Here is a 144,179-nt window from a genome sequence, read left to right on the forward strand (position 1 = left end):
GTTCCCCCCTTGTACTATTCTTCTGTATTGCATATATTTTTATGCATTACTTTAAACCTTTGTGAAATGGGATGGATAGTTAACATACACATATTTACCTGAAGCAGAAGATGCTATATTCACTTCAGGAGTGACTTTTACTCAACAATGGTAATTTAGGACTTAATTTGCATGTAAAAATTGTTCTAGACCTACTAAGCTTACTAACTGAAAGATTCATTGATTCAGAATCTATTTTTAGTCAGAGATGTATTATTTTAAATTCTGATCCTAGCAAGTGACAAATGTTAAACTTAGTTGAGATTATAAGCCTTAACAAATTTGTTCATTCTTAGGCAATCTCTAGAGTTGCATTAAATTACAAGCCAATCCATATGGTCCCCAATGGATGACCGCTGGGAGAGCCTCTAAGAACATGGTGGCATTTCTACCTGGTATATGGCGGGAAGCAGTCAGTGCACTTTACAGCTTTTTTCCTTCCTCCTTCCCTCCCTCCCTCCCTCCGTCCCTTCCTTCCTTTGTCCACCCAGGTCAAATCCCAGGGGGGATTCATCCCTGGGCCTGCTGTGCTCAAGGCAGTTTTATTTTATTTTTCAATAAAACATGGTAATTTTCACATTTTATTTCCTTTTAATACTTTTTTAGTTGAAGTAGAGTTGATTTATAATGTTTCAGGTGTACAGCAAAGTGATTCAGCTACACACACACACGTCCTTTTTCAGATTCTTTTCGATTATAGGTTATTATATGATATTGAATATAGTTCCCTGTGCTATACAGTAGGTCCTTGTTGTTTATCTATTTTATATATAGTAATGTGTATCTGTTAATCCCAAATTCCTAGTTTGTCCCTCCCTCCACTTTCCCCTGTGGTAACCATAAATTTGTTTTCTATGTCTGTGATTCTGATTTGTAAATACGTTCATTTGTGTCATATTTTAGATTCCATATATGTGATCCTATGATATTTGTCTTTCTCTAAGTATTTTACTTAGTATGATCATCTCTAGGTCCATCCCTGTTGCTGCAAATGGCATTATTTCATTCTTTTTTATGGCTGAGTAATATTCCATTGTATATATGTGCCACATCTTCTTTAACCATTCATCTGTCTATGGACATTTAGGTTGCTTCCATGTCTTGGCTATTGTAACTAGTGCTGCTATGAACACTGGGGTGCATGTATCTTTTTGAATTAGAGTTTCTGTCTTTTCCAGATATACGCCCAGGAGTGGGATTGATGTATCATATTGTAACTCTATTTTTCTTTATCTGATTGACTTAGTAAGCGGACATATATTCAGGGGTTAAGGCCAAGAATACCGGAGCCCATCCCCACTGCCCCGCCCCCCCCCCAAGTAAGTCCTTGCTTACTCAGTGGCAAGCACTCAGGCAAAATTCAAGAGCTGTGACGGGCAAGTCACTCCGTCATCTGAGCCACTAAAGTAGAGATAACACCAGTGCTTACTTAGAAATATGCCAGCCATAGTAAGTGCTCAAGATGTGTTAGCTCCAGAGGGCCCTCCCCCGGGGAAGATGGCAGCCAGCCCCATGGAGGAGTCCCCAGCCCAGCACAGGCCCCGAGAGCAGAGGAGTGACAGCCGATGGGGGAGCCTCCAGCGTGGGTGGACGGTTCAGCCCCATCCTGCTCGCGCAGTCCGGTGTCCAGTGGCCACCGAGGGGAAGGGGAGGTGAAGAGGCCACACATGCACCGGTGGGCCAGCGATGGCCAGACACAGTGGCCACACAGTCGCAGCCACTGCTAGTGAGCAGGGCATGCACGCTGCACCCAGTGGGGCCCATTAGGACTGAGCACAGTGGGCAGCTGAGCCGCCCCACTCCGGGTCAGACCGTCCTGTCCTGTTTGATGGGGAGCTTCAAAAAGGCAGCTTTTTTTTTTTTTCAAATATTTATTTTGGCTGTGCTCGGTCTTAGTTGTGGCATGTGGGATCTCTGGTTGCAGTATGCGGACTTCTTAGTTGCGGCATGCGAGCGGGATCTAGTTCCCCGACCAGGGATCGAACCCGGGCCCCCTGCATTGGGAGCTCAGAGTCTTACCCACTGGACCACCAGGAAAGTCCCCCAATAAGGCAGCTTGAAACTGGAAATGTCTGAATCACCGTGATTCGGTGATTGGGTTACATTTTCCAGTCCTGGTAGAAACTGGAGCTTGTGAATTGAGTTGTATTCAATTATAGAGAAATATCAGTTTCATATATGTTTGCATACCCAACTTTTATGGACTACCAGTTACAATACTGGTAAAGTTGAGGCTTCCAAATTGTAGAACGAAAGTGATTTTATATTTGTGGCAACGTAGCTTGAAGAACAGAAGGATTACCATAATTCTAATCACAGCTATATTATTCAAGAAGATACTTGGTTCTATGGGGTTTCATAAAGGGGAGGAAAAAAAAAAAACTCCCAAGGCAGCGAGGCAGGTTTTCATATCCTAGCTTGATGCTTCTCACGTATGGTTCCTGGACCACCTGTGCGTGAATCTCCTCGGGGAGGACGCAGACCCCAGGCCTATCCCCAGATCCCCGAGTCAGTAATCAGTGGAGATTTTTCAAGCTGGTGGTGGTGATTTCCTTTCTCTCTCCCCTCTCCCATTCATCTCCCTGCGCTGCAACTAAACTCTGTGATTTTTACCCCAAACCCCTCAAAACCTGTACTCTTGCTTAAAACCACAGGGACTCCCACTCTAATTGTCGTCTGATGCACAAGCATGGAGGGGCAGTCTGTTTTCAGGGTAGCAGCACCGTCCAGCACAACTTTCTGTGATGATGGAAATGTTCCCGTCTCTGTCCTGTCCAATAGGGCAGCCGCCAGTCACCGGCAGCTCCTGGGCACTCGGAATGGGGCAAGTGTGACTGAGGAACAAGTGTGTACTTTCATCTTATTTAACTGCTTTAAATTTAAATAGCTTGGGCGTGACAGTGATGATGGCTGGACAAGAGCGTATCTGGGACACTTTGGAGTCGACTGGACGGGCCAGGGCAGGCTTGGGGAGGTCCCTGGGGCTCTGGCCGGAGCTGCTGGGTGGGAGGGGGTCACTTAGGGAATAGGGAAGAGTCGGGGAAGGAAGTGACGTTGGGTTGAGGAGTCCCTGGCTCCAAGACAGACATCTTGAGAATGTTCATGAACATACAGCCAACTCCTGCTGGTCTGGGACACACAGGTTTCTTCAGGTGACTTTGCTGATCTCTGCTCTGATTCGTATAAATCTTGCCTGAAAGGCAAGCATTGGAGAGTTGGAGCTTAGTTTCCTGTCCCTCACACTTTCATCATCAGAAATTATGTTCCACGCAAAATTCCTAGTTTGCTAACAAGTCTTACCTATAGAATCTTTTAGTCTTTTGAAAGTTTGAACATGTTGTTCATAGGAGCCTTTTTACAAATAGAGCTGAGATACTTGGAAAAGTCTATAACAACGTGTTCATAATCCAGTTAATTACCACCGGAGGACACCATTTGGGGTTATTCCCATGACAAAGCTTCTTCTAGTCTAATTCAGAACTCTCTAGGCTGTGCTATCCCGTATAATAGCCACTAGCTCCATGTGGCTATATGAATTTAAACTCTTTAAAAATAAACTCTCGGGGCCTCCCTGGTGGCGCAGTGGTTAAGAGTCCGCCTGCCGATGCAGGGGATACGGGTTCGTGCCCCGGTCTGGGAGGATCCCATATGCCGCGGAGCGGCTGGGCCCGTGAGCCATGGCCGCTGGGCCTGCGCATCCGGAGCCTGTGCTCCGCAACGGGAGAGGCCACAACAGTGAGAGGCCCACATACCGCAAAAAGAAAAAAAAAGAAAAAATAAATAAATAAAAAAAAATAAACTCTCAGTTCCTCGGCCACACTCACCCCACTTCAAGCGCTCAGCAGTCACATGTGGCTGGCGGCTGCCATACAGAACCAGGCAAATTCCAGAACATCTGCATCATGGCAGATAGTCTCACTGGACGGTGCTGAGTTAACTGTGAGGCTCCCGTGGAAGGAGAAGCCTCAGAGAGCCGAGGGAAAGAAAAGAGAGTGGCTGGAGCATGCAGGTGAGGGGAAGAGCAGAGAGAGGCCACGTCGCGCGTGGGCCGGGCCGCTACTGTAGAAGGCTCGGTTTTATCTCCGGGCGCTGAGATGCTTTGCGGGGATTAATCAGAGCGGCCGCGGGAAGACAAGTCGAGACTGCAGAAGGGGTCAGGAGAGATTCCAGGCACGGGGGAGATCGCGATGGAACTGAGGGCAAGCGGAGCGACAGTGGGTGGTGTTTTGTAGGAGGGAGAGAAGTGCTGGCTTGTTAACGGACTGCGTCCTGGGTGACATTTCTGGACCAATGCACAGCCCCCTCTAACACACACTTCAAATCATCTAGGGGGTAAACGGGTCCTAAGACAGACAACTAGTAGGCAAATGAGTTACTCAAAGAATTTCTAATGGTAATAGCTGTAGCATAACAGAACCAAAATGCAGGTACACAATTAGACCAACCCGCAAAACACTGGGAACCCAGCCTCTCACACTCAGATCTGACCTGGGGCAGAAAAGCCTCTCAAACCTGGCGTTTCCAGTTCTCATCACAGAGCTGGGGGTAGGCTCAGGGTACCACAGGCCGAGCAGGAGAGCCCTGATTTCTGTGCCACGAAATTGAAAGGATCAGGGTATCTGATGAGCTAAAAACCAAACACAGACAGAAGACACGGAGCAGCCTTGTTTCTTCAGAATGATCAAAAGTTTTCTATATGAAATTTTAAGGATAAAGGTGAACCTGATTCTGATTTTAAAGACTTACGTTTAAAGAAAGCTTTAAACAGAGGACAGCGTGTATGATGCAACTCTGATTTTTAGGTGAAATTGTTCAGTGTAACAGAAGATGTGATGAGAGAACTTTAAACATTATGATATAAAAATGCATTCCAAATCTGCATGACCTTCTCGAGACAAGAACCCTCAAAGATGGGAACAGGAGTCCAGTACCCTCTCGGACACCAAACAGACCTGCTCTGTTCAGACCACAGTCCGATTGGCTCAGGTATTTTGGGACTTGGAGCAGAAGACGAAAGGTTTTCCCAGAACATCTTGGGATCACAGAATTTGGCATTTCAGTATGTCTAATGACATGAGAGTTATAATACTCGCAGGAGGAGAAACTGGTCTATTTAAATGAAAGCTGAAACGTAGTCACTTGGAGTTGGTAAACTAAGTTTCAAGGAGAAATTACATACTAATTCTGGGGTTTCGACACACTGTCGTATATTTTAGAAAAGTCAGCTAATTTATTTGGACCATTTCCCCAACTGAAAAATGGGTGTCTCTCACTTAAAAATCTTGAAGAGTTGGTGATAAAGTAAAGTCCTTGATAAAGTTGAAAGATTTTGCTTTTGAGATAATAAGGAAAAAAGAGGGAAAAGTTTTAAAATGTATTCATTTCTCCTTTGTTTAATCTCTGCAATCCCTATCTCACTTGGCAATGCTGTAGGCTATACCTGGATGCAGCTCCTTTGTGGCTTCAGAAGTCTTTAGGTAGCCCAGTTTGGTCAAACAGCATGAAGTTGAGAGTGCAGAGAACTGTAACAGATAGATGGAGATTTTGCATGGAACAGTGTTAAGTACTCTGAATCTTGAGAAGAACCTGCGAATGAATCCTTGGTGCCTCGAGACCGTGGTGAGGCAGGCTAGGCCCTGGGGGTCAGAGAGGCCTGGCTGGATCCTAGCGCCTTGGCTTTTAATAGCTGGGGGACCCGGGAGAGTCATCAACCTGCCAGAGCCTCAACTCCCTCATCTGTAATATGAAAATGAAGACCCAGGGGAAAGCTGGCCTGTGGGTGTGAAATCTCTTTCTAAAGTCAGGTGTGCCTGACAATTTCTATCACCATCCAGATGAGAGGAGAACACGAGCCAATCTTTTTTTTTTTTTTTTTTTTTTTTTTTGCGGTACGCGGGCTTCTCACTGTTGTGACCTCTCCTGTGGCAGAGCACAGGCTCTGGATGCGTAGGCTCAGCGGCCATGGCTCACGGGCCTAGCCACTCCGCGGCCTGTGGGATCTTCCCGGACCGGGGCACGAACCCATGTCCCCTGCATTGGTAGGCGGACTCTCAACCACTGCGCCACCAGGGAAACCCGAACACGAGCCAATCTTGGTGGCTGTTCTGAAGCACACGTCAGGACCCAGAACAGCATCTGTCCAAAGGGCAAGTCCTATCTGACCAAATGGCCACGTTCTGCTGAGACCACAGACAACTCTGCCAGTCCCCAGCGTTAAGTCCCTGCCAATGAGCATGGACACCTGTAGACACTGCTGTGTCCCTCTCGTGCAAGCCTGCGAGACAAAAACTAAATAACGGAAAGAAGCAGTGACTAGTTTAACTCTTTAACAAAAATCAAAGAAAAATGAAAATGATTTGGAAACGGCAACAGTTTAATTGAACCCTTTTACTGTCATCTACTCTGTCTGAAAAAGGAAATCAGTAATTTTCTGACTGTTCTTATAACCTGACAGTGAAACTGGTTCACACAATGAAAACGTACATAACCCAGTGTCAAAAACTGGTGATTTACAGAAATCACCCCCATTTATTTTTTCCAGCAAAGAGGAGAAAAACACACGTTTCCACAACTCAGTGTTTGAATCACTGGCAAAAACTGTCTGCCTCATTCAACGTTCCCGGCCACGAGCTCCTGGAGCACTCTGATGGCCACGAATCTCCCGTGGTTCAAACGAAACGGAGAGCCCACGCATGAGGATTATGTGAGTTGAAGACAAGATGCCTTCTCACAATGTGCCTAAAAAGAAGGTCTTTGAAGAATATCCAGATCTTTAAAGGAATGAAAACACTCCTGTTTTGTTGTTGGTTTTGTTCCTTTTAATGATTGATTTTTGGTTTTTGGAATAAACTTTCTTCACTGGGACGAAGGAGTTGTATGACTTGTAAGTGGAAACCAAGAGGCCGCTGGCTAATACGTACGCCTCCCCTCCCACAGAGCTTTTCTGTCGCCCCAAAACCCTCTTCCATGATTTTTGTTATGGTTCGGAAAGGTAAGGAAAATGACTTCAAGTATTCAATTCCTATCAAAAATTGGTATCAAAAGTAATAAAGGACCTAATTTCTTTATATTTCCATGTTTTAAAAAATAACTTAAGAAGCAAGAGGTCCGGCCCTTTACTTGTATAAATACCACAGCGTAACTAGAGTTTCTTAAGACAACGTGGGGAGGAGTCCGTGTTGAGCACCTCGATCATTGATCTTAACGTTGGGAACGTCTCAGACACGGACGGAAGAGTCTTGTAAGAAGGTGAGATACTGAAAAAGAAAAACACAGAGCAAGGGTGTGAAAATCAACATAGCTGTACAAAAAAGGCAAAGCTTACGGTCTATTAATTCCTATTACGATATTCACTTTCCAGTACTCCCTAGGCACGACAGCAGACAATGTTACAAAGCAGGGGGCGCTGTGAACAGAGCAGGTCCTGCTGCAGCAATGGTCTGGGGTACGGGCAGGCTCCCACCATGAGCTGCTGGGAAATTCAGCCAGTCTTCGGAAAGAAAAATCAACCCCTGATTTGCACAGCGAGTGTTACGCACACACGTCCCATTGGGGCACATGCTGGACATGGAACCGGGAGACACAGGTTTCGGGTCCAGCCTTGACCCTTATCAGCTTTAGGGGTTCCTTTCAGCCCCGCTTCCCATATCTGCAGCAAGAGGGAGAGGGTTCCTAACTCCCAGAGCTAGCAGGAGCATGGGATGGGTGTGAAATGGCAGCTGCACAACATAGGGTAGTGTTGCTATCTTTTCCTTAAAGAGTTGTTGAAAGATCAACACTGTAAAATGATGTAGGAAACAGAGGCGAGGGCTTTGACCTTATGGTCATGTTACTAAGACGTGTAAACTAGTAAACGTGAAACAAGAATATACTGCAACGAGGTGTAGTTGTTAGGAGTTTCCATTACAGAGCTCATGGAATCCTTGCAAACTGGACAAAAGTGTCCTACAGACACAAATTTCTGTTTTAAACAGAGCACAAATTATCCAGCAACTTTTAGAGAGGTTGCTGTGTTCAGTAGGTAATGAAAGGCAGAACTGGAAGTGGTTGTGATATAAAAAACATAGAGAAGGAGCAGGAATAAATAAGGTTAAACGGTGAGATTTGCTTATTCTTAACTAGCTCTGAAAGCATCTGTGAGTTTAATTTCATCGCAAATTTACACGTTCCCTGTGGTGCTTCTGAAAACAAGGGCCAGGAAAGATCAGAGTCTGCTAGGCTCTCTTACCGTAATCGTCAGGGGTAATTTCTGGCTAGCATTTCCTGACTCACGTGTATTCCGCACCTAAATAACAATAAAGTACCACCTTCCCAAAACCTAGAGCACAGGAAAAATGCAGCTGAAAGGCAAGGCACTACCACCGAGACTCAGTCTGAATTGGGTGCAGCTCAGTGTTCAAAGTCACTCCCGAATACTGACCCTGAGAGTCTGGGACAAAGGGCGGATTAGGCAAGAGATATGGATATCTGACTCTATAAATAAGACATTTGTAACCCTTTCTTCACAAACTGGTTTCCTTACTTTATTCATTATTCACGTTTATCCATATACTCACCTGCTAATGGGTCTTAACGCAACAGCAAAAACATTTTAACCTTGAAAAGTGGATTAAATTCACTGTATAATCATAACTCATAAAAATGAGTACAATTCCAGTTTCACAACGCTCCAAAAGTAACGGGGAGCCCCTTCTTTCCCTTTTCAGTTGTAACATCCTTTTGTTTGACCCCTATCAAGCAGTTACCTTTTCAAGTTCATCCAGCTTTTAGCTATTTTGCTAAAGGCCTCTGAACCAGGGGCGGTCATAGCTTCAAAGTCAACCAACTGAAAAAGAAAGAAATTTAACAATGTGATCAAACATGGAGGGGAAGCTCCCTTTGGGATCCGTTGCATTCGTGTGTCTCAACACAGAACTCCACAGATTGGGATTTAAATGTTTCCCTTCCAGCTCCAGCTCCGACATACCTTCCCTTTGGGAATTTTTCCTGCTACTTCTTTTCCACTCGCCATCAGGGCTCCCACAATCACTGAGTAAGCGATCACGCTGTTTAGGTAAAGAACAATTACCAGTCAGTCCCAGGCCACGGAGAGTTACCACGTTAGAGCTCACCACGGATTTTCCATCCTAAGAGATGACATTTTATTTCTCTTAAGAATTCTCTGGACATTAAACATAAGAATATTTTCATTTGCCTTAAAAATATTTACTAATTTACCAATAAAACTATTTACTGATTTACTAATTTAAGGGTAAACGTGTAAGAATAATATTTTTCTGAGAACAAAAAGTTTCTTTTAATTAGGAGTTTTCTCCTCACTTGGCTTTTCTCTTCTTGTGAAAGAGTGAATTAGAAAATGTGCCTGCTTATATTTTTAACAGCTTCATGAGGCTTAGCTTTAAAACGCAATATATACGATATACTTTGTCAATGCAAACATATTAATATTATTGTTTAAACATTAAACACTTTGGCCCCGAAGAAGAAACAAGCAGAACGCGTTTGCAGAACGCACTAACAGACTGGCCCGAAGCCTGCTGCGTTACGAGGACTTCCCGGCATGTCCGGACTCACTCTGGATCCTGATGTCTTTGTGGCACCAGCTCTGTGCCCTGTGCCAGGCAGCCCAGGACGAAGACAACTAAGACAGACGTCTTGCCCCAGCGAGCGGACACCAGAGAGAGTGAGCCCGTCCCGGGGTCGCCTGCCAGGGAAGCCCTCACTGAGGCCGCGGGCACGTGCATTGCATCTTTGAGGGCCACGGGTGGGGCCCCCGAGGCAGAGGAGGGGGAAGCGGGCCGGCAGGGGCGGGGGACAGGAAGGTATGGGCACGGGCAGGGGGCGCGGGGAGGCAGAGAGCAGGGCGGCACAGCCGCCGTGAGGACACGCGCGTGCACAGCGCCTGCGAGGGCGGCAGGCGGAAGGCGGCACGTGGAGGCTGCCTGCTCGTCACCCATCGTGGGCACATCTAATGACGACTGTCCTGAAGGCACAAGATTTATGTTCCCATTGTGTTTCAATGTCATCGTTACCGTTATGTAAGTTCCGCGTAAGGGCACGCACCCATCTACACCGCAGAGTGATCGCCACAAGCCTGGTTTCCCTACATCACCACACAGGGGACCCCCTTCGCCCATGTTGCCCACCCACCCCCAACGCTTTTGTCATATTATAACAAAATTTACTACCACACTGTGGAGAGTTTTACTTTCTAAAGTAGTACTTAAAGATCAAGACATTTACGTGTATTACTTTAGCCAAAACATCTTAAAGTCAAACATGTGCTAACAATGGCATATGCCATTCGCATGATTAACTGTACACGGTACCAGATAAAAGGGAAGAAAAAGAAAGCTCTACAGACACATCCTTGTTTGAATGGCACCTGAAAGATGCCTGATGAATTCAGTAAGTAGCAAGAATCCATTCATAATAACAGAAATACTTTGCAATGGTTGGTGACCCAAAAGTATTAAACGTTAGGGCTAAAGGTCAATGAATGGCCAAAACTTGGGGCCAAGGGGAGAAGAGGGCAGGGTACAGTCTGGGCAAATATCAGGAATTAAAGCACAGGGAGCACACGTGTGCACACAGTGAGACTTCGAGCTCCAGCCTATAAACGCCAAGTACCTTCTTTTAGAACTACCTTCCAAGACCCTTGGTGATGCAGTAGATCAAGGACATCATGTTTGGGTGGACTTTGAAAAAAACCAAGGGGGTCTTCCCGCCATTGCTGGGGTACCTGTACCCAGGGCCACACAGGCGATGTAAGCAAAAGGAGTGCGTTCTTCACTCCAAAAACTGTCAGATTAGAGGATAGCACTCACCTGGATCCGCGAGAGAGCGGCATTAAATTATAAAAGTAATAAACTAAGGATAAGATTAAGTTGCCAACAGCATCAGTCTCCTAGGAAAAAAAGACATGTGCTTATGAATTTAAATAACAGATTATAAACTCATTTCTTATTAGGTGACAAGACACATCAGAAGCATTTACATTAGGAAGAGGATTATTTCATTCTTCTCCTACAAGAACCTACTTTTCACATCCTTGAATATTTTATACTCTTTCCCATGATTTTTTTTCTCACGAGAGGGTATACATTCAGTTCGGTTTACAGCAGTATGTCCCCAGCTGCCTTTAAAACTGCAACCTTTTCTGATAAACCTAGACATCTGTTTCAGTCTATAATGTTACTTGAAATGTCAACATATACGTTGAGATTAAAATAAAACAAAGCACTTATTAATACTGAATACACTTTCTCAGACTATAGGCCTCTCTACTCCAGGGTTCTGATTAGTGCCCTACCCCCGCCCACTGAGATTTAGGTGATCAGTATACTTAATTTACGTGTATAAACTGATTAAGATCCTGAGAAACAAAGTAACTTCCCAAGGGCCATGGGCATCCATTCCAGAATGCGGATGGAGTGGCCGCTACACTGTCCGCACAGTGACAGCTACGGCGACGGAGGTGACATTGCAGCTCCTGCTACCAAGGAGCCCCCGCTTGAGTCGGGGAAGCAACGGAGGGAAGAGGTCACAGTCCAGGAGAGTGTCACTAAATGCAGCACAGGTCATGTCCGTCATGGACCAACCTGTTCTCTTAAATCTTGACAAAGCCCAAATTTCTGATACTATGACAGAGTCACTACATACATGTATCATTCCCCCTCCCCAGTTTCTGTAGTTACTAACTACGGGAATTGTCTCTACAAGAATATTAAAAGAAATATTTACCGCTCAATTAAAGCTGATTTCAAGCATAAACTGTGTAATCCCAAGGAAAGGGTAAAGGCTTTAAGAAGTTTACAAAAGAATCAGAAGAAGCATGGATAAAATGAAGATAAACAAAAACCTACCCCAAATTCTGATGAGAGAATCAGTACTTTTCCTTTTGCTGTTAGATCTTTATAAAGTGCATCTATTTCGGCGTGATATAATTGTGTTCTTTCTTCTGTGGTCTGAGTTTCCACGGAAAATAGTATATTGCCTATCCTAAAAATACAAGAAGGTGTGTCGAAGGCACGTATCATACGGTTCAAAGAGCTAAGCACAGAAGGGTGGGGAGGGCAGCGTGGTGACAGGGTCACAGGACACAAGGAAGACTGTCCCTGCCTCTCTGAGCAGACAGATGGGGCGTGTCTCACAGCAGGCAGCTTTTCCACAAAATACGGTTTTGCTCAGTCTAACTGTAGGCCCTGTTTACGTGAGCTTAAGCTAACACAGGAGGAGGAAACTACACAGAGTACAATGTATTTCAATGCCCAGGAAACATTTTATCAGACAGCCACCCTATTACAATAGAAGAGCAGGGGCCGGGGCTGTGCCCTGAAAGCGAGTTCAGGGCCTCCACTGTTTCCTTTTCTTTAAGCTTCTGCTGCATGTGTAGCTCCATGTGAGGCTCTGTGGAGCATATAAATTCTATGCAACAGGTATTTACTGGATAACGCCGGTACCCAAATGCTGAAAATACTCCTCAGACCCTCTAAAGGACAACACAGCAGAGCTGCCGCCTTGATGGAGGGACGGAGGGGGAAACGAGGCCACAGATTATGATGAGACCATGCGTAGAGCTGTAACAGTTCATCAGAGGTCCCAAGGAGAGAGAGTTGATCTACTCTGGAAGACATGGAAGAAAACAGGAAATGCTTGCGGAGGAAGGGGCCTGAACCTGGGTCTTGAAGAGGAGGATTGCAATGCCAGAGGCCCAGAGCCAGGAGGTGGGAGGTGACCTCGGGGAACAAGCAGTCCAGCTGAATTAGCAGGCCAGGCGCTGGCAGGAAAGTGCTTCAGGGAAGGCAGGAAGCGTTGTTTGAGGCCATGACTACAAAAGGCCTGAATGTGCGGCAGGGGGGCCGATTTTGGTGTCAACGGGCAATGGCAGGGTATGGACTGGGGAGGGAGTTCTGGAGCCACAAGGGCACCCCGTGGACCTGGCCTTAGGACCCGAGGAAGCACTGGTCAACCACAAGAGACCGGAGATGGAGGCAGGGTCATGAGTCTAGGTAGGGGTCAGAGGCCCCGAGCAAGACTGACAACAAATGGGGTGAGACAGACAGCTGAGCAAAGATGCTGTGTTTCAGGGAAGGCCTTAGGGACTCTTACTCGGCAGTTCCATTTCTGCCTGGGAATTTAATCATGGGTGGATAAAGAGGTAGGAGAAACAATTTCACCTCGACAGAAAACCCTGGAATTCCTTCTTGGGGGAGAATGACCTTTATTGGGAAAGTACTTTGATAAGTGGCTTGGGCTAGAGATGGAGACCTCAACGACGTGGCAGAGTCATAGAATCTGGAAGTTGCTAAACGGGTGTTTCCTCGTGAAGGCCCGTGTAAGTTCGGACAAGAAAGCCAGAGCCCAGGAGGGGCTGAGAGGACATGGCTCCCACGGCTGAGCTGCCGGAAGTCCCTGATGCAGAAGTGGTGGAGCCCCCTAGGGAAGCAACTGAGGAGTGCGCATTTCGGGGACGGCAGTGAATGGAGAGGGTCAAGGTCATTCCATCCAGAACTCAAGGGGTATGGAGGCTCCTAGGTGAAGTTTGGATTTCAGATGTAAATAAAATGATCATTAATAAAAACGGTCACTGCGGCGCTACTACTGATAAGGTGAAAAAATGGGAAAAACCCTGAATGATCAGTGACAAAAAAATTAGTAGGAGCAACTCTACAATATCCCTAAAATGGAATACTATGCAATTTTTTAAAATGCTTCTAAGAATAGTATATGGGGAAATGTTCGTAGTAAGGGTAGAAAAGAAACAGGTTATAATACAATATGTACAGTATAATCTCAGTTTTTAAAGGAAATAATGATTTAAAATTTTTAATCTTTGCTTATCTGTATTCTAAAGTTTCAATAAGACTGCACTTACACTCTCATACTACATTAAAACCTATATTTAAAAATCCAATAATAGCCTTCAACCTGCCAATCTCTCATCTTTTTTCCATTTAGTTGGTAAAAGTCTTCCCCACGACAAACTTCAAGAACCCAGAAGAATGCTTTCCACAAACCACATCAGACATTATACTTAATATCTAGAAAGTTGTTAGATTTAGCACAGTCAGAAAATCTATCTGCTGGTGTAATAATCTAAATGTCATGTTAAAAAAAAAAAAAAAAAAAAGCTGGTTCTCGCTACACACTAGACCTTGATAATCTCCGTTTCAGGAGACAGCCAAAGCCCAGGAGGTCCGATCTCCCGCGGCAGCGCCAAGCGTCTGCATGCCTTCTGACACCAGCCCCCGCCTGCACACCCGCACGTGGGAAGCACACATACTTGTCTCCTGTAATAGTGATCGTGAAGCCATCATATTCCTTCCCTTGGTCTTTGAGGCTGGGAACTTTTGTGTTCACAGTGAACCCATCCTTCGTTTTAGTATTAAACTGCTTTCGGGGAAAAAGAAAATTCACGTTACTGCTGAGATTCACTGTAAACTCCCAACTGCCACTCTGCAGCTCCGACTCCGACTTTCATATTTTTAAGAAGGGTCATGGTGTGCCAGACACCGTGTATTCTCTGTCCTGGCCCCATGCCCCGACCCAGACTCTCAGCCCAAGTCACGCTCCCCGTGGCCCCTGCCAGAGGCCAGCAGAGAGCCTCAGAGCAAAAGGAGCACAGCCTCCCTGCAATGGCAAGGCCCCTGCTCACTGCTAAGAGCTCCCTTTGGGTCTTTTCTCTCATTCACCTTAAGTGGCAGCCACTTTGATACTTTGCAGAATAGTTGTACTCAACATCCTGTAATTCAAAAGAGCACCTTGTGTTTATGCTAGTGCTTCTTCAAAGTAGACTCTCATCTGTCTGAAAATACTCAGAATTTTGTCAACTGAGAATTTTATACACACGCATGCACACACCCCAACTCTGCAGACCACAGAGTGACAAAGCAGAGTATTCTAAAGGAATTACACAGAGATCAGAGTGGCCCTTAAGGGTGATGAGTATGAACACGGCTTTCTGTTGAAAACACTTTTGACAAAGTGAAATGCCAATAAATTGCTCCAGAAAAATCCTCCCCAATTCGGTTATTTAGTGTAGCCAACATTTTTGTAGGATTGACAGACTTGAATAAGAGAATCAATGGTAAAATTAAAAGAGGTCGTGCTTCGCATAAGATATTGGAGGGAAAGTTTGTCCAAAAACAGCAACAGCCAGCAGGCGTTCACCAAGGTCCAGAGAAGGAAACAGATGAATGGACGTCAGCAGGGGAGCCGGCAGCAGGGGCCGAGACGGGAGGTGTCCTGTACGAGGACAAGGACTTGTAGAGGCAGAAGGCGCTAACACTTAGTATGTGCCCATGCTCGTTCCTGCTCACAGCATGCCCGTAAGACGAGACACGATCTCCATCTTACAGGTGAGGAAACCAAGTCGGTGAGATGAAGCGAGGTGAGGTCTGGCCCGAGCTGGCACGAGGGAGTGGCAGAGTGGAAACAGGGACCCAGGCCCTCTCGACGTCCAGTCCCCTAATTTACTAACCAGCTGCCCCGAGGGGAGCTGAGGTACATCTGAACTTGGCTTTTCAGAAAGCAAAAGTCAATGTGCTGAAAAAGTACACATACTTTTCAGCAAAAGTACCTATATCTCAGTGGAGGCTGTCAAGGCATCATATTCACCAAGCACTTTAAACATAAAGGCGTATTTTTATATACTTCTACGTGTGCCTTTAGAAAGGCCAGTGTACCCACAGCCTGGCTGGAGGTGCAGTGAGCAAAACCACAGTGGGATGGCCACTCCAAGATGTGGCCAGACAGGCAGTAACTTTGCAGTGGGAGCCAGGCACTGGGCGGGCGATGCCCGGCCCCTTAGCTGCTCTCCAGGCAACTGCAGCCTTTTGTCCATTGCGCTTTTCTTTTTAGACAAAGATACACATATATTAAAATATCCCTAAGCTGATTTTGTATTCTGCCTAATATAGTAAATGTAAATGCCTAAAATACCCACAGGACAGCTAAAGACTAAAACCTGAGTCAGGCTCTAGTTTTCTTTCCGTCTGGTGCATCCAGCGGCCCTCGGTGCGGCCCTTCTGCCCCCTCGGGGGTGTTTGGGGAATTTATGGGAGAATGTGGTGGCTGCGGGGATGAGGTGCAGGGGACGGTCACAGAGGCGCGACTCCCACTGGACTTTCATGTAGATGAAGAACCTGTTTGTAATGTAATGATTATCTAGGCCTGGAACCAGACTCCGTTTTACACTCACACGCTAAATATTTGTTACAGTTTTAATACACACGGACTTTCCTAGGAATGCAAAACAGCATATAGATTGAGGAAAGAGGATACTATACATTGCGTGGAACTTTATTAAGTGTGGTTTACCATTACAGAAAACCGTTATCGCCGACATCGTAGCTCATGATACTTGTGTCACCAAATGACACATGGATACAGGGCTGCATCTGTCGCTGTCACGTTCACCAAGATTTTACACATATGTGCAAGCAACTGGCTACTTCTTTGTGGCTTCTCATGAAGACATGCCTGAATGTTGACATACTGAAATACATGGTTTTCTACTATAAACAACTTACCTTTTAGAACTCCCTTACGGCACTATGGTGACTTTTTTTTTTTTTTTTTTTGCGTTACACGGGCCTCTCACTGCTGTGGCCTCTCCTGTTGCGGAGCACAGGCTCCGGATGTGCAGGCTCAGCGGATGTGCAGGCTCATGGGCCCAGCCGCTCCGCGGCATGTGGGATCTTCCCGGACCGGGGCACGAACCTGTGTCCCCTGCATTGGCAGGCGGACTCTCAACCACTGCGCCACCAGGGAAGCCCTATGGTGACTTTTGAAAGAATTTTTTGAGTAGGTGGGATACATTCTTTATGAATTTCATTCTAGTGCAGTAAAGGGGCCATCTGAACATGTTTACGGAGTTAAGATGGGTCTGAGAAGACTGAGAACCACTGCCTCAGTTCATGAGACCCTCACAACAAGCAGGTCGGTCGGAATTACGGTGCTCCAGCACCCGAGAGCCTGGGATGAGACCGGGAGAGCCTGTCAAACCCGGCGAGAAGACTGGACCCTGGGTACGGAGTCAGCTCATGGCTTTGTCCATGACGGGATTCTTCCTGGTTATTCTTTAGAAATGGATAAGCTTTGGTCAGTTATAGAAATTTCTTAATGTTTATTTGATGTAAATCAATCTCATCTACTATAGCTACAAGGAGAACATTGGTTCAAGTTTTATGTTATAGTTCAAACCATTAACTGAAAAAAACCAAATCAACCTGCTGCTGGCACATTTTTGGGTAGTTATGTTCCTAGGTGGAGAAAAGGTGCATAAAATTATAACTTCTTAATGGATTATACTTTTAAACAATACAATTTCTGTCCCCTGACGTGCCCTTTATCTTGAATTCCAATGTTTCTGATACTGATACTGCCACACCTGCTTTTCTTCAGTAGCATTTGCCTGCCTACCTTTCCACCTTCAAGTTTTTGAATGTCATCCTGTTGTAGGTGTTTCCTGTGAATAGAACACAGCCGGGCTTTAAAATACCGATCTGCGATGCTCGTTCTTTCAGTGAGGGATCGATTATTAACGTCACGTTGAGACACAGCATCCATTACAGACATTTCCTCCTTACCTTTTTTCCCCTCTCTTTCTGTAAGATTTTAGTTGAACTGACTTTGTTTTCTTTATTCCATTTTCCTACCTTCTAGGGTCTGTTTTGTTTTATTTTCGTTATTATGCACAATGTGTTTTTATCAGTGTTTTCAAGTAGCACACTTTCTAAAACTTAAAATACTTATTAACAAACATGCATTTAATAATTATGAGTTCTTTTTAAAAAAAGTACTGGGCTGCGCTGGTGGTGCAGTCGTTAAGAATCCACCTGCCAATGCAGAGAACACAGGTTCTAGTCCTGGTCCGGGAAGATCCCCCCATGCCACGGAGCAACGGAGCCCGTGCGCCACAACTATTGAGGCTGCGCACTAGAGCCCGCAAGCCACAACTACTGAGCCCGTGTGCCATAACTACTGAAGCCCATAAGCCTAGAGCCCATGCTCTGCAATAAGAGAAGCCACCACAATGAGAAGCCCGCGCACCACAACAAAGAGTAGCCCCCGCTCGCTGCAACTAGAGAGAGCCCAAGCCCAGCAACGAAGACCCGACACAGTGAAAAATAAATACAAAAATAAAATAAATAAATTTTTTAAAAAAGTACTAACTGTTTCCCCTAAAAACACCTACTGTGATTTTGATGATAAATTTACCTTCATAATTGGAAGGAGGTCTTCCACTTTGTGGACCTTTTCCAGAGCTTCTCTAACTTCCAACAATCCTTTAGGATTATTAGCTCTTAAAAAGGGAAAGACAGAGAGATGGCAACTAAAATTAATACAGAAATGAATGATTATGCTCTTACCTTTAATTAAAATAAATCATCCTTAATTACTAGTGGCTCAATATTCAAAACGGTGGACCAAAAAACAAAGTTTTGAAATAATGGGATGGTTTAATCTAATGAGTATTGGGCTACAGATGAGAATTAAGGAAACAAGACAGCAGTCTGTCTAGAATGTGAACTGGGGAAAAGCTGAAAGGATGGACAGCCAATATCTGTGTGGACATGCATGGGTCTGGGCTTGGTCAGAAAACCTTGCTTCTCCTATTCCAAGTATGAAATTAGAAGTAAATGGTTTTTCTTCCTAAAGTTGCTCAAATGGAAGTATCCTACTAAGCTCTTATAACAATTTTATATTTACTTGGTGACAGCTAACATTCAGAATTCCTTTTTCCCCAGCGTTCTGTCCACTGTCCTATCTATACTGTACTGCCTCTCAGTTGAGGGAGAATGAGTATTAAGGCGGAAATCCCTCATTTAATCCCTAATTAAGAAATTCAAAGAAACATCCTGCTTTCAATTCAAAGAAAGGCTAGACGCTTTCAAAGAGGCTAGAAAAGTCACAGCATTGTGTGTAATATAAAAATACTCAGTTAAGGTCTATGGATTTTGTGAAGCTCTTAAAAAGAAGGTTGATAAATGATTATGAAAGGCTTTATGATTCCAAACACTATGTAAAAATATGACATATTTTGTTTAGCCCGTCAATAGGCTTGGTTTTCAAGTTTCATAAATATAACTAATGCAAAATACATAAAATTTATCCATTACTATGAAAAGAAAATTGAAAGATTACCCATGATAAACTAGAATTCTATCTTTAATAAAATGAAGAATTTTCTCAAAATATTCCAGGTATCTCATGTTGATCACCTGACCCCTGTAAGAAAAAACAATTAAGAATGTTTTTTCAAAGAAATATGTTCCACACAATATCTAATTTCAAAGTTAATTCAAAAGGACAATAAGAGAGCTGGGAAATTCGCTTGTTTGCAGCCAAAGAACGGTAGAAACAAACACCTGTCTAAGTAAGACTGATGGTCAGCGACTAGGCTTATCCTGGTGGGAAAGGCACCAAACTCAGCCCTGGAGATGCCAAAACAGGAAGAAAAGTCCTCAGGTACTTAAACGGGGCTCAGACTTGTATGCCCCTTTCCTCTCATGGATCCTCTCCCTTTTTCGGCAATATGCTCCCTCCTGCCCCTCGGCGCTCCTGATAGCATTAGGGGCTAATACTCCTTCTTGCTGTCTAGCTTACTAGCTGTCTTCATCTCCTCTACCACTCTAAATAGTATCTTCCTCCTGTTTCTATCCCCACCCCCATTTTTAAAACTCTCCCAGAACCTCACGTACAGCCAACACGCCAATGTACCCATCCAACTGATGTACATGTCTGGAAACAAACATAGCCGACTGCTTCCCGGACACCGCTCCCTGGACTCCCCACAGGCGAGTCAAACCTCAGGTTCAGGAACTCACCCCAGCTCCCCAGCGTGTTCACCTACGTTCTGCCCTGGGGCTTCCTGGCCTACTGGGGCAACCACGTGCCCACCCGGCAATGGGACAGCCTACCCGCAGCTTCACGCTTGCCTTCACTTCTAACCCACCCCCAGTGTTCCGACCCTGCCTTCTCAGTATCCACTCTTCCCCTCCAGCGCACTTCCACAAAGCTTTCCAGACCTCGGTACCAGTGCACCAGAATGTTCCACAACTTTCTAACCAGTCCCACGCCTCCAAGGGAAGTCGCTGCCCTCTCATCTATTCTGCCACCTGTGGCCAAAGTGATCACCCAGATGTGTAAATCTGTTCAGCTCACTTCTCTGCTTATGATCTCTGAATGACTCTCTTTTATTTCAGGACAAAAAGTGCCTTAGTATGGATATGTTAGCTATATTTTGGGGGAAAAAAAGCTGTTTATGTTTCAGCCTCTGCCTGTCTTTCCGGCCTTGACTGCTGACAGCCCCTTAATCATAAACTATTCACCAGTCATAATGAATTAGTGATACCTCCCTGACCATGCCTGACTCACAGGTGGGTCCATGCCTGACTCACAGGTGGGTCCATGCCTCATCCACCTCTCTCTGCTTTCCATCTTTCCAAACAGCATCACCTGAAGGCTGGACTGGGACCACCCCCCGCCCCAGCATCCTGTACACGTGACCACCACCACTCTTAACACACTACATAGTAGGCTCATAGCTTAGTGAGGTCCATCTTCCTCACTAAGCTACAAGCCTTCTGTAGTGAGAGGCTGTACTTCACGGCTAAATCACCATCATGCTGCACAGCACATGGAGAGTGGCCTTTAGTTAAAGCTAGTTGAGTCTACCTGTGAATGTCACAAATTATTCTGTAAGAAACAGGAATATACAAGTCACAAGGGGAAAGGAAATTTATTTTCTAGGAATTAAAAAAATAAATGTCTTAACATTTCCATTAAACTTAAATGTCCAAGTTGTATACTAGAATATTTCCTTGATTCAGGGTTCTGGAATTATAAGCATTTTAGATGTGACACAACTACCATAGGTGTAAAATTTACCCAAAATTAAATTCAGTGGGTCTGATACTGAAGCTGATACTCTTTAATATTTGCTCCTCATATATCTAGAGGGTGGCTAAGCACATGAAGGGTCGGGTAACGAGGTGAGCACTTCACCCACGCCCCTGACTTGCCAGAGCCTCTGGACAAACAAAAGCTCTCCAGCTAACCTGGCTCATCCTCCCAGGAAGGCAGCTTACCACCCAGACAGCGTTTTTCATCCAACCGCCTTGGGTGTTGCAGGGTTGGAAGGGGGAGTCTTTCCCTCACCACAAGAATTCTTAAAGCCACACGATATTATCGGGATCTTATGGTAATGTAATATTCTCCATCTAATTACTTTCTATGATGTTTTAGGACCCTTTAAAGACTGACATCTAGGCAAAAATCTGGCACTCTACCCTTCACTTGAGCTCTGCAGCAAAGAGCCTGGAGAAGGGGCACAGCATTTCTTCCTGCAACCAGGCTAGCTCAAAGGAATGCGGGAAGGAGCTTGCAGGTGCAGAGCTGATTTGTGTCAAAAAGTCACCGAGGAGGGAGCACTGGGTTGCTCGTGGTCTCCATGAACTGACGATTTAAAATAAACTCCTATGAGAACAGGAAAGATAAACAGAATGTTCATACCTGATTAAATTGATGTGGTTGTTAAAACCTCTGCTAAGACTTCGTGCTGGCATTTGATCCAACCATAACACTGGCTGGTCTGGGTCAGCAATCCTGTAAAATAGAGCTTATTTAAAAATGAAGACCTGGGCTTCCCTGGTGGCGCAGTGGTTGAGAGTCCGCCTGCCAATGCAGGGGACGTGGGTTCATGCCCTGGTCCGGGAAGATCCCACATGCCGTGGAGCGGCTGGGCCCGTGAGCCATGGCTGTTGAGCCTGCGCGTCCGGAGCCTGTGCTCCGCAACGGGAGAGGCCACAACAGTGAGAGGCCCGCGTATCGCAAAAAAAAAAAGACCTTATAAAACCTAGAAATGTTCAAAAGCATTCAAAATAAAACATGTAGAGGTCTTTGGAAAACAACTGCTCAGTCCATTACATCTAAAAGTATGAAACACAAACCTGCAAATTCCAAAAAGATGTTCTAACTGGAGCAAGGAAGAAGTCAGTACAGGTTTACTAGTAGAGCAGGATTTTTCTCATGAAAATGAGGATCAGCGGTTCCCCCTCTAAACTGTAGCTGGTTGGCCAGGCCCACACTTCAAGCATAAGAAGTCTGGTGCACTGAAGCTCGTTCAAAGGTACCACAGGTAATGAATGATACGCTCTTCCAGAGAGACCGCTTTTTCTACAACACTTCACTTAAAAATGTGCTCGGAAGCACAGCAACAATCAATTCCTATTTCATTAATATTCGTCCAGTGTATTTCAAAGAATAATGATGTCAGGAATTTCTGACAAACTTTAGAGAGGAAAACATAACTTACAAGGCCAATTATTAGCAAATAAAATGGGATTCAAAACCTGTGAACTAGAGGAGACTTAACATTTTCTGACAATGATAAGACGTCTAGCTTATTTTCACTGAAACGTCAGTTACCGTCTCCACTTCACTGCGATGTCAAACATGTCTCTCCACTGCATCAGCCGTGTTTTCCCATTCATTCGAACCTTTGAACTGGTCCACGTACGCTGTACAGCTTGCATGACTTCTAAGGCTGCCAAACCCATGGCTAAAAGAAGGAAATGTGGGGGGAAACAGAGTTTGTAGGTACCCTTTAGAGGGAATGATCTTCGCCGACAACTCGGCGAAAGAATCATGGTATCTTAAAAAAAAAAAAAATTGGTTCTGATGCACCTAGGGGCTGGAAAGGAATAAAGATGCAGACGTAGAGAATGGACTTGCAGACACGGGGAGGGGGAAGGATAAGCTGGGACGAAGTGAGAGAGTGGCATGGACTTATATATACACTACCAAATGTAAAATAAGTAGCTAGTGGGAAGCAGCCACGTGGCACAGGAGATCAGCCCGGTGCTTTGTGACCCACCTAGAGGGGTGGGATAGGGAGGGTGGGAGGGAGACACAAGAGGGAGGGGATGTGGGGATATACGTATGCATATGGCTGATTCACTTTGTTATACAGCAGAAACTAACTCAGCATTGTAGAGCAATTATACTCCAATAGAGATGTTAAAAAAAATGACAAAAAATTTTAAAGGCAAAAAAATGAATAAAAATTAAAATAATATGAAAACAAACCGGGGAAAACGAAAAAGAATCACAAGTATTGGTAATCTAACAGGACCAGAGAGGCATTACACAATGGCCTGACTAAAACTCAACTCTATCAGAGGAAACTGGAGACAAGCTCACACTTGGCTGCTCCCAACCCTGAAAGAACTGAGGTTCAAATCCCTCCTCACCCTACAATAAGGAGACGGCTCTGGTGGATGAGCTGTCTGAGTTACAGCAATGACTGAAGACCTACCTTCTACATCTACACCAAAGCAACAGCATAAGAGCCAAAGCTGGAAGCAGTCTTCTCTCAGAATTCAGTGTGAATGAATCTATACATTTCTGTTCTGATCACATGGAGATTTTCAGTAAGCACAACAAATGATTCTTTTCAAAAGTACAACGTGGTTTACCCATCCTCTGCTCCTTTGTCATAAACACTTCCATTTTCAGATAGTTTTAAAATACCTCTGTGTATTCTCTTGTTTGGCAGGAAACCAGGTGTTTCATATTGCATCAGAGATCCCAAACGATCAGCTACACAAATCAGCTCTTGGACCTCGGGCTTATAACTCTCAAAATTCTGATGTAACACATCTCTGGAAGAAACATTACGTACATGATAAAGACTTTTACCACAGGTATCTGGTTATCCAGTTTCACCTGAAAAGCAGTCGCTTCCTCCACTGGAAAAATAATCAAGGAACTTCTGACCACGTAATCTTTACTTCAGTGGTCTGTACCCAACCAGACACAAATTCAAAGAAGGACTCTCCGTGACAGTGTGTGCACAGTCGCCGTCACGTGCTTGTTAGTAACACTGATAACTAGTTTGCAATTCAGGAGACACGTCTGAGCCTTATTTGTTCTGTAAACCTCTCCAGAACACAGGGACTGCCTCTTTTGACAACCAACCAGACCCGACCCTATGTCCATCTCCTGCTCCGGCCCCAAGTTATTTATATGATGCCAAGTGGACTTGGAATTGTGTATGTGACTGCTATTGTTTACCCGCCAACCTGCTAAAAGTTTTCATAACAAAGACTGCAATTCTAAGTTACAGGCTGTGTCAGCGTCCCCAAGGGTTCTGTAATTCACTAGGAGGACTCCCAGGCTCTGTGGACAGTTGTACTCGTGGCTCTGAGGACACAGCATGATCGCCAGAGGGAAAAGGCACATGGGGCGAGGTTCAGAGGAATCCAGGCGCACTTCCAGGACCCTGGGGAGACATGTGGCACTGATTCCCCAAGTGAAACACTCACTGGACACGCTGGGCCCAGGGATTGTACTGGGGGCTGACCACGTGAGCACCCCTGCCTGGCAGGTACCCTAGGCCCCCAGAGGAGGGCAGGTGTTCAGCATGAACCACACTGTTCATACACATGGCGCAGGTGCTGGGAGCCATTCTTAGCTCTGGGCACTTGGGGGTAGGGGGAGATCCCGAAATCCCCATTCCCAGATGCCAACCCGGGGCCAGCCTGGTGAGCAGGCCTCTCCAAGGACAGCCCTTCAGGCCACCCCCCCTTTTCTGCACATAAGTATTTCTCTAAAAAGGGGTGCTAGAGAACATACATACCTCTTTGGGCAATCTATTTTGTTTTCATTATCTTGATTATTGAAACTTACAAAAGCATACAACCTCATTACTCAACGAAAGAACCAGAACAATTATGTAGCTCTACCTACTTGTATACCACTTTCCTGTCCTATCCGCCTGCCTCCCAGGAAGAGGTAACTTATCTTGAATTTTGTGTTCACAGTTCCCTGACGTCCTTCTTTTAAAAAATAGGTTACATATGTATATCCCTAAACAATATATTCTATAGTTTTGCTTATGAGCTCTATTGGAAAAATGATGTGACCCTGCAGTGTACCAACGTGCTGTTTTTACTCAACTTTATGTTTCAAAATTAGTCCACACTGTTGCTTGGGCCATTTGTTTATACTGCTGTATAATACCCCACTAGGTGACAGTATCAGATTTATCCATTTTTCTGTTCATGAACATTTGGGATGATTTCGTTTTCAGTTGTGAACAAATAAACTGCTATCAACAGGTCTCCAAGCAGACATGTGCACAGGTACATGTTTCTCTCCTGAATATACACAGGAGCAGAACTTTAAGATTGTAGGACATGCAAATATTCGATTTTACACAATAAGGACAAACTGCTGGCAGAAGTTCATGGAGCAATTTATACCCCAGTATATGAAATTTCCCCATATCCTCCTTCTGGTCAATACTACTATTATCAGACTTTGTATTGCTAATATTTGTTTACCTAGTGGGTGATGTGGTCGTATATATTTATGAACTGAAGCATCTTTTCATATGTTTGCCATTCATGTTTTCCCCTTGATGAAATTACCTGTTCATGTCTTTTGCCCTTTTCTAATTAGCTGTTTGACTTTTATTTGCAGAAACTGTTGGTGTTGAAAGGTTTACAGTCAGTCCAATAATTGACCCTAAGTAGGTGATATGACTTTCCTATTTTTAAGATTTTTCTCTTTACCTTAGGTGTTCTCCAGTTACTTATGATGTGTCTGAATGGATTTTTTTTTCGTTTACCCTGCTTTTTAAAAAAAAAAATCTATGAATGTATGTGTTTCCTTCATTCTGGAAAATTCTTAGCCATTATTTCTTCAAATATTGCCTCTCCTCCATTTTCTCCTTCGGGAGTTTCAATTACACACACAAGTGTTAGCCCTTCTTACATTTTACGTATCTTCTCTCAAGTTTTCTAACTCCTTGACTCTCTGTGCTCTATCTTCCAATTCTGTAATTTTCTCTCAGTTATATCTAATCTGCTTTTTAGCCTGTATACTGAATTCTTCATTTCAATGATTATATTTTCTATTCCTAGAGCTTATTTTTTTGGTCTGCAGCATGTGGGTCTGTGGCATCTGTCTGGTCATTTTTTATAATCTCATGTTTCTTGATCATGTTTGTGATCTCTTCATAATTTCTTCAAGCATTTCATTTGGAGTTATTGTAGAGTCTGTTTTCAACAATTCCAATACCTGAAGTCCTTAAGGGTCAAAGGACCCTTAAGGGTCCTTTGGTCATCTTGGTTTTCATTCTCACACTAATGATCTTAGTCTGTGGGAATACTTGGGGTACAGATTGGCACTAATTTCTCCCCAGGAAGGATCTGCATCTGCTTTTGTTGAGATCCTGGGAATGCGTCCAATATGCGATCACTTTAGCCCTTTGAAGGTCAACAAACCCACCCTGCCATGCCTCAAGGCACTCCACTGGATAGGATACCTTCTTCCTTTAAAATGTGTTTACCATCCATCACTGTAGTTTGAATACCTTCTCTTTTCTTTCTTTTTAGGCATCGAGGGAGCTGATCTTTACAGATTTTTCCTAATTTTTAAGACACTGCTAGACTGCCAGGAATTAATTTCTATTCTAAATCTAATTGTTCTGTAATGGGATAGCCTTTTAGCATATCCATTTTGCCATACTGCAGCAGTATTGGCCAGTGCTGTAATTTCAAACTTTTAATATGTTAAGAAATTTGTTTTAAAGTAACACAGTAAAGGAATAATGCATATCAAACGCTACCAAGAAGTATAAGTACATTTGAAGTTTGAAGTTACCCCAATTAGCAGGGAATGTCATGCTAAAAGGAAAGATGATGTCCAAAGGTAAGCTAAAAGAAATATTTGCGGACATATCCAATTCAAAAATAAATTCATCAGAAACATGAATAGAAAGCCATTTATTGACCAAGAGATATTATGATGAACTTACAGCTCAGTGTTGAAAAAGAAAAAAAAAATCTTCATTTAAAGCACTCACTTTGAGAGTAGCACTGACATATATACACCACCAAATGTAAAACGGATGGCTAGTGGGAAGCTGCTGCATAGCACAGGGAGATCAGCTCGATGCTTTGTGACAACCTAGGGGGGTGGAATAGGGAGGGTGGGAGGGAGATGCAAGAGGGAGGGGATATGGGGATATATGTATACGTATAGCTGATTCACTTCGTTGTACAGCAGAAACACCACATTGTAAAGCAATTCTACTCCAATAAAGATGTCAAAAATAAAAAAATAAACAAAGCACTCACTTTATGTGGGGTTGCAGCCCTGGCTGCTCTTCGTAGTCTTCTATGAGGAAAGGCAGATTCTTAGCCCAGTGGTCTTTAAAGCTTCCGGGCAGGTCCGCGTCAATGTTATATTCCGTAAGGGGAGTATCAAGGTGTGCATGAAGATATCGAGAATACTCTGCAGATGGGAAATGGGATCTGACACACCCGGATATGCCAAAGAGATGGTTTTTATAGCTAACTGTAATTTTTTATAGCCAGTCTGTACAAATACTTCATAACAAACCGTTATTTAATTACAAGGATTCTGGGACTTCCCTGGTGGTGCAGTGGTCAAGAATCCGCCTGCCAATGCAGGGGACACAGGTTCAATCTCTGGTCTGGGAAGATCCCACATGCTGTGGAGCAACTAAGCCCGTGCGCCACAACTACTGAGCCCGCACTCTAGAGCCGGCGAGCCACAACTACTGAGCCTACGCGCCACAACTACTGAAGGCCACTGCGCCTAGAGCCCGTGCTCCGCAACAAGAGAAGCCACGGCAATGAGAAGCCCACGCACCACAATGAAGAGTAGCCCCGGCTCGCTACAACTAGAGAAAGCCCGCGCACAGCAAAGAGGACCCAACGCAGCCAAAAATAAATAAATAAATAATTTATTTTTAAAAATTACAAGAATTCTAAATGGAGGCTCCAAATTTTAGCAAGTCACTATTATATGATAACGGAGGTGGCCTGCCGCTGACTTGAGTTACCAGGGTCAAATACAAGCCAGTCAATCAGGGTCCACTTCGGCTAAATTTTAACCACCTTTCCATAAGCGACACCGAAGATCTCACTATTCAATTCCAGGGTCTGGGAATGCAAGTTCAGTGTTAGACAGAGCCTGCTTCCATCTCAACTAATAGATCTACTGACTACGTATGTGATTTCATCAACTGACTGACTAACTGTTGCTTATCTCTAGGGACTCAGTGTAGAAAAAAACAGGATTTGGAGTGCCCCCATCTTCAGTCTATAGTTCACAAGTCCAAATTCTCCTAAACCAGGAAAACAGAGGGAATTACAATTTAGAGTAAAGAGCTGTGCTGTCGAAAAGGTAACCCCTAGCCAGCTGGCTATTGACAACTTAAGGGGTGACTAGTGTGGCTGAGGCACTGAACTTTAGATTTTACTTAATTTGAATTAATTTAAACTTAAAGCTGATATTTTATTCAATTATGAGAAAACTGCCGTATGTTTGGAACAACTTACATATATCAGTCTACTTTTACAACTTTAAACTTTATGAAATCTAAGTTCAGACCAAGTATTGCCAATGAAAATTTAGCATCCAAATTGAGATGAACTGTAAGTGTAAAATATAGGCCATATTCAAAGACTAGTACCAAAAAATGTAAAATATCCAATAAATAATGTTTTCATATTAATTATATATTGAACTAATATTGTGGATGTACTGAGTTAAATAAGACAAAATATATTATTAAAGTGAATTCCACCTGTTCATTTTTACTTTTTTAATGTGGCTACTAGAAATTTAAAATTACACACATGGCTTGTAAATATTTTCACTTGGACAGTGCTAGTACCGAGGGCTAATGATAAAGGAAAGAGAAGGAATAAAAGTAAAGATTTGGGCTTTATATGAAAAACAAAAATGTCTTTATGTATGGCAGAAAAAGGGTAAGACTGACTAATAAAAGGATAACCCAAAGATCTGCTTTCTTCTTCATCTCAATTTAAATTCTCCAAACTATGTGGGAATTCTGATATGAAGGAATGACAGATCAAAGATACCAAGTTTTTATTTAACAGTAAAAACCTCATAAAATGTTCCTTTCCTGTCATTCCTATATCTCTGGATGAGGTGTGACAAGTCATGGATACCCAGATGATTGTCACATTTAGGTCAAAATATGTTTTTTTGGCATAAGTAAAATTTTTTAACTTTAGAAAGAAAAAAATGTGAGGAAGAGGCAAAAAAAAAAAAGCCCTAGATTGGCCTTTAGAAGACATGGGCTCGTCCTTCTAGTCCAGATACCACCACTAACCAAGGGGCAGCTGAGGACAAGTCACCCAGCTGCTCTGAGACTCAACTGCCTAACACGGAACATCAGAGATACAAGCAGTATCACTCCTACTCCAAGCACTCAGGGTCAGTGATTCTGCAGCTGTTTGACTTACCTCGGAGATACTTCACTTTAAGGTACTCTGGGCTGGCCTTCTGGCCTGGGAGAGGGTCATTTAGCATAACTTTAGTTTGTGCTTTTATCCCTTCATAAAACTGTCCCATTGCTACGTGGCTGAGTCCTTTCATGTACTGGCACACCTCGTTATACGGTTCCAGCTGCAGACACCGCTGAGGCAACGAAGGAGAAAATGCTGTATTAGAATCAATATAGTTTAAGGAAACTTTAAAGTACTTTCTTCTTTAATCTAGAATTAGGAAAGTTTTCTCTCCAGGTTAAATCAGACCAAATACATCCTCAGTAAATCAGTCTACAGGAGCAGGCCATGGTTTTTTCCTTTCTTTTTGTTGAAGTATAAGCACTACTCTTGCCCGCCCTCCCCGCTGACCCCATTCATTTCACTGAACTTGGTTGAAGAATGACGCAGAATGGCAGTTACAGTGCTTCTCACTTACAGATGCTCACCTTGAAGTTCTTAAGGGCTTCCTGCAAGCTGCCATGGTGGTAAAGCATCATTCCCCGAAGCTGGAGGGTCTGCACGTGATTTTGGTTCAGCAACAGAGCCTTTTGAAAGCTCTCAGTGGCTGCTTCAAAATTTCCCAGCTCTCTAGGTATTTAACAATAGTAATGAACATAGTATAGGCATTTCAGTAAACATACAGAATAAGTTATCCACAGAATTATGGTTCAATCTACAAATATGATACTTTAATGTGGGTGTTTGCTTTTTTATTTTACCACTTTATAGCTACTTAGCCTTTGATGCATCATATCCTACTTACTTTTTCTAAATCTTACCAGATTATAGGATCACCATAGAGCTCTTGAAATTCTTTGGGGGAAAATTAATTTATTGATTTCCAAAGACAAATGCTTATTCAAATCCCTTTCCCCAACTCATGATCAGCTCCAACCCCTAAAAAAACTTTGCGTAAATTTTAGTTATCTGGATAGAAACATACGTTTCTCCTTTGGAAAAAAGTAAGTAGGTTATAATCATACAGAGGTATATCATTGCAAATCAAATTCATAGGCTTATAATTTAATTTTTTCTGTCACTGAAGGTACTTCACTTAAAATCCAGTAAATCACTGTCTACTTTAAAATTCTGTAATAAGAAGTATATTTCAGAATTGTGATCATTTCAGAGTGGAAATGGTTATTACTGACCAGCCTTGCCCTCTTTCATATATCAAAATTTTTATAAATAATTGAAGAACCTTCAAAATATCCCATATGTCAACTTTCTATAAATAATGAAGATTTAAAAAAAAATATATAACACCCACTTACATTTATACAGCACTTTACTATTTACTAGGTTCTTTCAAATCTGCTTTCAATTTATATACCCAACAAATTTGTGGGACAGGAAGGATAAATATCATCCCTTAAACCTAGAACAAATCCAAACACACTTTCTCCAAGTTAGTATGAGAGCTTTTCCAACTACGGCATCAGATCAATAAGCTCTTAAATGTAATCCTTCCTGAATAAGGTACCTAACAGGGTTTTACAGGGGATTTCTATTACTGTCTCTCTCTTTCCTAACTTTTATAGTACCTTTATACAAGTCAGAATATTAAAAATTTTTTAAGCCAAAAGTCAGAATAGCTTTGCTGGTCAGGGCAATGCATGTAGTCAGGAAGCAAGGGTCCAGGCACAACTGCTCATACCCTATAGAGATGCAGCATAACTGTAACATTTCCATCCCGCAATTCTAGGAATCTTCAAACAGATCCTAGTGATGTGGGTATTAACCTTAGTTACTGCCTAAAAAGGCAGCAGCGCCTGTAACTCAGCAGCTTATAATGCCACTATTCAAAGCAACAACCCTTGAAGGACTAACGTTTTCTAGACTAATATATACAGACCGAGGTTGTTTTAAGACACAGTAACAGGCATCACGATATGCTCTTACCCGTGGTTCTTTCTGTGTTCCAGAGAAGATCTTAATAAGTATGTGAATGCCTATGTGATTTAGAATGACCATCTCTTTTGGTTAAGAAATGCATTCTTTTAAAAAAAATCACTATTATGTGAGGCTATCCCACTCTACGCCCTCCCTCCTACCCCTACTAACTATTAGTACTTTACTTACCTATAGGCCTGTCCCAGACTTTTATATGCATCAATAAAATCAACTTTCTGCTTCAAAGCTTCTTTGAAGGATTCAATAGCTTCCTGTAAAAAGTATATAGAAAATTATTTCATTTGCTTAACTGTTAAAATTGAGTTTCTCTCAAATCACTAAAGGACATACATATGTGTATATATATATATATATATATATATATATATATATATATATATACACACACATGGTCTCTGAGTACTTTTTTTTTTAAATAGGAGGACTTAAAAAAAAAAGAGAGAGGTAGAAAGTACAATAAACTATGAGTCTGGAGGATTTAATTTCAATAGTAAACAAATGCATTACTATGAACAACAACAGAGCCTTAAGTTTCTCCTTCCAAAATGGGAAAACAGCTTCTCACTATCTTTTTCATTAGGACTTTGAATACTGGTAACACCTGCATTTTAATATCATTCCCTTAATTAATAAAAACCCTATGGAACAAAAGTAAGCCTAGTAGCTGTGTGAAATAATGCAAAATGATCACAGCTAGCAGCATTTGAAAGTGAGCCAACAGAAGAGACAAAAAAAAAGCAAGCCCAATGTGAAATTATTTATAGAACAAGAAGAAAAGTTCCCAGGATAGCTACCTGAAGGATTCCCATGATCTACGAGGAAAAAAGAAACCGTAAAATTCAGGAGAAACCTTCAAGTTGGGGGCAGGTGGGCATGACTCCTGCCAGCCCAGCTCAAGGCGGCACTCAGGGCCCAGAGCTCCACACACTATGCTTTCAGGGGAGCCCTTGGGACCACAGTGCACTTGGCTGCAGGGGGACTCTCTGGGGAAATTGGTGATAAAATAAAAATTGGTGATGAAATGTTTCAGAATAAACATCCTAGGCTTACACTGGGATTGAATGTACTTTTCATTATGACTCTATTTATTGTGATTAAAAAAATTATGAAGACATTTCCCACATTTCCCAAGGAAAAGACTTATCTGACTTAACAGCTATAAAGGCTCACAATCTCTAAGAGCTTTAATTGAGAAAGACTTGACTTTAAAACTTCTGGAATAGATCATTTCAACCTGATTAGAGAATTCAGAGCAGAAAACCACTAAAGATATCAATGCCTTGCCCATGGTAGGCACTCAATAAATATTTAATGCCCCGGTAGGCACACAAAATAGTTTTGCAAAAGCTATACAATCTTGATTCTTTTCAGAAAGACATTCAGCCCCTGCTTCTTGATTTTCTCAGAGGGGGCCAGCAGGGCAATAGAGGCTGGCTTTGAAACTCTTCAAAGGCAATACTGAAGACAAAATCGTCTCATGAAGGAATGCCACTGAATAGCTACTGTTTGGGTGAAAGATGTGAACGGATAAATTTTAACACCGAAGAAATGTAAAAGAGCACTCTTCATTGGGCTTCCTGCCGTGACATAGTCTTATCTTTTAGGATTTGTACAGCTGTACTTTTAATTCAACAAACATGTATTGAGCGCCTACTATGTGCCAGGGATAGCAGGAGGTAAGGGGACACGAAGATGGGTGAGTCATTACCTCTGTACTCTGAGAACTCCCAGTGTCATTAGAAAGCCAAGTAGGTAACCAGGTTATTAGAATACAAACTAACAGCTACAGCAGAGATATGAGGAAGAGGCTCTGGGAATAAAGAGAAAGAAACCACTAAACTGAGCCTGGGAGACCAGAAGAGGCTGTACAGAGGCGCTGACAACTGAGCTGGGTCTTAAAGAACGAGGAGTTTGGTAAAGCAAGAGGGCACCTTGGACGGGTCAGGGGGCACCGCACAGCGGCACAGAGCGCTCACCGGCACTGGGAAAGCCGGAGGGGCAGGAGTGCAGGGGGCATGGGGTCGGGGGGAGTGGGGAAGAGGGAAAGCCGGGGCCAGAAGGAAGGAAGCAATGAGGACTGGGGGCTCTGAGGAGGTGTGGGACCTCACAAAATTTACTCTTTGTGAACATGAAAACTGCTGGTAAAAAAGGAGAAGACACGCTGGAGAGGGGAGAGGATGGAGCCCAGATGGGAGGCGGCTGTGATAGAACAGGCAAGAGATAATGGAAGCTCAGATTGAGACAGTGCCTCTGAGGAGGGGGAAAGACGGGTCAAATTCGGGAGAGAGTTTTCAAGGCAAACTAAGAGAGAATTTGGTGGCTGTCTGGGTACGAGGGAGGGATGAGGGAGAAGAGAGGGCAGGAAGAGTTTAGGCTGAGAGCCCGGCTGGAGGGAGGCGTTAAGGAACGTTAGGAAGTACGGGGGAGGTCGTGAGTCCACTGGGGCGTGTGATGTGTGGGGTGTTTGTGGACGTCTAGTGGAGATGCCCAGGAGGCGGCTGCTGCCCACTGCACTTACTGCATGCTTGGACGCCACAGTTCTTCAAAGTCTGATTTCTCTTCAGCTTTTAAGTCTTTGGTTTCGGGGTTCCTGTCTAATCACTGCACAGCTCTCTACCTCATTCTGCCAAAGAGGGGACATAGCAGAATCAAGATTTTGAGCCATTGGGAACAAAGAAACTACGTTCGTTGAATCAATCTCTAAGCACATGAACTGGCTCTGAATTCTCTGGCATCATGAATGCAACCATCACCACTTAAGTCACCGTCTTCTTTACTAGCTAAAGGGCAGCCAACGCCCTGGGGCTGTTCGGTATAACTGAACAGAACAATCGCAGGTAACTCTCAAAGGAAAGGCTTATAATATACAATTTTTGAAATATCCTTACAACATGGGTAGAATTCAGTAGAAAAGTTCTTGCTGTTTTACTCCCTAGGAAAATCCAAAATGTCTGATATATCTTCTGAATTGGACAATTGTGAAATTTGTCATGTAATATATCCTAATATATTTCTAATGTATTATATCACAAAGTAAATAAGCCATCACCCACTCTGTTTCTAAACTGCTGTTGACCTGGAGAGACCACCTTTAGGATATAGAGATGGCTCAAACTCATTGGTCTATTTAATACTTCGCCTCTACAGTTAACGAGAGAAAGAGAGATATCTGAACTAAGTTCATTAATCTAATTAAGGCATTTCACCACTGACTCAGTTTTCCAATCTCTGTAACTGGGACACCCTCTGCTCCTTCTATACTTCACGGGGATGCTTTTGGGATGAGTGAGACACTACGTAAACACTCTGACCTCCTCAGACGGCAGATCTATAAAATGCAAAGAAAAAGTTCCCATCTATTACACATGTTGCTGCTGTGTTGGTGGGCGTGGTGAAAAGGACGGAAGACCAAACCATTTGGTGAGACAGGTTCACTGAGGGGCTGCTAACACTCAGAGAATAAAAGCATTGTTTCTAGGTCTTCATCCGGGAGGTTTGGAATAAACCAAACTGAATTTTGGTCCATGTCCATTTTCTACTTAGTGTCTCTGTTATGGCTCTTTTCTGAAAAATTCTCATTTCGAAATAATACAAAGGGCCCTGCCCACGTTCCTAAACATGGCTTTACAGTTAAAAGTGAAATCAGGGCTTCCCTGGTGGCGCAGTGGTTGAGAGTCTGTCTGCCGATGCAGGGGACACGGGTTCATGCCCCGGTCTGGGAGGATCCCATATGCCGCTCTGCGGCTGGGCCCGTGAGCCATGGCCGCTGAGCCTGCGCGTCTGGAGCCTGTGCTCCGCAATGGGAGAGGCCACAACAGTGAGAGGCCCACGTACCGCAAAAAAAAAAAAAAAAAAAAAGAAAGAAAGAAAGTGAAATCAACTGTTTGCATTTGTTTACTTTAAAAATTATCTGTACCCTCTTAGTACTAATAATTGGCCCTTTTTTTTTCTATTTAAGATCTTTCTCCCTCATGTGATATTCAAGGGAGAGACTCTGAACACAGCATTGTGATTCTCAATTTTTTAACTGAAGGGGACTGAGAGAAGATGAGAAGACAGAGGGCAGAGACAAAATAAACTGGAAGACATCACCTGGCAGCTGCTCAAAGCCTGCACTGCCTGTCCGAATCCTCGAAGGCGGACGGAAAGGGTCCCTGTTAGGACCACCTCCACATACTTGCAAAATGGAGATGAGGTGTATGAAGTAAGATTTGCAAAATTCCTTCTAGTTTGGTTTTTAATGGACGGGAGTTATTTTTTAGAATCCACAAAACTTCGATTAAATTACATTCTCACATGTAAAATAATCTGTATCATCATCAATACCTGATTCAGGTTTACAGTTATAAAGGACTTTTCACACATGTTGTTTTATGGAAGCCTCACTCTCACTTCAAGAGACAGGGAGTAGCATCATCTCTGCCTGATAAATGTGGAGGGACGGGCTCAAAGGGTTCAAGCAGCAGCTTCAGCAGTGCAGTTAATAAGATTCAGAGCGAGAGCTCAGAGCAAGGCCTTCCAACTCCAATTCAGCTCTCTGCCCTTGATATGCATTTACCCCACCGATTCTTACTGAGCACCTACTATGTGACAGGCACTGTCTGTAACACGGAGGACTTACAACTTGTGACCTTGTTAGAGGTAAACCCTCTCCCCACCCTCCCAGTGGGTGTGTTTATGTGTGTGTCAGACCCTCAGAACTATTTTCCATAATAACACGCATGCTCTCTCTGCCAGAGTACCCTTCCCTGCCACAGGCTGTTGAAGCTCTTCCCACCTTTCCAAGTTCAGGGTTAAGTGCAGCCTACTCTGAATTCTCCACCTCCTGGTCAGAATGAGTGTCTTCACCTAGGCGGGCAGACCCTCTGTGACTCTCAGGCCGGCTGTCTTCAGTCGGGCAGTTTGGGGTGTCAGGCCTTAGGTGAAAGCCAGAGCTCCACTCTCAGCTGTGTTTCTGCCCCTTGCCCCGGGCCAGAAAGAAGCTGCTGCAGGACAGGCTCCCCAAACAGGCTCAGAGAACGCAGAGTCCCGGGCAGGAGGAGGGGCAGGCAGGCTGGCAGTGGCGTCCCTGCCCCACTCAGCTGAGACAGAGCCTCTCCTTTGTCCCTCGCCTCCTTCTTCCCACAGCAGCCTTCAAGGGACAGTGCTGGGACCGCTCCTGCAGCCCCCAGAGGACCCGAGGCAGTCTGGCCGCCCCTGACCTGAACGTGGCCGGCGACCCCCTCATCAGTCCCCCTGTCCCCATCCTCCTCGGCCACCGCTGCATCAGCAACCACTTCCTCAATACAGATTGGGTCTCAACTCTGTATTTCTCCCCAGGTCTAGACTTCACAGCTCCTCTGGGCCTACCAACTCAAGTCTGCACCCGAGACCTTTCAGGGCCCCTCCCCCGTGCTCCAGCCCTTCACACTCAGGCTGCCTATTTGCTCAAGGGCCTGACCATGGCCCCGCCCCCCACGTCATCACTCACACCTTCCTCTCGCCTTCAGAGCCCTTCTCCTTCCCAGCCCTGCTCTGCCTTCTAGGTCAGGACGAAGTCCACTTGTTCTCTGGACCTTCCCTAACTCCCGAGTTCAAATCAATCTTTCTCACCTCTGCTTCCAAAGCACTCTGCTTTTATTGCTTTCTTTCGTGTATTCACCCTATGATAAGTTATCTGTGGGGAAAGCCTTTGTAAACTGTATTCATCCCAAGTGTAAAGCATTATTTCTCCCTTATAACCTTTCATCCTCTCCCCTTCTGCACCTTCCTCCAAGTACCTATCAGATAGTAGGCGCTCAATAAATATCTCGATGCAAACGACTTTCTAAAATAAACCAATGAGACACTTGAGACGTCATTTTAAAACCTGCCAGACTAAACCCCGCTCAATTCACCGCAAAGGAGAAGCAGGATCGCTGTAGGTACACATATGGCACAGCACTTTCACCTTCAAAAGTCCTCTGTGAAAGAAAGTTAAACCTTTGTATAGCATAGCTATGGGCTGGTTTTTGTTCAGTTCTAAGGACTGCTGAAAGTCTTCGTGGGCTGTTGCATAGTCCTACAAAAAGGAGAATGAAAAAAATAAATAAAGTAGTATTCGTTAGATATTTGGACATGTCCTACTTTCGACTGATAGAGGAAAAAAATATCCCAATTTAGTTTGTGCCCTTTCTGGCTTTAAAGGAAACATTTCATGACCATGAATATTAGAAGAATGTTTACACTGTTTGTTGAAAGAGTTGATTTCAATGACAGGAGAAACTCACAAAGGTTTAATTCAAGCATACTGTCTCAACCACAAAAAAGAATATTATTTTAAATTCCATCAAAGCCATAATCTGTTATAGAAATTTTACAAATTATTTTCTGGTACTAGCATTTTATTATACTGAATTCTAAAATAATTAGGACATAGATCAACCTTAAAATGTGTTATGTTGAGATTTTTAAAATCTACTTTCTTTTGCAATAGAAAAGTGTTATTAAACTGACTGTAAGCCCACAAAAATAGCTATGGCAGTCATAAATACCACTCTGATGATAAAAGATAATCTTGCTAGATTGAGAAGCTACAGTCTGGGAAGCCGCATTAGTTCAGGTTATGGTTTTCGGGTTGTGATACCCAAAGAAATTCAAATTGTACCTCTAAGTTTAATGATCACACATTGACAACATGCATACCTGCTTCTCTATGCTGACATCTGCAAGAACAGTTAAGGTATAATCTGTAAACCAAATTTCTCTTCTTCTGTTTCTCACTCTTTCTTTTCTCCCCCAGCCCAGAATTCATTACTGCTGACAGTTCAAGCAAGAAAATGTGTTCCTGGTACTTAATATTTCTCCACTGGGTTCGACTTCAGCTAAAGAAAATGCTTTCATAACTGTCTTATATCACGAGCTATTATTATACAGCCCCAAACCCCAATCTATCAAATAGCAGCTTTCTGAAGCGGAAGGAAAGGCGAAATCTTTATCATCATGAAAGGGCATGTTTTAAGGCAAGAACAATTCACCTCTGATATGAAGTACAGGGTCCCACGGTGTCTGTACAGCCGTGCTGAGGGCTGAAGTTGAATAGCTTTAGTGAGATCATTCACTGCTTCATTAATTCGTCCCAGAGGGGACAGAATCTATAAACCCAAAAATGTAATTAGGGGAGAAAAGTCCCAATGATCGCCCTTACAACTGTCAATGTTTTTGACTTTTCAATTCCGCTTCACCACCCCACATTCCCAATGTGACTCTCTCAGCAGTCTAGAACCCTTGACGCCACGTACTATGCAGTGAGGTTCAAAGTCAACAGCTGAGGGGCTGCCGATCTTGTCCAGCCAAGGGGATGCGGATGAACTATGACCATGGCAATTGCCTTGTCATTGTTTCATGTTCTAGGTCAAAGCAGATGTTGCTTTTCTTCAAGTGTGACCATTTGTTTCCCAACCTATCATTTACCTTTCAAAACAAAATTTGGCATGTCAAATTAATCTGAAAGATAACTTTGAACCATTAAAAGAGAGGAATTGTTAAACACAGATTGGAGTCCTCCATGGTGTCTAGCTATGCCGTCTGTAGTATTAAGTGCTGAGTGGCAATTTCTAGGATTCCAGGTGTTCTGTAAGCCCTCTTCTGTGAACGACTCTCAACTCGTCTCAAGATCATCCTCAGTCATGATCTGCAAGGCCGTGAAGAAACATCTGCAGGCCTGTTCTGAATGCTCTTTTGATCCAGCAATCGGTTGTGTTCAGGCAACAATGACAATACAGAAGACAGCTCAGAATGCAGAAGTTCACCCAAATGACATAAGAAAACCCAAAATGGGTATCAGTACTCATGCAAGCAAGCTCAAGCAATTTATCCGGAACAAATGTCCTTAAATTAGGGTTAATTTTGTTCTTGTAATAGATCATTTCCATCAAGTTTTACTAACTGGTTTCCTCCTCTGCAGGAACTTAAAACCAGCAAGAGAGAGAAGATTCAGGCAGGCACATCAACAGGGGCAAGAAAGCTCAGAGAGAGGAAAGAAATGGAAAATATGCCCTTAGAATTCAAGAAGCATAGTGGTCTAGGGTTATATTTTCAAAGGAAAAACATCCCAACCCAGTATATTAACCCCTAGAGACATTAAGTGAATTATCACACCCCAGCACGACAATCAATATGCATATAATGACCAGAGTAACTAAAGAAGGTTAAATTATGTTCACTTAATATAGACTATTTCAGAAAGTATAAAAGTGAAAGGTTTCTTATAAAATAATTCCTGACATATATAAATGGTATCCTGTAATTTAGCTGGAAGAATCACTATGTCAGGACATTATTGCCTGATAATGCCAGAAAAGGGGGATATTACTATATATTTTTAAGATCATTGGAAATCACTTTTCTGATTACTAACATCATTTGGGGTGCACAACTAGCTTTTTATTAGATATACAAATTTTTTAAAGCTGCTAAATCAGTCTTCTTTCTAAGTGTGCTTAATTAAATTCATGCTTTATCATAACATTTCAGCATAGCATCAGCATAATGGCGGGGAAAAGCACAGTACCCCCTCCCTGGAGCAGAAGGTCACCAAGTGAGCCACCAAACGCTCACCCTAAAAACCAACAGGACTCTCGTGCAGCAGCGAACAGATTACGGTCACTTAACCCTTAGGGTTACAATCCAAAAGTGACATGAGAAAACGAATTCTTTCATTAATTAAGAAGGAATTTCCTTCAGAAAGCCAAATTCCCAATAAAACAAAAAACTCGTTTTAAGAAACTGAACTGTAACTTAAGACACTATAATTTTGAGAACAAAAACGTCACATATGCAGTTTTTAAAATACTAAAACACTTAGTGTGCCCTTTGCTTGCTAAGTTTTCTCCCCCAAGAGAGGGGGAAAAAGTCATTTGTCCCTTTAGTCCAACTATGAAATCCCACCAGATCAGAAGATTAAAAGTTACGTTTTACTCAGATTGAAAACATTAACATAAATTCTAAAGCATTTCATAGGGTTAAACGTGCAGTAAAATAAATGTAACATGAAACCTGGATAGTTTACTATTGTTTTATGAAAATGGTAAAATGGACCCATTTCATTTAAAAACATTAAAAGGGGTGCCTTTGCACACATTCCTTTCTCTGGCCTGAACGCCCTTCTCTACCTTGCTCCCCAGGACATGGTTTCTGACCAGCTCCAGCATCACCTCTTCAGTGAGGCCTCTGCAAACACCGCCCACGCCTCTCCCCTTGCCAATCTGTCCCAGGGCTCCAGCAGACCATGCTTCTCTGCTCCTGACCAAGCAGCCCCTCTCCCAGTGTCCACTGTCACACACGTTACCTGGAACTGTCACCACGTGTTGCCCCTCTGTCTCCACCGTGAGTCCCAAGTTCCAGTTATGGTCATGTCTACATGTCTGATCTACATGTCTATGTAGATAGGTTTATCTCATAAAAATTACATACAAGTGTGCGTGCGCGCACGCACGCACACACACACACACACACACACATGCTTCCAAAGGCTGTAAATCTCATTTGACCATACTGTCATATTGTTTTGCTAAAGTACGTCATGTATACAATAAACACGGTGACATATTTTTCAACAAACATTGACAGTGGTAGTACACATCATAACTGTACACCTTAATACTAAATGTTACTGTTATATGTTAAATCAGGAGTATCACTCGGCCCATAGTTTTCTAGTAATTTCAACTGTGTTTAAAGGCATTATGTATGCTGGAGGAAAACACAATAGGTTTACAGGAGTTTTAAAATTTCTCAGTAATAAAATAATAGGAAAGAAATCTGAGATTCGACTAATCCAATAACAACAGAGGGAAAAAGAAAACCACACTCACTTCTGCTCGCTGCTCAAATACCTCTGGACGATCTGGTTCCAAGGTAATTACTCGGCTCAGTTCGAACAGAGCAAGCTCAGCATTCTTAATGTCCTTGAAAAGGCATTAGCTTAGTATGAGATACACTGTTCCTCAAAACCAGCTTGAATAGATTTTCTGAAAAAACTAATAATTTAGCAATGACATAACTACTTACTTAGAAATAAATATGAACTTAGCTTCTAAATAAGAGATAGGCCAAGTTAAATAAGCTCTATTACAATTATTTAACTCACTCAAGTCAACCTACCCATCGACAGCACATGGGACCTGGCTACCTATCCCAAGTTCCACAGAGGGCAAGACATTTTCTCAATTTAACCTATTTAAACACCACATCAACAAATTTCAAGGGATGAGCATATGGACACCAGTGTGCAAAATGGTGCTGACCAGTGGCAATGTGGGAACAGAGTGGAGCCGTGTCAGTGTCAATCAAAACCCCTAGGCCTATACACCTACACCTGGAGAGGTCTAGGTACACCTGTTCTCTTTAAAATTTACACATTACTTTATGTCAAAAATATATGAGCATGTTACTTTTACATTAAAAGTGCATTGAAGACACAAGCAAATTTCACATCAAGATATAAAATTAAAAGAGATGAGAATGAGGAAGAAGCAGTTTATCACCGACCTTTACTAGGGCAACTTAGGTCATTTATTGATGCCCTGAACCTAACTAGGTTATTGATGCTCTGAATGTAACATTGTTTCCTTCCTAAATGTCTTCATTCCCAAATCTGAGTTCCTGCTCAGTCTTCCTTTTCAAGTCTCAGAAATATACAAATATTATACAAGATTTCTCCAGTAGGCCAGCAGGCAATCAGGACAGTTTTTTTTTTTAATTGGCAAAGATACAAAAGTGACATTTCTCCCTCAAGACATAATTTCATTTGAATATTTTTAATATAAAATAATAGAAAAAGTTTACGTAGAATGTTCAAGACTGAAAACTTGGACATCTGATCTTAGATCACTTCATTATTTATTTACTATATAGTCTCAGGAAAAGTCTTCATTTTTATACCATAGTGCCTTTGTTTGACCAAAATATATTGGGTTGACCAAAAAGTTCATCTGGGTTTTTCCATAACATCATGAGACATAGTGTTATTCAAAACCAGCTTCAATAGGTTTTCTGAAAAAACTAGTAATTTAGTAATGACATAACTACTTATTTAGAAATAAATATGAACATCTTATGGAAAAACCCGGAGGAACTTTCTGGCCATCCAATACTTATTATAACCTTCCTCCTGCATTCCTCAGAGAAATAAGGAAAATAAGGCTCCAAAGACATATCTATCTGGGAAAGTATAATATAGGGTAACAAATTAAAAATAAATTTTGCAAAAAAAACTTTGTTCTTTTATTCAACCTTTAAAAATCGTGGAAGGAACTCAGATTCTAAGTCCTACTACGCTATTGATGCCCCATCTCTCTTTTACAGCAATGAGTGTTTCTCAGGAATTCAGTCAAGGTCTCGTGTTTTTCTAGGCTTATGTCCAGCTCATCATGAAATAAAGTTTAGGCTGCCAAAGGCTGTCCTTTTGGAATAGAAGGTAACCTCAGAAGACCTGGGCAGAAATTCCCATCCCCCCACGTCCCAGTCACTTGATCTTGGAGAAGTCCCCTACGGCCATGGTCTCATCTGTGAACTGGAATGATACCACTGCGTGTTCCCTCAGAGCCCGGGGAACGGTGAGGGGCTCTATGGGAACCCTGGTCCGAGTCCGGTCACGTAGACACTATGGCAGGCGTAACTATTCCATACTCACATGTAATCCCTTCTTTCCATAGGCTATCCCTCGGCCATAAATTGCACTAACCAGATCAGGTTCCTCCTATTCAGACCAAAACAGAAACACGTCAAAAGCCATAAACAAAACAAAACAAAACAAATCAGTTTCTGCTTAAAGCACGTTAATGCCACAAACGACAGCTCTACATTATGCTACCACTACTCATGTCAGTCAATACACAGTCCCCAACCACAAAAGTCTACATTTTTAAAGCTCATGTGAATGAGACATGAATAAGAGTTTTACATCAGAAAAAAAAAACCACTTAAAAATAGAGAAAACCAACATTACTGAGCGCTGTGCTAGTTTCTTTCGCACAGTCGTCTTGCTTAAAATGCAATCCTCTCAGCAACTCTGTGGGGGGCGGCACCAGCAAACACAGCTCAGAGAGAAAGCGGAGGTTCGGAGAAGCAGATACAGCAGTAAAGGGCCTGGGTGATGCCCCCCCTCCTAGTTTGTCTGCTTACAGGTAGTCATGAAATAATCTGAAAAGGAGAGAACCCGTCGGAGCCAGCACAACAAGGAACAAGAGGTGAGTCGACTCCACAGTCTGTTGGGGATTAATACAGTCTAACGGGTCAGAGCGAGAACCAGACCCTTTCTGCAACCTGCTCCCATGTGGACTGGATGCAACGCCTCTCAGGCCCAAGGACAGAGCGTCTGCTGCCCCTGCCATCAAGTCCCTACGCGTGGGGCAGTGGTATGAACTCCGGTCTGCATTTAACCTGTGCAATTCTTAGCCTCTTCTCTGAATCCTTCCCTGCATATTTAAGAAAGAAGAGTACACAGACTCTGGCTATAAGGTCCTGAAGAAAGAACTTGACAGGACTACAGCAGATGAGCTATTTTACAGGCTAATCTACTATCAGTTTCAAATCTGAGATAGGGTGTCTGCGGGTATTGCCGAAAAAGACACATCAACTTCAATGATGAGAAAGTGGGAAAAAATAAAGGATACAAAGCTATACACTGAAAAACAAAAAAAGGCTACTATAAACAGAATCAGGTACATCACCTCAGGTAACAAGTGGGTGCATTACTGGCTACAACCCAGCCAGCAGATGGGCCTCATGGTATATGGAAAATTGGAAAAATTCAAGTAAATAATTACAGATTTCTAGCTTCTCTTGAAAAATAAAAGAATCCAACAATGACAGACCCACATTTGGGCACGGGAATGTGAGAAAGTGACAGAAACATAGGCACTGCTGCCTATTTCGATGAAGGGTGTGTATTCACCAGCTTACCATGAGCCCACCCATTGTCTCTACACTACATCAATTCACTTTGCTCATTTAATGTGCTTCTCTGTCTGGCTCCCAGAGAGTTTTGGATTTCTGACTCATAATGTATGTGTAACTGACATGAAAGGTTGTCCATGCTATTTGCTAAATGGGAAAAAGTATGAGTTACAGGACGAGAGAGGAATGGTAGTCACTTCTTATAAATAATACTTATATAGGATTGTATGGGTCAGTAGGTGCACAGAAAAAAAGCTCTCCAAAATACTAACAGTAGTTTTCTCTACAGAGTGGGATTACTAGGTATCTTCCTATTCTGCTTAATACACTGATGCGTTCCTTTTAATTGTTTAAAACAAACACACTTACAGTTATAATCAGAAAAAAATGTGTTAAGTAAGACGTATTACAGAAAATAATAGAAAACTCTACTGTCAATTGAAAATATTGTATTTAAATAAAGAGAAAATTTATTATAAATTATAGAAAATTTAGGGGGTGAAGAAAAGCACAAAAAATAAGGTAAAAGGCACCCTACAATCCTGTCACCCAGAGATAACACTTTAAACATTTAAATATTCCTCTGGAGACTTCCCTGGTGGCACAGTGGTTAAGAATCCGCCTGCCAATGCAGGGGACACAGGTTCGAGCCCTGGTCCGGGGAGATCCCACGTGCCGCAGAGCAAATAATCCCGTGCACCACAACTACTGAACCTGAGCTCTAGAGCCCGCGTGCCGTAACTACTGAGCCCGCGTGGTGCAACTACTGAAACCCGCGCTCCTAGAGCTCGTGCTCCGCAACAAGAGAAGCCATTGCACTGAGAAGCCCACGCACCGCAATGAAGAGTAGCCCCGGCTCGCTGCAACTAGAGAAAGCCCGTGCAGCAACGAAGACCCAACGCAGCCAAAAATAAATAAAATTTAAAAAATAATAAATAAACACATAAATATTCCTCCTGGCTTAAAGAAAGGCAGAGCAAGTAGTTTGAGAGAGGGATACAGGTACAGAGGGTGAGGAGAAGCAGGAAAAAGAGCTCCCCACTGAGGAATCAAAGTCAGACGGTCTTCACGCTTTTCCCTAGCAACGGCACCTGCCAGAGGACAGAACAGTCAACAGAGCAGCACCTCGGTCAGGCTGGGTGGGGCTGGTGAGCCCACGCAACTCACGCCTGCTGATGACAGGCCTCCAGGGAGAGGAAACCCCGCTTTCAGAGAAGCTTTTCTCCTCAACTGAGGAAAATTTTATACCAGATGACAGGAGGTTAGTTAGAAAAAAGTGCATTTAAATAACAAGTTATTCTACTTGCGTGACGGACATCTACATACACCCTGTGGCCACCCCAGCCACCCTGGGAGTCATCCTCATGTCCCCAGCCAACATATCTACTCAAGAAATCCCGGTGCTTTCACCTGCTGATCGATCAGCCACTGCCCAGTTTGCAGCCTTCCTCTCTCACCTGGCTACTGCAATGGCCTTAAGCACGCTCCTGTTTCTTCCCGTCCAGTCTCCAGGCCCAAACTAAGCCACCTCAGGGTGATCATGGCACTCCCCTGACTGAGACTGTTCACTGCCCCCCAGCTCCTACACTAGCAAAATTAGAACACTTTCACTCTCATCCACAGTAAGAAATACATTTCACACCGTAACCCAGTACACTCATACGTATATACATAAACATACACACAAACACATCAGAAACAAAAGTTTCACTAACATCGCATCAAGAGCCTTACTACACACAGTGTAATCTGGTATTTCCTCGTCTGGTATATTTCATTAAAAAAAAATGCTAGTCTTGACTCACCAATTAATTTCAGGGCCCACTAAAGGGTAGCGCCTCATAATTTGAAAAACAGTGAGGTAACATCTAAATGCCTTTGCAAAAAGTACTGACCATTTTCCTGCCTCTCTGTTCACCTCCTTTCTCTGCCCCACTCACAATTCATACTCTAAAAATTGGCTTAACGGGGGCTTCTCTGGTGGCGCAGTGGTTGAGAGTCCGCCTGCCGATGCAGGGGACACGGGTTCATGCCCTGGTCCGGGAAGATCCCACATGCCGCAGAGTGGCTGGGCCCGTGAGCCATGGCTGCTGAGCCTGTGCGTCCGGAGCCTGTGTTCTGCAACAGGAGAGGCCACAACAGTGAGAGGCCCGCGTACCGCAAAAAAACAAAAGAACAAAAACAAACAAACAAACAAAAAAATTGGCTTAATGGGACTTCCCTGGTGGTCCAGTGGTTAAGACTTCGCCTTCCAATGCAGGGGCTGTGGGTTCCATACCTGGTCGGGGAGCTAAGATCCCACATGTCTCACGGCCAAAAACCCAAAACATCAAACAGAAGCAGTATTGTAACAAATTCAATGAAGACCTCTAAAAAATGGTCCACATCAAAAAAAAAAAAAACTTTAAAAATAATAATAATAAAAATTGGCATTACTTAGTAGTTTCCTGGATACAACAGGGTCTCCCAAGCTCGGTGCATTTGCAAATGCTCTCATCTGCCTGAAACACCCACCCCCGGCCTCTGTGCCCAAGAAAGTCCTTCAATCCTTGAACCCTCTCTTCTGATGCCTTCCAGATGCCCCTGGAAAATAGATACGCCCCTCTCCTCTGTTCCACTATATGCCATAGGGATGTGAGTCATTCATTCAACAAATATTTACTCAGGGCCAGCTAGGAGCCATGTCCCGGCCCATGTGCTATGAATACCATAGTAAGCGAGAACCAACACAGAAGGCAAAAAAGATTCTTGTCTTCTTGGAGCATAGCCAAAGAATCACAGACACAAACGTAAAGTTACACCTTCAGTAAATGCTAGAGTGCTTTTAGAAAATGTATAAAGACTTAAACAAGGTTAGGAAGGATTTCCTACGGAAGAGATACCTGGGCTGAGATCTGTAGAGGATAGGGGAATTCCAGAATGACTGGTCCAGGCAGCGTGGGCAGACGGTGCAAAGGCTCAGAGGGAAGCTGGGAACACAGCATCTCCAAGCTGAGGTTGGAAAGGCAGGTAGGGACCTCAATAAGGATTTTTATCTCTAACCTAAAAGTAGCAGCAAAGTTTATGTGTGTTTAAAGTACATGTTTGTATGGTGTGTACATGTGCGTGTGTGTGGAGGGTGTGAGGAGAGAAGCCAGGAACCGAGAGCCCCATCTGTCATCTGGCATACGGAAGTGGCTCAGCCCTGGTTTGAACAGAGCCGGGAGTAGCAGATGGACAAAGGAGACACTTAGGAGGCACACAGACAGAGCTGGTGATAAAGTAAGTGGCACACATATGTGTGGAACATGTAGCCTCACATAACCCTGTGCCATTCATTGAGCTTGGCGACACTAGGATACGAGTAGGAATTCTTTTTCAGTTGTGGCTGGGGAGGGTCTGGTGGGATCAGAGGAGAGCAGGCAGTCGATTTGGAACCCGTAATACTAGACTATAACTATGATAACTACCTCAATAACTAAACATCCTTCTGTGCGGTTGGAAGAAAATTCTGAAAAGAAGAGTCAGTCGAATGGAGAAAACCTAAATACGTTACAGATGCACGTGTCTGTTTTCTCTATTATTCAATTTACACGTTATTTTTAGAATTTCTTTCCGACAGCGTAGAAGGATCTATAATTATTGTGGTTGTTACCACACAACAATACAGCCTAGTATTACAGGTTCCTAAATTTAAATAGTAGATTTTATTGCTTTTTTTGATTGATACAATTTTATTACTTTATCACTGGCTTTGGATATTAACAAGTCAAAACTCTTTCTTTATGAAATGTCACAATGAATTATTGTTTCAAATAAAAAACAATATTTATTTCTAAAAACAAATCGAGCTCAGTATATCATTTCAAAGTATTTTTGAATACACAAGTCTAATAATATTTACACTTTATAAAGTTTTCAGAATTTTAAATGAATTAAATTAAACTAATATTTCAATCGTCCAATATTACTCACTTTATGCAAATGCAAAATCATGGTATAATAAGACTGTTATCTTACTGGATCATGTCCACTTAAATGTCTCAATTCTCAAAAGAATCAATTTTTTTAAACCCATAAAAGTCTAATTTACCATCTTCATTATATTATTTACATAGTGATTTTAAAACTTACAAATATTTATTTTTCCACCACAAGGTTGGCTTTTTGTTAAAACTCGAAAGTCACTGGATCAAAGACAAACGAATAAGTCAAAAACGTCACTGCACAGCAATGTAACAAGGATTAAGTTCTGTGTAAGTGGCAGGCGCACATACATATGTACATAAAAGATGGTTCCAAGATCATGTGCAGAGGAATGTTTTACACTTTGTCTGCTAATGCAAAGTTCTTTCATGAATTCAATTCCACCAGAATCAGATCAGAATCAGATGAGCTCAAGGTCACACAACTAACAGCAAAGGCCAACTGCCTCATAACATTGTCACGGCACTTACGTCACCCAGCCCTGCATGAGCATCAAAGCAGCACAGACATCAGGAAAGGGTCCCACCTTCAAGAACACTGTGACGGAGGTGCTGACACATGTGGAAGTGACACAAGGACACTGACGTGGAGACAATACTGACTGATACGCTTTTAAGATCAAGAGGTTCGGGCCTCCCTGGTGGCGCAGTGGTTGAGAGTCCGCCTGCCGATGCAGGGGATACGGGTTCGTGCCCCGGTCTGGGAGGATCCCATATGCCGCGGAGCGGCTGGGCCCGTGAGCCATGGCCGCTGAGCCTGTGCATCCGGAGCCTGTGCTCCGCAACGGGGGAGGCCACAACAGTGAGAGGCCCGCATACCGCAAAAAATAAAAAATAAAAAAATAAAAAAAATAAAAATAAAAATAAAAAAAATAAAATCAAGAGGTTCCAATGAAGACGGACAGATCTATTAAGTCTTGAAATTGTGCTCAGTTGGAAACCTTGATGCTCAAGGAACACTGTATTCCTTTATAGACGTGCCAAACAACCCATACTTGGATAAATATTTAAAGGAACAGTCTGAAACAACAAAGATTATGGAAATAGCCCATAAGTTTGTTCTCTGATGCTGGAGCGAAGACCACAAGAAAGTATAAAGGCTTTACATCAAAAGGTCACTCTGGAATATGAGTGGCCCTCATGCATAGATCCAAATTTCACATTAAATGATCTTATATAAATGGTGAATATAATAAAATCCTAGCCCCCATGGCCCCATCTGTCTTCAGCTTTCTATGAATGGAGTCCGATTCTATGCACTCTTGCTTCACCCTGGAGTTCGCGGGCTGTCCAAGAGAAACACTTTGTCGGGAGATAACAAGCTAAAAAAAACTGGAAAAGCTTGTCTGTGAACAGTTATCACTGAAGATTTGTTAAACGATGTTTACTGGCTTAAAAATAAAGAGTTTTCGCACACGTGGAAGGGTCCTGTAAGGAACGGATGAACATCTGATAGCATGTACTGACAAAAAAATGACCCGCTGGTGATGCTGAGTTGAGTCCTAACTTGGCATCCCTCCACGCTTGAAGAAACTCTTTACCACTATTCTGAATACTGGATACGAAAAAGTATTGCTGGGGTAAAAATCAGTTTCATTACTGCAAGACCCAGTATTGCTGCATTTGCCAATAAAAGAAAAGGAAGAGCAGTTAGATTTAAAGAATGGTCATACTTTAAAAATACAATATAAAGAGACTGATTTATGCAAATTCCGATTCATGGTAAGAAAAGGAGTTTTGTTCAATTAGAGAAGTAGCAATAACTAATCTTTGGACACTTGATACCACGTGGTTGTACAATTTCTTGATGAGATTGGCTATCAAAAATTTGAAGAAATCAATGAAAACCTCTTAAACAGGAATTATGTGCATCAGTTTCAAACATAAAGCCTAATATGGAAAAGTTATGTCCAGAAAAGCAGGATCAAGTCTCATTAAAATTTTAAAAAAGAATTTTAGCACTTAATATCAAATCTTTGTATTTTGTATTTATCATAGTCATATAACATAAAGAAAATGTGACAGATTTTCACCAAGCTCTATCTGGGTGGCTCTAAATTTGCTCCTGCTAACTCCAGTGTGTCAGATTTTCCACGTGTTATAATGCAGAAAAGGCTGGGAAGCACCGAAACAAAGGGAAAGAGAGACATCCCCAAGAAGAGTACCAACAGGAAAGCCAAAGGCATTGAATTCCCATGTAAAGACGTGTTATGAATGACAACGCAGTCTTGTCTTCTGCGGGCCCGTAGCATTTGAACTTTCTGCTGCTCCACCATCCTCTATTCCTGCCCCATTGTAGCTTGAATCACCAAAGTCACCAGTCCAACCTTATAATCCACACATTCTCAAAGAAAAATTTACCAGTTGAAAGCAACCCAATGCAGATTGATGAAAATGTTATATCAAACTTCAATATATTAATATCTTTTCTTAGCACAAAGAGAAAAATTCTGATCTACTTTCTGAATGTTTTACATATGTTTTACAATAATAAATGGACAACAGAGATATTATAGAGTCACTAAAATTATGAGTGTAGAGAAAGACTGAAAAACATTTATAAAATTAAGTAAAAAAGTAAAACAAAATAGTACATAAGTTCAGATTATAAAAAACAAATGCATACTTTGAAAAGGTCGTAAACTTAAATAATGGTAGAGTGGCAGAATTAGGAAATTTTTTATTCCTTAAAGTTTTTTCTTTAACGTTGTTATATTGCCTTCAGCTAGACTGATAACAATATTTTTCAAAAAGTTAAATGATTTTAAATAATAAATAAGTTAAATATAAATAATTTAAATATAAATAATAAATAATACGTCTGCAAGCCTGTACTGTTGTCTTCTGTTGGCTACCGAAAATTAACTGACATTTGCTCCTATAAATGTATCAAAACCTCCCTTTCAAATCAGGGTGTTAAAGTGCTTTCTTACCTTTTAAAATACTGCAATGCTAAACAGAAAGGCAATTTTTAAAACTTTATAATCTACCCATCGTACTTTAAACTCCACTGAAGAATATTATGCCCTATGACCATTCAAACACATAGCCGCTTGGATCTAAGCACTTTAAAGTAATAGCTATAAAAATATCTTATTGATTATTTGAGAGTGAAGATAGAATTGTCAACATAATTAATCATACGTTTAAAAAGAGAAAACAAAAGCAGAGCAAAAGTTTCAAAAATAATACTTTAAAATTAAGTCTGCCTGCTGGATTGTAAACTATCTGTTGGCTCTTACTGTATTAGCACAGATGAATATGCCACAATGGTCCTTTGAATAGCTGAAATTAACTAAGCACTTACTATGTGCCAGGCATCTAGTAAAGTACTTTTAAAGATACTTCATTCAGGGCCTCCCTGGTGGCGCAGTGGTTGAGAGTCCGCCTGCCGATGCAGGGGATACGGGTTCGTGCCCCGGTCTGGGAGGATCCCATATGCCGCGGAGCGGCTGGGCCCGTGAGCCATGGCCGCTGGGCCTGCGCATCCGGAGCCTGTGCTCCGCAACAGGAGAGGCCACAACAGTGAGAGGCCCACATAACGTAAAAAGGAAAAAAAAAAAAAAAAAAAAAAAAAAGATACTTCATTCAAACTGAACGAGAATATTTTTGGAGGTAGTTATTATTATGCCCATAATCCAGGTGGTTAAATAACTTGCTAGCAAACAGCAGAGTAGATGAGAACTTGGGTATTTCTAACTCTACTTGACCCTCCTGGACAGAGAATGGATAATGGCCAGGCATCTACCAGAGTACAGTTAAATCATGACCCGAGATACACAGCCAGCTATGTCAGGCTGCATTGCAGGTCTCCTATGCAACTCTTATACTTGCGTATGAAAGCACTTGGTCTGTACCGGATTTTAACACAGCCAGCAATCAACAGAGGCCCAATACTTCCACTGAAGAGTCTCGTAATTATACTTTAAGGTGAGAAACAAATCCACGAGTGGACTTAAGCATGCAGATCAACTCCTGCATGGAGAGTAAATATCCGTAGCTCCAAGAATTTCCAGTGTCCACATCTCATGGGAGATATCAAGGTAGAGAGGAAAATGAACTGAAGCTAACGTTTGTCTTTTTGAAACTTGGTTTGAATCTCACCTCTGCCACCTGATGGTGGGGAGACTACAAGCAAATTGCCTGATCTCCTTAGATCTCATTTTCCTCCTTTAAAATAAAGTAATATGGCAAAGATTAAATGAGAGCATGTTACAAGGCCTGCACTCAGAAAGTGCTCAGTCAGGGCTGATTTCCTTTACTTTCTTGTAAAATCTTAAAATCCATGTTTTATTGCAGCACTTTAGCTATGCATAAGCCCATATTTTTGTCGTGACTATAAACTTGCAATTATATAATTAAGAAGAAAAATTACCTGAAGCATTGTTGAAAAATGTCTTATTGCTTCATCATAGAGACCACTGCCAATCAACACATATGCAATAGCTATGAAAAAATACAGAAACATTAAAGGAACGAATAAAGGATCTCAGACTGAAATTGGTAACTAAATTCTTTACCAAATCTTAAAAGGCAGCTCCGAGGACTAGAAGCAGTTAAAGAAAACCTAGAAGTTAATAAGATGTAATTGAATTCTCCTACCACTCAGCACTTGCTGATCAGTCTTCTAGTTCCATCTAGATTTAAATTATTAAAGCCATCTATAAAACATCTGCCTACAAGATGTAATTATCTTTTTCTGAGCCCATCACTCACTTTCAAATACTAAATAATCTTTACGATGTTTCTTATCTATATATACAAAAGAGCTAGTAATAAGCCTGAATAATATCCATATAACATGGCAATGTGACTTTACTGTGAAAGTTAGAAGAAATACCCAAATAGCATCACATATCTCGATTCCTGCAGGTGCTGACTTTACTGCCAATTACCTAGTAAGAACAAAAACAGAGGCTCCAATTAATATATATTAATATAATGCTTAACTGTAGATATAATGCACACCATTGCAAAAGACCACTGGTCTTTTCCCTAGCTCTTCTATTCAAAATATAGTCAAGACACTACTCAAAATATACTTTAAAGATCACAAATAGTTTTTAATCAAATTGTTTATGTAAGTGGTATTTTGAAATTAGAGCCATGAATATCTCTTAAAACATGGCACAATTTTGACTAAACTTTTTCACCTGTCAAAAAACCCAATAACTTTTAATATTCTAGATTACATTTTTATCTATAATATTGGCCCTAACTCTCTAAAGTCCCAAATATCCCTGAAAAATTGTATTCCTAACTCAGTATAATACTATTTTGATCCTATTTCTTTGCAAAAAAAGCTTTATGCAACCCTCTAATTCAAGGACATAATTACGTGTTCAAGAAGATGGGTAACTAAAACTTTTAATGTCATTCAGAGTTTAAATTCCTTGACAGTAAAAAGTAGTCAAACATTAAATGCAGAAAGAGATTTAGAGTATCTTTATAACTAACCTGAGAAAAGTAAAGTTCAGAAACATCGAGTATCATAATAATACAAGAGCTTTTGGGGGCATTCATCAACATGAAAAGAGGACTGTTTTCATCCTAATTTTTTGGAAAAGATAATTAAGCTCAAACTCCTATTCAGAATAATGGGAATGGATACTATTCAGGTAGTTGTAGCAGACAATGAGATAACCAGAGACCTCTTCAGTGGGGATCAGCGGCATTAGTAGTAAAAACAACAACAACAACAATAATAGTTACTTGTACAGTACTCTTCATACGTGCCAGGCACAATCCTAATTATATACATGTATTATAACCCATTTACTCCTTAATTGCGGTGAGGTAGGTACAACTGTCATCCCCATTTGCAGACAAGGAAATGAAGCATTTAAACTGTCCAAAGACAGCATGCAGTGAGACAAAGGAAACAGGCTGCCTGGCTTCAGGACCCACCCTCCTCACCAACACGCTACCCTGAGAGAAATCTGGGCTGCACTGAAACTACTGTGCACGGGGCCAGACCGCAAAATGGTTTGAATTCCTTGATGATTGGATGAACAGGGACTGAAACATAAACTTGTGCATTTTTGAGTGTAGGAAGATACTTTAGAAAGCCAAGATCTGGGCTCAGATTCTGGCCCTGCCACTCGCTGGCTGTGTCACCATGGGGACCTCAAGTCGCTCTCATGACTCTCTGGGGCTTGCTTAACAAGCCTGTAGAAAATTTTCTTAGATTCCTTTCAGATCTAAATTTTCAGAATTTCCTATCTATCTTCCCCAAATCAGTAAATATCTGTTGAATGAACAAATGAATAAGTGACCCATAAGAACAAATACGGCTTTAGCGGATAAATGTTATACTTAGGAACATGTTGAAAATTGTCGTCCTTGGCTAGCCTACTGAACTCCACTCAAATAAAATCAAATGCAGCTCTCAAATCTTTCCATCTAAAAGTAAATATTTTTTGAGAAAAACCCAAAAGTATGCATTAAAAAGTAATCTAAATCTTGGACAAATATAAATAACTATTCGTACTAGGATCTAAATTTGGTTGTGGGAGTTCAAAGACATAAAGAAAAAACTAGGATAGCTGGAACCTCCCAGAAATTGTTAATAGCCAGCAATTCCACATCTCCCCACAACATGTATGGTGACAGAGGTCATTTTTCCAAGAAAAAAAAAATACTGAGGTTCAAAAGCTCCTAAGCCAGCTCAGGGCCTATCCTATCCCAGGGTGTACTAGGATTATTCTTAGAGCACAGGACAGGCCTGGCACACGTTAGGCTCTTAATTCATTATTTAATAAATGAATAGAAGGCTGAACAGAATCCAAGGACTGCAACAGAGACCAAATCTGATGCCTTAAAGGATAATTAATTCTCAAAGCCCACTCAAAGAATATAAACAAAAAGTGATTAATACTTTCAAAATAGTCAACTCTCAATTATCTGCACTAACAAAGGAAGAAGCCAATACAAGAAGTGCTCAGTCTTAATATAAAATGCATATGGAAGAAGAAAGGATAAAATGGTTATGTGTAAATTAGACAGAAAAAAATTTCTGCAGGTGCTTTGGGCCACCAGGCAACCTGCGGGAGCACGCACTTATGTGAAATCTGTCCAGCTGCAGTGTTCAGTCCTCTATTCAATTCTGTTTCCACTCTTTCAAGTGTGAGCTGACCAGGCACTGATGGAGACACACCCAGAGCATATCAGACACTGGCGAAACCAGACTGTTTTAAGACATGCCTTGAACAAGCCAAACTGCATGACCCATTTGCAGATTAGAATGAACTCAACTTTCTACACCCACATGCTGAGACCCAACAATAACTGATCGGCCCCATAGTAAAATTAACTCCAACCTAGCTATTGTATTACACAGAAGACTGAAGTAGGTGTGATTCTCTCCTGCTTTCACTTCTCTATTGTTCATATTTGACGACAGCACACAAATACCCTGCTAATGAAGGCTAGTAGCTCATAAGAACTCATTACCATAATTATTAATCTCCATAGAAACACAGATGTGGAACACTCCTTACGGATTCCATCCAGACCTTGTATTTTATGACTTATAGTACCGAGACCCTCACAAGGGTTGAATGCCCTACCCAAGAGCAAACCTCTCGTGCTGTCAGAGCCAGGCTCTGTGATCTTTCTGTCTCACCATCCTGCCTACCTGCTCTGCATCTGATCATAAATTCTAGGCAAAACTCCCAGGAACAGCCCCCAAGTCAAGTCTCACCTAACTCTTCATTTGTGCTGTCATTATCAGTAGCAAATGGGAATCTCTTTTGTTCGGCAATAGACTTGGCCTGGCTCTGAAATAAAAACAAACATACATTTTAGCTTATTGCAGAGGAGGAGAAACTTACCATGAAACCTGTATTTAAAAAAATTAAAGCTACATTTGATTTATATGAAAGCAAGAAAATATTCACATTAAGTCATATCAATCATGTACTTCAGGGACACAATTTGTGCTGTAACTGATTTGCTTCCTCGCCTTATCACTAGTGGTTTTTGGTTTCCAGGAACACCTATCTTTTTACTTTCATGGGGATTAATCTTCCCGGCTGTTTCAAAGCTCCCTCCACAGACGACTACTCAATGACATTGATCATGTTACCAAGACCACACTCTAGTGTTTGGTCTCCAAAGTGGCTTGATAACAGAATATTTTTTAAAATAAATTTATTGATTTCTGACTGCATTGAGTCTTTGTTGCTGCGCGCAGGCTTTCTCTAGTGGCGGCGAGCAGGGCCTACTCTTCGCTGCAGTGCTCGGGCTTCTCATTGCGGAGGCTTCTCTTGTTGAGGAGCACGTGCTCTAGGGGCGCGGGCTTCAGCAGTTGTGGCTCGTGGGCTCAGTAGTTGTGGCTCGCAGGCTCTACAGCACAGGCTCAGTAGTTGTGGTGCATGGGCTTAGCTGCTCTGAGGCATGTGGATCTTCCCGGACCAGGGCTTGAACCCATGCCCCTGCATTGGCAGGTGGATTCTTAACCACTGCACCACCAGGGAAGTCCCCCAGAATATTGCTTTTAAACTTTAAAAATATTTTAGAAGAGCTACAGGTTGTTGGGACTTCCCTGGGGGTCCAGTGGTTAAAACTTCGCCTTCCAATGCAGGGGGCCCGGGTTCGATCCCTGGTTGGGGAGCTAAGATCCCACATGCCTCGTGGCCAACAAACCAAAAAAACCCCATAAAACAGAAGCAATACTGTAACAAATTCAATAAAGACTTTAGAAATGGTCCACATCAAAAAAAATCTTAAAAAAAAAAGCTACGGCTTCCCTGGTGGCGCAGTGGTTGAGAGTCCGCCTGCTGATGCAGGGGACACGGGTTCGTGCCCCGTTCCGGAAGGATCCCACATGCCGCGGAGTGGCTGAGCCATGGCTGCTGAGCCTGAGCGTCCGGAGCCTGTGCTCCGCAATGGGAGAGGCCACGGCGGTGAGAGGCCCGCGTACCGCAAAAAAAAAAAAAAAAAGCTGTAGGTGGTACAGGGATGACACTGTAATAGGACCAGCAAAACCTGACCAAGAAACAAGACATGCTATTAAATAATGCATAGCAGGCGACGACCATAACCGTCCTACTTGATGCATATGCAGACACGCATATGCACGCTTGGCAGAAAAGCTAAAGCAAAACCGGAAGCTAGGGAAAAACTAAGTAAGTAAGTTAGCTTAGTAATTGGAAAGATTTTATAGGCAGCAATGGTCCAACATACAAAAAGACGGCTCTATTGTGTTTTGGAGACAAATCATGTCTGATTATGCAAACAGCTGTCACTTTGCCAGAAGATTTGACTGTCAACGCTAAGTTGTGATATGCTTAGCCTACAGGGTACACATTAAAATGATAACTTCATACCAGATTCACCTAAGATATGATTAAAACTTGTACACACACACAGACAGGAAAAGCTAAGATAATACAAGACTAAAGATGTCGCTTTTGGCAAAACTTTACTATCAGAACCCAGTGACATCTCAATTATTTGAATTCCTCTTTTTGTTAATCCATTGTACAGATGCCTACAGGCATGTATGACAGCCAAATAATTCTACACAGGTGACTCTTCTGACTGATGGCTATGCTCTTCAGCTAATGATTGGTACTCATTAGCCATGGTCTCTTGGGCTTCACTGACTCAACAGAGTAACAGGTACTTCCACCTATATTCCCTACACTCTTAAAGTCAAGATTGATGTTCAGATACAGAGTGGTTTTGGGTTTGCCTATAAAACAAGTCAAGAATAAGCTACCTCTACTTAGAACACAAGTTAAAAGATACAGGTCAGAAGGGCATCCCATCTCAGAAGACTCACAGTTCTCACTTTATTTCATTCAGGACCCCAAACAAAGTGAAACATCTGAAAATTCTACTGCTTTGGGAGTGTTTATACTTTATTTCTTCCAGTAAAACCTTGATGGCTAGAGGGGAACTCTGTCAGCTCTTTCTTGCTTTGCTCTATAGCTGGGAGCTTTCACATATGGGAACCTCATTCGGCTTCTTTAAGAAGTGGTAGATTCCACAACACGTGAGGGCAACACAGCACTGTACATGCATCCAGGTGTGACCAGACACAAGTCCTTCCTCTTTACCAGCTGCTTACAGACAAACACATAAGTGCAAAACATTTTCTACTTAATAAACTGCTTAGAGCCAAGGGAAGGGGTCTATAAACAACACTTTTAATACTTTAAAAACTTCTTATTATTTCATCCAGCATTCAACGAAGGTCTTGGCAACCATTTTCCAAGACTTCGTGCAAAAAGATGGGAAGAGAACAGAAATGAAATCCCATAAAGAGAAGAAATCATTTACTAAGCAACATTAAGAATATACTGAAGAGCATATCTGATTTTAAAATGTTTGTATTATATAGAAATAAAATTTGTAACAGAAGTGGGCAGGAAAAGTATAGTACAGACAAAGTAATTTCCTGATAAAAAAGAATCTTCCCTACGTCTAATACTGCATCTATTGATATCTTCTGTGGACAGAGTGGAGCAGCTATGATCAAGGAAGTTTAAACACACAACCCCACATTGCTAGTAGACTAACTCCAATCCACCTTTCAGGTCCCTGTTCATGTTTCAATTCCTGAAAGCTGTCTTGCCTGATACCCCTAACTTAAGGGAGATTATGTTGACCCTTTGTTTTTCCTTCATATGATTTGCACAATTATACTTCTATGCTTACTTGTATAATTATTCGATTAGTAGCTATAGAGCCCTAAGTGGTGGGACCAAGCCTATCTGGCTCACCACTCTCTGGCTAAGTACTTACTTAGCTCAATGCTTGACAAAAATAGGTGCAAAATAAATATCTGGAAAATGAATGAATAAATGAAGAGTTTAACTCCCATATTTTCAACCTAGGGAAAACAAAAGGCCTAGACTGATAAGCTTTCTCCCATAGGTTACTAGCTAGTGCCATCTTAAACTGGAGAGGCAAATAGTAGATAATATTTGAATTACTATCAACAAGAAGGTCCCTAATAACTCAAAGAATCTAATCACTTCTCCAAGGTGGGGATTATCCAGTTTCTATTTAAATGTTTTCAGTGATGGCCAACTCACTACTTCACAAGTTAGCCCGTTCTGGTCTGGGACAAGTCTAATTCAAAAGTTCTTCCATATACCACGTTGACGGCTATGCAATGAGTTAAGTAAAATCAGTTGATCATTCTGTAGTTTGCAGTTTCTACCCATATTGAGTAGTTCTTACATGAAAAGGCAGAGCTTTGTCTGGAAAAGAAAAGAGTATCCTAAAGGGAAATTTTAAACAAAAGAAGCCAACAATATCTATGTGGATGTTGAAGGAAAAGGCCTGGTGAAAAATTGTTAACCTTGGGCACTGAAAGAATAAGAGCCTCACAGTATTAAGTGTGAACAAAAATACCCTGGCACCGTGAGGCAGCCGGGCCAGAGGGGGACACACGCTAGCGTGATAGGTAGATGCACGTTACATGGCACAGTGCCAGGTGCTCATCCCTGGAATGGAGAGGTCTCTTGTACAGCTTAGCTGGTACTGATAAAAAAAACATAGATATAAAAGATACACAGGCAAAGGCTGGAAAAATAAGATTATATGCTACCTTCAAATCCGTAAGGCTCCTAGAAATAAGGTTCAGCCATGATCTCCTTTATTCCTTGGAACTTAAAAGTAAAGAGTCCTAGGTCCAGAATGACCAACCATCCAATTCATAAGACACAATAATTCAATGTGACTAAACACCAGATGACCTATCTTTATCTTATGCAACCGGACTCAACTCCTAGTTGATAAACAGATGCAATCTCCACCTTTTGGAACTAGTATCACCATGTTTCAGGTCACAAAAACAGAAGGCACAGAAGATGCATACCAGAATCTTTTCAGTGTTGAGGGAAAGCAGAGAGTCACAGGGTGGTGATCCTTTGGGTTCGCAGTCGGAGTCATGGAAGTTCAAAAAGGATGACTCTGAAAAGCAAACAGTCCTTGTTATTCTCCTCACCTTAGATTTATGGCTCTTAGGTGCTTACCTATGAATTGCAATGTGAAGAATCCACAAAATCAAAACAAGGACAAGTGTAAAAAACACTAAAAGGGGCATCCAGTCTTCCACCTCTACAACTGGGTAACATTTTATAGTTTCCAAGTATCTCACACACGCATCAGTGATTGTCCTCACAACAGCGAACACAGCTGTTAAGATCCTTTCATGGGATACCTCCTATGTGGCAGCATTTCCCAGAGGTTAAAAAAAAAATCACAAAGAGGGGAACAAAGTCAAGCCACGAAGACCTGATGTTAAGAGGTATGTGCTAAGGATCTAGTATCCAGAATATCTAAAAACTCCTCAAATTCAACAAGAAAAAGAAAACCCCATTTTAAAAACGGGCCAAGGACTTGAACCAGCAACTCTCCAAAGATATACAAACAGCCACTGAGTACATGAAATGATGCTCTACATCATTATTAACTAATGAATACAAATCAAACCACAAGGAGGTACCATTTCACACCCACTAGGATGGCTATAATTTTTTTTTTAACGGGAAATCACAAGTGCTGGCAAGGAGGCAGAGAAATTGAACCCTTGTGCAATGCTGATGGGGATGTAAAACTGTGTGGCCACTGTAGAGTTGGCTGGTTCCTCAAAAAGTTAAAGACAGAATTACCACCTGGTCCCGCTATTCCACTCCTAGGTACATACCCCAAAGAATTGAATACAGGGACTCAAACAAGCACACATATGCACATGTTCATAGCAGCAATATTTACAATAACCAAAAGGTGGAAACAGCCTAAATGTCCATCAACAGAAAATGGATAAACAAATTGTGGTATATACATATAGTGGAATATTATTCAGCCTTAAAAATGAATGAAGTGGGGACTTCCCTGGTGGTCCAGTGGTTGAGAATCTTCCTTCCAATGGAGGGGACGCGGTTTTGAGCACTGGTTGGGGAACTAAGATCCCACATGCCGCAGGGCAACAAAGCCGCACACCGCAACTACTGAGCCCGTGTGGCACAACTAGAGAGCTCGTGCTGCAACTACAGAGCCCACACACTCTGGAGCCTGCATGCCACAACTCGAGAGAGAAAACCCATGTGCCACAACGAAAGATCCCATGTGCCGCAACTAAGACCCAATGCAGCCAAAAATAAATATTTTTTAAATGAATGAAGTACTGATACATATTACAACATGGAAGAACCTCCAAAACAAACACTAAGTGAAAGAAACTAGACACAAAAGATCACATATTGTATGATTCCATTTATATGAAATGTCCAGAATAGGCAAATCCATAGACACAGTATGCATCTTGGCGGTTGAAGGAGGGAATGGAGAGAAACTGCCTGATGGGCAAGGGAGTTTACTTTGGAGTGATGGAAATGTTTTGAGGTAATTGCACTACCTGGTCAATGTACTAAATGCCACTGAACTGTTCACTTGAAGATGGTTGATTTTACATTATGTGAATTTTGCCTCAACAACTTATTTTTAAAAATATGCTCTAATGCAGCAGTCATTAAAGAGCACAAAATTGGGCTTCCCTGGTGGTGCAGTGGTTGGGAGTCCGCCTGCCGATGCAGGGGACGCGGGTTTGTGCCCCAGTCCGGGAGGATCCCACATGCCCTGGAGCGGCTGGGCCCGTGAGCCATGGCCACTGAGCCTGCGCGTCTGGAGCCTGTGCTCTGCAACGGGAGAGGCCACAACATTGAGAGGCCCACGTACCGCAAAAAAAGAGCACAAAATTATGTTCAAGGAACCACGTGAACCAATTTAGCTGAATTCTCACATGTGTGTATCCTAACAACAGGAAGAAGGACATGATGGATCCAAGAGCCCTGGTGGGGAGCAGTGACTGAAGCCGGAATGTTAAGTCTCACAAGGCACAGCGGGGTTTAAAGGATGGATGGGTTCAGACTGGCGGGCAGAAAGGGAATGGATACTCCAGGCAAAATGAGTGGTGTACAGAAACACAAAGGCAAGCAAATGCAAAGGGGCAGTGAGCAGACCTAGCTAGAGGAGGGAGTTGGTGCTGGGAAATAAAAAATAGGAGTTTGGAAGGTGAGTGGTCAGACTAGGAAGTCATGGACCCAGAGAAAGGCTTTAGTCTGACAGGAATGAAGAACGAGTAATGCTTGTTGATAGGCAGTTGGATATACGTTCATCAATAACCTGTCTCTCCTACCTTTTGAAAAAGGTACGATTTGAGAACTCACTACATGTTGAGCACAGTGCAAAGCACTACATAGACATGGTTGTATTCTCTTCTAACAATCTCTCCACTTTATGGAATTCTTTTTAGTTTCAATAAATAAACATCTACATAATTTTTTTATTGTAATTGAAGTATAGTTGATTTATAATATTAGTTTCAGGTATACTGATTTTTTTTAATTAAAAAAATTTTTTTTTATTTTTGGCTGTGTTGGGTCTTTGTTGCTGCGTGTGGGCTTTCTCTAGTTACGGCGAGTGGGGGCTTCTCTTCCTTGCAGTGCGCGGGCTTCTCATTGTGGTGGCTTCTCTTGTTGCAGAGCATGGGCCCTAGGCACGCGGGCTTCAGTAGTTGCGGCACATGGGCTCAGTAGTTGTGGCTCACGGGCTCTAGAGCACAGGCTCAGTAGTTGTGGCGCATGGGCTTAGTTGCTTGTGGCATGTGGGATCTTCCCAGAACAGGGCTCAAACACGTGTCCCCTGCATTGGCAGGTGGATGCTTAACCACTGCACCACCAGGGAAGTCCAAACATTTATTTAATTTTAAATGGCTGCACAGTATTCCACTGCATGAAATTTAACCATACCCCTATCATTGGATAATTAGGATGTCCTTTCTTTTTTCCTTAATACAGACACTTTCAATGAGTATCCTTGACCTGTATTTTTTTGCAAATTTACACAACTGGGCAATTAAACTACAGTATAACATGTAATTGCTGAGGCAAAGGGTGTAAACAATTTTAAGACTTTCCATATATATTGCTCCATTTCCATCCCAATGCTTAATAATTCCATTCCCATTCGCAGTGTATAAACACCACCATTTCCCTTTGCTCAAAGCAGTGCCATTCTTTTTATCTTTTCCAATCTGAAAAGAGTACTAGTAAGATTAAACTTTTGATTTATTGGCCATTTGTATCTCTTTTGTAAATTGCTTGTATCTTTTGCTAATTTGTAACTCATCTCATCTATTCTGGCTTAAGATTTAGAGAAGAATTTCTAATTATCTACTTTCTAACCTCAGGACCACTTATGAAATTATCAGTTTGAATGCCACCTTTATAACACATTATAGTCACTGGGATCTGTTTTTAGACTCCTTTTTTTTAAAGGAATCTTTGAGATGATTTACATCTACCTTCTGCAATAGCTCTGACAGATGACTCTTCAATCTCTACATGGACATTTATTTCTAAAAAATTATAGTAGCTATTCACGATCATTGTAGAAAATACAGAAAAATGTAAATACAAGTCACTTAGAATACCACCATGCACTGAGAACCACCATGAAAATTTTGGTGTGTATAATTAAGAGTGATAATTCTGAAATCGGGTGGCTGGGTTTGAATTCCTGTTCTCTGCCACTGCTTACTAGTTCTTGGCCACTGACTTAGCATCCTCCATCTTCAGTTTCTTCATTTGTAAAACAGGGTCAGTGATAAATTATCTACATCACAGGGGTGGTTGTGAGATTTAAATAAGGAAATATAAGTAAAGCATGTGGTATAGTTTCTGACACAAAGAAGGAGCTCAAAAAATGTTTGCTACTATTGTTATCATGAGGTTGTGAGAATTGAATGAGCTACATTGTTTTGTAAGCTGCCCTTTTAACTTAATAGTATAATGTAAACACTTAACCATATGATTACATTTTCTTCTACATTATTTAAATTTAAACTTGGTGAGATTATATATCATTTTAATTTAATACTTTAGACATAAAATTTCAATTCTCTACAATAAACCTGCATTTTGTTGTTTTGTTTTGTAGACTTTCTAATCCCATATAATGATGTTTATTCTGACTTCAGTATCATTGTTTCAATTACTATAGCCTTACAATGAGTGCATACATGTTAATGTAAAAGCAAAGCCTCATCACCTTTTTAAAAAAAAAATTTCTTGGCTATTTGGATAAACATTCTTCCTTCAGATAAACTTCAGTCATTTTGTTACGGTTCCAAAACAAAAAGCCCTGTATGATTTTTATTAGAATTGCATTAAAATTGTAGATTAATGAGGGGAGAAACACTTCTTTACAAAGTTTAATCTTTTATTAACCTATGTGGAATTTTATAATTTTTATACAGGATGTACACGTTCAAGTCTGTTGTGATCTTAAAAAAAAATCGCTTGATAACCACAGATTCATCGGTGGTTGAATCTATTATTTGCTGAGCATCTACTATGTTCCAGTCACGGCCTTAGCCTCAATGGTTGTCAAAACCATAAATGACCCCAGTCCTTGCATATAGCATTCAGTGGGGAAGCTGACAGTAATCAGAGCCACATAAAAAAATGTCAGAATGCAACAGTTTAAGAGTCATGACCTAGAGCATAATCAGGAGAAGAGGTGTGTGTGCTCAGGAAAAGCTTCCAGAGGACTGAGTAACGTCAGCTAACACTGATATAGTCACCATGTATAGGTACCCTTCCAATCCCCATTTTAAAGAAGAGGAAAACGAGGCCGACAGCCTAAGCAATTTGCAAAAGGCCACCCTCCAGCAAAGCAATGGAGGTGTTGGTTTGCTGCCTGCCATGAAAGAGTGAAGGCAGATCTAAGCGAAGTTAAGGACTTAACAGGTGAAGGCCCATGGGAGGCTGGCAGGACCGGGACAGTGGCCCAGGCAGAAATACAGCATACTGTCCATCTTTTGCCTTCTTAGCTGACTAGAGCTGAATATTTTATCTGTCCACATTATTGAACTTTTAACAGCTCTATTAATGTCTTCATTTACACAGTGGATAACTGTGCCATCGACACGTAATTATACCAAGGTTTAATATTTATACTCACTTAGCATCTTATTTTACTGGACAAAACCTCCCCAAAGTGCTCAGTAATACTAGTGATAAAAGCCACACTCCTGGGCTTCCCTGGTGGTGCAGTGGTTGAGAGTCCGCCTGCCAATGCAGGGGACACGGGTTCGTGCCCCGGTCCAGAAAGATCCCACATGCCACGGAGCGGCTGGGCCCGTGAGCCATGACCGCTGAGCCTGCGCGCCCGGAGCCTGTGCTCCCCAACCGGAGAGGCCACAGCAGTGAGAGGCCCGCGTACCGCAAAAAAAAAAAAAAAAAAAAAAAAAAAAAAAAGAGGCACTCCTGCTTAGTCCTGACGTTAACATGTTATTTGATGACCCAGAATTTCCTCAACTTTTGACAGTAATACTTTTAAATTTAACATTTACAAACATCCAGTGGGAACCTGCTCTGTGTGCCTATTTTGAGATTGATATATTTTACCATATAAAGGGTGGAGATCGATGTATTTTACCATATAAAGGAAGAATTCTCCTATTCTTCGCTTTACTAGAAATTTTAAATCAGGAAAGCTGGCTGAAACTTATGAAGTGATTTTGGATATTTCTTTATGATAATCATGATTTCTCTCCTTTGATCTATCAAGGTGATTAATTCAATTCCTCTAAAAGTTGAACCATCTTTTGTACTTCTAGAATAAACTAATTGATCAAGGCAGATTATTCTTTTGTTTGCTGGCTTCAGTTTACTAATATTTTAGTTTGGATTTTTTTTGTGCGTGTGTGGTACGCGGGCCTCTCACTGCCGTGGCCTCTCCCATTGCGGTGCACAGGCTCCGGATGCTCAGGCTCAGCGGCCATGGCTCATGGGCCCAGGTGCTCCGCGGCACGTGGGATCCTCGCGGACCGGAGCACGAACCCGTGTCCCCTGCGTCGGCAGGCAGACTCTCAACCACTGCGCCAGCCGGGAAGCCCTACTTTGGATTTTTATAACTATGTTAATAGCTTTCTTTTCTCCCCCCCGCACTTTATCAGATTCTGGCATCAGTGTTTTTTGCTGGTTTGGTAAGGTCTGTGATACAAAACTAGTTTGTTCTAGTTGTAACTAGAGTTGTCTGGAACAGGAGGTTAAATTTGTTCTTTAATCTAAAAATATTTAACTCACTATGAATTCAATTATTTTCAAATAATAACCCAACCAGCTGTATTTAAATGCTACAGATTTCCATAATATTAGGAAAAGTCTGTTTTCTTCCTTGTTCAGGTCATACAAGTAACTTCATTGTGATTACTGCAGAAATAGTCTCAAAACACATTACAGCATCTCATCTTTTTCTTCTACATCATCTTCCTGGATATTTCTCTACTGCTTCTTATTTTTAACCTACTAGCAGAGATTTCTGCACCGTTGTCTCTCTCTCTTTTTTTTTTTTTTTTTTTTTTGCAGTACGCAGGCCTCTCACTGTTGTGGCCTCTCCCGTTGCGGAGCACAGGCTCCGGACGCGCAGGCTCAGCGGCCATGGGTCAAGGGCCCAGCCGCTCCGCGGCATGTGGGATCTTCCCGGACCGGGTCACGAACCCGTGTCCCCTGCATCGGCAGGCGGACCCTCAACCACTGCACCACCAGGGAAGCCCCCGTTGTTTCTTAAATTCTAATAGCCACTACAGTTGTGCACATACCCCCTCATTCATTACACGCATTTGCATCTGCTCCCTACTTACACGTTAGCCTTATCAGATTCATCTATTTTATTCTTTTTTAAAGAAGCAGTTCTTGGGTCTATTGATCCATTCCGTTGTTGCTGGACTTCTAATTCATTTATTATGGCTTTGGTCTTCTTAGTCCTGCAATTTCCTTTATTTCCTCTTCTAGTTTCCCAAGTTTAGTATCCAGTTCATTTATTCCCTTTCTTCTTTAGTATTAAGATGCCATGGAAAGCTTCAGCAGGAAGAAAAATCAAAGACAGTGGGGAGAGAAGGAGATATGAAGGAAAAAGGACAGGGCTTTGAGAAAATTGGGCACAGGAAGACGAAAGAGGGACTGTTTCCCATTTGTGCAGCTAGAAAGGGGTAGTGCCTGTAACTGAAGTGGGGAGTCTAAGAGGATGAGTGCTTTTAGAGGGAAGTAAAGCGCTAACTCTGGGTTTAAGCAATTGCTCATGAGATACTAAACCAGGAAGCTGTCTTGCATGTAGTTAGGAAATTCCAGAGAAAGAGCTAAAGGTATAAATTTGATAATCATTAACTGATGGTAGATGATTAAGCAGGAAATGTAGGTAGGATCTCTAAGAAAGCTTAGGAAGCTTAAGTTTAATGAGAAGGAAAGAGCTGACCCTGGTGAGAACAAGATATTTAAGAGGCGGAGGGAGAATCAACTTGATAATTTACCTTTTTCTAAAGAGCTACCTATTTCTTTGAACTGTTCTACATCTTTGTCATAAAGCTATACAGAGAGTTATAATGATTCCTAAAGGCAAATACAGTTGACCCTTGAACAACATGGGGGTTTGGGGTGCCAATCCTCTATGCAGTTGAAAATCTGCGTATAACTTGTAGTTAGCGCTCCAAATCCGCAGTTGCACAACTGAAGATTCACCAACCACAGGCTGTGTAGCACTGCAGTATCTCCTACTGAAAAAAATCCGTGTATAAGTGAACCTGCACAGTTCAAACCCGTGCTGTTTAAGGGTCAGCTGTATTTGTTTCTTCTCATTTTTCTTGATTACCCTTGCTAGATGATTGTCTAAACTTTACCCCTTATTTTCAAACAACCAGCTCTTCTATTTAAAGCTCCTCTTTCCCTGACTTCAAATGTAATTAATTAGTTCCGCAGCAAAGTAACAGAGGGGTTCAGAGCACAGGCTGTGGTGCCAGACTGACTCAGATTAGATGCCTAACTGGCTGTTTGACTTTTGGGCAAGTCCTTTCATTTCTCCTAGCCTCAGATTCCTCATCTGTAAAACAGGAATAACTACCACAACATACCCTCTTAGGGCAACTGTGAGGAATAGACATAATGCCCACAGTTCACAGAATGATTGTTAAATGTTAGTATATACATCTAGGCTAAAATTGCTGGGGTTTTCTTATAAATTTCTTCTTCCTGCTTTCCTGAAGTTTATTTTGGCCTTCACAGTACTTTACACCTTTCTAAATACTTTCACAGACATTATTTCTTTTGGTCCTCCATTCTCTGAGGCTGGTGGAACATACCTTGGGCTCACTGTACACGTGGGGAATGATGCTCAATGTTAATGGACACGTTTAAGGTCACAAAAATGAAGAAACAATGAAGCGAAGATTCACCACAGATGCACTCTAGGACACCCCGTCGATAGGGGCACACGGCACATTTGTCACCACTCATTCTGCCAAAGTGGGGTCCTGGTAATAGTCTACTACAGCAATGCCATCCAACTTCTTTCTTCTCCCCCTCAACCTTACACACAGCTGACTTTAAGAAGAGCATCTTTGGTGGAGAGACAGGAGCTGACTGTAGGACATGGAGACAGTGTATATAAACATCTTCTTTGAGGAATTCTGCTGTAAAAGGGAACAGAGAGATGAGGTGGTGGCTGGAAGGACTCGGTGGTCCTGTCTTTGTTGCCTGTTTTTTCAAGATGGGCGCTGCACCAGGCAGAAGCCACGAGTCCTCCAAGGAGACAGGACCACAGGCAAAGGCTATCAGTACAGCTGCGGGCGGGCTGACAGCTAGAATGGTGGGAAGGCGTGGAAGTTCTCAATCAAATAAGAGGAGAGCGTTGCCTCCTGCTGAGGAGAGGCGGTGTTACTGCAAAGAGCATGCGTGTGTCACACATTCCTGTCCTGCAAGGGAAAGCTGACTGAAAGCTTGCGTTTCCCCGAAGGAAAATGTTTCATAAGGAATTCCACAGCTGCTTCTGTGCTCATCACTTGACCACCTGGCCCTAAGTATAACAGACGGTGGGCCAGGTTCACCCGAACACAAGGATGACTGGGCTTTTCCCATGGAGGAGCCAGAACTTGGAAGTCGGGTGCCACATATTTATCGACAATTCTGGTCCCAGGTGTAGGGTAACCTGGGAAGAGCAGACCGCGTTACCGTGGCTGGAGGAGCTCCCTGAAGGTCAAACAGGTGCTACACGGCATCAACTTGTAGTGCCTTTGCTTTTTTTTTTTTTTTTTTTGGTCAATAACTGGACTTTAATGAGTAATTCTGGTAAAAGCGTTTTTGCACAGATATGCAGGTATAAAACACATATAAAAAATGAACAAAAAGAGTCCTTCTCTCCTTAAGTACATCTTAGAACAGCCATGACTAAGTTTAACGTGATATATATTTCAGAGCTTAAAACCCAAGAAACTTTGCTTTTGTCAGTTTCTGCATTTGTAAGACAACCACTGTTGAGGGTAAAGCTAGGTCCCCCTGAAACCGAGCTGCCCTGTCAAGTTTATGATTAACCTATCTATCCAAGACTTTATTCTCTTTCTTATCCTGCTCCCTGTTCCCCTCAAGATTGAGGAGTATCAAAGAAAAGGCAGGGGAGGGTTGACCCCTGTGGGGTCCTCCCGGGTACCAAAGGCCCTCCATGTCACCTGTTTCTTGTTTGTGGAAAAAGGCTTTAGTCTCTCAGGTCTTCCCTGAGCTCCAAAGAGCAGACTCAAGCAGTTACCAATTAGGGAAGTGAGGGAATGCAGAAACTAAGGAAAAGCAGTCAAGCAAGAAACGTAATGGTAGCTTAAACAATAGTTCAGCGATAAAAGTCCTAGTTCCTCCTAAAGGACGATAAACTTGGAGTTAGTTTCTGCAGAAACTAAGACCCCACCCAGGTGGAGGATGGTGACGACCTGCTGATCACAAGCCTGTAGATCCCAGACTCGTTGGAACCAGAAGCTTGATGATTAAGATCCCCAAAACATCACCTTATTTCCTCACCACCAACCAATCAGAAGAAAGTCCACAGGCTACAACTCTCACCCCAAATGTTGCCTTTAAAACCCTTCCCTGAAAGCCATCGGGGAATTTGGACTTTCTGAGCAGAAGCTGCCAGCCCTCCTGGCTTGGTGCCCTGCAAATAATCGTTGAACTTTCCTTCACCACAGCCTGGTGTCAGCAGACTGGCTTTATGGTGCTGTGGGCGTGCAGACTCAAGTTCCGTTCAGTAACAGGGACGTTGTAGATTACCTTGCTGGATGGTCCCAGGTGGTACTTTTCCTTTAGAATGCAATAACAGGAAAAGTAATAAGAGGGAAAATTCTCCTCTGAAGAATTTATATGCTTCTTTTGTTCTAATAAAATACCATTCATCAGTACCTGAGATGTGTGAGTTATCATAAAACAACTTGAAAATAGAGGCTGCCCACTGAGAATTAGATTATAAAGTCAACATATAACTAGTCCTCTAGAACAAGGATCTGCAAAAGCCATCTTAAAAGAGACAGAATGGCTTTTTAGCAAAATATGAATGTAATTTGACTGAAACTGTATTAACTCACATAAAAGTAAAGTACTTGTAAAGAATGTATAAAACCAAAAGAAAAGGAGTTGGTCAGCTGCACAGAATGGAAAAAGAAGCATGGAAGCAAGTTACAGGGCGCCGGTCCAGGAACAGAACAGGATGGCAGGTGCTGCCTTACCCACAAAGGCTGCTCACTTAGCCTGGGGTTATAAACTGCGCTGAAAACGCATCGCAGGCTCAGGGTGGCACACACTCTTAAGAGCTGAAGACTTTCGCGTAAGCCCACACGTACTGTCAAACATCATCAGCTCTACTGGGAAAGCTGAAGCAGATCTAGGCAGTGATGTGAAACCATTAGAGACAAGGAAACACAGTGTCACTGAGAACACTCCAAACACAGGCAGGAAAAAGTCACAAGAGAAGTCAACTGGTCTTTCGTGCAGAAGTCGTGCCAGGTGGAGGACAGACCACCTGACATAGGACCCCCAGGTACCTGTGTGAAGAACGCCAGCGCCTGAGCAGAGTCCATGCACTGTGCCGGTTCCTGAAGCAGAAATGAAGCCACAGCAAATATTTCCCAATGAAACAAGGGTGACGTAGAATAAGACTTTATTAGCATGCTTAAAAACAGATAGCAGGGCTTCCCTGGTGGCGCAGTGGTTAAGAATCTGCCTGCTAATGCAGGGGACACGGGTTCGAGCCCTGGTCTGGGAGGGTCCCACATGCCGCGGAGCAACTAAGCCCGTGAGCCACAATTACTGAGCCTGAGCGTCTGGAGCCTGTGCTCCGCAACAAGAGAGGCCACAATAGTGAGAGGCCCACACACCGCGATGAAGAGTGGCCCCCGCTTGCCACACCTAGAGAAAGCCCTCGCACAGAAACGAAGACCCAACACAGCAAAAATAAATAAATTAATTAATAAACTCCTACCCCCAACATCTTCTTAAAAAAAAAAAACAAACAGATAGCAGTTATTGATTTGGGGTTCTTTCTGGTTACACGCGTTACTCAGTTTGTGAACATTTATGGAGCTTTACACTTGTGATGCACACATTTTTCTGCATATGTCATATTTCAATAAAGAGTAAAAATTTTAAAAAGACAGCAGAAGGAAAATGTTGGAAAGCATTAACCCGAAGTGCAAAGTATTAAAATTCTGTTATTTTAATAAATTTTGTACTTATTCTATCTGCAAGATAACAAGCCCAAACAAAAAGATAGGATGACCTCTTGAAAACACTACACTGTGAAAAGGGGATGCTTTATAAGTTGGTCAGTCAGGCAAGTATCTCTTGAGTACAAAGAAGCCCAGCTGTCTCTACAGGCTGTAAAAGAGACTCCTTGAAAAGTTTTTATATAGAAAGTATTCTGCCACTTCCTGTAGTCATGCTCCACGTAGGTTGGTTTAAAAACCCAGGCCACATATCTTTTGCCCTCATCCAGAGGGGAAAAGAATTAACCTCTGTCACCCAAAGCTGAACACATCTACCAGTGCACAGAAACTTGTAAAAGGTAAATGTAATTCTTAACGACAACATATCTACAGGAAGAAGCTAACGAGTATGCAAATACCCTGGGCTACCAGCTTCATCGGGCTCTCACGACAAAGAGCCACCCCTAAATCAGAGAACTTTCTGAAAAATGTTCACCCTCACAGTGATCAGTCGTCTGGGCTGGTTGAAGTAACAATACGCGAATCTCTTCATCACTCCGTGCCTCAGTCTCTGCACTCAAAATAAGCTAGCTCCTTTACACTGTCAAATTTACTGTGTATGCCTTGAAAAGATCAGAAGAGATCTGCCACAAAACTGTGTATGATAACTAACGCAGATAATCAGGGCCAAGGGGAAAAAGGATCAAGCAAATACACTAACAGTAAGGGTTACCACAGCTGCCGTAACAGAGCATAAAAAACCTGGCTCTTCCCCGCAGCCAGAGCAAAAGAGGAAGCAGCTCTCATTATAGAAGTTTCCCTCTATTGATTCCTTACCACGTCTAAGACACAGCAGTAATTTAAGGCTGTGGGAAATAAGACCGATTTCATGTATTTAAATAACCAATTACGCAGTTAAGAGAGAGACCATAAATACTGACAATCTCTTTAAGTCTGACTGACTTTGTCAAAAACACAGAGCTAGGTTCACAGCTACTTCCTTGTTTTTCTGGCAGTTAAAGTTCCCAAATCGGACAGACAATAATGTTCCGTTCTCCACAACGAACAGTGGGAAAATGAAATAAACTCAAATCTGGGATTGTTAATTTCAACAAGCTAAAGAAAAGTACTTCAGGTTGCAAATTAATCATTGAACTTGACTGAGGCATTAAGCACGGATAGTGCTGATGTCACCAGTTAGATGAAAACTACCCAAAGACATCAAGTACAAAACCACCTCACCTAGGAGCAGACGAAAAACTCTCAAGAAGGCAGTTAAGAAAAAAACAAGAAAAACACATAAATTCACTGTTCTTATTAATACATTTTCAAATAAGGAAAACAAAAGTATTTTGTTGTTGTTGTTGTTTTTGCGGTACGCGGGCCTCTCATTGTTGTGGCCTCTCCCATTGCGGAGCACAGGCTCCGGACGCGCAGGCTCAGCGGCCATGGCTCACGGGCCCAGCCACTCCGCAGCATGTGGGATCTTCCCAGACCGGGGCACGAACCCACGTCCCATACATCGGCAGGCAGACTCTCAACCACTGCGCCACCAGGGAAGCCCAACAAAAGTAGTTTTGAAACAAGTACTAGAAATGCGTGTGTTTGAACTAAAATACAGGTGGACCATCTATAAAGAACACATAAAGATATATTTAATACAGACGAATGCTGCACTGGAATAAGATGCAGCTTAACCTTGGTAGGAAGAGCAGAGGAGAAAACCTGAATTCTTGAATCAGTGGACAAGTTACAACTTAACTAGACCTGACTTTACCAGATCTATGACATCAGGGGGTCAAGTTAAGATACGGCTAAGCTCTCTCTCTAAGTCTCACTCCATCCGGGTCTCTGCTCGTGTCACCTTAGCAGAGCCCTTCCCAGGCCACCTCTCAAAGAAGCATCCCCACACCACTCTATCCCTCAAGGCACTTATCACCAGGCCTATTGCACACCGCTCCTTCCCCCACCAGAACACAGGCTCCACTGAGGAACTCAGCCGACCGTGCTGTAACCCCAGGGTCTACAGCACTGAGTAGAATCTAGGAGGCACACAAACAGGTTTTCAGTTAAAAAACAGATCCAGGGACTTCCCTCGTGGTCCAGTAGTAAAGAATCCGCCTTGTAATGCAAGGGATGAGGGTTCGATCCCTGATCAGGGAACTAAGATCCCACATGCTGTGGTGTAACTAAGCCCGCGTGCCACAACTACTGAGCCCGTGTGCCACAACTACTGAGCCCGCGTGTCGCAAACTACAGAGCCCACGCGCCCTGGAGCCTGCCCGCCACAACTAGAGATGAGAAAACCCACACACCGCAACTAGAGAGAAGCCCATGCACCAGAATGAAGAGCCCACACACCACAATGAAAGATCCCGCATGCCTCAACAAAGATCCCACGTGCTGCAACTAAGACCCGACACAGCCGAAGTAAATAAAATTAAAAAATAAATAATAAATAAATCTTAAAAAAAAAAAAAAAAAGAACAGATCCAGTCCCCTCTACGGTTCAAGTATTAGGTTCAATGGCACATCCTTGCACATAATGTAAACATAAAATTCTAGGACAAGTTACCTAAGACTATAACTTGCAACAAAGCTTAAGGGCATAGGACTTTATCAGTTATATTAGTAAGAAATTATACTAACATGCAAATATTACTGACGGGAAGTTCACAAACGGTCGGGAGGCCAGGTTCAAATCCTGGCTCGACTCTACCGTGTGACCATTCTTAACTTCTCTTTGCCTCAGTTTCCCCTTACATAAAATGGAGACAAAAACAGTACCTACTTCAGTGTCAAGTGCTGTGTGAAATAAGGATGCAGTGTTGACAAGGATAAAACCGAGGGAAAGAATCAGGGGAAAACTGCTGTTCCTTATTTCTTCCCACAGTTCCGAACTACAAACAGGGCAAAGATAACAAGGAAGGGAGGGAACATTTACTTTTACTTGAAAACTATGTACATTACAGTGTTCGTGTTTTTAAAAGAGCACGACAATTTTCACCACGGGAAAACAGAATATCGGAAGTCTGTGGCTACACGTTTTTCAAATAAAAAGCGAAATGTAAAAACGTGCTAGAGGAGAAAAAGCTGAAGGGGGGGCTGGGGAACAGGAAAGCCAGGCTGAGGTCCCTGGCACTGAGATCACCTGTGCTTGTCGTCTGGGCAGCTGGGCCCCCTGAGGCTGCTCCCTGGGGCCTGGATTCCGGCCACTGCCATTTTGCTGTCCAGACAGCTCCCACCAGCCGTCCTCTTCGGCCCTACAATCACTGGAGGTTCTGCCTTAAGAGAATACATACACAGCTCATCTGAAGGTGTGCAGATTCAGACCCAGGCAGGCATCAACTCAGTCATTTTATCCAAAAGCAGGGGGAAGGCTTCTGAAAAGTGGCTGTGCAGCTGTGGCTGCCCTCTGAATAGGGCCTGGCTTGATTTGGATAGGCTTGGGCTGGATGAGCCAGCAGGGACAGTGACGTGATTAATAGCTGGTGAGGGCAGGGCTTGATTCTGAATAACTGATTAGTTCTGGATCCTGGCACTTGCTTAGACCCTAATGCTGATCATATGGGGGCTCTGGATGCAGAGCATGAACCCCTCAGGCTACAATCTGGCTCGCTGTAAATCCTGAATTGCTGTTCTTCCTGGAACAGAGAGGGACTGAGGCAGGTTTCACTTGCTTCTACCTGGCTGTCTAGGACAAGGAAGGAGAAATAACAGACAGGTGGGTGAGTTTCTACCATCCAAGCGACGGCTTTCGTCACACACTGCGGCCAGCAAAGCTAAGGGGAACACCTGGAGACCCAGGGAGCATAAGCAGTTGACCCTGGGAGTCATTTCCTGAGGTGGCCGCAGGAGCAGCAAAGCCACTGCAGCACCTGTGGGCAGCCACTGGGACACTCACGTCGGCCCAGGGAAGGCTGTCTGGAAGACGTGTCACCAATTTTCAACAGCACGCTCTTAATTCTAAACTAAGAAAATAAGTACTACACGGAGGGGATAAAGAGAAAATTGAAACATTTAAATAAATTATGCTTAAAGCCTCAAAATACAGTGTTCATCCTCTGAAGCAGAGAACATTAGATAATGGTCTCCATATGTGAGGGAATGGAGGATGAACAGGATTCCTCCAAATGCCCTGGTTCTGAAAACCTACATTTATCATTATTTGGGTAAAAAGCATAATACAAGTCAGAGGTGGTTCAAATGAGGACTCTTAACCATTGGCGTAAGCCTGATGCTACAAAGTGAAATGAGCCACCTATATCAATAATATCAATTGATTTCATAATTTGTATCTTTCATCGCCTAGACTCTGGGTCTCCCTTAGCCAGCGAGCATCACATGAATATAGGAGGGAAAGGAAAGGAAGATGTACACACTACCTATTATATGCTTGTAAATATTACAGATGCTTTTTCCCTAACTATAATCACTGAGTGCTTCAGACAAATGCTGTCTGGAGTCTGACCACCTAGGCTCCTCCCCTTCCAGCTGTGGGCCCTCAGGAAAGTGATGATTTCACTGTGCCCCAGTTTTCTCCTCTGAGAAAAGGAGCTACTATCCAATGACGTAGTTACCAGTGCTCTGACAGGCTGAGAGTACTGCCTAACCAACCTAAAGCTGTCACAACAGCACAGGGCACACAGCGAGCACTGCGTACGTGTACGATCGCGACTTCCCATTTCCCTCACGGCATCCTTGTGAAGAAAATAAAACCCCGTAATTAGGGAACAGTGTCTTCAATTTACAGAGGAGGCAATTTTGCAAAGACAGGCAATTAACCTGCTCGGAGTCACAGAAAGTGACAGAGGTAAAAGCCATTCTCTTTCCACTGTGCAGTGCTGGCCATGGCATTCATGCTCTTACCAGCCACGGCTTACTTCAAAATACAGAAGTCACACAGCCCTCGGTGAGCGAGACGTCCTCAAGGAAGTCAGATTGTGCTGAAAGGAAATCAGACTGTGCTAATCTCGACATTTCATCTCAACCAAAAGACACTTATTGTCTTCCCAGGTACACAATGCTAGACAGCTATCAGGCCATAAAAGCAAGCAGCCAGCTCCTAATGAGTTAGGTAGACCCGGACGTTTCAAAAGCAAGCCTTAATGGAACTCACGGAGGGCAAGAGGAAAGGGAAAGGACAAGGGAGGGGATTAAAGAGTAAAAAGACTCACTACAGACCTTCAAAACGAAAAATGTACGTATCTACCTTGCCCCTGAGGAATCTGCCCAGGACCTTAAACTGAGGTCAACAGCGCCCAATCTTAATGAATGAACTGGCCCAGTTCCAACACACACACAGCTCTGACATACACAGGTCCGCAGGGCCCTTTTGACTCTCTGGGAGACAACTGACAGATCACAGGTCAATCTTAAAACACCTGGGAGCAAGATGTCAATGAACAGATTAAATGGGGTTACTCTTCTGTTTCCTCCTTTCTTCCCAGGGATCAAATTTTTACAGGCTATGTTTGATGCAATACGTCAATCGGGAGGTCAGGAAACCTGACTTCCAGGCCTAAGATGGACCAGACACCCCGATCCGGGCGCGGGTCCGGTCCTCTTTGTCCGTCGGTCCCTCCCTCGCTCCCACAGCACCCGCGGGGGCCAGAGAAGGGACTGGGGCTGCCCCGGGCCACCTGCCATCTCCTCCGCCACCCTCTCAAAAGTTGCTAGGGCTGCAGAGAGGCCGCCCTGGCCTTGGGGACATGCTGTCAGCTCTTTTCACTATTCACCGTCCTCCCCACGGCGGCCTCGGGAGGAGGGCGCGCAGCGGCGTGGGTGTGAGCGGCGGGAAGCGGCCCCGGCGTGACACTTCACGGAGCCGGCTCCCGCAGGGGCACAAGCCGCGGCCGGTGCCGGCGAGGCCCGGGCGGCCCACACATCGGCCCCGGGGCCCGCAGCCCCCGGACCCGCCGCGCCGGCGCTCCGCGGCAACCCAGACGCCCGCCCGCCGCCGCCGCCGCCGCCCACTCACCGCCGCACTCGGCAGAGTACTGGTCCCCCCAGTCCCCGGACTGCGGGCTGCAGCCGCCGCCCGCCGGGGCCTCCTGCTGCTGCCGGTGCTGCAGCTCCTGCTTGAGCAGGGACAGCGGCGAGTAGTGCTCGGTGGCTAGAGCGCCCGGTCGCGGCCCGTTGGACAGAACCCCCAGCAGCAGCAGCAGAACCAAGACTCGCCGGGCGGCGCCCGAGGCGGCCACAGCGCCGCCCCAGCAGCCGCGGCACCAGCAGCCGGCAGGTGCCATCTTCCCTCAGGGCGCATGTGCCGCGGCCCTCGCCGCGCGCTGCGGCCTCCCAGCCTGAACCTGCGGCTGGCAGGTGGGCCGTGGCGAGGGGGCGGGAGAAGGGGTGTGGCAACGCCTCCTGGGAGTTGTAGTCCTACCTCAGCCAGCCTGCGAGCCCCTTTTCGGTGCTGGGACTACAAGTCCCGGTAAGCACCGCGCGGCGCAAGGTTTCCGGTCTAGCGTCTGACGTCTTCCCCGCCACTGAATCGGAAGTTCTGGCCCGCAGTTGCGTGGAAATGAGCACTGATGGGCGGAATGGGCTTCGGCCCGGCAAGGGGAACACCGAAGGGGTGACAGCTGGAAAGGGGAAGACGGATGGGGTGGCAGTGACTCCTACTACTGCTGCTGCCTCGGCCTCCTGCCAGTACAGGTGCATCGAATGCAGCGAAGAGGCCAAGGAGTTGTACCGAGACTACAGCCACGGCGTGCTGAAGATAACCATCTGTGTGAGTTGTCAGGTGTGGGCTGTCCTTGGGGAAGAAATGGCGCAGCGAGGTTTGGGAACCGTGAGAGACCATGGTACCTTTACCATATTTTTAAGGTGATAAAAATAAGAAGCCAGCGAGTTTCAGGGTCCTCTAATACAGACTTCAGTTCGATGCTTGACATTCCCGTTCCTGCTCAGTAGAACCTTTGCATGAATACCCATAGTGCTAGAGAAGTCATACCCTACAGCGCTTTTCTCATACCGGTCATGTTTGCTGATTCCGGCGAACGAATCCTCGGACGGAGATGGATGCAGGTGTTGTGCCTAGAAATTTAAAGATCGGATTAGGGTGACATTTGGGCTCACGCCGAAGCTATTTCATTCTTATTCTCCCTTTGATAGACAGATGTTACCATCTTTACACTTCATAACCTATAGTAAATTCTCCTAGAATACTTTTTCAAGCTTCATCCATTGTGGTTTTTGAATGTAGAGTATCATGTACAAAGCACGATGCTAGACGTTGGTGATATAAAAACCAAAAATGAGGAAGTAAAAATTCTCTGCCTGGAACAGTCTTCTCTCAGGTATCTGTGTGGCTCATTCCCTCACCTCCTTCAAGGACTTTTCTCGAATATCTTATAGAGAGGCCTACTCTGACCACCCTATTAAAAATGATGATCCCCCCCCTTCAAGGCTGGTATACCTTATCACCCTTCCCTGCTTATCTTTCTCCATAGTACCTATCATCTTCTAATATTGTATATAATTGACGTTATTATTTATTGCCTGTCTCCTCCCACTGTAATGTAAGCGACACAAGGACAGAGATTGTGTATATTTTATTCATTAATGTAGTTGGACCACCTAGGACAGTGTCTGACACATAGTAGGTATTAAATAAATATTTGTTGAATGAATGAACCCTCTCTAGGTTTTTTAGATGGTCATATCCTAGGCCATCCCTGTATGAGAGAACAGTAAGTTATATGTGGTCTAAACTTAATGGCTTTGGACTAGTCCAATTAAATGGCCCGTCTAAAAGACGACAGCCACGTTACTGTGAATATAGTTTGTCCAAAGAAAAGCTAGTAAATGCCTATGCATTTTAGTTAGCAGTGGTTTGTAATATAATCTGTATTTTAAAAAATTATTGGCATTAAGCTAACAACAAAATCCCTGTTCAAATCATCAGACGCTGGCTTCTCTATACCTTTACTTATGTAAAGAGAAAATAATTATTGGATAGCTATTTAGGTCAACAGCTATACTCTCCCCCACTTTTCTCCCCCAAACATTGCACTTTCTCACCCAGGAGACAGATTTTATAGTAATAGTTGGAATACTGAATGGTGGTACTGTACATTATGGATTATTTGTACCCAGTCATGCCCTAATGAAACAGAGTAGGTAGTATCCTTGTTTATATCATGCTAATGCTTAATGATATGCATGATTGCATTACTCAGGAAAATCATTCATGTGATGCCAGACTCTGAAAATTAAACCATAAAATAATTAACTTTGTAAAGGCTGTCCAAGTCCTGAGATTAAAAGTAAAAAGTTTTTAGACATCAGGCTATTTGTTGTGAAAAAATATACAAAGTTTCTAAGTGGTTACAGCTGGTAACTTATAGGTACTTTGATCTCTTCTCTGCTGTATTTGGAGTCAGCAGTATACTCAGCCTGATCTTCTACCAGTATTTTTCATTCTAATCTCCCTTCCCTTTGCTCTTCTTGCTTTTTCCTGCCACTCCTCCCAGCTTGCCTATCTGTGTTTCTCTAACTTTCTTCTAATGGAAGCATGTCCCTTGCTTTTAGTCACTCTCTCTGCTTCAGTGCTTCACAATTTATTATAGTTATGTTAAAGGTATTGTACTTTTAATATCCTGAGGAGCCTGGCCTATTTTAAGTGCTCAGATGTTTGCTAAATCCATTATGGTAACAAAACAAAACAAGACTTCTTTGAGACTGTCTCAAGTTTTAGTTCTGTTCGAGACAACAAGATGCAGCTTTCACCCCCGGGTGCTGGGTGCAAAGATGAATAAGACAGCACTGCCCTCACAGGTTCCACTTCTCAGATATGTGTTTGCTTATTGTGAAGCTAAAATTTGAGAGTGAGTTGGGAAGGGGTTAGTCCTGGAGATGATGGGAAGGAAGCAGCAGCAAGAATATTCATGAAAAAAAATGGCCAATTTATATTCTGAGAGAGATGTGATTCATTATAGAATTAGAGAACATAGCAGCAGAAGCTAAGCCATATCCATGTTAAAATGGAGCGGGTGGAAGCAGTATTTGAGTTCCCAGGGTGTGCACGGTCCCTGCGCTGTAGGGATTTCTTAGAGGACGACTTTCTCTTTCAGGATACTGGTCTATTGAGTAATAAATGATATGGAATAGAACAATTTTGCCAGAATAAGAAAACATTTCTACTACATGTAGCTATCTCCCAATCGGATGTTTTACCACATTTGTTTGTTTTGTGTGTGTGTGGTTTGACTCATTACATTCAAGGTGAAGGAAGCACTCAAGGGAAAAGCAAATAACAGAAGCAGAACAAGGAAAAAATATGGCCTAAACTGATAGGGAGGGAACCAGCAGACTTTAATGAATTCTCAGTGTTTCTAAAATACTCAGCATGTTGGGAAGGGAAGATGGGCATAGCACAAAGCATGTCCCATGATACCAGCAGCTGCCTCTTCTGTTTGGGTTCATGTCACCCTGTGCTCATTCCATTGTAGCACTTACACTAGCATGTTTATTTGACTTCCCCTTCTAAACTGTAAGGTCCCTGAGGGTAGAGCTTATGTCTCAAGGAAAGTATCTAGCACTGTGGAAGTGCCTGGTCCATAGACATGGCTAAGTAAAGAGAGCTGTTATGAGTGTAATAGGCACTCCAAACACATATGTCAGACAAATGATTGCAAAAGGAGTCACTACGCTGCTGTGTCTCCTGCTGCTGGCTTCTGCCTACCTCCTTCTAAAAAATGTCCAAATCCCATCTTAGACTTCTGATGCTGTCAGAAGATGGGTTTTAGGGAACTTTTAAAGGACAGAGAGAGGATCCTTGACCAGTCTGCAGTTTCATTTTAAAGTGAAGTAGCATCTCTGGTCTTCCATTCTCATTTGTATAAACAGAGGAAGTGTTCTCCACATGAGTAGCACAGGGAGAGGTTCTAGAAAACAGCTCTGTCATGTATATAGAACTTCTGATTCTGTGGCTTCTGTTTAGATACTGTCTTACTCTTTGCACAGCTAAAAAGCCTAACCTCTTAAACCTCTGATCTATTAGGTAGATTTAAATTTGGAGTAATAGCACATCTCCCTTCATTGGTTCACCTGATGACTAGACAAACATACACACTTCTTGTAATGGCGTGAGTGAAGTGGAGAAACTTTAAATTGGAATTGAATCTAACTCTTCATGACACTGGAAGGGCAGGGTTCATATTCTTCAATGCACTCCATTTTTCTTCTAGCACTTTGATATAATTAAAAGGCCATCCTAGTATGTTTGCATATCCATCACTTCTTCTATTTCTATTTTATCCCCTCGAAGTTTCAAAATGTTTTGTGTTTGAATTGTAGCCATTAGTTTATGCAGTGAATAGGAGCCTTGATGCAACTTTGTAGCTAATACTCTTTCAAATGTCATTTCTAATGAGCTTGTTCTCCTTTACCTGCATTTTATATGTTCTGGTGGTATTGGGATTTCATAACATTGTAATCACGTGTCCAAAAAAAAAAAAAAAAGCCCTTTAATAGGAATGGCTGAGAGCCCAGGGAGCCTTGATTTGGGCAACTCAGAATCAGGCGGCGCAACCCCGTTCCTTGCATACAGCCAGCGTTCTCCAGTGTCTACTGTGGCAGAGAAGGACCATTTTCTTGCCATGTTCTCCACGGAGAGAAAGACAGGCTTCTCTTGGTATGTGCCACCCGAGGATTCCTACCTGCCTGGAGCTCTCAGAAGCTCTGGGTGCAGGGTTACTTTTCTGAACCCTTTTCTCCAAATCATGTTTCAAGAACCACAAAGTTGGGGCCATCTAGCCAACAGGCAGTGAAAGTACAATATAAACTTACTTATTTTATAATAATTCCTACAAATTGAAAGTAGCGTGTTCTGAGATACTTTCCTGCCTAAAATCAGTCTTTAAATAAAATATCTTTGGGGTCTTCTTAAATATGAGATTAAAAGATTAATATTTTTAGCCTAGAAGATTATATTTAGTCATTTCTGAAACCAGGTCTTATGCAGATGAACATTTTGTATCTGAATGGAAGTTTATTTAAATAAATGCTGATATAGCCTTATTGCCATACAAATCCAAAATAGACTCTGCTGTTTTGAAATCCTTCAAGATTTCAGAACGTATGAATATGTTTATTCTAATATTATCTTGCATTATTTCAGAAATCCTGCCAGAAACCTGTAGACAAATATATCGAGTATGATCCTGTTATCATCTTGATTAATGCTATTTTATGCAGAGCCCAGGCCTACAGGCATATTCTTTTCAATACCAAAATAAATGTAAGTTGTTATAATTTTTTTCTTTTCTAATTTTACTGGATGATTTTGCATTTTTAAATAATAATATCAACAATTTTGAACAGAATTAAACAATATTATTTAAACAAAGAAATTCTAACAAGAGTGGGTCTTTTACCTCAACAATGTCTGGAAATTTCTAGAAATAGCAGGCACTGCTTTTTAAAAAAGTGTACAATGTTTAGTGTATATTTAAGAATATGGTCACTAGCAGGAAGTTGACAAACCATAATCTGGATTGCCTTTTAGTAGGTTACCTTTTGAAACAGACATCAATAATTTTGAACAGAATAAAATTCAATATAACCTGGTAGGGAGAGAATTATACCTAAAAGAAATAAGCAAACATTGAAAGAAAAAGATTTTAAAACATAACTTATTGCATGTTATACTCTGCTGTTCAGGGAACACATGAGGTGAAAAATCAGAAAAGTCCTAATATATGAAGTTGGATTTTTTTTTTTTTTAAATATACATTTAATGTACTGACTTGTGAACTCTTTTAATAGTTTGGCTAGGGTTGACAAATAAAATACAGGACACCCAATTAAACTTGGAAGTCAGATAAACAATAAATGATTTTTTAGCATATGTCCTAAGTATTGCATGGAACATACATACACAAAAAAAGTATTTGTTGTTTATCTAAAATGCGTATTTAACTGGGTGTCCTGTACTTTTCTTTGCCAAATCTGGCACCCCTAATTTTGGGCTAACGGGGACAGTAACAGTGCAATTTATTTTCCCTGTGCCTCCTCCCCCAAGTTAAACAACCCAGGCAGTGTTTATATTAGTAATATAATTGAGTCTCAAACCTTGCTACACATTAGAATCATCTGGGGGAGACGGAGGGGATGGCAGTTAATTCTTCCAAGCCGAGGCCTCACCCAGAACCAGTTATATGCGAATCTTTGGGGATGGGATCCAGGAAAGAGTATTTCTAAAACTCCCTGGGCAATTCCAGAGTGCAGCCAGGAGCACCAGTGCGCCAGCTGGAGGAGCCTCAGGAGCTCACCCCGCGCTTGTCCCTGGACCACATCGAGTTTGCACACACACTTTCTCTTCCCCACTTTATACTGATAAATGTCAACCCATGGGAAAAATATATGGAACAAAGCCACTTCTTGTTGCCTAGTATTTTCTGTTTTTGCCAAAATTTCAGCCTCTTGAAAACTTCCAACCTTTAATTGCTTTCACTATTTTCATTTATATTTTCATCCAACCTAGGGGCACTTTTTAAGAAATTCATGTTCAGACTAATCGTTTCTTCGGAGGAATCATGAAATCTTCAGGTTAAATCTCTTCTCTTATTGCTGCTTCCATCTCTACTGAGTCACATAAATTCTTGCTGGATTCCGTGTATCACACGAATGTTGAAAATATAATGGAGGGTGAACTACTATTTAAAGCAGTGATTCTTAACCAGGGTGCACATCAGAATTCACCCTCTGGGTATGGAGAAACGGGAACCCTCTTGCACTGTTGGTGGGAATGTAAATTGATACAGCCACTATGGAGAACAGTATGGAGGTTCCTTAAAAAACTAAAAATAGAGTTAACATATGACCCAGCAATCCCACTACTGGGCATATACCCAGAGAAAACCATAATTCAAAATGACACATGCACCCCAATGTTCACTGCAGCACCATTTACAATAGCCGGGTCATGGAAGCAACCTAAATGCCCATTGACAGGTGAATGGATAAAGAAGATGTGGCACATATATACAATGGAATATTACTCAGCCATAAAAAGAAACGAAATTGAGTTATTTATAGTGAGGTGGATAGACCTAGAGTCTGTCATACAGAGTGAAGTAAGTCAGAAAGTGAAAAACAAATACCGTATGCCAACACATATATATGGAACCTAAAAAAAAAAGGTTCTGAAGAACCTCGGGGCAGGACAGGAATAAAGATGCAGATGTAGAGAATGGACCTGAGGACATGGGGAGGGGGAAGGGCAAGCTGGGACGAAGTGAGAGTGGCATGGACATATATACACTACCAACTGTAAAATAGCTAGCTAGTGGGAAGCAGCCGCATAGCACAGGGAGATCAGCTCGGTGCTTTGTGACCACCTAGAGGGGTGGGATAAGGAGGGTGGGAGGGAGACGCAAGAGGGAGGGGATATGGGGACATATGTATATGTATAGCTGATTCACTTTGTTATACAGCAGAAACTAACACACCATTGTAGAGCAATTATACTCCAATAAAGATGTTAAAAAAAAATTCACCCTCTGCCTGGAACTGTTTCAAAATATGCGTGCCTAGGATTTACTTCCACAGATTCTGAATCAGGACAGGGGCGTAGACATTTGTGTTTTGAAAACTCTTCCCATGTGATGCTTCTGCTGAACATTGCTGATTAAGAACTACTGGTTACAGACTGAATACAACTGGCATTTAATTGGGCAGTTCAGAGTCTGACAAGCTACTAGGTGGGACATTCTTCAAAAACCACAGAAGTTAGTTCTGTCTGTGCCTGTTGGTGTTAAATACAGTTGTTTCTTTACCTGATTGAATGGCAATGTCTTTTTGACTACCAGATGCACGGAAAACTCTTCGTGTTTTGTTTGCTTTGTGAAGCGTACCTGAGATGGTGGCAGCTTCAAGATTCGAGCCGGAGCGTTGATCCTGACGACTTTATCAGATATGCTAAAGAGTGGGATTTCTATAGAATGTTTGCAATTGCTTCTCTAGGTAGGAAGAAGCCATGCTTTCTATTCTTAGTTGACCTAACATTTTGATTTTAAAATTAAGATGTGTGGTCTTAATCACTGGTAAAGAGGAGCTATTCAGAAGACTTGAGACTAAATTTTCAGCTGTACCACTAATCTGCTAGGTGAGTTTGTATAAATCACCTGCTTTCTTACTTTTTGTTACCATACATATGGCATGGAAATAATTATGCTTATCAGATCAGAGTGTTTCATAAAGTATTTTGAGACCATATTTTTAGTAAAATTCTTCAATTTAAGCTCTGATGATCCAATCTGAAGATTGCCTGAATCTCATCTTTATTAAAACAGATTGATAATTGTCAGGCATTATTCAATGTGTTATACTAACTGCATTGTACTAATGCAATGTATTTAATAGGGGAAACTTGTTATTTATCTGACTGCATGCAGGGAAGGGGCTACTCCCCCAAATTCTTTAAGTTCTGAAATGGCTTTTCTTCAGAATTTGCATTTGTGACTTAGGTCAGAATTGGGTTGAATTAATTTCTGTGACTATTTTATTACTTACTGGTTTCCATGCTTTTCTGCTTCTAAAATCTTTTCTTTATACTGAAATATTATTTTAGTAACATTGTCTCCAGCCCACTCCAATGTCATATTTCTGGACTGTGTGTCCTCTTTTGTCCCTTTTTCTTCTCAATCTGCCCTTATTCCCTCGGCCCAGTGGTTTTAAAATTCATCCAGTCCCAGGGGTTTTAAAATTCACCTATATGCTGAGAATTCCCAAATGTACGTAATAATATCAGAAACGTCCTTGAACACATCACCTAAACCAAGAACCAGAACCTAATACAATTTTAAGCTTTAAAGCAAAGCCTCTTAGAATTGCTATAGATAAACTGCTTTATGTCCATAATTTCTAAAAAACAAACCAGGCTTGTTTTCAAATAGTTTGGAATTTCTGTAGCACCAACTCTATAGTGGCTATTTTGACACTTGATCAGAAATTTTTTTCTCCTGTTACTTTTTTATGTGTCTTAATCTAATCCCTAGTTAGGTTTCAAATTCCTAAAACAACTTATAAAGAATATTTTACACAAATAACAGTATTTTACAACTTAAACACGGTTTTTATGGTATTATCAACTCAGCTTTCACAAGCATCCTCTTCGGTGTGTAGATGGGGGCTCCTTCCCTGTCCGCAGTTGTGGGAGCACAGGAACAGGAAGAGCAAATGGTTTACCCTAAGTCCCCCCGCAGGTTACCGTCAGCGCAGAGCCAGGGGAAGGTCTCCTGGCGCCCTATCTCCCATTTCCTCCACTGCTGCTCTTTCTCCACTGCCGCTCCTACTGAAGCCACCTGATCACGAACGCCTTAAGTACGAGGGGCTCTCCAACATCTGCCTTGTGAAAGAATACAGAGCCCAAGGGCAGGTACAGTTCCCTGAGTCTCCCAAGTTCTAAGCTAGAAAGCTATGGGGGGTGACCTAGTCAGCCCTCCTGTCCAGTGCAAGAAACCCTTCTCTAGATTCCTGCAAGAGGGTTTGAGTATCCCCAGTGACAGGAGACAATCCACCATCGTTAGTTGGTTCTTGTTGTTAGGGAGTTCTTTATTATTATTATTATTATTATTATTGGTCCAAAACCCAGGCTGTATGATCTGCCTGATTGAACAGATCCTTGCAGTTGACAAGCCCTTCAGTCATTTCGAGGTAGTGTGTCTCTCCTGAAGAATATATCAAATTTCATGTGGGCTAACCATCCTAAATTATGTTTATTGATCCTAATCACCTATATTTGGAACCTCTTTATTTTGGGTAGATTCAGTTATAAAACATTTTAGAAAGAATACAGTTGTTTCTCCTGTAATATGATATATGTGTTCCAGAAAAACCTGATCCTGCAGAAACCTAAATAACACAGCTTATAGGAGAAGTAGAATTAGGGACAGACTATTCAAAATGTATGCAGCTGGGTAATCAGAGCACTAACAATCTTAATAAAAAGAATAATGCAGTTAAAAGAAATGTTAAATTCCTAGTTGATGGGAACAGAACAGATGGTGCTCTATTCTGACTGTGGGACACCAGGGGAACTATTGCTTCTTCTAGTCTGGACTCTGTCTCTGAATGCTTTCTGGAAGGATATGGAATTACACTCAAAAAGTTTGTTAAAATGAATAAGGGAAGTTTTAAATTTAGGTAACAGAGTATTCAAAATCTTATGGCTAATAGGCACTCAATAAATAGTAGAAGAATGAACAACGAAAAACATCTTCATATGTACTTCCTAGGATGGGTCCCATCTTTCAGATTTAAAAGCATCCATTCTCCTGTCTGTTCTGTCTGTGGAGATCTCTAGGACTAAAGCTGTTTAAACAGAACCTGACTTCCTAAAAGGAACTTTAGAATGTTGATGATTACAGTTCTCACGGAGTTACTTTTTCTCCAGAGGATGATGAAGTATTTCATGAAAGAATTATTGAAATGTTTCTGAAATCATACAGGATTTGACACAAGAGACAGGGGTTTATTTTTTAAAAAAAAGGAAGAAGAAAAGGGGACAAAAAAGAAAATTTGATCTTGATAAAGCATTTCTTTTGTGGTCAGCTGATAGGCTGTATTTTGGAATTGTGGTTTATTTGCTTTTAGGGGGCTCTGATTTGGATTGGGACATTCATATCTTTATTTTTCATTTCCTCCTTAGAACAAACTGCCTATTTTACTGGCATCTTTACTTTCCTGTGGGTAGAACGACCCATAACATCGAAAACAACCCTCAACTTCGCTTTGCTGCTGAAAGCACTGCTATTATCTAGCTACGGAAAACTCCTGCTGATCCCAGCTGTCATCTGGGAACATGACTACACATCCCTGTGCCTCAGACTCATCAAAGTATTTGTCCTTACATCAAATTTTCAGGCAATTAGAGGTATGTTTATGTCTTATTGTTTTCTCAGCTTTCAACCCATCTGAAAGCTTGAAGTCTTGTTTCTATAGAGTAGTTTTTTCTGCTTTTTTTGGGGTTTTTTTTTCTTTTTTTTTTTTTTTGCGGTACGCGGGCCTCTCACTGTTGTGGCCTCTCCCGTTGCGGAGCACAGGCTCCGGACACGCAGGTTCAGCGGCCATGGCTCACGGGCCCAGCCGCTCCGCGGCATGTGGGATCTTCCCGGACCGGGGCACGAACCCGTGTCCCCTGCATCGGCAGGCAGACTCTCAACCACTGTGCCACCAGGGAAGCCCTATAGAGTAATTTTTATATAACCTGTTAAACGCTGGAATTCTTCGTAGAATAATCATGATGCCTAACATTTCTATAGTGCCTTACATATAGCACACGTTCACTATTTGTTCAGTTTAACTACATGGTACTCTTTAGTTTTCAAAATGCCTTCTTTATGCATTATATCTATCCCATGGGGTCTGTAGGGCAGCCATTATTATCTCCACTTTATGACTCGTGGTGACTTGTCCAAGGTTCCATGGTCGGCAGTTGTCAAGCCAGGGTAGGGTGCCAGCCTGCCTCCCAGCTCAGGACAGTTCTTACTATATCAAGGAAGGGGTAAGCAGCCCTGTGTGTCTTCCTTTTTCCCACACATTGTGAGAAGTGCTATTTTAAATGAACCTATGATCTGATACTTCTTATAATGTTTATCATCTTGTAAACTATAAAACCGGGAGTAGCAATTTTTTTCTGTTACTCTCTTTATAACCTTAGAATCTTTCATTTTCCTGGTTAATATTCATGGGAATCCGTGTCTTGATGCGAGCAGGAGCAGCTCAGTGTTCTTGTTATAAGCAGATGCTTTGGTTCTCTCAGAAGGTTTGCAGATGGAAAAGTAACAGCATAGATTAATAAGAACAAACAGATTTTCTAAAATCAGCTTTACAAAACAACTCCATTCACACTACCACATAATTTACACGCCAGTATCATTTAATTAAACTCTTAAGAACTTATCAGTTGCCTTCTCTTTTTCAGTGACCCTAAACGTCAACCGCAAGGTCTCCTTTTTGGCCATCTTGAGTGGTTTACTGGTGGAGAGCGCCATGGTCTACTTCTTCCAGAGGATGGCTTGGGTTGTTGGAAGTGACTGTGCCATCTATAAATCTCAAGACTTTTGAAGAGATACAGAGCATCTCTCAGTGTTCATGCATGCAGACAGGTGTCCTCCTCAAATTAGACAGATGTTGTCGCAGAATACATCACCCACCCCCCGGCACCCGGGTGCCTCGAGGTCACCTCCATCTCCCTCAGGGTCTTCAGGGTCCTGCACTCTAGTTCTTTTGTCATCCACAGTGACATCAATAAGCTATGTTTTTGTTGCTTCTGGGGCCCTGTTCTCACAGTTCTGTAACACCTTCCCTCCAACGCACTCCTCCTAAGACCTCGGACTCTGAAATCTGTCCCGCCGACAGCCGTCTCCCGCCCTTTCCAACCATTCCACTCCCTCCCTCCCATGACCCCTGCCTTTGCTGCCTCTTGTACTTCTCTTCCCTAAACCTCTCACTTAACTCTACTTCTCACCTCCCTTGCCTCTCTCTTGACTGTGCCTGGAACCTAGAGGCAGCTGTTGCCTTATCCTCTGTTAGTCCCTGGAAACGAGCCAGCTTCCTACCCTTCTGTCAGCGCCCCCGTTAGAGCTCTTGGGGTGAGTCCACCAGCTGCTTCCTCTGTGAAGCCTGGCAGGCGGTCCCTGTGTCTGCACAGAGCACGGCCGGGTGGCTGCTCCTGTCTCGAGGGCACCTCTAGGGACCCAACACACACACACACAGCGGCCTTAGAGCAGTTGTTCTGAAGTCTTCCCGCGCTCCTTCCTTCCGCGTCTGCTGTCACTTTGCTGAGAACTGAGACTTACCAACTCCTTGAGTGTCCTCCTCCGTTCCAGAACTTGTCCGGGCGTCTGCCTTCTTTCCTCCTTCCCTCCATCCCGCCTTGGAGTCATGCTTAGCGTTCCACGCCCCGCCCCCCGGGCGGATTCCACCCTGCAGGCGTGCTCCCGCCTCTGGTCACCCTCGGGGGTCTGGGCCACAGCTGCAGTCTGCCTTGAGGCAGGACGGGGCCCACTTGAAGGCGGGGCAGCTGGTGAGGGAAGTGAGGGGCAGGAGCGAGCAGCTGTCAGCGGGCGGAGACCTTCTCCGCCTCTCCTGGTCCCTCGGCCTCCCTCCCTCCCTGCTCAGCTCATCCTCGTCCTCTCCACACCCTCAGACACCGCTCCCTCTTCATCCTCTCTCGTCTGCGCTGGCTCCTCCCCTCTGCCGGCAGGCACGTGCAGCTCCCGACTTGCGCGAGCAGCTGCTCTGAGCCTCTTTCTCCACTGCCTTCCCTCTTGGTGACACATACTTCCTCCCTAGTCTCCCGAGCCGCTGCTCCTGCAATCGAAGGCAGCCAGCCGCAGGCTGCCCGGCCCCTTTCTGTCACCGACTTCCCTGTCTGTGCCCGGCTTCCGTCCTCAGCCCTCCGCTTCTCCCTCCTGCCGTGCAGACGCCCGGCTTCCGCACGCCTTGGCCCATCTCTTAGTGCAGGTTGCTTCCAGATCTTTCCAGATCTGATACCTCTAGCCCCCTGCTTCTGCCAGGTCACTCGTGCCCTTTCACTGCCTCCGAGTGTGTACTGCCAGGACGGTGTGGCCATCACCTCTCAAATCGAACTCAGTAGCCCGCCCGCCTGTCCCCACGGAAACAGAACCTTCCTGATGGCTTCTCATCTTGTCACTCCGACCCCAGCCCAAGCCTCCTGGTCTCCTGCTTCAGAGTTTACAACAGCCTCACCCACCTTCAGCCTCTCTTCACAGAGCACCGCTCCTGGTGCCTCTCTGAATTTTTTTATCCTTTCCTACTGTGGACAGGAGCTTCTGGTCTCTTCCTGAGGAACACCTTTTAGTGTTCTCTGAGCTCTAGTGCTAACTCCTCCTCTGCAGGCATGCTCCTGCCCACGTTCTCTACTGCACTCTCCTCCTCCCCAAAGATGTCACGCCCTCCCCAGGACCCGGAGGGGCCTCTTCTCCGCCTAACCAGGTCCAGTCACCTTTGCTTCTCCGCGGAACGAAGCCCTTCCACTCCAGTCTGCCGTGCTCACTCCCTCCGTAGACCTCCTGGTGCCCAGCTCAGCAGTCACACTGCCGGCGCTCCTGAGACCCTTCCCGTGCTGAGCGCCTGTCCCCTCCTTCTGTTAGCACTTCACTTGTCAGGCTACCCATGACAGCTTCTGGTTAGGAGGTCACCTGTCTTTAACGTCCCTTACGTTGTCTCATGTTTTATGCTTGTCCCCCCCAGTCTGGTTGGGTGCCGGGAGAGGCCATGCCTGTGTTAACGGTGTCTCCCATAGTACAGGGCCTGCCCTAATAAGTATCTGTTGATTTGATTTTCAGCAGAATGTGCCACTCTGAATACTTCATTTATCATCCACAGTTTCCTTTTTTTTTACCCTCTGGGGCATGACCAGCTGCATCCGTAAATAGAAGGTGTAAAATACAAACCAAGCTTCTGGTTATTGTTGTGTAAAATGAAGCAAAGATTTGGATACACTTCCTGAAAAAGAAAGCAACGGTTATGGCGTTGGGGACTCTTAACCCTACCACCCCACCCCTACATGTAGGAAACAACTAAACCACGTAGGGACACACACAGAGACACTCCCACAAACACAGGGAACTAATGCAGGCAACAAGTGAAGATGTGTACATTGTAGATGGTTCAGGTAAGCATCTGAATTGAAGGAACACGAATTCATGAGTCACACATAAGAAAAGATCTTTGTTCGTTCCTTTGACATATTTATATCTTTTTAATTTAAATGTTAATGGTTAAAATAATATTTTGTGTTCTTACAAGAGAAATGCTTTTCTCTCAATGCAGTCACAATAAACTGAGCTTTTGTGAATATTTAATTCAGTATCTTCCCCTGTAACTAAGTTCCTCTTTAAAATCAGCTGATCCAAAAATAAATAACTAAAAACAACTGAATTGTCCACTTAACAGGAGTGAATTATATCTCAATAGAGCTGTTATTAAATATCACCTCTCTCCTTTTCTCTCTCCCTGCTTCATTCATTTGTTCTTTCATTCATTATTTATTCATTCAACAGATATTTACTGAGCACCTACTCTATTTGGGTCAGACCCTATGGATACAGTGGTAAAAAAGACACGGCCCTCTTGACATTTACTGAGTAGTGATGGATTTAGAAACAGGAGTAGGTAATTGCAGTACAGTGTCGTAAGTGTTATAAAGGGGTGAGTATAGGGTACTTGGGAAAGGCAGAGTGGGAACACCTGTTCCAGTCTCAGAAGTCGAGAAGGTCTTCCAAGGGGAGGGGGAAAGGACACGAACTTTCCAATACCCCTGGTAGACAGGATACCAGTGCATGTACATTCCTAGAGAGCAGAGTGGTAACGTTGCACAGGCAGGGGCTGAAAGCAAACAGTCCAACTGGGTGGAATGTGGGCAGTGGGAGTTTTACAAAGGACACTAAGAAGACACGTAAAGGCTGGATCATGAAGGGCCTCGTGAGTTGTAATTTATCCCAAGGATGATGAAACCAACACAGATAGTTAAAAAGAAGACTCCAAAGTAAAAAAAAACAGGACAAAACCAACTGGGATAACATCACAGAATAGCCGTAGGCTGGAGAGGACCGTTGGCCACCAGTTGGAGCCTGTAAATGTTAAGGAGTGGGGAGAAAACATGTTTCAAAGGCACACAACCAAAAGAAAAAAGCAATTCGAAAACAAATATTAGGGGGAAAAAATGACCAAAAAAACCCCTACACTGATCATATCTTTTCAAATCTTTGACTCAGATAAAGAGACACACATCACCCATTTATAAATTCGTACTCAATACATTCCCAGGCTGTCTTGATCACCATAAAGGTATTTGTTAATCTTTCAAAATGAAACAAGTGTTAGAAATCCCTTTCCTGGGTGTCGGTGAGGCATCCGTGAGCGGGAGGTAGCTAAGCGCTGCAGAATGTGTGGTAAGGACTGCAAGGGAAACCCATCTGATCAGCTCTGACCTTGGACTCCACTCAGCCTATTTATCACATCACTCGCTGGAGTGAGAAAAGAAAGGGCTAGACTCCAGGAACAAGGGATAGAGACTGCCTTCCAGGTCACTGTGAGGTGGCCGGTTCTCCTGCCGCCCGGGCCGTGCCCCAGTGCCCAGCACAGGAGTTCATCTTATCTCTGTGCTATCAGTGGCCCTACTTTTTCAACATGTTTTATGAAAAGTTTCAAAGATACAAAAACGTTGAAAGAATTGTACAGTGAAAACACACCTAGCCGCCACCTAGGTTTTACAGTTGTTAAATTTTGCCCCGTGATTCCTGAGATGGCAGAATTTTCAATTTTGCTGGGAAGATGAGGTGGTGGTGGTGCTTGGTGCCTTAGAATGATGCTATGTTTTCCAAGCCGTCCCTCTCCCCCCGTCATTGGAACATGGTCCGACAACAACAAAGAAGGCATTTATATGAAAATTCTCTTGAAGGTATAAAAGTTACTTTTAGATATCCACACTTTTATTGAAAAAGCATATGCACCCAAGCCATCCTAGAAAAGCTCCCTTAAAATCACGGATCAGTTACCGTCACAGTGGCTACAGACAGCCCACTGCTGACTCTTGAGTTTTCAACACAGCCAAGAACCAGGAGAAAAAATACTCAATTTATGAGAGCACAATATAGATGAATAAGGCACAGAGAAAACAGACAAGTGGTCTTCTGTTGGACGATTTTCCGTCACAGTGTTTGAAGCCTTTGAACTAAATCGGGAAGAAAACATCATGGTGTACCTGAGAGCCAAAGAAAGCGTTATTTTTAGGTTTTTACAACAAAACAAGGCAAACATCAGAAAAGCTGAAGGTATTTTTAAAATCAGTCTTATATGAAGAAACTGAAGCTTAGAATGGTTCAGGGATATGCTCATGGTCACATAAGCATATAGTGATAGAACTGGGACTAAAACCTAGTCTCTACTCCTAGTCTAACAGGGGATCCCTGGGTCTATATTAGTCTCCACCCCGAGCCTAATGGTAGATCCCTGGGTCTATCTTGGTCTCCATTACCTAGTTGAATGGTGGATCCCTGGGTCTATCTTGGTCTCCATTACCTAGTTGAATGGTGGATCCCTGGGTCTATCTTGGTCTCCACTACCTAGTTTAATGGGAGATCTCTGGGTCTATCTTGGTCACTACTACCTAGTCTAATGGTGGATCCCCAGGTCTATCTTGGTCTCCACTACTTAGTCTAACGGTGGATCCCTGGGTCTATCTTGGTCACTACTAACTAGTCTAATGGTGGATCCCTGGGTCTATCTTGGTCACTACTACCTAGCCTAAGGGTGGATCCCTGGATCTATATTAGTCTCCACCCCTAGTCTAATGGGGGTTACTGCAATCATTCTTACCTTGTTAAGAAAAAGGATAGTGTTCTTCAAATACAGTTAAGAATAGAGAACAACAGAGTTTTAAATAAATAGGGAACTCAAATGACTAGAACCAGATTAAATATTAGTCCTTTGTCTCCAAGGAAGAAGCTGTAGAAGAAAATGAGCATTTTATTGTATTCTTTCCTCAGAATTGCTGCGATTCTTTTTTTTTTTTTTTTTTTAATTTATTTATTTTTGGCTGTGTTGGGTCTTCGTTTCTATGCGTGGGCTTTCTCTAGTTGCGGCGAGCGGGAGCCGCTCCTCATAGCGGTGCGCGGGCCTCTTACTACCGCGGCCTCTCTTGTTGCGGAGCACAGGCTCCAGACGTGCAGGCTCAGCAGGTGTGGCTCACGGGCCCAGTTGCTCCGCGGCATGTGGGATTCTTCCCAGACCAGGGCTCGAACCCGTGTCCCCTACATTGGCAGGCAGACTCCCAACCACTGCGCCACCAGGGAAGCCCCGCTGCGATTCTTAAGAGTTGTGTTGTACCTTTCTGATATAACCTTATTTACAAAGCTGGCGATTCATTCTGAAGGGAGAGTTAGTAACCCAAGACTAAATTAAAGTGTTCTCTGGCTAAGCCAGTAGAGGAAATACGCTGCAAAAGCCAGATCCTCAGTACCCAAACAGGATTATAGTTATTCATTCCTATCTAACAGGAGTTTATATATACTATTTACTTTGCACCAGGCACTATTTTAGGGACTTTATAATCGTTAACTCACTTAACCCTCATGATAACCCTAGAAGTTGCCTCTAAGGGCCCACTGGGAAATGTATCCTGGGTATTTTGAAAGGTGCGGGGGGGGCACAGTGTATTTGGCTGGCAGACTAAATGATGCTGTCCTGTCACAACAGAGATAAACAGCTCAGCGGGAGGAACACAAGGGTGCCCAGAAATCTGTGCCAGTTTCCTGTGGCTGCTGTGCCCATTACCACAAGCTTGCGGCTTAAGACAACAAATGTATTCTCTCGCAATTCTGGAGGAAGGAAGTCCAGAGTCAGTTTCACTGGGCCACAATCGAGGTGTGGACAGGACTGCCCGCCCTCCAGAGGCTCTAAGGGAGAATCCATTCCCTCCCTCTTGCGGGTTTTGGTGGCTGCTGCCAGTTCCTGGCTCCTGGGCACATCCATCTCCCCTCCGTCTTCACATCACCTCCTCTTCCGTGAGTCAAACCTCCCTCTGCCTCCCTCTTACAAGGACATTTGTGATAGCATTTAGGACCCACCCGGGTAATTCAGGATGATCTGGTCATCTCAAGATCCTTAACTACATCCACAATGGCATTTTTCACCAAATAAGGTAACATTTACAAGTTCCAGAGACTGTATCTTTGGCCCAGATATCTTTGGGGGGTCATTTTTCAGCCTAACACAAAATCATCTGGCGAATAGCAGCTCCACACCCAACACACACACACAGCCTCCCAAATTTGAGCAGGACTCGCCTGTGAAACTTAACCTTCTATCTGTGGCTTCATCAGAGTCCCAGGGACACAGATTTCAGGGCACCGCGAGGGGCTCCCCGCATTGGCTGGGAGTGGACTCCGTGCAGCTATGACGATTCCCTCACGACACGTAAAGAATGCCATTCTAACTCCTTCCCGTATTTTCCAGAAATCACCTTGCTTGGACTCATTTGGCAGGGAAACACCCAGGCAAACACCTGCTCTAGAGCTGAGCATTCTCCATCCATCTATGGCCTTCATTTCAATTCAAGGTCAGAAACTCCTTCATTTGTGTTCTGCAGGCAAATAGAACTACTTGTCTTTCTCACAGCAGGTGCTTCCTGTGCTGATTTTACACTTGGCTTCATCTTACCTTTCCTGCCTTTGTATTCCCTTTGTGCTGATTTTTAAACCCACTTTTTTTTAAAAAAAAAGCATTTTATTGTGTTGTGTGGATTTTTATAAAGCAGCCTTAAATAGTGTTTTTAAACACAGGTGGTATATAAATCGTACCAGTCCATTTAAAATACATACATGTGTGACCAGGCATATGTCTGTACAAGAGTGTGTCTTCTGCCCTAGGGGGCGTGTTTCTACTCTTCCTTCCACAGCTGGGGGACAGAAGTTCAACCTCCACGTCTTATACTGGGCTCCTTCCAATTCGAGGTCCAAGCACACTGGAAGTGCTTCGGGCAGGGTGCTAGAGCTGGTGTAAATTACTGATCAATGAGATGGTCATTTAGGGTGTGTCTTCATAGCTTGTTGAGAAAAGTCACATGGTGTATGACCCCAAGGGAAATGAGTTGAACTTATCTTCCCTAGTATTTCTGCCAGGAAGGCACATGGGCATCGGCCAGAGAGGACCAGCGCCCAGTGGGGAGTACTCCTGGCGATGGCCTGGCTGGGGACACACAGTAACTGCAGGTGGAGTCTGGTTAGCAAGCACCCTCCTCATTCTCCAAACTCACCTCCATCTAGATTCCTGAGGCGTCCATGCACAGGGACACACCAGATGAAGAGGCACTATTACCAGCCTGCCCCTCAACCTCAAGTCCCCATGGCTTTCCCATCATTGTGCTGGACTTAGGAATTTCAGAGCTTTCTTGTCTCTAACACAAATGATGTCCTAGAGGTCATCTTAAGTGGTTTCCTCTTTTGCCCTTTCTCCCTGAGCCCACCCTGGCATCTCATCACCCTGAGGGCAGGAGAGAGAGAATGAAAGGTAAGCTGCTCTCTTCCCTAAGTCCCAGAACAAAGTCCTAACTTCTCTTCTCCGATACCCCGGGCCCTTGTGAGAGAACTTGGGAAGTGCTCCCAGGTCGTATGGTGACTGTGGCTTTAACCACGTCTATTTCTAACGCAAGTACTCCTCCCACCAAAATCGGCCTTCCCAGTAACAATGGTTTCTGTGTTCCTGGGGCCCCACTGGTCACTGACTTTCATTAGTGCTTCTGTCTTGGAGATGCAACGGAGAGCAGAGAGAGGGGGGTCTTTGAGCTTCTGCTTGAGGTTGACAGTGCATAATTCTCTCATCCTCTTGTCCTCCCCTCTCACAGGGACCTGCCTCTCTGGGGCTGTAACTCTTCCTAACCTACTAATCACTTCATGCTTTTATTTTGCTAATCTTGCTTTGTTCGTGTAGTTAACAAGGGTTGTGCTCAACCTTCTGTAGATGCTAAGCTTGCTTGTGCGAGTTCTTCAGAAAGTCAGGAGAACCAGGTTGGAAGCTGGGTCTCTAGGGACCTGTCCTCAGTTAACTGGTGGCCAGAGGAGTGAGGTGGAAAATCACGCATCCTTATCACAGTTGATTAGAACAAAGGCATCAGGCAGGCTGTTGACACCCTCTCCAAAGCCCACACTAGGTGGTCTGCAGGCCCACACGCTCCCATAGCCTTTTCACCCATGACACTGACCCAGCAGGTGTCAGCTGTTCTTCAGGTGTAACCTCCAGATGTTACCTTCCAACTGAAGTTCTACCACCTCCGTACAGAATGGGCTCAGATACATCTCTCTGAACTCAAAGTACAATCCATGAAGACAAGAGGACTGGACATGCTTGGGCTTTGACCATCGCTAAGTCTTCCTTGGGCACTCCGCTGACAACTCGCCTCCAGTGAAGTGATGTTGGTTGCTGTAGGGTCTTTGGGTCACACATACACTTGGCATACGTTTATTATCACAGGCTCTGAAAGAAATCAGGCCTGTGCGTGTAGACGTCAGACCAAGATCCAGCAGAAAGCACTACACAACAAATCATTAAATAATACAGCACTGTGATGAGGGTGAAGGGGCTGTACCAGACAGTCTCCTTAGATGTCACATTATCCCAGCACCTGCTCGCGCCTTAAACGCAAAGCACAAACTGCGTCTGAGAACTCCAGCTCTGCTGTTATTTAGCCATGGTCTTAGGCAAATCGTTTAACCCATTTAAATTATAGAAAGGAAAGTGTTTTATGAAAGCACACGGCACTGCACAGAAAAGTTTTTGGAGACTTTGTTTAAGCCGTTACATCTGCCTTCTCACTCTTGGCCTCTTGAAGGACTTATTCAACCTCCAAAGCCAGCTCAGATGGCTCCACCAATATCCCCAAGTAGCTGTGGAGTCTCCTTCTGGCACTCAGTGGCCCGTGGTACTTCCCCCATCACAGTATTTAACATCACGTGCTAAGCTATTTGTGGAAGTGGAGCACTGGCCAGAGGCTTTTCACGTTATTCATCTGTTCTCGGCGCCTGGATCAATGTGATCCCGAAAAATGCTAAGTAATAATGTTGGCTGAATGAATAACATCACTCTAGGTTACAGAGACGTGAAAGCAAGGAGTCAGGTTGGCTAACCGACTATGAATTCCACTGGGGACATAAGGGGAACAGTATCGTTTGTGAATTGCAAGGCTTAAATTAGCAACAATTCTGAGTTCACTGCACATATGCCTAGGAAGCTAGAGGTGTTTTTCTTAACTACTACGGATGTCGCCTTACAGAGTAGTTCACAATTTCTTCAGCTTTCATCAGGTAATGCTGGACTGCGTATCGTCTACGTTTCTCTGCTGGTCACTGAGCAGCAAGACAGACCCACTCTGAACTTACAAGTAATGACTTATGCCAGGTAGCAAAAAAGGAAACCAGCTGAATTTATTTTCTAGTCACCTGTGGCACCTTTGTAGAAGGGTATATTTGAAAACATTTTATGATTTTGGAAACTTTAATATTCCTTGCCAAGCTGTATTTACAGTATTTAAAGTGTACTACATTTAGAGTAAGAGAAAGTTTGGGGTGATTTATATATATTTCAGATGGAGCACTAACCACCACAGTGGTTTATGTGTATCTGCCACTTCACTGCAGGAGCGAGGAATGTGTCAGCCCGGCCGGAAGGGAAGGGCCCCTTGCTCGCCTTGATTCATTCCACTTCTAACTCTGACAGGCTATCCCACAGTGATGAGACAAAGGCCCAGAAACTCACAGGCCCTAGGAGTCACTGCGGGTCCCCACAGACCCAGGGAACGCAAGCATTCTGAATCAGAGCGCTCCCCCAGACAGAGCCAGCCCTGCAAGCTTCGCCTGGGGCAGGCCAGGCAATTCTTTAGTGCTGCAGGGAGGGGCCACAGCCCTCTGAGAGCGGCAGTTCGTGCTGGGCTGACTTAGAGCAGCACTTCTGGAACTCTGTGCAGAATGATCGTCGGAGGAGTCGTGTCAAGGTGCAGGGCCGGGGGCAGAAGGCTGGGTGGGGTGAGATTCCGCACCACGTTTCCAGTGACGCCTGCTCCATGGACTACATTTTGAATTCTAGATCTCAACTAGATCCACACTAGACTCAGCGGGGGGGCGGGTGGAACTTTTAGAACCGTACAGGCGCCCAGGCCTCACTCCTTACTAATTAAATCTGAATGATGCTATAGGGGCTGGAGCAGGGAGTGGGGTGGGCGCGAGGGGGGCACAAGGAGAAGTCTTGATCCAGGCTCGATATTGTTCTAAAAGCTCCCCCAAGTGATTCTCATGTGGTCAAGATTCAGAACAGCTGAGCTCAGGTTCAACTCATTGTTAAGCAGGGGCCCAGCCTCGAAGGAAGAGGTTCCAGTAGACAACCAGACTTCACCTGGTTTTGCCACTTTCTGTTTTCCACAACGAGGACTTCCCTGGTGGCGCAGTGGTTAAGAATCCGCCTGCCAACGCAGGGGACACGGGTTCGAGCCCTGCTCCGGGAAGATCCCACATGCCGCGGAGCAACTAAGCCTGGGCGCCACAACTACTGAGCCTGCACTCTAGAGCCCACAAGCCACAACTACTGAGCCCGTGTGCCAAAACTACTGAGCCTGCACTCTAGAGCCCGCGAGCCACAACTACTGAGCCCACGTGCCACAACTACTGAAGCCCGCATGCCTAGAGCCCCGTGCTCCGCAACAAGAGAAGCCACCACGATGAGAAGCCCGCGCACCGCAACGAAGAGTAGCCCCCGCTCGCTACAACTAGAGAAAGCCAGTGCACAGCAACGAAGACCCAATGCAGCCAAAAATAAATAAATAAAATAAATGTTCCCCACCGAACAGTCACGCCACTTGCTGAAGGCAGTTTCCCGCCACCCCTCATTTTAGTGGTGACTTTGAACACAGCAAATGAGCAGGAAGGCTCTTCCTTCTCTGCAAATCACCCCAAATCCTGACATGGGGTTGTGTACATAACAGGCTGTCAACATGCTGGTTCACGATAGTGAGTTTTACTTCCTCTCTCTGACCCCAAAGAGGTGCTAATAAGCAACTACTGCACCAAAGGGAAGAAGAGAAGCAAGGGGTCCAGAGTATTCAGTGACTGAACAGCACTAAGACGTAACTGTCAGCCGCAGTCTACTGATAAAACAACTCCAAGAATGAGCTAAGAGAGGAATAAAGCTTCTTTCAAATTCTTAATGGCAAGAAAACAAACTGCAATTTTCTTTCAGCAGTTGATCGGATTCCACGCATTCAAGTGATGAAAGTTGATGATTCTTCATTCAGACCAAAATAATATCGATACACAACCACAGACAGTTTAGCATTTTATCCTCACTTTTAACCTACAAAGCGTAAAGTGTGCATAAAAGATTTTAATAAATACAGTAAGGCTTAAGGTGACGACCGATTTGAGTGGAAGAGTTTGCTTTCTCACAGAGTAGCTGACGTTCAGGATCTTTAAAACCTGAAACGTTCACTGCCTTACTGTGAGTGATACAAAACACAGCTTGCTCCAGTTTTTTTCCCCACTTGAAGTATCTTTGTACTATTTTCCTTCCTCCCACATCTGATGGACAAACGATGATACAAACATTTTTGACAGGTTAAGAGAATACAGTTCTCTTGATTGGCATGACCTGAAATGTTTACTGTTTCAGTGAAAAGCTTTTACTGAGTCACCTGGACAATGAGTAATGCAGCTTACAAATAAATACAGCTCAACCCAGTGGCTTCAGAGCTCAGGAAACAGCAAGAAAGGCTGTTGAACACACCGAGGAAGGGCAGCAGGGAAGTGTTAACTCCCTTACACTGTAAACTGGAGGCAAACCCTACCTGTGAGAAGGCCGCCAGCTACACACGGGTCCTCTCATCTCGCACAAAATACCCGAGAAGGTCTTCTCCAGGGACCCTCTCATCATGCTCTCAGTACAAATCCTTGGCCGCAGGGCCTCAGGACCAGGCTGTGAGGAGATTGCTGAACACCTCCAGGTCACCTCAGTAGAAAGTGGCCCCCGAAACGGCCCGAGGCCCCGCGCCCAGGCAGAGCTCCCAAACTAAATTGGCAGCACTGGTCCCGCGGGCCCGGGGGCCGCCCGCAGTAGGGGAGGAGAGAGGAGAAGCACACGCTGACAGTCGCCTCCCTCCTGGGTCCTTTAGATGGATTCCAGGATCCAGTCGGCGCTGCAGAGCGGGGACACAGGCGGTGAGGGGTCCCTCAGGGGTCTTCGCTCCCTCCTGTCGTGCAGGGAGTTCTGCTCCTGGAAATAATCCTCCTCCTCGTCGAAGAAGCCGTTCTCCAGAGCGTAAGTGCAGTCTGGGCTGGACGCTGCCTGGCACGCTCCCTTGTATTCCTGGATGGACTCGTAGAGGCTGTACAGCTGGCAGAGCAAGGACATGTCCAGCTGTCGGAGGCCAACCTTGAGGGAAGGGGCAGGCAGGTAAAAACGAGAAGTCAGCACTGGAGTGTCATCTCAGCTGTACCCTCAGCCAGCCATCTGCTCACGCCAGCACATTCTATCCACGCGGCAAATGACGCAGAGCATCACCCGAATGCTTCGGATTTCCACTTTTGAGAAAACCTTAATTACGTGATGCCCACGCCTCAGACATTACTCAACATGTCAGGGAATGATCACACCCGCAGGGCGGCGGGCCCCGGCACGCCCTGCAAAGCAACAGCTTTGCACATTCTGGAAGCCCCAGCTGGCTTCACTTTGGACAGCAAGATTCAAGGGTGTCATTTCCTCTTGCCACAATCAGATTCAGAGAAGACCCATGTGTGCCTGCCCTGCTACGGCCGTCTCTCCTCCCTGGGGCAGCAGTCTCCTTGCCACCGCCAGTGGCTCACCGGTCAGTGTCACACACTGCCCCCTGGAGCGCTCACCCTCCAATCAGCTCCGTCTCCAGGCTCACAAGTGGTCAGACTCCCTCTCCTCTGGACAAGAGGACATGTCCTCCTGAGATGGCTGTGGGATCACTCACCAGAGCGGCCACCGAATCAGCCTAGTAAGACCCGGGACCTCTACAGATTCTCCTGGGAACTATTTTCACAAGTGATGACAGAACGAAGAACATTTAAAAGTCACGTATTTGTTTACCTTCAGGTTCCTCCCTTCCCCATGGCCCATCCCAGGGAAGAGAGCACAGTCAGGACAGGTGATGCGTCGTTTCCATCAATCCCAAAGGGAGAAGGGTTAATTCACCTAGAAATGCAGCCTTGACCAACGCATCTACACTTTCTTGTGCATGAGAACCACTTGGGGATCTTGCTAAGCCTGCAGATTCTGACTCGGGCCCCAGGCCTGAAGCCACTGGTGACAGGGACACTGAGCAGTGCTGCTGGGTGGCAAACCTCACGGAGTCTCGAGGGGAGACGCTCTAAACAAGATGCCAGAAGACGTGCCTTCTGCTTCTTGGCCCTTGAGCAAGTTATTTATCATCTCTATGCCTTACTTGAGGACAAAATGGAATACTTTCTCTTAATCTATTGGGAGGATCAAGTGAAATATCAACCATTTAAATAAACAGGAATCAAATGCCTCCTGTGTATCAAGCACTAGGCTAAAGCGGTCACGATGCACGGGGAAGAGTACACATAAAAACACAGAGAGTGTCAGAGGAATTAGTCTCTATAATTACCCAGCGGTGAGATTTTCTACACAAGGGAAGCTAGGGCCCAGTAAGGAGCGGTCACCTGGTGACAAGACTGGGTGATAAATTCCAGGTCACTCTTCACACCATCAACCACTCCCAATCACCAGCCCTCTCTCCAGTACAGCCGAAAAGACCACAGAAACGGAGCCGCTCACACCACCTTTGCATATTAGCCAAGATGCTCAAAGGAAGACCCAGACGGAGATGCAGGTCCTGTTCTTTCTGGAGCGTTTCCCATTATTCTAGAATTCCTTCTACCTAGAACTCCTAAAGAAGTTGTTCCCAGGAAGAGACCTTGCCACAAGCCGGGGGCGTGGCCTCCAGGCCCAGCTCCGGCACTTTCCATGGCTTTGTTGAGGCCCTTGCCCTCAACCTGTCAATAAATGGAGGCTTTGGGCCAGATAATCTGCGGCTACGCCAACACTGGGGCTCTGTGTCCTAAGCCACCGCTCTTTAGTCCTCAACGAATGGCGAGCGCCTGGGAGAAGGCTTTCCTGAAGGACAGACATGCCCCAAGGCATCCTACTCTCCAAAGCACACCCTGAACAGGGAAGGCAAACCAAGAGGTGACCGGGCGGCCACAATGTCCCACTGTCGGGTCAAGACACCATCACTATTCCTAATGAGTGTGTGTGTGTATGTGTGTGTATGTGTGTGCGTGCGCGCGTGAGTGCGCACACATGTATGTATGTCGGAAGAGTGCGTCCCTGACATTTGTGTTTTAAAAATTACGCAGATGATCCTGAAGTCCAGTTCCAGTGAAAAACCAGGGTTCTTGACGGGAGTATCCGTCTGCCTCTCCTGGGCCACGTGTAGGGACTGTCCTGGGCGCCCGGAACCGCAGGCCGGCAGGGGGCGCGGCTCCGTATCCGGGGCGCGGCGCCGCATCCAGGGCGCCGCCCGCCGGCCCGGATCCAAGCTGCGAGAGCATCGAAGACCAACTGTTCAGCTCCTGAAAAGAGCAGCAGCTGCTGCCACCCTTGTTTCCCTCTTCACTGTTCTTTTCCACTCTGCTGGCCTGCAGGGTTTCAGCTTGGAAAGGAATGGCAGGGGCCTCGGGGCTCCGGGCAGGGCAGCGCCCGCGTGCCGCCTCATTCCTCCGCCCGCTGAGCCCTGATCCGGCCCGGGGTGTGCGTGGTGTCGCCGGGGCAGCCACACTGGATGCACGCTCTCCCCGCCAGCCTGCTTTGTAGGAAGCAGCGGTAACTGCAGACTCGCAAGGGGGAAAGGCCCTCCCATGTCTTACTTCAAACCCCAACAAAGAGGACCTTGCAAACCAGCTAGTTCATTTCAAACCGATGTAATTATTCTTTATACCAAGCCAAACTCTGCGAGCCCTTTTGATGTTAGGTGTCGCCGCTGCACATACAAATTTAGTTACTCTCTTTCTTAACCACCTTTTAAATATTTGAGGATAATCTCTTTCCACCACCTTCACCCCCTAAACCATGTGCCTTCTCCGAGCTAATATCCTCAGTCCTTCCACTATTCGTGAAGACTCTCTGTTCTATTAACCATCAGTTCTTTGGACCTTCCAAAGCCTCCTCCACGGTATCCGGATCTGAATACAGCAACCAAGCCACAAGGTTCAGACTTGGCACATTCACATGGCCCTACCTTCTCTAGGATTTTATACAGCGAACATAAACTTTAATAAAGGAAGTCACACCTTCCAGAGAGTACCACCAATATTTGCTCTGAAAGTCACAGTAAACATTCATCCAGAATCCGGGAGATGCTTCTACTGGGTTACTCTGATACCAGCAGGGTTGGGGGAATCCCAAAACTGTAAGGGAAAAAGACAGAAGTAGCAGGGAGGGACATGCTACTGGCCCAGGTCTGTCACCCTGCTGGGCCACTGGAATGCAATGGGCACAGGTGAATGCAGAAGATTAGGCTCCACGGCTCTACAACCCCGGACAGGCTGCAGAGGCCCTGAGCTCCCACGATGCCGTGCTATCCCCGAAGTGAGGTTCCAGGTTATTCTCTTTAGGTGCCAAGGCTCTCCAAGGCATTCCCAGGCCTATGTGGGAGACACACTAGGCTGGGAGTTGGATCATGACCTGGACCTTTTTGCACCGCGGCGTCCGGTGACTCACAAAGCTGCCTTGTCATCGGGCAGAAAGCTGGCCTAGAAACCAAGTCTGACCAGCCTAGGAATACAGCGCAGCCCTGTACATGCCTGTTACACAAGCCAACAGATGCCAAGCGTTTGGACTAACTGAACAGGATTACAGGGATTTAAAAACAACACACGTGCACGCCCACACCCACACCCGACCCAGCTTCTCGGGACCTCCTTCTTCCGGCGCTAGATTCCACTTCCTCTGATTCACCAGCAATCCTCCAGATTAGCTAGGAGGACATGGGGTAAGTAGACAGGAAGCTAGGAACAACCTAGCTTCCTAGCCAGGACTCCTCTCCCCAAGCTGTGCTTGTTTAAACATTTTCACTTGAATTTTCTAGACGTAAATTGAAAATCCCTAGGCAGAATCCCCTAATCTGGTCTGAAACTATGCTCCCCTGCGCCTCATGCACTGTTCAGGTTGAGACCCCTTCACCCTCCGTGTCCCCTGGCTGTCTCCAACTACATCTGTTGAAGCCCAGCCCCAGGGTCTCCTCCACTCTTCAGACCTGGATGGGCTCAGCCACCAGTGCTCCTTGCTTTCCCTTGCCTTCTCTGCCTGTCTCATGGCATTTATCACTCTCTACCTTATGCTATGGGTACACACACGGTCTTCCCTCTCCTACTGTAGGAGGAGCCCAGAAGGCAGGGACCCATCTCCCCTTTGGGTCCCTCAGCACCCAGCGCAGAACCCTGCAGAGGAAACTCGGATACTGGTTGCCTGAGGGAAAGCGCCTCGCTGTGGAGACCTCGATGCCCTCGATGTGGAGAGGACGCCTGGCAGTGTCCTGGCAGTGGGTCGCATGAGGATCTGCAGGCCCCTGGCTCCAAACCAAGGTCCCCCTGAGGAAAGCCAAAGACCACGTGGTTCTCGCCACGTCATCAAAAAAGCACTCACCTCTTGCCTGACAGGAGAAGGCACAAAACCAAGATTCCTTCCTGAGCGCTCATTACAGAGCCAGCCATCTGCAGCTAGAAGACAAACTCATGACAGGCCAGAAAGCAGGCTCTCAACACTGACGCCAAGAGAACTCAACTGCAATTATGTTTTAGGACATGATGAAATCACCCATGAACAAGAACTTCTCATCCTTCCAGAAGAAAGTGAGGCGGCGGCGGCGGGCGGGGGGGGGCGGCTAAGCAGGGGAACATGCCCTCAGCAAGCCCACTAACCCTCGCCACTGTCCCCACCCTGCAAGCAGGAGAAGCCTGTCACCTTACTGACGTGTTCCCACGTGTCCCTAAAGGACAGCTGCTCTCCTGATTCACAGCTGGATTCAGAAAATGCAGTTCTTATTTGAAAGCTCAGTGGAAAAATTCAGACAGGCTCATTTTAGAAAACCACAGAATTCTAAGACCCTGCAATTTGCAGCCCCTTGTTCTAGATCTCTGAGACAATTCAGAACAAGCCACTCGCTTCCATCTCTTTAAACTGCTAGTGTGATTCCTTCCTCTCTCTGTTCAGGCTTCCTGCCTCCTTCCTGAACTCTTCCCATGAGCAGAGCTCCCTGCACGCTGCCTGCTGCACGTACAGGTGGCTCACCAATCCGCAGCATCTCCAACGACGGGACCAGACAATCCTGAACAACCCTCGCTCACGACGGTTTCAAGAGTTCACAGTGGGCTGGCCCCATGAATACACGGCAGACAGGGTGGTGGTTCCCAGCTGGGCCTGGGGTCACCCAGCCTCTGGATATCTTTGGAGGGTGGTGTTGAGGAGGAAGTTCTTCCTGACTTTCAGATTATAATAGAAACATTACCATTAGGGTACAAGGCCTAGAAGATGAAAGAAGACTTTCATGGGAGATTTATGTTGACTGAAAACAAAGCATCATGAAAATTTTTAGGATTTTCTCAGAAGTAAAAAATACATTTAAGAAAAATAGTCTGTTTTATTTAAGTAACTAAAAACAAAATTTGGGGTAATTTACCAGTGCAAATTCTTCCCAAACACAGCAGTGAGTAGAAAACAAGACAAACATACAAGGAAATGGCCTTATTTGTACCCAGCTCCGTATAGGAGCCTGGGCCCAGGGGAGGGGGAAGCAGACCCGGTGCCAGCATGGGCAATGAGCCCTCTCCCCTGGTAGTCCACTATCTGCTATCGCTGTGATTCCTCAACCTAAGATGAAAAATACTCCACCTCACATGGGGCGAGGGATGTACAGATCCAAAGTTAAGCTGTAGCATCAGGAACTACAGTACAGGGGCCCAAAATATGGGGACAGATGCAGAAAAAGTCTGTCGGGTGAAAGTTTAGTTCGGAACATAATGGATGATAGAAACTTGACTTAAGAAATTATATTCTAGTCATACAATAAAAACCAGGCAGTCATTTAAAAGACAGAGCAGCTCTCTAAGTACTAGAGTAGGACACTGACCAACACACACCATTTGGCACAGAAGTTCAAGGTACAGAATAGTATGTTTAGTAGGATCTCACTTTATACATCTATGCACACACATGTGCAAGCTTTTGACTAGAAGAGAAAATGTCCGTTAGCAGAATTTACTTCTGGAAAGTGGGACTGGATGTTCATGGCCTTCTCTACTGCTTTATTTTTTTTTTTCCAACAAGCATGTTACTCCTGATTTTAAAAACTAGTAATAATAGGGCTGCATGCTTGTAAAACCTTTCTGGACGACTCACTGGCAATGTCTATCAAAAGCCTTAAAACATCATATAACTTTTTTTTTAAATTTTATTTACTTTTGGCTATGTTGGGTCTTCGTTGCTGCACACAGGCTTTCTCTAGTTGGGGCGAGCGGGGGCTACTCTTTGTCGTGGTGCGTGGGCTTCTTGTTCCAGTGGCTTCTCTTGCTGCGGAGCACGGGCTCTAAGCGCATGGGCCCAGCAGTTGTGGCTCGCGGGCTCAGTAGTTGTGGCTCGTGAGCTCTAGAGCACAGGCTCAGTAGTTGTGGCACACGGGCTTAGTTGCTCCACGGCACGTGGGATCTTCCTGGACCAGGGCTCGAACCCGTGTCCCCCGCATTGGCAGGTGGATTCTTAACTTGCAGGCAGGCTTGCTCTGCCTGCACAGACAACACTGGGAGGTGCCGCCATGTCAGCTGCGGTGCAGCAAGCTGCTGAGATTACAAGTGCCTTTTATTTGGGGCTTTTCTGAATTTTCCAGATTTTCTACTGTGAATACATATTAATTCATAATGAGAGAACTTTTAAAGTTATCTTTTGAAAACGTAATGAATAAGTAAGCATATCCAATGAACAGCTTGTAAATTTATTTTAGACAAGACTTGGTAAATGCCCCCAATTTAATGAGAGTGTCTAGTATGCATCCACAGGACTGGAATGCAATAAAGCAGTGACTAATGGATCATAACCTGATTTCTCAATAAAGGATGTGTTGACAGAAGGACGCTGACCTGCATACTGTTTAGAAAAGGAAAGCCAAAGAGGACAGCTTCATCGGTGTTGATCTAATAGAGAAAAAGCTATGAACTCAGCAGCCGGAGCTGGACAGAGCTGCCCCTGCAGGACCCCGAGCTCCCCGCATGCTGTGATTCTAGGCTCCCTAAGTAGGCTTCCATCCGTCACACAGCTCCTTCCCAGGGGGATGCACATCAGTCAGCCTCATCTCCTGTTCACAATGTAGCCCCACTGAGCTGAGGACTGCCTCGGAAGAGCCCGGGTGACTCAGAGACAGCAAACAGACCAGGTGCGTGGCCTCGCCAGGGATTAAGCCAGACCCAAAGCTCGGCCCTCCTCTACACTCTCCCGTAAACTCCTCGACCAGGAAGGGCAGTTTGAGTGGAATTTTCTGCTTCCACCAGAAGGCATCCGCACTGATGGATGGAGCCCATTCTGCAACCCAGCAGTTCTCATGAAGACGTTCTCGCTCATCTCTAACCTAAAGTAATGATAGTACCAATGAAGCCCATTTCCTCTCATTGTGTCCTAGGTAAAGATGAAGAAAAGTGATCAACCGTTGTCTTTAAGAAACGTCTTTGTACCTTCCTTAACTTTCCCGATTACAAAAATAAAATATTCTAACTATTAAAAAGTCAACGGCTCATAATTATACAAAGAGTCTTCCATAATTTCATGTTCTAAAGCAGCCATCTTCAAATGTTTTGGTCTTGGGACCCCTTTATACTCTTAAAATTCTTGAGGGTCCCCAAGATCTCTTGTTTATGTGGGTTATAGTTATCAGTAGTTACCTTATTGGAAACTGAAACTGAGAAACTTTAATATTAATCCATTCAAAAACACTATACCCATTGTTAATATAAATAACATTTTTATAAATGAGATTTTGTAAATCTTTTTAATCTCTGGCTTATCTGCTCTGTACTTGATCCTTGTAACATGCTTTTTTTGGTTGAAATAAACCTGGCCTCACACAGATACGTAATTGGGAAAAAGAGGAGTATTTTAATCACCTTTCAGGTAATTGTGGCTATTCTTCTTTGACACTACACTTAAGGTGGCTCCAGGGTGGAATTTGAAACTATGCCAATGAGCTTTTCATAGTTTCATTAAAACCCACCAGTCTCGCACTCTGAATGGATGTTTTAACCACGTGTCAAGCGTTGGTTATGTGAAAAATGTGGAAAAATGATTCACTGAATTATCTAGCTCTTCGAAATATTGATACATTTTCTTAGGTACTATTTCGGAAAATCACATTTGTCAATGTGACCACCACATAATTACACGCCCCCGAAAGGATCTGGGAACCCCTAGATTGTCCACAGACCAGAATTTAAGAACCACTGTTCTTAATATATCCACTTTTAGCTGTTTAGCATATGTCCCTCAAGACACCATGCAAACACAAATGTATACATGTGCTGTTTTGTAACTTACTTTTCCATACCTCGAACACCTATGTTTATTTACATAGTTACCACATTCTTTTCAACAACTATACAGTATTCTATCACTGTTATGTATTATCATTATAGAATACTACTATATATCACTGCAAAAGATATTCTTGCACAAGGACTGTTATTCCCTTGTGTGACTATTTCTGTAAGATAAATTTATGAAAATGAAATTGCAGGGGAGAAGGCAGAGAAGGGGAATGGGATGCCTTCCTTCCAATCCTTCCCCAATCCTGGGGCCACAAACAGCAGACCATTCATCAAGGATTTGTGTCCAAGGCCTGAAAGTTCATTACTCAAGATGATGAATGCAAACGTGTATGCAGTTGAGGCTAAAAATCAGGTGGGACTGGAGGAAAAAACACGACTTACTAATGACATGTTGGAACTCAACACACGTTTGAAGGTTAGCTTGCATTCTGTCATTTTCTTGAATGATATCCAACTAATTGAAATTGCCTCTCTGCAAGAACAGATGCAGTTAAGGAAGACCATCTGAAGCTAAAAATCAGAAAACCAAGTTCTTGGACAATATACAGAAAACTTCATGTCAGCATCTAGTGTTTTTTAGACAAGTGACATAAAAAGCAAGAGAAAGTGGTTGGTGTCCATTCTGTTTTACGGTGCTTATTTCCCCAAACCCACACCATCACTAGGATCATTCTTTTCAAACTTTGCTAACCTTTTAGGTAAAACGTGATACCTTATTGTTTTAATTTGCATATCTGTGGTTATAAGGGATTTTAAACACCTTGTCGGTTCTCTTTACCTGCATGAACTTGGCTATTTTATTGCCAATCCTAAGTACAATTGACAACCTAAGAATACACCAAACACCCTCCTTCCAAGTTTCTAGTCTCCATATGTATTTTGGTAATCTTCCTTAGCCCCGCCTCCCCAGGCTGGGACAGGCCTGGCATCCCACAGACGTTACCCCTCCCCTAGAGAGCACTGATCAGAGGACACACACCCCCTCCACTTCTCCAGTCAAGGACAGCACCTCCCTCCCCGAATACTTGAAGACAGGATTCTCTGACCTTCAAAATGAGGCCAGCCCATGGCTCTTTAGGGCCAATCAAGGAAGTGAACAGAGAGCGCTCATAAAAACTGAGAAGGCCACCTCTCTTAATGAATTTCTGTAGATCCACAAGGAAGGCTAAGGGTTTGTCTCTTGGGGGAGAATGAACATCTCTGTTATGTCTGTGGGGGAATGAGCCACAGGAAAGAATGAGCAGCCTTTGTGAGCCCTGCCTACTTATCACTTGGAAACATCTGGAGAATGTGGGCAAGGGAGTGCGGTGAACAGGAGGCCAGGGCTCTGGAGAACAGCACTGGGCAAGAGGGGGCAAACATCTGACCTGGCCAGTCTCAGGGCTGGTTTCCTGCTCAGGGACTCTGTGATCTGTCCATAAGGTTTCTTACCCAGTATCGTGAAAAATTTAGCTTCTCAAATTGGGTTCTGAAGTCCCTGTAGTGTTGAGGCAGGCTTTGCAGGAGCAAAACTGCACAGCTTCTGACTGCTGCTGGGTGGGAGGAACTGCCTGAGGGCTGTGGTCCTCTTCCTGGGCCCTCTCTGAACAACCTTGCCCACCTGGCCTCGAAGATCTACAGCAAAGTCAGGCCCAGGCCCAGAGCGGGGGACACGGATGTCTGCAGGGTGCAGAAAGGCCTGGGCACTGGCTCTGTAAATGAAGAGGTACCCAAAGTGCCAATGACTGGGGCACTTTTAGAGCCACAGTTAACAGATGAATGCCTTTAATCAAAAGGGGGAGACAAAGCAGAAGGGCAGCGCTATTCGTGAGAGACTTCTGAGTTAGGAAAGATGTGAATTTATACTCTACAGGGAGGTACAGTAATAGATAAAAGTTGAAAGTGGTACGAAAAAATATCTTTCAATCCTTTACATCTTCAAATCTTAAGACTATAAGTATAATCTCACTTAGAGATAACCTTGAAAGGGAATGAAACCAGGCCAATGACGCCAGAGACACAAGTCTGCTTTCACACGCACGAACTATCATAATAGACTTTTAGCTTTTGCTTTTATTGGGTGGATACTGGGATGGAGACTGGTATTACACACGGTAAGAATGGCCTAAAATCTTTAAGAACTATTGTAGACAGCCAAATTTCTGATGAACCAAGTCCAAGAATAGCAAACTTACACCCTTCTTCCTTTTCTGCTCCCAGCCCTTTGCGTTAAGTGGATCTGCCACAAGCAGGTATAGCTGGTGCAAGGGTCCTCAGGGGCACTAAGCACACTGCATTAGGGAGGACCTGCCCCCGTGCCCATGTTATTTTATGACAGAGCAAACGTCTTCTATAGGCACCATAATGACCCATAAAAACATGAGGGGAAAAGAATTATACTACTATTGCCAACCAGATCCTTTATGGCATTTAATCTCATTTTCCCAATAAGGGACCTGTAGCCTAAAATAATGAAGAGGCTTGCCCAAGTTATATAGCATAATTTAATAACAGGATTCAAGCTCTTGATGCCCGGCTCATGAGCTTCCCAGCTCTCAAAGAGCTTGTTAAAAATGCAGATTCTGGGGCTTCCCTGGTGGCGCAGTGGTTGGGAGTCCGCCTGCCGATGCAGGGGACGCGGGTTCGTGCCCCGGTCCGGGAGGATCCCGCGTGCCGCGCAGCGGCTGGGCCCGTGAGCCATGGCCGCTGAGCCTGCGCGTCTGGAGCCTGTGCTCCGCAACGGGAGAGGCCACAACAGTGAGAGGCCCGCGTACCGCAAAAAAAAAAAAAAAAAAAAAAAAAAAAAATGCAGATTCTGCCTCTCCCCCATTCTGATTCTGTTGGCATAGGAAGGGGCCCAGGAATCTGCATTTTTAGCAAGCACCACAGAGGACTCTGGGGCTGTTGGTCCATTTGGGGAACACCAAGATAAACCATACTAGTGAGAAGACCAGTGGAAACACAAAGACAATACTAAAGGCCAGTGACCATCCCCAGTCTCCTCTGACCAAGGTCAATCAAGAACGCTGCATTGGGAGCTAATGCTCTTATTCCAGATGGCATTTCACAGGCCTGGCTCGAGATTGGACCTCCAACCAGAAACCCATTTAAAGACTCAAACCTCCTCTCTGAGACCCTAGTTGCGTGTGTAGGATGAGGACTGAACTCTGCGGGGATTTGGACTATTCAAGCTCATGCCTGTCTCCTAGAATAAAGTTCACTGGACAAGCTCGTTAGGCCTTCAGCTGTTGTCTCAACTGAAATGCAGGAAAGATAAGTGTTGCTGCTCTCAGGAATCAAATCCTTTTTCTCAGATTAAATTCTTCACCCAAACCATTGCAGTTCTGGAACTCGAAAGTTCTGCGCAGGTGACTTCCCACTCACGCACAAGTGGGTGACCAAAGCAACTGTTGGACAGTTTGAAGAAAAAAAGAAAAACATGAGGCCATGAGTCTTTAAAGCTACTAGAACGTGCTGCTGGTTTGAGGAGCGGAACCCAAGAAGACACGGACCCCGTGTCTCTGAGGAGAGACACGGCCATCTCCTGGCCCCACGGCTGAGGCTCTCGTGTCTCTCCGCTTCCATGGGACGCTTTTGAGGACCTAAGCTTAATGTGCTAACCCCACAGGGCTGCTGGCCAGTGGTCTCTGAAGAACCCTGCAGGGAAAGGTGTGTGCCAGGTCCCTGGGGCCCTGAGAGTCGCCTGGGTCCTTCAGCCACACGCAAGGATTTGAAACGCCAACTGAGATCTTCTGAGCCAAGCTAGCCTGTCAGCGTGGCAGATAAAAATCTTTGAAACTATGGGGCCCTTGAGGGCAAAGTATTCTTATCCAGAAAAAGGTCTGCGGTAGACATCTAGTATTTTGGCTGTCCAACAGCTGCCCCCTGCTCCATTTCTGCAAATCGTTCTTTCTTTGAGGGATGCCCAGCCCCGAACCCCATCCACATGGTCATACCATCTTAGTAAAATACCATCCTGCCCTCGGTCACCTATAGCTGTCCCAGGCTGGCCAAACCCCACCAAGCTGGACCCACTGGCATCCTTCCACACAGTATTTTCAAAGTGGCAGTAAGAAGCATGGCTGAGGGACTTCCCTGGTGGTGCAGTGGACAAGACTCTGCACTCCCCAGTGCAGGGGGTCCGGGTTCGATCCCTGGATGGGGAACTAGATTCCAGCATGCATGCCACAACTAAGAGTTTGCATGCCACAACTAAGGAGCCCATGTGCCACAACTAAGGAGCCGGCGAGCCACAACTAAGGAGCCCTGTATCTGCAACTAAGACCCGGTGCAACCAAATAAATAAATAAATAAATATTTTTTTTTAAAAAGAAGCATGGCTGAAACTGCGAGTGTGGACACTGCTGGTAGCCACATTCCAAAATGTAGGGAAAAAATTTTTTTACATAAAAAGGAGGGGAAGGAAGAATACAGTGGCCTCCTGGGTTCCCCATCAACCCTGGTTCTAGTCTGTCTCTGTACATGCAGAGACAGCAGCATGGGGACCCGGGCTGTACATGCAGCCCTACAAGGTTCTCTTTTTGCAAGAGTTGGTTCAAACTGAGTCTCTATTACTAATACAGTCTTCAGACATGAAAAAATGACAAGTGGTCTAAACTACAGCAATCATATTGCTGCAGAGAGGCCCACCTCTACCAGATGTTATAAGCTTCTTAACACCTAGATACTTCCTATTCACCTCTGTGTCCTCCACAACAGTTTACAACTGGCAGACACCTGGTCAACATCTATTGAATAGGATCCAAAACTATCCTCTGATGTTGGAAAACAAACAAACAAACAACAATCTCTGCTTCTTGTTTTAAAGGACTTTTTCAGGTCTAAAGAGCAATAAGCATCTGTGTGACCCTCGCAGCTCTCCAAATGAGCTCGCTAGGGGAGCGGAAGGGAAGTCACAGGAGCACAGAACTTCAGAGTTACCCTGTTATGAGGACAGGAAACCAGCACTCTCAGAGCAGAGCAGGGCGTCGCCAGTCATGGGACAGAACCTCTGCCCACACGGGCACCCCTGGACACCAGCTTCCCCAGGTTCTGCCCTCACCGTCCATCAGTCAGTTATCTCCAGGCCAAACTCTGCCAGCCTCCAGCTTCACATTCTGAAATGTTTAACATACTCTTCCGCTGATGCAATGGCAAACCACCTTCCCCCATAAGCAGCCACTCCTCCTGACTCCCCTACTGCTGTGATGGACCCCCCTTTCCCCATGATGGATTATCAAGGTTATTACTGCCATATAATGGCACACTATGGAGTGAGAGAAGACATTATAGTATACATTGACCTAGAAAATATTTGTAATATGTGCCCCCCGAAAGCAGTAAAATGCAGTGATTAAACAGGGTCTTGGAGCCGGACACATCTGGTTGAGTTTGTCCCCCTTAGGTGAGTTACTTAAATTCTGAGTCATATTTTTAAAAATAGAGACTTTCACTACCTATCTTGTGGAGAAGTTATAAAATTCTAATAAGACGATGTAAGGAAAGCATTTACATTGTGCCTGTCGGGAGATATACCCAGATATTGACAGTGACTATCTCCAGGTGCTAGGACTGTAATTTTTCATTGTTTTGCTTAGCTGCACTTTCCATTAAAACACTTAACTCATCTCTGGTTCCTCAGCATCACTGTCCCTGACTCCTAACATTGTACCGCTTCAGAGAAGTAGCTCCCATTTGATTTTTGTGTGTGTGTGTGTGGTATGCGGGCCTTTCACTGTTGTGGCCTCTCCCGTTGCGGAGCACAGGCCCCGGACACACAGGCTCAGCGGCCATGGCTCACGGGCCCAGCCGCTCCGCGGCACGTGGGATCCTCCCGGACCGGGGCACGAACCTGCATCCCCTGCATCGGCAGGCGGACTCTCACCCACTGTGCCACCTGGGAAGCCCCCATTTGATTCTTGTTTCCCATTCCCGGGTCCCCATGCTGCCGGAGGCTCTCACCTGCCCGGACCATACCTCTGGCCTCTGCCAGGCCCAGCTCTCCCTCCTCAGCACCCTGCTATCACATCAACTCTTCCAAGCCAGCTCTCCTGCTTAAGCCGTTACTTTGCTACTTGAGGCTTTCCGCAACCCACCTGGGCCCGGCCCCCCGCCCCTCGCAGCTGCAATGTCCACTCCTGCATTATGCCAATGGGAGCGCCCCTCGGGCCGGCTGTGATGCTAGTCTCCTATCACCCTCTCTCTTCTTAAAACGCAGCCACCTCCTGAGGCCTTCCGCACTACTGCTGCTGGCCCTCTTTCTGTGCTGGCACAGGACTGTTTCACAAGGAACTAATTTCATTCTGCCAGGACTCCTAGTTAGGTCCCTTGACACAGATCTGACCTCAGGCCTTCAGAGTCAATAGATCAACGCAAACTACTAGGCAGATAATTCAGGCACGAACTCTCCATTCTGATCTTGCAAGGCCCCCCGGCGGGAGCCTCAGTTTGAGGTGACCACTCAGACCCCACTGTCCTAGGTTAGTAAATCTCCAAAAGCCAAAAAAATAAGAGCACTTCGAAAGACCTTGTGACATTTCTTGGAAGGGACCTGTCAAGGCCTGTAGCCATAATTTGTCTTTATCTCAGCTAAATATCAGACAGACCTAAGATGGCTGTTTATTTTCCTTGTGCTTCAGATAGTTAGGCTTTGAGAGAGCTCTGGTCCAAGGCATAATGAGAAGGCTGTAGCTATACTGCAGTTGCACCAGGAGGGACCTGGAAAAACACTTTCGGGAAGGGCATGTTTACTCCCACTTGGGAGTGTGTGAGACTCCAAAGCACTTTCACAAAGCAGAGAGAGCTTCACAACAGGAAAAAACCTCTCTGAGGTTTTCCTGTCTCTGTTCTGGTAACTTAACCAGGATGGGTCTTCCTGTTTCATTCCCGTATTTATGCTGCATCCAAGTTCAGGCTGTAAACATACTTGGTGTACATTCATCTAATTAAAACACAGCTTACCAGCTGTGCAATGCTGCTGTCGATTAATGTTTATTAATAAATTTAGAACAGTTGGCTTGGAATTTAAGTCATTCTGTAAGAAGCTTAGAAAAATATTTTCGCAGAGAACTGGAAATCACTTCAGTGGCAGCCACGGAGTGGGAAGACAACATCTAATTGATTGAAAGGTGTTAAGGCTGTTTTTCTAGATTTAATTCTTAGTTTTCAGAACAGATATGCTCCTGAAAAAATGCATAAATTGAATTTTTCTAAAGAATATCTTAATGCACTCTATGCATATTTAAAGGATTCCTATTATAAATTTTTTGGGAGATTTATTCTTGGGGAAAAAGGTGTTTTCATATATCAGATTTCCTTAATAAAGTATTTACCTGTGCCAGGAGAGGGGAAAAACCTGCACTAGGTAAAAGGAATGGGCAAATTCTAAAAAGAGAGAGGGCGGCCAGGGGAAGGTGCTCAGGGGCCCTGCAGGAGGGTTAGAAGGAGGAAGTTTTTCTGTTCTCTTCTAGGCTGGCCTAAGCCTGGAGAAGGCTGGAGAAAGGCTCCCTGCCACCCAAATCCTTGTCCCTGAGCTGCTTCTGGCGTCACCCTAAGTCGTGCGTCCTGGTCCACAAACACCTAATATACTTCCCAACGACTGCGAAAAACTAAGCCCCATTGTTTGGAGCCCGGACACAACCTGAAGAACCTGCACGGGCTTCACCCAGACGGCGAGGATGCCACCGCCCCACTCCTCTCGAGCGGGCTCGGGGTGTCGTCGTACCGCGCGGACACGGTCAGGTCGAGCGGTGGCTTTCACGGCCATCTGTGGGCCGGAGCCGCTCCGCCGTAATCCAATTCTGCACGCGCCGCCTCGGGCGCGGGGGAGGGGCGAGGGCTGTTCCCATCTGCCGTCTATACTCGCAAGGACAAAAAGCTGTTCCTCTTCAGGGCAGGAAAACACAATCGCACACAGCTCTCAACCCCTCGCGCACAGCGATGACCGCTCCCCGGCCCGGGAGGTCTGCTGCCCTCTGGGGAGGGGTGACCAGCCGCCCCCGGCCCTAGGCCAAGCGCCAGCCCCACGCCGCGCCTCCCGGGTCTCTAAGCCAGCTGGGGACGGACTAGGGGAGCCCGGTCTCCAAAAAGCTGCCTTTTGAGAGGGGTGCCCTCCCAGGGCGAGGGTCTAGTCGCGGGCACAGAACGGACAGTGTCCCTCTTTCGGAGCCGGCGCTTGGGGCAAAAGAGCCAGAGACGGGCGGGTGTCGCGGGGACTTCCGGCGAACTTTCCCGGGACGGCGAGCCGGGAGAGGAAGGACCCCCGCCCCAGCCCGCGGACCTCCCTTACCATCTCCTTGCGCAGCAGAGCCAGCGCGGCGTCCAGATTGGGAGGCTTGGCGGGCAGCGCCGCGGCCCGCGCCCCGCCGCCGCCAGCGCCCCCGCGGCTCAGCTCGTCCTGGATGCGCGACTTCTGCGCGTACAGCCGCTCCAGGTGCCTCCAGCCCCCCGACGCGCCGCCGCCCGACGCCGAGTGCAGCAGTCCGCTCAGGCTCTTGGGCAGCGGGGGCAGCCCGTCCACCCGCAGCCCACGCACCGAGCCGGCTGCCCCGGGCCCGCTCATCTCGCCCGGCCAGACCGCTAGCCTGCAAGTCCTGCTGCTCCGCCGCCGCCGCCGCCGCCTGGGGCCCAGGCTCCCCGGCCCGCCCCCTTCCCGGCGGCGCCCCTCCCACTTCCCCTCCTCGCGGCGCTGCCCCCGCCCCGCGCCCCGCCCCTCCCTGCGTCCCCGCCCCGCGCCCGCGTCCCCGCCCCGCGCCCACGCCCCCTTGGCGCCGCACCTCCCGGGCTCTCCTACGACCCCGCCCACTTAGCACCCACCCGACCTCCGGCGCTTCGGCGTTCACCCCCGCGTCCCAGTTCACCGTGGACCCCTACCCCGTACCCCCCGCGCCCACCCCCACCGCTGCGCCCATCCCCGGCGCAACCTTGAGCACCCCTCGAGACTCCCGCCTCACCCCCGCGCCCTCCTCGTGCGATCGAGCCCTGCCCGGGCTGCCCCACTCCTGGCTGCCCCACTCCGCGACCAGCCCCCAAAGCTGCTTGTAGGTACTGATGGGGGCGGGTCACCTCAGACGCCACCCGACGAGGCGGGCTAGTGCGGGGAGTCGGGGTACAGAGGCTCCCCCTCGGGGCGGGCAGGACATCGGGGAAGTTTGGCCGTGCTGGTGATCCCGCCGGCGGTCACCGTCCCCGGAGACCAGGATCCACCTGGCGGCGTCCGCGCTGACCGAGGTGGGAGGAGGCGGGGCTCTGGAGTCACTAGTTCACTCGGGGCGCGCTGGCCTTCTCAGTAAATGGCGATGTCCAGCCGTGCCGACAGCAGCCAAGAAGAGCGCCAGGTCCACTTTGGGAACTTCAAAATGCGAACGAACACGTCTTTCAGCCTGGCTGTGAAAGCGAGGGTAGTTCTAAACGGAAATAGCAGAGTGGAGAACGGGATTAACGCTCAGAAACTGTCCATCAGCTCTGAGGCGAAAATAAACACGATTCACACCTCAGAGAGCGAGAGAAAAGAGAGAGAGAAGCAGGCTCTACCCTTTGGAGGAAGAATAAAAATGACAGATGTTATAACCAGATTAGAGACAGAAAAGGTAAAAACAGAAGTTAGGGACTGATTTGCAAAGACAACCTCATTGCAGATTAAAAACTACTGCGGTATATAGAGAGTGGATAAATTTAATGCCCAGTGATCGTTGGTTTTCATTATAAAAGGGGCTTAATTGTTCTAAATGCATTCAATAGGATCACAATTATAAAGTGTTCTGAGCGCTTCAGGCATTCAAAATACAGGAGCCCTGCACTTTTGGGGGGGGTCCCTTTTAATCTACCACCCCCCTTAAAGCCCTCTCCAGAATCAATGTTTGTAACATTGGCAGATATTCTCGCTGGACACTTGCGACTGGGTGAGACCACCATGGAGAAGCCCCAGCGCCAGCAGTGTGATTCAGGGTATCAGGAAAGCTTCCCACCCCACCCAGTGCCCAGAATTTTCCTCCTCATCACCGTGCCTCGCCTTCCACTAATTGCCTAGTTACCTTTCCAGATTTCAGGGATTCATTCATTCGCCTATTTAAACAGTGGGTGTCTGGGAGAGTTACAGATTTGCTGGTGCCGGGACTAAGGAAGAGGAAGAGATGGGACATTTGATCTTTGGCTCACACCCTGGCATGAATTCCTTTAATTTGGGGTGTCAGGTTGCTGTCTGTCCTGCAGTAGCTAGCAGAAGTCACTGAAGTGAGGTGTTTGGAGGTTCGGTTATGTGAAGGTACAATAAGAAAAGAAAAAATTTCCAAGTATCTGGGCACTGAACTCATTTGAAACACGTTCTTGAGAGAATTACTGACGGCAAGAAGGAAAGAGGCTCGGGGCCAGCGGGATAGCAGCATGAGATCCCTGATGCCAGGACGGGAGAAACAGTTTACATGATGCAAACCCTACAATATTAAAGGCAGTTTCTGTGTTCAGGTATATACTCAACGAGATGAACACATTGAAATCGTCCCCTTTATATCAACAAACAACATCCAGTGTGAATAGTCGAAATTTCTACAGAATTCTGTGGTACTGATTGAGACTTTATATGTATAAACCCAAAACATAATTATGCAAGAGCCCAGCAAATATTATGACACACATGGGGCGTGTCAGATAGTACCTGCTTATTCAAATGCAAATATAAGGTACCTTTTAAGGTTCATGCTTATATCAGGAATGAAGCAATTTTTTAAAACTTCTGAAAATAGGTGTTTTTGCTTTAAGTCTGAAACACCAGCATTCTGACCTCAAACCAGAGTGAACCCCAGCCATCTCCTATGCAGCTAAATCAGTCTTTTTTTCTCTCTCTCTCTTGAGTTTTGTTTGTTCACAGGCTCTTGGAAGTCAGAAAATGCAGACTATCTTTTTTGTTGTTGTTGTCACACTGTGTGGCATGTGGGATCTCAGTTCCCTGACCAGGGATCGAACCCACAACACCCGCATTGGAATACGCAGAGTCTTAACCACTGGACCGCCAGGGAAGTCCCAGAAAATACAGACTTTTAATTCAGTGCTCTAGTCGTTAACCCACACGTCTTCTTAGACTTTTCTGTAGGTCAAGGTCCAGGACCTGGGCCTGGGAGCACTGACCTCACATCTGCTGACACTCAGTGGATCTCAGCTTTGTTTCCCACCCTTTTCAGCCAGGAGTGCGCTGTGAGCTCAGAGTGAACTTTCAAAGACTCACCAAGAGGCATTCTCATCTCCCTTCTCCCTGTCCTTCTGCTAATCCAGCCACTTCTTCATCCCACCTCTAATCCCTACCCACTTGGTGTGTGCTTTCTGGAACATCACAGAGTCCTTCTGTGCTTTTTTATAATTCTAAAAGTTTAATAACTTAGGTTGTGGATAGAATAGAGGAACCTGAAAAATACATTAAAATTTTGATTGAGCTTTCTTTTTAGAGCTGATGACCTTAAATTCTGCTAACCAGAGAGAAATTTGTCTTCTTGTCCATGGTAAACATTTTTCACTTGTGTCAAGACCTAAAATTAGAATACTTTGAGAGCAATTGTGCAATGTATTTAGCCTCAATTTTAGCAAATGTATTTATTTCAAGATGTAATTTCTTATGTTTCTGTCATTTCTAAAACAAGTTATAAATTAAAAAGTGTACACAAAGCCTTTCAAAGATCTTTACATGCAACTGTGTAGACACTAAGTGGGGCTAAGCACTTAGCATGTAATCACAGATTCTTCTTCTTCCTTTTTTTTTCCCCCAGGAGAAGGAAGGATTTATTACTTGCAGGAAGTAAGGAGAGCACTGCAGATCTTTCCCAAAACATTGTCTCCATGGATTCTTTCATATAGTTTTTATCTATAAGAAAACTATATGAAAGAATCTTGTAACCTCAACAATATTGTGTTGAGTCAGGGACAAAGGCAAGGCTTTTCATAGCTGCCATAGCACCTGACACAATGCTAGGCACCTAGGGGTATTTAAAAATTTTTTTTAAGAATGTATCATTAGATGTAACTTGTTGAGTACCTACTATGTGTAAACCACAGTGCTAAGCTCTGTGATGAACATAAAGATGGGTACATAAAGAGGTTCAATCCATGACTTCAAGTCATTTACAGTCTATCAGGGGAGATGACATTGTCATAGAAGTAGAAAGCAAACACTGGCAGTCCCAGCAGGGAAAGATTCTTCGTGGGGATTCAGAAAACGTATACCGGGAGCGTGTTCATTTAAATTGGGCTTGAAGGGTAAGTAGACTTTCGGGAAGTGAAGACAGACCAGGGAGGGATGGGAAGAGTCCTAGTTGTTTGGAAGGTGGGTTACATTTGGGAGACAAAGGGCAGAGAGGTGAGAACCATGGCTCTGACCTTAGAGCAGGGAGGGTTTCAGAATGCATGCTCAGAAGTTTGGACCCTATTTCTTAGGCAGGGGAAGCTATTGAGCCTTTTAAAGCAACACAGCCTGAGCCTTAGAAGATCATTCTGGCACTTGCATATCCAGCAGGTTGCAGGTGGAAGGAGAGGTTAGAGGCAGGGAGAGTAGTTGAGAGGCAAATGCATCTTTGAATTGAGAGGAAATGAAGGCCTGAAATAGGTGGCAGAAAGCAAAGTATAGGAAACCGAAAACTAGCACTTGATAGATTTCTCATATATTTTTCTCATTTGACCTACACAACCTCTGGGAGATGAGTATTAGTTAGAGTTCCATCTGACGAACGAGGAATAAGGTAGCTGACTTGCCTAGGTTTTGCTCATCTCGTAAATGATGGGACCTTGTCAAAGGCCACTGTCTTCTTACCAGGGAGGTGCCAGAGACAGAATCTGAGGAGCTGTTTGGTTGTGTAAAGGCTGGACCAGAGTGGGCATTTAGAGGTGATGGTTGAAACACTTGAAATGGAAGAGATCACAGAGAGAGCACCTCTCAACCAGTGTTTAGAAACACTGTCACTTACTAGCCCTTTGATGTTAAAAAAAAAAGAAGAAAAAAATACCAAAGAGAGTGCAAAAACCTAGAAAATGCAGTAAAAGAATTAGAACATTGGGGAAAAACCCGCCACAAACTTGATTTTCTGAAGTACAAGGTGAAGCATCTAGCCGGGGAGCTTAACCAGACAATAATGTGCCCTTCAGAGATGAGAAGGGACAGTCATCAAATCTAGTGGGAGAGGAGAGGGAGAAGTGGGTAGAGAACTAGAGTAGTGTGTGTGAGAAATCAAGGCAAGAGATGACTGAGAAAGAGAGGGGAAGGGACTTCCCTCGTGGTCCAGGGGTTAAGAATCCTCCTTCCAATGCAGGGGATGCGGGTTTGATCCCTGGTCAGGGAGCCAAGATCCCACATGCAGTGGGGCAAGTAAGCCCGCACACCACAACTACTGAGCCCACGTGCCACAACTAGAGAGACACCCACGTGCCCCCCCAACAAAAGACCCCGCATGCCACAACTAAGACCTGATGCAGCCAAAAAAAAAAAAAAAAAAGATGAGCAAGTGAGTGGGAGGGGGAAAAAAAGCATAAAGAGAAGGGGGAAATGCTTGGATTAATATCATTTATTCATTTCTCTCTTCCTGCCTCCCTCCCTCCCCCTCTTCCTTCCTTCTTTGCCCTTTGATCTACTTTGTGCCAGGCAGTGAGCCAGGCTCAGAGATGCAAATAAGTCACTCTGAGATAATGAATGAAATGCTTTTAAGAACATGGTAATTATTTCTGTTAATGGGGTTCCATCCTCTCCGTAAACATCTGAAATGATCGGGGTCATACTTAATGAAACCTGTCCATTCAACTTGCAGACCTTTCTAACTTATAGAAATAATTTTCCTCCTTGGTGGCAATTTTAAAAGCCCTTTTACGTCCATGATCTCATTTATCTCCACAGGAGTCTTTACTTAGTCAAAGCTATGCCCCCAACTATTAGTATCCTGGTTCTGCTCAGGCGCTGTCCCTTCAGGTGGTTAGCTGCTTTTCATCCCACTCCTCTGGGATATTCCTACTTCCCATCAAACATCCTGAGGGCCTACAGCTCACCTTTTGTGAAGACAATGGTTTTGAATTCTTTGCCCCCTTAATCAGTCTCCTTCAGACACATACAGTTTGTCAGCATTTTTCTTGAAAGATGGTGTCCATATGAAAGTGAAAAATTCCAGATGTGTTGGACAAGTTCTAAAGACCATTGGACTATTTCCTCCATTTTACTGTTGACTTACTTTTTTTTTTTCTTTTTTTGTTTTTTTGCAGTACGCAGGCCTCTCACTGTTGTGGCCTCTCCCTTTGCAGAGCACAGGCTCGGGACACGCAGGCTCAGCGGCCATGGCTCACGGGCCCAGCCGCTCCGTGGCATGCGGGATCTTCCTGGACCGGGTCACGAACCCGTGTCCCCTGCTTCGGCAGGCGGACTCTCAACCACTGCGCCACCAGGGAAGCCCGACTTACTTCTTTTGAAGCTAAAAATCAAATTAAAGTTTGGAGTTGACACATCCCACTTTTGAATAATATCGACCTTTAATCCAACTTTAGTTTTAACCCCTTTTCAAGTAAGTTGCACAAGAGAATAAGTCTATCCCCATAAGTGTTAAAAGTTTTAAAGGTTAAACAAAGATAGGTTTATTTAGGCACAGGACATTCCTGGAAGGACATGTAAGAAAGTGGCTCCTTACTTCTAGGGAGTGGGAAAGGGGGTTCTCAGAGGGAGGTTTTTTAACCTTTTACTTTATACCCTTTTGTACTATTTGCATTTTACATTAAATATGTTATAAAATTAAAGGTATAATTATATTCCTAACTATATTTAGTCAAGTATAAATTTTAATTTATAGAATTAAATTTTAACTTATAAAACAATTAAGTGCCTCTTTTCATATGAACTACAATTAAGCTGAAAGCTTATTTTTGTATGGTTGGATTTTTTAACCTAAATGCAATACTTTCACTTATCTGTAGAAATTTCAGCTTGTTTTATTCAACCTATTGCATCCAGTCTGGGAAAAGCTTTTTGATTCTTTAACTTAATACCTGGTCTTACCCCAGAAGTATCTCACCTGCCAAGTTAATAAATATACCATTTATGGTGGTAATGATAGTGGTAAAACCTAATATTTTTAAGGGCTTATTATGTTCTGTGTACTGGAGTAAGCATCTTACAGACAGTGTCTCTTTTACTCTTCATAACACTCCTTTGAGGTTGGTGTAATTATCCCCAGTTATGGATGATGAAACCAAAGTTAAGAGAAGAAAATTAACTTGCTCACATTCACACATGTGGTTGGTGGTAGTACTGAGATTTGAAATTAAGGTGTCTCTGACTCAGAGCAGATGTTCTTTTTTTTTTTAATTGTGGTAATAAACACATAACATGAAGTCTACCCTCTTTACAAATGGTAAAGTGTACAGTACAGTATTGTTAACTACATGCACTTTGCAGAGTGGGTGTTCTTAACCACTGCGCGATCCAAGTCATCAATGAACACGAAAAACAGAACAGGGTCAAGGACTGAAACTTGTGTCAGAGACCTTCCGCCAGTGTGACAACAGTATGTTGACTCACATTCTTTACGTACGTTATACCATCACCCAACCGTGTGGGATATCAAGGGCTAAGAGTACCTAAAACTGAGCTGTCCAGTATGGTAGTCACTAGCCCCAAAGGGCTACTGAGCACCTGAAATGTGACCACTCCAAACTGAGATGTGCTGTGCACTGGATTCCAAAGGCTTAATATGAAATAAAGAATGTAAGGTGTCTCATTAACAACTGTTTACATTGATTGCATGTTGAAAAAATATTTTGGATATATTTGGTTACATAAAATATATTATTAAAATTAATTTCATCTGTTTATTTTTTATGTGGCTATTAGAAAATTTATAATTACATATGAGGCTTGCTTTTGTGGCTCACGTTGTATTTCTGTTGGACAGTGCTGGCTTAAAATAAGTCCTGAGTCCCCAGGAGCTTACAATTCTGATATACATATATGAAAGGGTTAAAAACATAAAAAGCATTGTTGAATAATATACGTGCCGAGATAGAATGCTGCGGACTACAGGAGTTCACAGATAGGGATCATCAACAGAGAAAGGACTTGGAAGAAGAGCTGGACTTCTCTGGGCCTTTAAGGAGTTAAAAAGACAGGGTTTGAAGGACAGGGGCCCACATGAGCTCCACAGTAAGCAGAGGGAGACGGGGCCCGTGAGCAAGAATGAGGATGGTAATGTGGATGGAGCAGGTAACTGAGGCTGAGGAACCCCTCAGAGACCAGGTGGGATCATTAGCCAAAAAGTTCAGATAGGGCTGTGGCACTTGCTCTTCAGCAGAGAGAGAGGACAGATGTTTTTAGTGCAGGAATGATGAAATCTGCATTTTGATATTTTCAAACAAAAGGTCTCACGTATGTATTACTGAACCTACTAGTGCAGAGGCACAGAAACAAAGAGAAAAATCATTTTCCCAGTCAAACATGTCCAACTGTCCAGTTAGTGGTGATGAGATAAGATGCTCCTGACCTTGATACAGCATTAAGTATGGTGCTGTCTCCTGTGGGATCCCTTAAAGACCCAGCTTGGCTGATCTCTACTGTCTCCTCTTGGAGTTAGACCTGATTTTATTTTATATTTTTTTAAAATATTTATGTTTATTTATTTATTTGGCTGTGTCTGGTCTTAGCTGCGGCACGCGGGATCTTTGGTTGCGGTGCGCGGGCTTCTCTCTAGTTGTGGCACGCGGGCTCTAGAGCCCGTGGGCTTAGTTGCCCTGCCGCATGTGGGACCTTAGTTCCCCGACCAGGGATCTAACCCATGTCCCCTGCATTGGAAGGCGGATCCTTAACCACTGGACGGCCAAGGAAGTCCCTAGACCTGATTTTATTACCAGTTTTCATCCAAATCCATTTGGGGAATGAGATGATTATGCTTTTGTTTCTTGGCCAGGAATCTCTTAATCCTGAAAATCTAGTGAGGTGACCTGACAAGAACAGAGTCAATCGCACACACCATGATGAGCTAAATCTGTGTTTTAGAACATGAACGTGACAGGGCTCAGGATGGATGGGGTCGGGGAGGGGAAGAAGCTGACACAAGAAAAGAACAATTAAGAAGCAAATGTTTCTGTCCAGACAGGAGTTAAAGCTGGCCCTTACACCAAGGGTCTGGCTCTGAGGATGAAGAGGGGCAGGATGAGAGAGACCTTTAACAAAAAATAACATAGTATTTGATGACTGGAGGGATATAGAGATTTGAGAATCATCCTCAGAGACTGTCTATCTATGCATGCTTACTTTTTTATCCCGAATAAATGAGAGTTGAGAGATGATTACATTGGTCACTGGGACTGTCACACACAATAAAAGCCATTCAGTTGACAAGATTCAAGTTGAAACAAGCCATTCAAAAGCCCCCTTTATAATGGCCAGCGTTTCCAAGAATCCTTTGGTTGGAAAATTATTTGCAAATCCCTTTTAGATAACAGCTGAACTGAAACTAAAAATCGTGGAGTTTCCCCACTTGGCACTGTTCACTGTTTAAATGAATATCAAATAATGAGGTTAGAATTCACTGGACAGAAAGTGGAAGAAGAGCAAAAGCTCTCAGCACACATTGGCCAAGAATCCACACAAAGAGCAAAGGGAAATTGGTATGTAAATAGAATCGGGAGCATCAGACAGAATTAATTCAGACAAAGTCATCAGTGTTCCATGCAACAGAGTGAAAGTGAGCTGTGCTTTATTCAGCTCTACCAGTTAATCCAACTGCACAGCAAAGAGTGGTGTGATCTGGCCAATAGGTTACTACCTTTTTAATTTTTCTGGTGGGAAGTTTGTTACCAAAGTTAATCAGTTAAATAGATGTATGTGTTCACTCCAGGCAGATTTATTAGCAATAAATTGAAAACAAGTTTTAAAGTAATGGCTTCTCTGTCATCTATCCTAGATACCCTGAGATCTACCATTATTAATTAATTTTTTTCACTTTATTGGTTCATTAACTTATTTTTTTAATTTACTGTATATTAAATAACTACCATGTATCAGCCACTATGTTATGTGATAGGAATACAAACAAACAGTTTCTCCCCTCAAGAAGCACAGGAGACCAGCACATAAGCTCAGAAGTTGAATATCCGTAATTTGTCCTATGATTGAAGTGGGGTAGGCAAAGCCCAGTTCCCTGGGGGCAAAACAAGGCCCTGAAGGCTCAGGCAAGGAGTGACATAATGAGGTTTTGTGTCCATCTTCATCATTCACAGGTTCTATATTTGCGGATTCTGCATTTTCCAATTTGCCTACTTGTTAAAATTTATTTGTAACCTCAAAAACAACACTTGCGGCAGTTTTATGATCATCTGTGGACCTGGATGGAGAAGTGAAAAATCTGAATCTCCCAGTGTTCACGTCCCCAGCTGAGGTGGAGCATGGGCACCTCTGCCTTCCTGTGTCAGTTCCTACTCTAAAGAAGTGTCCTGGGCTTCCCTGGTGGCACAGTGGTTGAGAGTCCGCCTGCCGATGCAGGGGACACAGGTTCATGCCCTGGTCCAGGAGGATCCCACATGCTGCGGAGCGGCTGGGCCCGTGAGCCATGGCAGCTGAGCCTGCGCGTCCGGAGCCTGTGCTCCGCAACGGGAGAGGCCTCAACGGTGAGATGCCCGCGTACCGCAAAAAAAAAAAAAAAAAAAGTGTCCTTTTTGTTGTCTATTTAGTGCCACTTTTTTTGCATTTTTGCGCTTTTTGCTGGTGACTTTATTGTTTAAAAAGGTCCCCATGCTGAGTGCTGAAGTGCTGTCTGGTGCTCCTAAGGGCAAGAAGGCTGTGATGTGTGCTCTGGAGAAAACACTGTGTGTTTGTTAGATAAGATTGTTCAGGCATTCACTGTGGTGCTGTGGCTGTGTAACATTCATTCAATGTTAATGAATCAGCAAGATATATCAAGTAAGGTGTCCTTCAACAGAAATGCATGGAAGACAAGGTTATGTACTGATTCATTGATGAAAATGTTATGACCAGAAGCCCTCAGCAACCTAATCCTATATTTCCCCTTAGGAGAAATGGTTCAGCATTTGCTAATTCAGTGTTTGTGGCAACTTCATAGAACATCACTGCTGTGAATAACAAGAATTGAGAGTATTTCAGAACAATCCCTTTGGCAGAGTTGTGGTCAACGGATTGGAGGATTTGTTGCTTGCGTCCTTTTTAGACTCTCAGAGCAGTTCATCTGAAGAGATGAAGGGCTTAACCAAGGTAGTAGTGGTGAGGATCTATTCATTCATTTATTCTTTCATTCAGTACCTGTCTCTTGAACACCTATTATATGAGAGATATAGCAGAGCACAGGCGGACCAGGTGCCTTCATCGTTGGGTGGAGTGGAGGTGGTCAGACTGACAGGTATCAGTGACTGACTAGGTCTGAGGGAGGAAAGAGAAGGCAAGGGGGGGCCCAGCTTTCTGTTTCAGGCAGCAGGTGAACGGTGCTGATTCTCCCAAAGAAAAGGAACATGAGGAGGAGGAACAGTCTTTGAAGGAGACAGTGAAGAAGTTGGTTGGATACATATTGAGTTTCGAGGTATAGGGGAAGCTTCCAATTAGAAGACCAGTGGCAGGTAAATACATGGGCCTAGAAATCAAGAAAGCAGTCGCTGCCCCCTGTCCTCCCCAAGGTGGGCTCCAGGCAAAATTATGAAGTAGAAGAAGCCCTCTCAGTGCTTCCCTTATTCTTGGAGCCTGCCCTTTGGGTCATCTCTTCCTATCATTTATCATGATCCTCAGATGCCCACCATTTGCCTCCATTAGATGCCCACCCTACCCACCTGGGGCCTCATTTCTTGCTCCTTTGGGCCCAACTCCCTTCTCTTCCGTATCCTTAGCCAACTTACTTCATCCCTTGATTTATAGTCAGTTTCTGGTTCCTCCAGTGCAACCATCCACCCGCCAGATTGCCAGTCAAGTTTTAAAAGCAGTCCTGAATGGGAGCAGAAGTTCTAGGCAGTTGCCCGAAACCCACTCTATTTTTCCTGTCTGGGTGTTCGACAAGCTGGTCTCCCTAGGGGCGAGACACTGGTTTCCATACCTGGCTCTGGCTCCCCTTGGTGTCTTTGCTTTGTGTCCTCCTTGCCTCGGGTAAGAAGCTCCCTGTTTCATGTCTGTCCTCTAACCAGGTCACTTCCTAGGCCTGCCCGAGGAGGATGGCAGAGACGGTGCTTCTAGGTGTCAGTTTATCTTGTAAACTAATGCTCTTGGGGAACAAGTGGCCCTGAGGAGTCCAATTTATTCATTGTTTTTATACATGTTTCATCTCTTTACCAGTTTTAAGCTACCTGTTGGCAGAGGTTGTGCTCTTCTCAGCATCGAATCATCCTCAGCATCAAGCACAGGGCAAAGCACTTGGTAGGTACTGAAAAAAGATCTGTGGAATCAGTACTCAAAGTGGGGACTTCAGAGTAAATAAGGAGGGATATCAGGTAGTGGTAAGAGGATGCTTCGGTGACAAGCAAGACTTTTCTTTATCCCTTAAATTGCCCCCTCTAGGCCACTACCAATTTTCCTCATGAAGCAGGGGCTTTAATATCTTATCCCCAGGGCTGGGTGAAAACCTGGCATGTGGTGGGCATTCAATAATCATTGTTGAATAAATTATCCCTCAATTTTGCTCTGTATCTCTCCCAGGTTTTGTGAGGGATACAAAGAGATTATACATCAGTTCTGCACTCACCAAATTTCTAATCCAGAATATGAGCAATCTCCTTTAGGAGATGAAGGCTCTAACTTCAAAAATTTGTTTGAGGACTTCTGATTCTGGCCGTATGGTTTCACCGGTACCATAGTTGCTCTCCCACCTTAATCAACTAGAAAACTGAACAAAACCTAGGAAACAGCTGTTTTCGGCTACTGGGACTGTGGTCCCTGAGAGAGTGATCATAAATAAGACAGTCCTGTGGTTGCCCTGGCTTTCCATCCAGAGGCACTTCCAGAATCCCAGCAGAGTGGGGAAGGCTCAATCCTGAAGAGACGGAGATGGGTAGGTGGAGAGACAGAGGCAGCTGGAATTCATCGGGCAGAACATGGAGAGGAGAGAGCTATGCAAAGTGGTCCAGAAATCCGTGTGGGGCTACCCTGAAGCCTTTGCTGAACACCTGGCTGCCCAGGCATGGGATGTGATGACAAAGAACAATCGTCAGACCTCCCACAGGGCTGGGAGATGCTGAGATCTGACAGCCAGAGGGGAGAGACTGGGTGAACACTCAGTGTCAGCAGGCAGTGGAGAAACCAGGGACTGACTTCTCAGTAATGGGGCTCTACTGCCTCTAGGTAAAGGCATTTGTTGTATTTAAATGAACCAATCTTCTAAGAATTGGCTTACTTCTTTGGACCATGGAAAGTCCTAGTTCTATTTTTCTTAATGTTTGTATACATAGCTTAACTATTTTCTACATGACCAGATCCCACAGAGACACCCTGGCACCATCAGCTTGAGGCTTAAAGTTGGAAGTTTAGGCATTTTATTAGGAATATTTATAAAATTAGAGCCTACCATCAAAAGAAGATTAATTTTAATAACTTTTATTTGTGTAGCACTGTATGCTTTCTTTTTAAAGTATAGACCATGTAATGCAAACTAAATGTTATTTTTTTAAGTGTAAGTTATAGATAACACAAAGAAGAAAATCAGATGGCCTATAATGCCACCACTGACAGATAACAATTCTTTGTACTGTGTCCTTTTTAAAGAGTACTTTATCATACATTATCTCATTTGGTCATCACAACAGCTGATTAAGCAGATGGAGTGCATGTTAGTATCCACATTTTACAGATAAAATTAAGTGGCTTGCATAAAGACACTCTGCTTAATGGCCAGGAAGCCAGACCTGGGCTCAGATACTCTGACTGTAGATGCTTCTAGTCCCTGGGAGTTGAAGTTCCCAATGAACTATTCCCCAAACAGTCTTCAGTTAGCTTTTCCATTAAGGTGGAAAAGAGGCCAAGAAAACAGTTCAACTGTAACCAGCAAATAAACTTTTTAGGCTTAAATAGTTAAGGGAAACCTTTCAGGAAAGTAAAGAGAAATGCATTCAGAAGAAATGCATTGAGACTCATCTTTCCTTGAGTCGAAGAAAGAGGCTGGGTTTCATTTCACTTTCGGGTAGTAGATTTTAAGAGAGAGAGGAGGAAATCCTAATTTATATATCACACGCTAGGTGAGAGAGCAAGGTAACCCAGATCGAGAATTACAGTGGGATAATTTGAGGATGCAACTAAGAGGGAGGAAAGCCTGAAATTTAAATTGTCATTTTGTAAATCAAAGAAGAATAAAGAATTCTCCCATTTCTCCAATCTGCTATTTTTTTAAAAGCTGATTCCTCAGTGAATCTATCCTTCTTAAAATCATTCTTCCAGTTTTATTTCTGTCTTCCTTGCCTTTGAAAGCAGCATGGGGAATTCCATGCAGCCTAACTACTTCCCAGACTTTGGCTAGTCCTTTCAGGTACTTAGCACCCAAAATGGTTTCTCAAATTGTAAGGTTGCCCTATCAGCCAGAGTGAGTTAGTAGCAGAGTAACTCAGATTCACACAGGAGGCAAAAAGGTTTGTCTTTGGCCTCATCCTCACCCTCTTTGCCAATCTTATTTTAAGAGAAATTTTCTGCTTAAACAACAAAACAGCAAGCAAACTAACAAATGCCATCAGCTTTACACTAGGTTCAATGTTTACATCTAAAGAGGAAAGGGGGGGGCTTCCCTGGTGGTACAGTGGTTAAGAATCCGCCTGCCAAAGCAGGGGACACGGATTCAAGCCCTGGTCCAGGAAGATCCCACATGGCACGGAGCAACTAAGCCCATGTGCCACAACTACTGAGCCTGTGCTCTAGAGCCCACAAGCCACAACTACTGAGCCCGTGAGCCACAACTACTGAAGCTTGCGTGCCTAGAGCCCATGCTCTGCAACAAGAGAAGCCACCCCAATGAGAAGTCCACGCACTGCAACGAGGAGTAGCCCCCGTTTGCCACAACTAGAAAAAGCCTGCGTGCAGCAATGAAGACCCAACACAGCCAAAGATAAATAAATAAATAAGTTTATTTAAAAAAAACTTATTAAAAAAGAGGAACATGGGATGGATCACCAACACTTGGACAAGGTGGGTGGTCTTCAATCTGGTTCAGGGCCCCCATGCCTTACTCTGTTCTTCTCGAATATGCTCCCATTCCTAACTGGGTTTTCTGCTGAGGGTAAGAGTCCTTTCTGTTTACAAAACATTCCAAAATCATGGACTACCCAAAATGCATATTTACTCTCTATGCATATACTAACCCTCTTATCTGGAGCTATCTGGCAAGCCCTGGTGAGCACAGTGAATTCTACCATTGGGGCAGATTTTGCAGCTGTCAAGAGACCATGTTTTAGAGACAAAGTGAATTTGTTACAGGATATTTTCTTGGTTCAGTCAGATGATATGGCCCATCAACCAACAAGACTGAGTCTGCTTTTAGCTAAAATTTCTGATAAATCTATTCATTCATGAACAGAGGTTAGATGATTATGAGTTTCCCCTTCAAGTAACAGAAGAAGAGTACCAGGTTTCAAGGTATTATAATGATGAATGGAAATAGGTAAGGGGGGAAGGAACAGGATTTCATAGGAGGTAAGCCTACATGCTGAGAAATGTATATTTTCAATGAATAACAGATTCTCCAGCAGGAAGGACCATCGAATTTAAAAGAGATTCTAAAACCAGAACAAACTTGGAAGGCTCACATTTCCCAATTTTAAAACCTTCCACAGGGACTTCCCTTGTGGCACAGTGGTTAAGAATCTGCCTGCCAAGGCAGGGTACACGGGTTCAAGCCCTGGTCCAGGAAGATCCCATATGCCGCAGAGCAACTAAGCCCATGCATCACAACTACTGAGCCTGCTGCACTCTAGAGCCCGCGAGCCACAACTACTGAGCCTGCGTGGCACAGGAGCCGCAACTACTGAGCCTGCGTACCACAACTACTGTAGCCCGCACGCCTAGAGCCCATGCTCCACAACAAGAGAAGCCACTGCAGTGAGAAGCCTGCACACCTCAACAAAGAATAGCCCCTGCTTGCCGCAACTAGAGAAAGCCCACGCACAGCAATGAAGACCAAACGTGGGCAAAAATAAATAAGTAAATAAATAAAATTAAAAATAAATAAATGAAACCTTCTACAAAGCTACAGTGACAGATGAATAGATAAAGAAGATGTGGTACATATATACAATGGAATATTACTCAGCCATAAAAAGGAACGAAATTGGGTCATTTGTAGAGATATGGATGGACTTAGAGTCTGTCGTACAGAGTGAAGCAAGCCAGAAAGAGAAAAACAGATATCGTATGTTAACGCATATATGTGTAATCTAAAAAAGCGGTACAGATGAACCTATTTGCAGAGCAGGAATAGAGACGTAGACATAGAGAAGGGACGTGTGGACACAGCGGGGGAAGGGAAGGGTGGGACTAATTGGGAGATTAGGTTTGACATAAATACACCACCATGTGTAAAATAGATATCTAGTGGGAACCTGCTGTATAGCACAGGGAGCTCAGCTTGGTGCTTTGTGATGGCCTAGATGGGTGGGATGGGGGGGGTGGGAGGGAGGGAGGTCCAAGAGGGAGGGGATATATGTATACATATAGTTGATTCACTTCATTGTCCAGCAGAAACTAACACAACATTGTAAAGCAATTATACTCCAATAAAAGACAACAACAGGGCTTCCCTGGTGGCGCAGTGGTTGAGAGTCCGCCTGCCAATGCAGGGGACACGGGTTCGTGCCCTGGTCTGGGAAGATCCCACATGCCGCGGAGAGGCTGGGCCTGTGAGCCATGGCCACTGAGCCTGCGCGTCCGGAGCCTGTGCTCCGCAACGGTAGAGGCCACAGCCGTGAGAGGCCCGCGTACCACAAAAAACAAAACAAAAACAAAAACAACCCACTGTGGAACTGACGTAGGGTCAGACATATAGATCAATGAAATAGAATTGAGAGCCCAGAAATAAACCATCTCATCCACGGTCAATTGATTTTCCACAAGGGTGCCAAGACCATTTAATGAAGACAGAACAGTCTCTTCAACAAATGGTACTGAGAAAACTGGATAGCCACATGCAAAAGAATGAAGTTGGGCCCTTACCTTACACCAAATATAAAAGTTAACTCAAAATGGATCAAAGAAAATAATAAATTGGTCAAAGACTTAAATTTAAGAGCAAAACTATAACACTCTTAGAAGAAAGCATAGGGAAGATCTTTTTTTTTTTTTTTTTTTTTTTTTGGCCATGCCGCATGCATGTGGAATCTTAGTTCCCCAACTAGGAATCGAACACACACCCCCTACATTGGAAGCGCAGAGTCTTAACCATTGGACTGCCAGCAAAGTCCCAGGGAAGATCTTCATGACTTTGGATTTTGCAATGTGTTCTTAAGTTTGACACCAAAAACACAATCAACAAAAGAAAGAAGATGAATTGGACTTCATCAAAACTAAAACTTTTGTGCATCAGAGGACACTACCAGGAAAATTAAAAAACAGCCCAAAGAATGGAAGAAAATATTTGCAAATCGTATACGTGAAAAGGTTTAATATTCAGAATATATAAAGAACTCCTGCCTTTCAACAACAAAAGGACAAAAAGTCCAGTTTTAAAATGGGCAAAGTACTTGAGTAAACAGTTCTCCAAAGAAGATACACAAGTGGGAAATTATATGAAAAGATGCTAGATACCATTAGTCAATAGGGAAATGCAAATCTAAACCACAATGAGCTACCACTTCACACTAACTATGACAGCTATAATTTTAAAAAAGACATAAGTTTTAGCAAGGATGTAGAGAAGTTGCAGCCCTCATACATTGCTGATCAGAATGTAAAATTGTGCAGCCTCTGTGAAAAAAAGTTTGGTGGTTCCTCAGAAAGTTAAACAGAATTACCATATGAACCAGCAATTCCACTCCTAGGTATTCACCCCAAAGAATTGAAATCAGGGACCTAATCGGTACACAAGCCTATACATCGATGTTCATAGAAACATTATTCACAATAGCCCAAAATAGAAACAACAAATGTATCCATAAATAGATGAATAAATAAACAAAATGTATTTACAACAGAATATTATTCAGTCATAAAAAGAAATGAGATTCTAATATATTCTACAACATAGATGAACCATGAAAAAGTTATGCTAGGTGAAATAAGGGCAAATATTGTATGATTTCACTTATGTAAAATATCTAAATCATAGGGACAGAAAGCAGATTAAAGGTTACCAGGGACTGTGGGTAGAGGAAACGCTAATGGTTAGAGTTTCTGTTTGGAAAGATGAAAGGTTGGTGAAAGATTATTTAGAAATAAACAGCTGTGATGATTGCACAAAATAATGACTGTAATATTAATTACCCCTGAATTTAAAAATGATTAAAATGGAAAATTTTACGTTATATACATTTATTTTACACAATTAAAAACATAGACACAAGTTTGGCTAATTGGGCTGCTGTGGTTATTGCACTTAGGTGGGTTAGTTTTGCCACTGGATCAAGAGAGATTGCAGTAAGTTATTGGCCTCTGATGAGCCTCATGAAGGTGAGTCTCATATACAAGTATGTAGAAAGGCTTATGGTAATTAGGAAGGCCCAGAGTGGGAGATGGTTGAAGCGCTAATTTTAACTCATAAAAGGACCATTCATGTGTAGAGTCCCAGGGAAAAGATTTGGTTACCAAGCACTTGGTAAAGTCAGATGGTAGCAAGGCAATTTCAGGGAAGCTGGAAGCCATAGCTCACAGCAGCCAGTGAGACCCAGGAATTCTCTCTCTTTTTTTTTTAATTGAAGTATAATCGATCAGGAATCCTCTTACTTGTCTCTTAGTTACTGGCCTGGGAAAGTTTTGAAGGTCCTGCCTTGTGTCAGGAGTAAGGGATTTACCTCCTTGGGATAAAACATGTCCTAGGAAATGAACTTTGACAAAATTGTAACTTCTCTTTGGAAACCTACCCCTTTCTGAGCTAAAACACTGAGATAGATGGAATCAGTCTTAGAGCTCACCTCAACTTCAGAACACAACAGAAGGTCATCATGTACTGGATAGAGTAGAGCCATAGGGAAATGGAAGGTCCTCGAGGCCCTGGCTGAAGACCTGTGAAAAGTTGGAGGGGCACTCTAAACTCCTGGGGCATAATGTTCATTTCCCAGGGGAATGTAAGCAAGTGTTGACTTTCCATCTAAAGAGATGCTGAGGAAAGTAGAATGCAAATCTACACTGTTAGATGTGCAGCCTCAGGAGGCACCACTATGAAACCAGATGTGGGTTTGATACCACATGGAAGCAAGGACGTCTATTCTATTTATGGCCCTGAGTCCTGAATGCATCTCTATCTTAGCCCATTGGACTTTTTGGCAGGGAGGATAGGAGCATTACGTGGACGGGTACAAGCTTTTTCTGTTAGGCTTTTTATTTTTATTATTTTTAAAATTATTTATTTCTTTCGTTGCACCAGGTCTTAGCTGCAGCTCCAGGGCTCCTTTAGTTGCAGCTTGCCAGCTGCTTAGTTGTGGCATGCGATCCCTTAGTTGCAGCATGCATGTGGGATCTAGTTCCCTGACCAGGGATGGAACCCAGGACCCCTGCATTGGGAGCGCAGAGTCTTACCCACTGCGCCACCAGGGAAGTCCCTCTGTTAGGCTTTTTAACAGTTGGTTTCAGTCCTTCTTTAGCTTCTGGTTTAACAGGATACCGTGGAGTTTGGACAGAGATTTAGATAAATCAGTCTGAACCATAATTGTTTTAGCTCCTAAATCCTGCCTGTATCTAAAAACTGGGGGGGACTTACCTGGTGGTCCAGTGGTTGGGACTTCGCCTTCCAATGCGAGGGGTGTGGGTTGGATCCCTGGTTGGGGATCTAGGATCCCACACGTCTGAGAGCCAAAGGACCAAAACAGGGAACAGAGGCAGTATTGTGACAGATTCAATGAAGACTTTGAAGACGGTCCACATCAAAAAAAAAAAAATCTTTAATAAAAAGTGAAAGTGAATCAACATCCAAATTAGCTATGATCTCATTGTGAATAGGGGAGTTTTGGGGGATTTCAAGGAAGACACCCCCCGGAGAACATTTAATCTGGCATTTGCACGGTAAACCCCTCCCTATCAAGTTATGTCAACAGCTGTCGGGTTGGGAGGAGGAAAGACTGTTCCTTGGTTACAGGCCTGAGGGAGATGGTCTGGTACTGGGAACCTTTGGGGCTTATTAGAGAGCCCACCAGCTGACTCGTTGTTGAGTCTAAGACAGTGGTAGCTTTAAAGTTTATATATAGCACCTGAATTAATTTAAAATGGCCAATGTTGTCTGTTAATATTCAGAGAAATGTCTCCTTCTAATTTAAGGGTAAAACAGAAAATTAGGTGTCTACTTTCCCCTTGGAGCACTTTAGCTGGTCACTCACTTCATTTTTGCCCCTTTAGTTTCTTAGTTAATGCAGAACAACTGTTTGTTTTTTCCCACATCTTTATTGGAGTATAATTGCTTTACAGTATTGTGTTAGTATCTGTTGTACAACAAAGTGAATCAGCTATTCGTATACATATATCCCCATATCCCCTCCTCTTGCATCTCCCTCCCACCCTCCCTATCCCACCCCTCTAGGTGGACACAAAGCACCGAGCTGATCTCCCTGTGCTATGTGGTTGGTTCCCACTGGCCATCCATTTTACGTTTGGTAGTGTATATATGTCCATGCCGCTCTCTCACTTTGTCCCAGCTTCCCCTTCCCTGCCTGTGTCCTCAAGTCCATTCTCTACATCTGCGCCTTTATTCCTGCCCTGTCACTAGGTTCATCAGTACCACTTTTTTAGATTCCATATATATGTGTTAGCATACGGTATTTGTTTTTCTCTTTCTGACTTACTTCACTCTGTATGACAGACTCTAGGTCCATCCACCTCACTACAAATAATTTCAGAACAAATGTTTTTCTAACGTCCTTTCAAGAAGTGTCTTTGCCTAGAGACGCCCTCCTTTGGAGATTAATGACTAGGGGAGCATCTAGCTATTTTTTCATAATACCACGGATTGGCCACCTTTTCCTGCCAAGAGGCAGATAGTGAACATTTTGGACTTTGCAGGCCATACATCTCTGTGGCAACTGTTTAACTCCGAGGTTGTGAAAGCAGCCAGGGACAATGTGTAAACAAATGAGGGTGGCTGTGTTCCATCAAAGTTTTATTTGCAGAAACAGGCAGAGGGTCAGAATTCGCCCATGGGCTGTAGTTTACTGAAACTTTTGTGAGACTGTGAGTTTATTTTGAGCCTTGTTGTTCCTTTTGGAGCTCTCAGCAAAGAGCTGGAGGTCTGGCAATGGGGCTCTTTCCCATTGTAGCTTTTACTTGTATATTCAATCCCTTATTTCTGGATTAAGACCATTTACAAAAAGTGAGGTCACAACTGCTTAAGGATCTACTTTGGAATGCTATCTATAGGTGGAAAAGAGCCTGTTCCTGATTTCTCCAATGGATCATCTTTTTTTTTTTTTTGCTTGCAGGACTGAATCAGAGCTCAACCTGTTTTCATGGGAAAGAGCTGGGGAGAGCTTCTAAAAAATCTTGTTCAACATGCACAACTTTTCTAAGTTCCTCTGGTTTCCTCTGCCATTTTAAGTCATCCTGTATCTTCCTATTCTGCTTTTTCAACCCTTTTTTTTTTTTTTCCAGCTGAGGTTCCTACTAATATATGAACTAAATGGTATAGATCTGTGAGTTTTGGACTCCATGTCCTAAGACTATTTTAAACTCTGTAAATTTCTCTCCATCCTGTCTAATTTCTCCAAAGACTTTGGAAAAACTTTGACAATGGCTCTCAGCTCAGAGCAAGAACAGGGCTTAACAGCAACCATAAGGGGTTTTCTCTGTGCTGAGGAAGATTTAAATTGAAAAGATAATTGAACTTTGAAGTTTCTGGCTATTCAGGAAGGAAGAGGGGCAGACTGAGGTGAGGTGGGGACAGAAAAGATAGAAGATCATAGAGTGGAGAGAGAGGAATGGAAATAAGAAAGGCTGTTAGAGTTTAGGTGTGATTAAGGGATTATAAAGGAGACACAGTTTTATGTTGTTCACATTTTTCTTTGCCATGGCCAAGGAATCTCTTAAGGAAGCTTAAGACACTTTCTCACACCAATCCAAAAAATGTAGAATATTGGATGTTTGGCAATGTTTCTAAAGTATCTCTTAAATAAATAATTTTTTGTCCTAAAGTATCTCTTCATTAAATAATTTTATTCCCATCAAAAGTTCCCTGAGTGTAGCTACTATAATGCCAAATCATCCTTGGTAAAATTATGCCATTTAGGAAGGCGAGTACACGAATTTGAGTTACAGCATAAATACAGATAAGAGGTAGGAATATGGCCTAGAGGGGATGTGCCCACAGACTGAGACGACTTCTTCAGAGTCTTGGAATAATTTTTCCAAAGTATCACTTACACTTCTGTGTCTCCGCTTCCCCAAGCTACTGGCTGAGCTGTAAAACCGCAAACCCAACCTGCTTGCCGTTCGCAGAGGGTGAAGGTTTGGAGAGATCTCTCCCAGAACCAGCCTCTGAAGGAGAAAGCAAGGTAGGACTGAGGAAAGTTCTCATAAGAAATTAATACAAAAACCGCTTTATTGAGGTATGGGTTATACATTATAAAATTAATCCATTTTAAATTCACAATTTGATAGTTTTTAGAAAATTTGCAAAGTTGTGCAACCATCAATATAATCCAATCTTAGTATATTTCATTGCTCCAAAAAATAACTTCTTGTCCATTTGTAGTCAATTTCTATTCCCACTCCCAGCCCTAGGCTACCACTAATTTACTTTCTATCTCTGTGGATTTGACTATTCTGGACATTTCATATAAATGGAATCATACAGTATATGATCTTTTCACTTAGCACAATGTTCTCGAGTTTCATTTCGTAATGCTTTGATGAGTGACCCAGGACAAAGATTGTCCACAGGACCCTGGTCTAAGAAGAAATCTTCTGACTTCTCAGTTCTCAGGGCTGCTTGAGGAATGGATTTTTGGGGACCTGGCCTGGCCTCCTCCCTATGAACTTTCTTCTTATAGACATGCAGCAAATATCAAGACAGAGACATATACCAGTATTATTAGTGATAAGGCAGATATCCGACAAGTTTAACGTTTTTCCAAATCTGATCACATAACCAGAACACTTCTAAAAAGGGTTTTCTGTTTTGTTTTCTTTTCCTGGGAGACAAAATAGACTCAGCATTGGTGGAGCTCAACAAAAAGAAATCAAGGTCATATTACCCTGACACATAATAAGTGCTAAATAAATGTTGGCTATTGCCATTCATTTGGTCAACATATATGGAATGCCTACAATATACAAGCCTCAGTGCCAGGAATTACCCATACAAAGCATAAGGCAAGGTCTAGTAGGAAAAGGGAGGGAGATAAGTACACAAAGTAATAGAATTGAGTGTGACCAGCACTATGATAGGAGGAAGCTACTACTGTCCTAAGCTGGATCTTGAAGATGGACAAGGTGGGAAGGAGGAGGCATGTGGTCAGGTCATGGGAGCATCTTGCTCATGTAAAAGTACAGCCAGTAGAGAAAACCTGGTTCATTCTGGAAACTTCAGAGAGTTCGACATGGTGGAGATGCAGAAGGTGGGTAAAAGGTGTCAAGAGATGGAATCAGAGAGGTGATGGGGCTGGCCTTGTGTGCCATACCAAGGAAACTGAGGGACATTGAAACATTGCAACCAGAGCAATTTGATGATCAGATCCAAGAACTATATTCCAGGCACTGTACTAAGTACTTTGCATATGTTACCTCATTTAAGTTTCTTTTTTTAAAAAGATTTTTTTTTGATGTGGACAATGTTTAAAACCTTTATTGAGTTTGTTACAATATTGCTTCTGTTTTATATTTTGGTTTCTTGGCCACGAGGCATGTGGGATCTTAGCTCCCAGACCAAGGATCAAACCCGCACCCCCTGCATTGGAAGGCGAAGTCTCAACCAGTGGACCTCGAGGGAAGTCCTTATTAAATTTCCTTACCCTATGAAGTCAGCCATTTTCTGTATTTTACAGCTGAGAAAACCAAGGCTCGTAGAGATGAAGTATCTTGCCCAAAGTCACACAGTATTAAGTGGTAGAACTGGAATTTGAATCCAGACCTTCCAAAGCCCAAACCATGATGTTGGTTATCTCTTAATCATAATATTAACCATGCACCAGTTAGGTTCTCAGCGCTCCATGGGGGAACACTTGAGGGCAGAGTCTAGGACAGTAGCAATAGGGAAAGAGAGACTGGCATGCGTTGGAGAGGTCCTAAGAAGTAGAGTCTGCAGGAATTGGTAAGTTGAATGGGAGGGAGGCTAGATGGATGATGGTGTCATTTAACCAAACAGGGACAATACAGGAGGAGGAACAGGTTTTGGAGCAAGATAACAGTTTCTCTTTGGGTCGTGTTGAGTTCAAGTTACCTGGGGGAAAATTAAGTGGACAAGCATAGTACTCGGAAGTCTCTGGGGTCTAAGCTCAGAAGAGAGATGCCAGCTGAGAATTAATTAGATGTGGGAGATGTAGAAAGCGAGAAGAGAAAGCTGATGATGAACATGGGCTCTGTCATCACAGCAGAAGTGTTTTGGGTTATTGATTTCCTAGACAATAGTCTAAGGAATTGATCTTCCATTAGCATGTGCAGAGGTGAGTCACATGTCTTCAATAAAATTTGAATTTCTCCCTTCATAGAGTTGGTCACACAAGAAATTCTTACGTTGTAATGCTACCTTATATGACTCTGATTTAAAGCCTTTGTTTGAAAGGTCTAATAAAACTAAATGGAACAATATCATCAAGAAAGAAAGAAAAAAAAATTAACAGCCCCTGACATGGGAGAATGTGCTGATCAAAGACAGGCATTAGACTCAGACCCACAAGTGGCAACTTCTGAGCCCAGAAACCCATTAAATGGTCTTCTCCATACATTTCTATTAATGGAAGTCTTAAGTGCTTAAGGGAACTATTTATCCTTTATCCATCACTTTGGTGCGTTAATTTGTGAAGTCCTCTGAGGTACTTAAATAAGCATCAGATGAGAAAATGCATCTCATGATTTACTGTAGATAGTTTCCCATGACATAATACTTAAGATGGCAAGTTCCCTTTGAATAGGCCAGAGTCCTCGACTGGCCAAACAGATTTTTGGTTTTGGGGGGGTTTTGTTTTTTTTCCAGCACTCTAGGCTGTTCTATACATGAGAAAGGGCTAAAGTCAAAATAATAATATAATTTTTACCAAACATTATGGGCCGAATTGTGTCCCCTAAAATTAATGTATG

The 144,179-nt window shown here is 44.0% G+C and overlaps 3 protein-coding genes across 9 annotated transcripts; 1 reads left to right on the forward strand and 2 right to left on the reverse strand.

Annotated features, from left to right (window-relative positions):
- Positions 1 to 6,391: 6,391 nt before the first annotated feature.
- TTC13 (tetratricopeptide repeat domain 13) lies at positions 6,392 to 78,033 on the reverse strand. 6 transcript variants are annotated; one of them, XM_060089877.1, is made up of 23 exons: positions 77,692 to 78,033; positions 60,009 to 60,103; positions 55,878 to 55,953; positions 52,551 to 52,621; positions 42,946 to 43,011; positions 41,126 to 41,218; positions 38,288 to 38,404; positions 37,222 to 37,332; positions 31,461 to 31,543; positions 29,825 to 29,966; positions 29,355 to 29,529; positions 27,192 to 27,348; positions 23,578 to 23,708; positions 22,474 to 22,606; positions 21,559 to 21,651; positions 19,189 to 19,272; positions 18,262 to 18,346; positions 14,324 to 14,430; positions 11,904 to 12,039; positions 10,866 to 10,945; positions 9,005 to 9,083; positions 8,784 to 8,863; positions 6,392 to 7,295 (listed from the first exon to the last, which is right to left on the reverse strand). In XM_060089877.1, the coding sequence occupies exons 1-23, from the start codon at positions 77,957 to 77,959 to the stop codon at positions 7,181 to 7,183; spliced, it is 2,577 nt and encodes an 858-aa protein (XP_059945860.1). In that variant the 5' UTR covers positions 77,960 to 78,033; the 3' UTR covers positions 6,392 to 7,180. The 6 variants fall into 6 exon arrangements, with proteins under 6 accessions (XP_059945860.1, XP_059945850.1, XP_059945878.1 ...); XM_060089867.1 differs by having other exon boundaries at positions 14,324 to 14,433; XM_060089895.1 differs by lacking the exon at positions 41,126 to 41,218.
- Positions 78,034 to 78,216: 183 nt separating this feature from the next.
- ARV1 (ARV1 homolog, fatty acid homeostasis modulator) lies at positions 78,217 to 92,621 on the forward strand. Of its 2 annotated transcripts, none has more exons than XM_060107687.1 (5): positions 78,217 to 78,444; positions 82,837 to 82,956; positions 85,529 to 85,682; positions 88,369 to 88,593; positions 89,644 to 92,621. In XM_060107687.1, exons 1-5 carry the CDS (start codon positions 78,235 to 78,237, stop codon positions 89,784 to 89,786), a joined length of 852 nt encoding a protein of 283 aa, XP_059963670.1. In that variant the 5' UTR covers positions 78,217 to 78,234; the 3' UTR covers positions 89,787 to 92,621. The 2 variants fall into 2 exon arrangements, with proteins under 2 accessions (XP_059963670.1, XP_059963677.1); XM_060107694.1 differs by lacking the exon at positions 89,644 to 92,621 and adding an exon at positions 86,924 to 87,096 and having other exon boundaries at positions 88,369 to 88,508.
- Positions 92,622 to 101,597: 8,976 nt separating this feature from the next.
- Positions 101,598 to 119,469, reverse strand: FAM89A (family with sequence similarity 89 member A). Its single transcript, XM_060107702.1, has 2 exons — positions 119,127 to 119,469; positions 101,598 to 102,659 (listed from the first exon to the last, which is right to left on the reverse strand). The coding sequence occupies exons 1-2, from the start codon at positions 119,397 to 119,399 to the stop codon at positions 102,396 to 102,398; spliced, it is 537 nt and encodes a 178-aa protein (XP_059963685.1). The 5' UTR covers positions 119,400 to 119,469; the 3' UTR covers positions 101,598 to 102,395.
- Between the last annotated feature and the right edge of the window lie 24,710 nt (positions 119,470 to 144,179).

This window comes from Mesoplodon densirostris, chromosome 1 (genome assembly GCF_025265405.1).
Source record: "Mesoplodon densirostris isolate mMesDen1 chromosome 1, mMesDen1 primary haplotype, whole genome shotgun sequence".
NCBI classification, from domain to species: Eukaryota; Metazoa; Chordata; class Mammalia; order Artiodactyla; family Ziphiidae; genus Mesoplodon; species Mesoplodon densirostris.

Coding starts and splice junctions, on each gene's coding strand:
- TTC13 (XM_060089867.1), bottom strand. CDS start 77,959: ATGGCACCTGCCGGCTGCTGGTGCCGCGGCTGCTGGGGCGGCGCTGTG. Junction 37,333..38,287: donor CCCTGTACTTCATATCAGAG/GTGAATTGTTCT, acceptor TCCTTTTTGTAG/GACTATGCAACAGCCCACGA. Junction 9,084..10,865: donor CCGCTCTCTCGCGGATCCAG/GTGAGTGCTATC, acceptor TTACCTAAACAG/CGTGATCGCTTACTCAGTGA.
- ARV1 (XM_060107687.1), top strand. CDS start 78,235: ATGAGCACTGATGGGCGGAATGGGCTTCGGCCCGGCAAGGGGAACACC. Junction 78,445..82,836: donor TGCTGAAGATAACCATCTGT/GTGAGTTGTCAG, acceptor GCATTATTTCAG/AAATCCTGCCAGAAACCTGT. Junction 85,683..88,368: donor GTTTGCAATTGCTTCTCTAG/GTAGGAAGAAGC, acceptor TTTCCTCCTTAG/AACAAACTGCCTATTTTACT.
- FAM89A (XM_060107702.1), bottom strand. CDS start 119,399: ATGAGCGGGCCCGGGGCAGCCGGCTCGGTGCGTGGGCTGCGGGTGGAC. Junction 102,660..119,126: donor CTCTGCTGCGCAAGGAGATG/GTAAGGGAGGTC, acceptor CCTTCCCTCAAG/GTTGGCCTCCGACAGCTGGA.